Raw genomic sequence first — 124,589 nt, forward strand, 5'->3', positions numbered from 1 at the left:
GACCCTAAGCACACAGCCAAGACAATGCAGGACTGGCTTTGGGACAAGTCTCTGAATGTCCTTGAGTGGCCCAGTCAGAGCCTGGACTTAAACCCTATCAAACATCTCTGGAGAGACCTGAAAATAGCTGTGCAGCGACGCTGCACCTGACAGAGCTTGAGAGGATCTGCAGAGAAGAATTGTAGAAACTAACCCAAATACAGGTGTGCCAAGCTTGTAGCGTCATACCAAAGAAGATCCGAGGCTGTAATCGCTGCCAAAGGTGCTTCAACAAAGGGTCTGAATACTTATGTAAATGTTATATTTTTAATTTATTTTTTATAAATTAGCAAACATTTCTAAAAACCGTTTTTTACTTTGTCATCATGGGGTATTGTGTTTAGATTGATGAGGGAATAATAAATAAAAAAAGCTGTAACGTAACAAAATGTGGAAAAAGCCAAGGGGTCTGAATACTTTCCGAATGCACTGTACATGTGCCTTGTCTCAAGGTACCGTTTTATTAATCATTTCAAATTGAAGGACATTTATATGTATTTTCATAAAATCACTGTGACTATAATAGTTTGGAAGACAACAGCCGTATCATAACACACAATAAATAGTTTATTCGAACAGTCATATGACCATTAGAGTTAAACTTGAATGGGAAGAAGAAAAAAAATCTGTTTAAAACACTTTTCAATCCACTGCCTCAATGGAGGTTCAGGGTTAGGACAGGGTTAGGACAGGGGCTGTGTGTGTGTCCCCTCTCGTTTCATGCACCTGTTGTGTCCCCATAGTCCTTGTTCCAGCGCACATACAGGTCCAGCGTCTGTGGTCCGACACTCTTCTTGATCTTCTTCAGTGACTCCACGAAATCAGAAAACCTGATATTCCTCACCTGCACAAAGGCACAGAACAATACAGTGATGAAGAGTGCAACAACAGCAGGGTGGTTCATTCATTCACAGCAAACGGAAGAAAACAGACAAACTGTGAGGAAACACTTGTCCAATGAGAAGCGTTCGTTTTCTGTAGAAAAAAGTTTTGCAACCATTAAGAGTTCAAAAAAATGTCACCTTTATTTTACCAGGCCGTCAATTAAGAACAAACTCTTATTTACAATGATGGCCTGGCAAGAGGCAAAAGCCTCCTGTGGGGGAGGGGGCGGGGATAAAAAAAAATGGACAACACAAATGGAAGATACTAGGTTGGGACAATATATAAAAACTGGCAGGGTTTATTAAATGTATATATTTAACTTTGTGAATGCTGCACGTTGTGAATGCTAAAAATACTTGAGCTTGCCTGTTGCAATGGAGGTCCTGCATTTGCTACAAATTTCTAAAAAACGTTTTTTTGCTTTGTCATTATGGGGCATTGTGTGTAGATTGATGAGGGGGAAAAAAACGATAAAATCCATTTTAGAATAAGGCTGTAACGTAACAAAATGTGAATGCATTGTATATAAGAATGCAGTTCATCAACTACAGCTCAGCCTTCAACACCATTGTGCCCTACAAGTGTATCAATTTTATTTAACTAGGCAAGTCAGTTAAGAAAAAATTATTATTTACAATGACGGCCTCCCAAAAGGTAAAAGACCTCCTGCGGGGACAGGGGCCTGGGATTAAAATAAATACAATATAAATATAAGACAAAACACATCACAACGAGACAACACAACACTACATAAAGAGAGACCTAAGACAACAACGTAGAAAGGCAGCAACACATGACAACACGGCATGGTAGCAACACAACATAACAATATCATGGTAGCCACACAACATGGTAGCAGCACAAAACATGGTACAAACATTATTTGGCACAGTCAACAGCACAAAGGTCAAGAAGGTAAATACAACAATACATCACACAAAGCAGCCACAACTGTCAGTAAGAGTGCCCATGATTGAGTCTTTGAATGAAGAGATTGAGATAAAACTGTCCAATTTGAGTGTTTGTTGCAGATCGTTCCAGTCGCTAGCTGCAGTGAACTGAAAAGACGAGCGAACCAGGGATGTGTGCGCTTTGGGGACCTTTAACAGAAAGTGACTGGCAGAACGGGTGTTGTATGTGGAGGATGAGGGCTGCAGTAGATGTCTCAGATAGGGGGGAGTGAGGCCTAAGAGGGTTTTATAAATAAGCATAAACCAGTGGGTCTTGCGACAGGTATACAGAGATGACCAGTTTACAGAGGAGTATAGAGTGCAGTGATGTGTCCTATAAGGAGCATTGGTTGCAAATCTGATGGCCGAATGGTAAAGAACATCTAGCCGCTCGAGAGCACCATTACCTGCCGATCTATAAATTATATCTCCGTAATCTAGCATGGGTAGGATGGTCATCTGAATCAGGGTTAGTTTGGCAGCTGGAATGAAAGAGGAGCAATTACGATAGAGGAAACCAAGTCTAGATTTAACTTTAGCCTGTAGCTTTGATATGTGCTGAGAGAAGGACAGTACACCGTCTAGCCATACTCCCAAGTACATGTATGAGGTGACTACCTCAAGCTCTAAAACCCTCAGAGGTAGTAATAACACCTGTGGGGAGAGGGGCATTCTTCTTACCAAACCACATGACCTTTGTTTTGGAGGTGTTCAGAACAAGGTTAAGGGAGAGAAAGCTTGTTGGACACTAAGAAAGCTTTGTTGTAGAGCATTTAACACAAAATCCGGAGGGGCCAGCTCAGTATAAGACTGTATCATCTGCATATAAATGTATGAGAGAGCTTCCTACTGCCTGAGCTTTGTTGTTGATGTAAATTGAGAAGAGCGCGGGGCCTAGGGTTGAGCCTTGGGGTACTCCCTTGGTGACAGGCAGTGGCCGAGACAGCATATTTTCTGACTTTATACACTGCACTATTTGAGAGAAGTAGTTAGCAAACCAGGCCAAAGACACCTCAGAGACACCAATACTCCTTAGCCGGCCCACAAGAATGGAATGGTCTACCATATCAAAAGCTTTGGCCAAGTCAATAAAAATAGCAGCACAATATTGCTTAGAATCAAGGGCAATGGTGACATCATTGAGGACCTTTAAGTTTGCATTGAAACATTGATAACCTGAGCGGAAAACAGATTGCATACCCGAGAGAATACTATAGACATCAAGAAAGCCAGTCAGTTGATTATTGACACGTTTTTCCAACACTTTTGATAAACAAGGCAAAATAGAAATAGGCCTATAACAGTTAGGATCAGCTTGATCTCCCCCTTTAAATAAAGGGTGAACTATGGCTGCCTTCCAAGCAATGGGAATGTCCCCAGAAAGGAGAGAGAGATTAAAAAGGTTGGAGATAAGCTTGGCGATGATAGGGGCAGCAACCTTAAAGAAGAAAGGGTCTAAACCATCTGACCCAGATGTTTTTTTGGGGTCAAGTTTAAGGAGCTCCTTTAGCACCTCGGACTCAGTGACTGCCTGCAGGGAGAAACTTTGTAGCGGGGCAGGGGGGGAAAAAAGGGAGACGCATCGGGGATAGTCGCATTAGAAGGGGTGGGAGACGTTGGAAATGTTGGACGGGCTGAGTCAAATAGGAATCCTGACTTAATGAAGTGGTGATTAAAGAGCTCAGCCATGTGCTTCTTGTCAGTAACAACCACATCATCAATATTAAGGCACATGGCCAGCTGTGAGGAGGAGGGTTTATTCTCCAGGTCTTTAACTATTTTCCAGAACTTCTTGGGGTTAGACCCACAGAGAGAGAACTACTCCTTAAAGTAACTCACTTTGGCCTTTGTGGGAGCAAAACTCATGACTATGATTACATTTCCATTATTTGCAGTATCTGGACTGTCCACTTTGAAGTGCTGAGATAGAATGGCTATATAAGGAATGGAACATATAGGACCAGGGCCCCGCCACCATTATAACCTATACAGCTGTCAGATGTGAGCATTAACTTCTTACGGATTAGTGGGACGCTCCCATTTCGACAATTTCCTGTGAAATTGCAGAGCGCCAAATTCAAATTAAATTACTATAAATAAACTTTCATGAAATCACAAGTGCAATACATCAAAATAAAGCGTAACTTGTTGTTAATCCAGCCGCCGTGTCAGATTTCAAAAAGGCTTTACAGCGAAAGCAAACCATGCGATTATCTGAGGACAGCGCCCAGCACACAAATGCATAATAAATCATTTTCCACCAGGGAGTTGCGACATGAAAGTCAGAAAGAGCGATATAATATATGCCTTACCTTTGAAGATCTTCTGTTGGCACTCCAAAAGGTCCCAGTTACATTACAAATGGTCCTTTTGTTCGATAATGTCCTTCTTTATATCCATAAAAACTAGCTGGCGCGCTTCAGTCAATAATCCACTCGGTTTCCCTCCTTCAAAATGCATACAAAATTAATCCCAAACGTTACCAATAAACTTATCCAAACAAGTCAATCAACGTTTATAATCAAACAATAGGTACCCTAATATGCAAATAAACGATACAATTTAAGACGGAGAATCTCGTTAAAGGAGAAAAATACCAAAGAACGCGCTCTCATTCACGCGCTTGGAAACACTACGGCCAAAATGGGAGCCACCTAGAAAAACAATTTCTGGCTCATTTTTCCAAAAACCATCCTGAAACTCTCTAAAGACTTGACATCTAGTGGAAGCCCTAGGAACTGCAATCGGGCACAATTTCACCCTATTATAAAAGTGCCAGCCATTGAAATCAGTGGTAGGATTAATTTTTTGGGGGGGATGGTTTGTCCTCGGGTTTCGCCTGCCATTTCAGTTCTGTTATACTCACAGACATTATTTTAACAGTTTAGAAACTTGAGTGTTTTCTATCCAAATCTACCAATTATATGCATATGCAAAGACAGAATACTATAATGGCAGGGCTCTGTGATAAGAGAATTCAGCTGTTCCATGGAATTCCTCGGCTCTGTTACTTTGTAATAAAGTCTAACTGAATCTACAAGTTCCGGTATCTGTGCAAATATTTACCAAAATATTTTCAACAATATATTTGGCGAGCTTGCCATTAGTTGAAAAAAGGGACCAGAAGACGGTGACACATCTGTAGCTGGTGACGGGTCTTTTGGGCAAATCTCACAAACAGGTGGCCGTCTGACTATAAATCAGGTGAGCTTTGTTCTTACATATAGTTGTGTTTGTGTGATTTGCTCCAGAGGTTTTGTCTAGCGATAGAAGCACCAAGTAGGTCTCTCCAACTTTTAAACGAACTGAATGATACTGGGAACTTTTAAATTCAGTAACTGCATGCATGCTGAGTAAAATGCTTTGGGGGGTTAAAATAGCCATTTATAGGTATCTGTGTGGGCTGTGTGTATTGGGAGCCGTGTGTGCCTTGTGGGTGTCGGATGCCTCAGACGGGTGGGGCTGTTTGCCCTGGTTGGCTGGTCTACCTAGTCCCATCTGGGGTGCCGGCTGCCTCTGCATATTGTCAACATGAATAGAAACAAAATCCCGCGGCCACCACTTAGCTAAGAATAGCTAAGGTCTGAATGGGTGGGTCACCTGGGTAGGTGTATAGCTTATGATAGAACTTTGACCCGATTTTGCGAGCTCTTATCATAAGAAACAAAATCCCGCGGCTACCGCTTAGCTAAGAATAGCTAAGATCTGAACAGGTGGGTCACTTTACAATACCGCTCCAGAGGGAGGTCAGCTTGGGTGAAGTGTATAGCCTACGATAACGCTTTTACCTAGGGTGGTAAAATACTGTTTAAATAGGTGAATAAATCCTGTATAATAACGTCTCCCGGTGTTGAGGAAGTGTATCTGGGATAGGACTGAATTTGCAGGTCGTTTTAGGAAAAACGTGAATAAGTGTGTGTGAGAGTGAAAGTTGCCTGCCCTTGGAGGAGGGGGATTGCGCGACCTTCTTGTGACACCATTGGAGTGTGGCTTGACGGAGGGGGTGCAGCAGGTCCTCACGGGGAAAGGGAATGCAAATTATATGTGAGTAAGTCATGGAAATGTGTAAAAATAGGAGCTTGATGAAATACTATGTTAAATAATTATACTTACATACATAGGAATTATTAACAAGGGTTAAGTATGTGTGAGGTGAGAGGAGTATAAAGTACAGAGAAACATAGCTATAGTATGCATTTGAAGTAATCCTATACTGTTGAAAGAAAGAACGGCTGTAGACACATAAATATCAGTGCAGCAGTAGGATCCATAGTGACAGCTGTTAGAGGTATTCAGTAACGTGACTAGACAGTGAGAGGAAATAGAGTGCGGTCAAGCACTCCGCAGCTTAACGGGCTTTAGGGAAATATAACCCGGGAGGGTCAGATATAGCCCGGGAAGAACAGGAGTGTATGTCACATTGAGTAAGAGAAAGATTGGTTTTGAATAGGTGAATAGCACAGTAAAAATAGGAAAAAGTGCAGAAACTATAGATAGCTAAACTAGAAGTAAGAATATTAACTAACAATAAAACAGAATAAATAAGGAAGAACAAGCGATAAAATGAGTAGAACACCGGTAGAAATCCTAGGGGCTAGGCAACCCCTATGCAAAGAAGAAATAATAAAGATATCTGTGAAATGGGAGAAACGCACAGTGATGAGGCGCTATACTGGAATATGACATTAAGTCATCTGTATTATCCAGTAATACATTTGCAGACTATAGTATATGCTTTAATATGAGGTATTAAGTGCCGTGACTAATAAATCATTAAGTGGGTAGTCCTACCTTGGAAAATAGTTAATAGAAGGTGTGTAATATAGAAGGGAGGGTCAACGATGAATTATAAAAAAGTTACTAAACCTAAAATGAACTTTAAAAAGTGTTGTAGTTAGTTTATGAACATTGTGGTGGATTGAAACAAACATTTAATGATTGGAGTAAGGACAGTGGAATTATAATTATCATGTTCGGTTTATAAGTAATACTTTTGGCTTGCTGATTTAAAAAGTAACATTGTGAATGCTAATGAAATGTACACTTTCTTTTCCAGATGAAGGGGTTTCATTTTCTCTTGTCGGAATGTCCCTGGAGACTGCGGTACTGGGGAAAGCAGTCAGTGATATTCGGCAGTTTTAAGAGTAAAAGTATCTGGATTAGGCCATAAAACGGAGTTCCGGATAAGTGAGGCCGGTTCATGTGTGTTCTTGACCTACGGTTCACCAGCACGCACACACCATTTACCGGGTATGAATATGTGTTAGTGGTTGATAGAAGAATTTGTATGTTTAAAAGTAATGACTAAGATATTTCACCCTGAAACTGTATAACTGTGTGAAATGTATTAGAATCATAAAACTATAATCTGATGATGTGTGTAGTTTTAGTCAGAATTAGAACCAGGACATTTTGTTCCTTTTTAGCTATGTAAGCAGGGTGCAAGTGTGAAACAAATGATAAGGGGAGCTATCGACAGACAAGTTGTGCTACTGTGTTCCTTACAGGATATTCTGTCCCCACCCGTGGAGTGGAGAAACTGTTAGGCTTGCAGAAAATTATGAAACATGTTGCAGAATATGATAAACAATGTATGTGTGTAGTGGAAAAGCACAGACTGTCTGAGCAAGACGTAGCTTAAGATTTGAACTTGTTTGTGTGTGTGTATAAAAGATTCGCTCTGCACTTGAAGGGCAGAGCGCTCTCTGAATAAAGAATTTATCTATTGCAGGTTGAGACTTTGTCTATTTCTTTGAACTGGAGCTTTACAACCTTCAGGAATTAGACAGAAATATAAAATAGTTCAGTTAGAACATCGAGATAGAAATTCTCGTGACAGTGGTGTGAATACTGTGGGATTTATTTTGGAAGGGGTCTTTTCAATTCAGTTTCAAATTGGGTATGCAGAATGATAGAAATTCATTAGAAATGATCGAAACAGGTGGGCTGAAATTATAAAATGAATGAAAAACACCAGTCTCTATTCAAATTGTACAATTACTTTTAAATTCTACTATTTCTTTAGGAAATTATAAAGAGTTGTAATCTAAGCTGACTAGTTCTTCGAATATGTTTTTATTTTTTATTTAACATGTTGTTTTTGAATCACGTGTTCATAGGGAAAATTACCAGTTCCCTGGGGTTATGGTCTTTGGGTAAATATACAAATGTGCTTTGTTCAGTCTGCAAATAGAAGGGAAATATATGTTAACAAGGGATGACAGTCACTCCAAATGGATTGTGATAGAGTGAAATCATCATTACATATATCTCAAGGCCATCAGACTGTTAAACAGCCATCACTAACATTGAGTGGCTGCTGCCAACATACTGACTCAACTCCACCCACTTTAATAATGGAAAATTGTATGTAATCAATTTATCACTAGCCACTTTATATTATATATTGTTTACTTACACTACATTACTCATCTCTTATGTATATACTGTACGCTATACCATCTACTGCATCTTGCCATCTTGATGTAATGTATCACTAGCCACTTTAAACAATGCCACTTCATATAATGTTTTCATACCCTGCATTACTCATCTCATATGTATATACTGTACTCTATACCATCTACTGCATCTTGCCTATACCGTTCAGCCATCACTCATTTATATATTTTTATGTACATATTCGTATTCATTCCTTTACACTTGTGTGTATAAGGTAGTTGTGAAATTGTTAGGTTATATTACTGCATGGTCGGAACTAGAAGCACAAGCATTTCGCTACACTTGCATTAACACCTGCTAACCATGTGTATGTGACAAATACATTTGATTTGATTTCGACACAAATTTCGCCAGATTGGGATTTATGGAGTGTGGGATTCTAGGAAAGGTTAGGGCGATAACTCTTCCGAGAGGTCGCAGTACACAGTACAATACTGCTAGAATTGACATCTCCATTAAGGATTTAAAATGTTATTGTATTTATAAAGCTTTTATGTAGCTTTTGATTGTTTCCTCGTGTCATATTTTATTTTTATTTGTTTATTTGATTTGTAAAGAATAAAAGAGTTCTCATGGAAGGTGATGTCGAATTGTGCCTTAAGGCATGGTAGGAATAATTTGACCACAAACAGTGTGTGTGAACCTCAAAGCACTCCCTGATCGGCTGGAGAAAAGGCAACAAGGGCGTGCAATACGGCAGTGACTTTTAGCACTTCTGAGTCTATACAGTACCAACAGTCTGGACTAAGTATGCATTGAGTTACTGATCTTTCATTACCAGGCCATTCATGACAGGAAAACAGGGGGGCTGTAAGGAGAAAATATATTACTTGGAGTAAGTTTTATTTTTATATAAAAGTACATTTTAAAAAAGGGATGACGTGTGTTAAATTGAGAAGTTCGAATTTGAGTTATAGTAAGCACTAAGGACTGTTATTCTGAATTTGGGTTGGATAATTGATAAAATGTTTTAGTTCTGATTTGGATATAGAACTGTTTACATTTATTAGGCCTAGGGAAGCTCTGGAAACCTTATCCTTAGACAGGGAGGTTGTTAGAACTTCCAGGATGATAGCGTGGGTTAACAGAGGTTTTTGTTCTTTTGTTATGTCATTAGAATTCTAATGTTAAATTGGATTGATAAATAGAGATGGCTGGATGATATAATTAATTGCATAAAAGTCTGTTTTGCGATAACACCCAAGGATGGAGAAGAAGGAGACGGCATGGAGACCAACATAACATGGGCATAGAACGTAACGGATGGACGTTCCCCCCTCAGTTTTAGTTACATTACGAGTAGTGGGAATTTATTAAAACATGTATTTATTTTAACATTTATTTTTCTCTTTTCTTGTCTGGTCAATTTATTTTTGTTTTGTGTAACATAAGTGTGTTTATTGTTCCTGAGGAGGGACTGTTATAAAATGGACTAAATTGATTTGAGAATGTTTTAGTATGTATATAACTGTGGTAGTAAATTAGGAGTAGTGACTTATGTGTTATGGGTTAGAAGGACTGTGACTGCATTGGGGATCTGAGAGGGCTCAGAAATGAAGGTTATGGTAGTAGAGGGGTGTTGTTTCTAGAGACTATGTATATTATTACAGGAGATAGCTCATCGGAGAGGAAGGACAGCTGGCTGTGTAAAATTAGGGATGTAAAAAAATAGGGACAATTCTAAGTAAATTGAACATGACACATACCTAGACTATGGTGAGAGTAAAAGTGATAGTGGTGGCATTTTCAACACTATGGTAAAAGTTTAAGAAACTTTGACTTAGAGTTTTGTTAGGTTGGATATTCTTCCAACTCATAGGTATTTTTCTTATTTTTTAACAGCAGGAAGACACTTGACAGATTACATGCAGTAGTTATTCTTACGGCAGTTGCTGTAGGGACCATCATTTGGCTATTGTTATGTGTAAATGCATCTGTAGCAGGAGATGAGATGTTTGAGACAGACTGTTTACATAGAGCTGTTATTTAAAATATTACGAATTAGTGATCTTGCCATAAGAAGAAAGTCTGTTGTCAGGAAATGACCCATGTGTTGCAGTGTGTATGTCCTCAGGTGAAAGCAGCACATAAGGAGCCAGAGATAACCAAGGGCATAGGCTGAATTCTGGAGATTGATAGTACATCAAGATACACCAGGCTGGGGGTATACTCCTTACAGCACCTGCAGTGGTAAAGAACGTCATGTCTCTCTTCGGGGGGGGGGGGGGGGGGGGGGGATGGATAATTCTCACAAGAAGTAAGGTCCAGATGCATAATGGGTGAGCTTGAAGACACCATGACAGAGAAAGTGGAACCAGAGAGAGAGAGAGAGAGAGAGAGAGAGAGAGAGAGAGAGACCAGATTCCACTGTAGACATGCAGACGGGTTGAATCTGGGAGCTACTTTAGCATCATAGTTGGGTTAGCTGATTTATTGGTTAATGCATCATATGAATGAGGATGTAATATTAATCAGGGATACGCACTTGCATATCAGGTAACTTGCCTATCAGATGAAATGGAGGAGATGGGGAACAAAGTGAAAATGACATGACTTGGGAAAACCTTTCGGAAGCTGGGGCCGAAAGGGGAAGACTGGGCGAAAGCATGAGGAAGCTTCTTTAGGGCTTTTATTTTTGTGGAGTCCAGCAGAAAAGTATCCTGGAGGCATAGTCAGGTGAAGAGAGAGTGGGAATTGTCATGGTCTCAGACTTTGGTTTTCATGAATATACTTTTGCATAACGTACCACATTGTTATTACTGCTTTGTTTTGTGTTTTTCGTTGCTTTGCAAGTCTGATGCTATAACTCTTAGGAATCAGAAGGAGAAAGTGGAGAAACTAAAAGCAGCTCAGCTGAAGTGAAAGAAGTCACCAGCTTCAGCTGGAATGTAATTCTGTTGTGTGATGAGAGGTGGACATAAGATGGTGTATGGCGTAGTCATAGAACAGAGGCCATAAGCCTCAGTTTGAAAACCTCACGGAAAGAAGGAAAAAACCTGAACCAGGACCAGAGGTTCCACGTCCGGTGATCCCAGGGAACCAGGACTACATCCAAGTGTTCTGGAGGAAGTGGAACTAGCCAAGGCGAGAGGGTCCCTACGAAGTGGTCCTAGCAACACCAACAGTCGTCCAGGTAGAAGGAAGAATGACGTGGTACCATCTAAACTACTGTTTCAGAGTTCCGGAGGGGATTGGTGAGCAACCATAGGGCCATGAGGAAGCAGAGGATGCTGATATACCAAGCGGGTGTCCGAAGGGAACGGGAGCAGAGGAGGTCGAGTCGACGTGCCAGGCAGGAGCCAGGAAGAAGCTGAAGGAGAGGCGGATCAAGGAGCAACTTCCAACAGCCACTCTCTCCTGAATATCCAGAGAGTCCAGGGATGGGGAGGAGTGACATGTTGCTCCTGATGACATACCTACTCTGGCAGATACCCCTGACAGAGGCGCTGTCCGAGGGGACGGCGAAACAACGACAGGAGAATGGGAAGGAGACTTTCTTACCAACAACTTCTCTGCCCTCACATGGTCTTTCTAACAGAAAGTGAAAACCAGGACAGATGAAGAATGGTAGAATGGCCTTGACAGCAACAAACCTAGAAGAAATTGTAAAATCACCTCCCACTAGAGACTAGTACACCAACTAAGACAATGCAAAACCACAAGGAAGTGGGTTGATGCAGAAAATCTGGACATCTGTTACCAACTGGGGTAGCCACAATGAAGAAATTACCCCAGAATCAAACATCTTGAAAAGCAATAACAAATGGCTGGTATAAGTGGGCTCAGTATACAGCAACCAGACATGGGATGGACAATTGTATATTGTGTAGCAAATCCCCTTTGGAAGATCTGTTAATTGTACCTGAACCTGCATCATTTAATGAATGTGCTAAATGTAAAAATGTTCACTGTACTCAGAGAAAATACTACATTCCTTTGTGTAACGTAGAATGCAGGTTGGCATTAGGTAGCACTAAAGGCAGGAGTATATTAAACAGAACTATGTTGGGAGAACATGAATGTGCAGCATATGACATACGAACTGAATTAAATGGTCCTCATAATGACAGGTTTACTATTGTAAAAGGAAAATATGAATGTTTCTACAGCTATGAAGATACTGGGATAGATGTGGGAAACACTACGTTGATTGTAAACAATTTGGGTTTTTAGAAACTGCAGGAGTTCGTACATTTGATGATAAAGGAATGATTGTGAATCGCAAAGGTAAATGTGGTAATATAACTCAAGTAACACCATCTCTTACGATGTTAAAGAATCAGGATAGAGGTATAACTGTTTGTTCTGCCCACACATCCAGAAACAAACTCTTGAATGTTTTACCAGAAGACTGGACAGGTCTCTGTGCTTAAGTTAGAGCGATACAACAGGTGTCTATCATGAAATCACAGCAGGATGAGTCTGTGAAGCATAGAGTAAGGAGAGCCTACGAATCAGATCCAAAAGTATACCTAGATGCAATGGGACAGCCGAGAAGAGTTCCTGATGAATACAAAGCAAGAAATTAGGTTAAATCAGGGTTTGAATCAATATTTCTTTGAATAACACCTAATAAAAACTTAGAATGGATCAATTATATCTACTATAATCAACAGAGATTCATTAACTATACTGACTCTGCATTAACAGCCTTAGGAGAACAGGTACAGGCAACCAGCAAAGTGACATGGCAGAATAGACAGGCTTTAAAAATGGCCTTTTAGCTGAGAAGGGTGGTGTCTGTGTGATGTTTGGAGATGAATGTTGTACTTTTATTCCCAATAACACTGCACCAGATGGATCTTTTTCTTTTGCTATGACCAAACTGGGGGGATTGCGACAAGAGGTTAAGGACAATGCAGGATTTGATACCCATGCTTGGGACTGGTTGGACTTCGCTTCAGGTAAATGGGGTGCAATGTTTACTAAAATGGCTATCGTGGTAGGCCTTGAACTTGTGACAATGTGAATTGTTTTCTGTTGTGTCCTACCTCTGTTGAAATCTCTGTTGGTCCAAACTACGGTTAAACAGATGGCGATAGGTCAATACTGCCCTCCAGTGGTTAACCCGGTACCTTGGGCTCCTGGCCATATACAAATAGACATGGTGTAGCTTGTAATGCTCTTGGAGGACCACTTGACTGTCCTTTTGGTAACCCAAGTTGTCTCTATGGGGTTACTCCAGGAGGAGGATATGCTTGCCATGATTATAGTGATCAAGGTTTTCCTGTTTTCAGGAAAGCACCTGACTCTAATGACTTGGAAATTGCGCATGTACCCAAACCTTGTCGTAAAGTTAAAGTCGCAAGTGGTGTACTAAGGATGAGAGAGATGGACATGGTCATTACCCAGAACCATTTTCCTGTGCAATGTGCCAAAGAGGAGAATGACCTATATGTAAGGATGAGGAATGTGCTTGATTGTAAATAGGATTGGCACAATATATCTCACCTCGTAATAACTTACTATGGAGTGTATTTTCTATTTACTTTCTACATTTGATAATGGATAAATGAAGTTAGAACTTCTACATTTTGTTTACTTAAACTTGTAGGGAACATAGGGGATTCCGGTTCCAAGTGTCCACGGACCATGTCCTTAATCTTCTAACAGGTGTTTCATTTGTTACATCACTGTTTGTTAGAGAGGTGTCTGAGGGAGGATATTGTTTAAGTGTCTTATTTAGAATGACTTAAGGGGTTTTATTATTTACTTTATTATTCACACCATTTTGCTTATTTTTATTATTGTTTTATTATTTTTCATATATTTTACATAACTGAGATACCCTCAGGCAAGGCTATGTACTACATTCTCATGCTTTTACATAGTATTTTAAGTTTGCTTTTACTTTGTATTTGAATATTGTTACGGATACAGGTATCCTGTGTGTGTGTGTATCCTGTATGTGTGTTTCTTGTCTCTCCTTCTCCCCTCACAGGTGACAATCATCACTCCCCAATCAGTCATCAATCAGTCCCCAATCAGAAGACACCTGTTCCTTTTCCCTCAACCTATCACAGTCCCTTTCCCTTGGTTTAAAAACCCAGTCAGTTGTTTTCTCCCCAGATCAATCTTTGTGTTCATTCTCTCAATCACGCTTGTGTCCAATCTCTATCTCCCTGTGTCTCTCTCTATCTATCTCTGTATTGATCTCTTTTGTTTTTGCAACTACATGTCACATTTGTCCGGTAATCCTGTGAGTATTGTTTTGTTGTTTGACTGTTTGGTGGGAAAAGGGGGTACCAAGACAAGTCGCCCATGGGCATACATTACCCGTAGGAATACTGTGTCTAAGTACCCTAGTTAGAACTGGGCGGACCACCCTCTGTATTTTTGGTTAGTTAGCTAGCTGTTACTGAGGTAGGCTAGTCTAGTTTAGGGGTGTTTTTGGATGATTGTTTCTTTGCTTGAGTCCAGCTCAGCCCCTTTTCTCACACCCCTTTACCGTGTGTTTAAAATAAACCTTTTGAGTTTGACGGTAGATTTCAGTTGTCTATGGTTTTTGTTCTCACTGTTACTTTTCACTATTATAATTTGCATGATTTATGTTACGGGTCTCAGTTCCATCTCCCCTAGACTGCAGGGCCAAAGGGATTCGTAACAAATATATTGGATCTTGTACTCCTTTCCATTGTATATGTTTGGTCCGGTCTTTTCTTTGAGTTTGTGGAAGTCCCAATTGTTAGGATGGATAGGGGGAAGTTTGCCTCCAGTGCTTGATGATTGATGCTCCCTTTTCTTGGATTTATTTGTGTGATTTTTGGTGTGGGACTTGGTACGTCCCAAAGGGGGGTTTATGTGGGAGCAAAACTCATGACTATGATTCCGTTTCCATTATTTGCAGTATCTGGACTGTCCACTTTGAAGTGCTGAGACAGAATGGCTATATAAGGAATGGAACATATAGGACCAGGGCCCCGCCACCATTATAACCTATACAGCTGTCAGATGTGGGCATTAACAAGCAAGAACTGAGATGGAAAAACAATGGTGGCAAAAGGTCAAGGGGAGTTATTTTCATATAGACGGAGGGGACTCTGTACATTATGCAAAGACAGAATACTATAATGGCAGGGCTCTGTGATAAGAGAATTCAGCTGTTCCATGGAATTCCTCGGCTCTGTTACTTTGTAATAAAGTCTAACTGAATCTACAAGTTCCAGTATCTGTGCAAATATTTACCAAAATATTTTCCACAACACCTTCCGGATAGCCTGAGTGCACTTATTTCTCATTTGCCTGAACGATAGCCAGTCAGCTTGAGTGTGCCGAGCCTTTCGCCAAATGCAATACTTGAGGTTGAGTAACTCTGCAAGATCACAGTCGAACCAGGGGCTGAACCTGTTTTTAATTCTCATTTTCTTTATGGGGGCGTGTTTGTTAACAATATCACTGAAAATATCAAAAAAGAAGGTCCAAGCGTCTTCGATAGAGGGTATCAAGCTGATTCTATACCATTTTACAGAGGCCAGTTCATGAAGGAAGGCTTGCTCATTAAAGTGTTTTAGCAAGCGTCTATGACAAATCAGCACAGGTCGTTTCACTGAGCAGCCATTACGAACACAGGCTGTCAAACAGTGATCACTAAGGTCATTACAGAAAACACGAGACTGATACCTATCAGGATTATTTGTGAGGATAACTTCAAGGAGTAGCCTTTTCTGGGTGTTCGGAGTCATACCTTGTGGGATTGGTGATAATCTGAGAAAGATTTAGGGAGTCCCATTGCTTTAGGACTTGGTCAGGTGGTTTAAGCATGTCCCAGTTTAGGTCACCTAGCAGGACAAATTCAGACTTAGTGTAAGGGGCCAGGAGAGAGCTTAGGGCAGGTAGGGTACAGGCCGGTGCTGATGGAGGACGATAGCACCCAGCAACAGTTAACAAAGAGCTATTTGAAAGTTTAATGCTTAAAACCAGCAAATCAAATTGTTTGGGGACAGACTTTGAGGAGACAACCGACCACTGAAGGTGATCCTTGGTAAAGATTGCCACTCCCCCACCTTTGGAAGATCTGTCTTGCCGAAAAAGGTTATAACCAGAAAGGTTAACATCAGTATTCGAAACACTCTTTCTTAACCACGTCTCAGTAATGATCAACACATCTGGATTGGAGCTGTGAACCCACACTTTCAATTGATCCATTTTAGATAATAAGCTTCTAGTGTTAACGTGCAGAAAACCCAGGCTTTTACGAGAACAGAAATCAGTGAAGCAGATATCAGACCACAAGTCAGAATTGGGGCCAGTTACAGTAGATGGGCCAGGGTGTACATGCACATTTCCAGGTATCATCAACAGTAATACAATCAAGGCATGGCATAGGACAGGGAGAGCTCTGCAGTGCTGATTTATGACATCTGAATGTGCATCAGATGGCAACAAGATCATATTGTACAGCAATTTCATCAGGTAACATGAATACAACGCTGGCGAGAGGTGGTTAGAATAGGATGGGAGGCCAAAAGTCTGTGTAACCAATAGAGAGTCAGAGTCCCGAGTGTGGGAACAAACAATCTGTCCCACGGTTGGGTAAAGAAAGTTTGTAGTCAACAAAGCATGCAGGAGTCATGAGGCAAATAGCAAAATGCACAGTAAAAAAATAAAATCTAGAATGACTTGGGGCTAGCCATTGTAAGTTCAGAGTCACTCGCCCCAACAGTGCGTTGTGTGCTGGAGGCGAGCCAAAGCTCGGGAGAGAGGGGGGAGTGTGGTGGAGGTACCTGTACCAGACGGGGAGAAAGGCCAGGGCAGACGGTGAACAGATCGCCAGGTGGAATCCAAGCAGCAGTGCAGCAGGCCCATCAATAAGCTCAGGGCCCTGGGTCTGAACCCCTCCATGTACAACTCGGTCCTGGACTTCCTCACGGGTCGACCCCAAGTGGTCAAGGTAGGCAACAACACCCCCACCACGCTGACCCTCAATACGGGGCCCCACAGGGGTGCATGCTCAGGCCCCTCCTATATTCCCTGTTCAAGTATGACTGCGTGGCCAGGGACGTCTCCAACTCAATCATCAAGTTTGCTGATGACATAACAGTGGTAGGTCTGATTACCAACAATGACGAGACAGCCTACAGGGAGGAGGTGAGTGCCTTGGCGGAGTGGTGCCAGGAAAATAACCTCTCCCTCAACGTCAACAAAATGAAGGAGCTGATCGTGGACTACAGGAGACAGCAGAGAACACGCCCCCATCCACATCGACGGGGCCGCAGTGGAGAGGGTCAAAAGCTTCAAGTTCCTCAGCGTGCACATCACTGACGATCTGAAATGTTCCATTCACACAGACAGTGTGGTGAAGAAGGCACAACAGTGTCTCTTCAACCTCAGGAGGCTGAAGAAATGTGCCTTTTTATTGTATCTTTATTCGTTTTTCCTGTGAAGCACATTGCGTTGCATTCCATGTCTGAAATGTGCTGTATAAATAAAGCTTGATTTGATTTGATAGTGTTTTACCCACTTTATTTGTATATACTGTATTTTAGTCATGGTTCATCCTATATAGTGTAACTACTGCTATACACACACATTTTATATTCACATACTGTCCATACACACCATTCACATACATATATATTGATTATATTCCGGACTCAGGTTCTGAAGCTAATTTCCTAAAATACTATCCATTTTGCCATGGGGTTTTGTACTGTGTATTTATATAGTGTATTCACATTGGATTTTAGTTACACTGTTTATACACACTGCATATTTATTTACATACTGGATTCTTGACATAGCTCACTCTAATACAGCAGTTCCCAAACTAGGGGTCGCAACCCCATTTCCACGGTGAATGGCTAGGCCCACGACGCTATGAAATCACACACTATTGCAGAGACTTTGATATTATCGGCCGCAATTGCTATGGTGAAAACAATGTGTGGGGAGGCAGAGGCACAGAAACTCAGATCAATACCTTTGTCAGATAGCACTGTTAAAAGAAATAATGATATTGCTAGCAATCAAGAGGAAACTGAACGAATCAAACTCTCCAGCTTATGTTCTCCAAATGGACGTTAGCTGTGAGGCCTGAGATGCCCATGCATTGACTTTTGTTAGCTATACATGTTGGGGAATGCTCTTCACGAGGACATATTGTTCCGTCTCATGATTCCCGAGCATGAAACGGTACAGGGGATGTTCAGTGTGCTGCGTGGCTATACTGACAACAAACTGATTCCATGGGATCAAATGGTGGGCTTTTGCACAGATGGGGCTTAATACATGGTGGGACGGCACGCAGGCCTCTGCCCTCAAGTTATGAATGTGTCTCCCTCTACCGTATTGGCGCATTGTATTATACACCGAGAGCAACTGGCAGCACAAGAGCTGAGATTTTGCTGCAGGTAACTTCGATTGTAAACTACATCAAACCACATCCACTACGCGCACGCCTGTTCGCAAAAACTATGTGGAGATGTGGGACCAGAGCATGACAATGTTCTATTTCACATCGAGGCTTGGTGGTTATTGAGGGGGGAGAGTTGGAAAGATTTTCTGCATTGAGAGAGGAACTGTCGTCATTCACAATGTATGAAGAAAAAAAAACAGGCTTGGTTGACTTTCTGTGTAATGAAAATAAAATGTGTCTCCTATGTAACTGACATATTTGTGTAACTGAACGTAAGCCGGCAGGGGAAATACAAAAACAGTATACAGACGAGTGACCAAATTAGTGGATTCAGAGGAAAGAATTCTCATTGGAGAGTCTTTCAAAAGCGAACCACACCCCCTTCCTTTGGCTGTGCATGTTTCTAACAGAAAACAGCATCAGTAACTGTCCCACATGAGTGATGACTGCTCACCTCCAACACTTGGAAGAGCATTTTGGGACCTACTTCCCAATCCGTTTGACTGTGATCCTGACATGCCGGTAAGTGAAATCGAACAGCTGATTGAGCTGTCATGTGACCGAATGCATTCACAGGCCACAATGGAGGAGTTTTGGTCTCCCTCTGAGCATTAATGCAGCATTCAAAACAACTTGTAAATCTCTGACTTCAGTTCGTTCAAGACAACTGGGAACTCAGAAAAAACAAGCTCCAACTGGGAAAATCGATTCGAACAGTCATCCAACTCGGAATTCCAACTCGGGAACTCGGGCCTCTTCCTAGAGCGCCGACATTCTGACATCATGATTTGACCTCGTATTTTTCCTGAGTTCGCAGTTGTATTGAAAGCACCATAAAGCTCATGGTACCCTCATGGCTGGATTCATTGCTCTCGTTTGCATTAAAACCAAATATCGATCCAGGTTGGATGTGACAACAGAGATGAGGTGCGCACTGTCGACCATGCTCGCTAACTTTGAGAAGCTCCGATGCAACATGCATCAAACACACCCATCTTATTAGTGGTGGTGAGATAATGCATCTTATGTCAGACTAATTTGCAAATGACTGTCATAGCCCCATATTAAAAGTATGTGATGGTGAGTTGAAAAGACAATCAGAGATACTGTTAGAATATTTTTCAATTGACTCCCATAGCCCAAATAAAAAAGTAAACATTGGCTGTTATTTACCAAAACTACTTCACATGGTTGGGGTGTAGATATGTATATATTCCATTTGGATTACTGTTACAGTGCTATTTGCGTTGTTAATTGGATTTGTTTTGACATTTCTTAGTTTTAACTTTTTGGATTATGTGTGTATTGTTTTGTATTGCTAGGTATTACTGCAATACAATTACAGTTGGAGCTAGAAACACAAGCATTTCGCTGCACCTGCAATAACATCGTAAAAATCTGTGTATGCGACCAGTAAACTTTGATTTGATACGTTTAAAATTCCAATTCAAAAAGTCTAAACAGTCTAATTCCAATTCCATAACATTAAGATGTTTCACATTTGAATTTAATTCAATATAAATTCTCAACTTCATGAGTGAATTCAAATTTTTTTTTTTTCAATTTAATTTGAATTTTTCCTCAACCCTGGTAAATACACTTTAATTCAAGTGCGCACCAGCAAGAGGTAAGCAGTGTTTCTGTAGTGCACATGTTATTGCAGTTTGCTAAACAAATCGGCACTGGATTGACACAATAATCATGAAATCATGATGTCATGCTGCCAGGTAGGCATAGGCTACTTGTAGTTAATATTTAATTGAGGTTTTTGATGTCATCATTAGCATCATTGCTAACGGCTACACAAAGTAGACAAACGCGCACACACAGACCGGGGCATTCCCGTGTTGCCTCAGAAAGTTGAAGGAAAATACAAATCACTGATGCATTTTGTTCATGTTTTATAATAATCTTGGACAAATTAATACATTTTCAATTGATTTAGTTGATTTCCTACCAAGTTCAATACATTTTTGAATATTGTTGAATTCTGTTTTAAAATGTATGGATTCCGTGATGCCGTCCCCGTTCTCCGCATTTTATAGGGCCCTAGATAAGTGTGTTTTTGAGGAAAATTAAAGCCCTTTGCAAAAAAAAAAAAATGGAAATTTGGCTATAGAAACAGTAGAGTTTGTACATTATAATACATTATAAATGTATTATAATTTAGGTGGAATGAGAACATTTCTACCAGCCCAGGAAAAATGTCTAAAACCCAGGCCAATGTCCCTGATTGTCACGTCCTGACCAGCAGAGGGCGTAATTGTATTAGTTTTGGTCAGGACGTGGCAGAGTTTTTGTTTTTCTATGTTTAGTTAATTGAGGTTGGACTCCCAATTGAAGGCAGGTGTGTTGAGTTGCCTTTGATTGGGAGTCCTATATAGTAGTGTGTGTTTTTCTTTGGGGTTGTGGGTAATTGTTTCTTGTTTAGTGTGTTTGCACCTGACAGGACTGTTGGCTGTCGGTTTTCTCAGTTTGTTTGTACAGTGTTCACGTTACTTAATTAAATATTGATCATGAACACTAACTCTGCTGCATTTTGGTCCACTTCCTCAGACAGCCCTTACAGAATTACGACACCACAACAGGACCAAGCAGCGGAGGAATGCTGGCGAGGACTGGTGAACACAGCGGGTAAGGGAACCCGAGAGGCAGCCCCAGTAAATTTCTTTGGGGGGGGCACAAGGGCTGTTTGACGGGGCGAGGATGGAGCCACAGGCCAGCTCCCCGTACCCTGTTTAGGCTGAAACAGACTGGACAGGTCCCGTGCTTTGGGGTTGGGGCTGTGGTGAGGCCTGGGATTTTCAGGCCGGTAGGCACAATACCAGCGCCCCGCTTTGCCAGGGCGAAGTGAGCATCGAGCCTGAAGGGGTGATGCCAACCCTGCGCTCAAGACCGCCAGTGCGCCTATACGGTCCGGTGTTTCCCGCTATACGCACTAGCATGGAGGTGCGTGTCTCCAGGCTGGCACGTCCAGTACCAGCCCCACGCATCAGGCGTCTAGTGCGTCAGCCCAGCCTCGCCAGTCAGGAGTCGCCAGAGCCGTCCGCCAGTCAAGAGTCGCCAGAGCCGCCCGCCAGTCAAGAGTCGCCAGAGCCGCCCGCCAGTCAAGAGTCGCCAGAGCCGCCCGCCAGTCAAGAGTCGCCAGAGCCGCCGCCAGTCAAGAGTCGCCAGAGCCGCCCGCCAGTCAAGAGTCGCCAGAGCCGCCCGCCAGTCAAGAGTCGCCAGAGCCGCCCGCCAGTCAAGAGTCGCCAGAGCCGCCCGCCAGTCAAGAGTCGCCAGAGCCGCCCGCCAGTCAGGAGTCGCCAGAGCCGCCCGCCAGTCAGGAGTCGCCCGCCAGTCAGGAATCGCCAGAGCCGCCCGCCAGTCAGGAGTCGCCAGAGCCGCCCGCCAGTCAAGAGTCGCCAGAGCCGTCCGCCAGTCAAGAGTCGCCAGAGCCGTCCGCCAGTCAAGAGTCGCCAGAGCCGTCCGCCAGTCAAGAGTCGCCGGAGCCGCCCGCCAGTCAGGAGCCGCCGGAGCCGCCCGCCAGTCAGGAGCCGCCGGAGCGGCCCGACTGCCCGGAGCCGCCGGAGCGGCCCGACTGCCCGGAGCCGCCGGAGCGGCCCGACTGCCCGGCTCTGCCGGAGTGGCCCGACTGCCCGGATCTGCCGGAGTGGCCCGACTGCCCGGATCTGCCGGGGTGCCCCGCCTGTCCTCCGGCCCAGCCCGAGTGGCCCGCCTGTCCCCCGGCCCAGCCCGAGTGGCCCGCCTGTCCCCCGGCCAAGCCCGAGTGGCCCGCCTGTCCCCCGGCCCAGCCCGAGTGGCCCGCCTGTCCCCCGGCCCAGCCCGAGTGGCCGCCTGTCCCCCGGCCCAGCCCGAGTGGCCCGCCTGTCCCCCGGCCCAGCCCGAGTGGCCCGCCTGTCCCCCGGCCCAGCCCGAGTGGCCCGCCTGTCCCCCGGCCCAGCCCGAGTGGCCCGCCTGTCCCCCGGCCCAGCCCGAGTGGCCCGCCTGTCCCCCGGCCCAGCCCGAGTGGCCCGCCTGTCCCCCGGCCCAGCCCGAGTGGCCCGCCTGTCCCCCGGCCCAGCCCGAGTGGCCCGCCTGTCCCCCGGCCCAGCCCGAGTGGCCCGCCTGTCCCCCGGCCCAGCCCGAGTGGCCCGCCTGTCCTCCGGCCCAGCCCGAGTGGCCCGCCTGTCCTCCGGCCCAGCTCGAGTGGCCCGCCTGTCCCCCGGCCCAGCCCGAGTGGCCCGCCTGTCCCCCGGCCCAGCCCGAGTGGCCCGCCTGTCCCCCGGCCCAGCCCGAGTGGCCCGCCTGTCCTCCGGCCCAGCCCGAGCGGCCCGCCTGTCCTCCGGCCCAGCTCGAGCGGCCCGCCTGTCCTCCGGCCCAGCCCGAGCGGTCCGCCTGTCCTCCGGCCCAGCTCGAGCGGCCCGCCTGTCCTCCGGCCCAGCCCGAGTGGTCCGTCTGCCAGGGTCAGCCCGAGTGGCCTGTCTGCCCGGCGCAGCTATCGGCACCACCGAAGTGGGCGACGCCGAAGGTGGAGAGAGGTCCACGTCCCGCACCTGAGCCACCTCCAGGATAGGTGGGTTGGGGAGGGAGGGTGTAGCACAGTGCCGTCGTTGACGGCAGCCACCCTCCCTTCCCTCCCTTATTGTTTAGGGGGTATTGTTTATTGGTTTTGTTGGGGTATTTGGGATTTTTTGTGTTTGCTTTTTTAAGGTGCATTCCGGGGTCTGCACCTTTAGGGGGGGGGGTACTGTCACGTCCTGACCAGCAGAGGACGTAATTGTATTAGTTTTGGTCAGGACGTGGTAGAGTTTTTGTTTTTCTATGTTTAGTTAATTGAGGTTGGACTCCCAATTGAAGGCAGGTGTGTTGAGTTGCCTTTGATTGGGAGTCCTATATAGTAGTGTGTGTTTTTCTTTGGGGTTGTGGGTAATTGTTTCTTGTTTATTGTGTTTGCACCTGACAGGACTGTTGGCTGTCGGTTTTCTGTTTGTTTGTACAGTGTTCACGTTACTTAATTAAATATTGATCATGAACACTAACTCTGCTGCATTTTGGTCCACTTCCTCAGACAGCCCTTACACTGATAAAGTGCTTATATAAAAACAAACTAAAAAACACAAGCATTAAAAAAAAGGTATTATAAATTTAGACCCTGCCTTAAATCTTTGGATCAATTCAATGCAATTCAATCTGAGGATTGTAACCATAGACATACAATAGCTATATTTAGCGAGTCTTGAGACCTCTCCAGTGACTTTTATTGGTAAAAAAGCCTAGCAACAAATTCAGCTATTTTCAGGCTGCCTTGGAGGTTTGCACATAGAATTAGGAATTAGAATAGTAATTTAAAGCTGCAATACATACTTTTGGGCGAACTGACCAAATTCACATAGAAACGTGTTATAGATCTGTAATTCTCATTGAAAGCAAGTCTAAGAAGCGGTAGATTCTGCATAGTGCATCTTTAACAGGGATGACTATGGTTTTGCCACCAATGGTTTTGATAGCATCTTGTGACTTTTCCCACTCACAGCAACAACGCACACACAGACAGAGAAGCACAAGGAGAGAGGGTGTGCAACGGGAGATGCTAAGCGTAAATGCTAAGTTGAGGACCATAACTGTGCCGCAGCAAGGCAAATTTGTGCTTTGACGTCGACGCGGCAACAACAAAATGTCATCTAGCAACAAATCAAGCAGCCAACAGCAATTCTCACAAAAACAAAAATTGTTGGCAACACTGTTCATGCTACTAATAACCCATGCAGACCTGAGCAGAACATAGTTCGATTTTATTTTAGTTTATTTTAAAATACAAACTTTTCAAATACTCGAGGTAGTCAAATATAGTTTTTATAGCACAGTGGGTCACCAACCGCGATCTCCAAGGCATTTGTAGTCGATCACCAAATATTTCTGTAAAAAACATCAAGCTCTGTCAGGTTGGATGGGGAGCAGTGCTGCACAGCTATTTTCAGGTCTCTCCAGAGATGTTCGATCGGGTTCAAGTCTGGGCTCTGGCTGGTCCGCTCAAGGACATTCAGAGACTTGTTGTGAAGCCACTTCTGCATCGTCTTGGCTGTGTGCTTAGTCCTGTTGGAAAGTGAAACTTCGCCCCAGTCTGAGGTCCTGAGCGCTCTGGAGCAGGTTTTCGTTAAGGATCTCTCCGTCTCTTTGCCTCGATCCTGACTAGTCTCCCAGTCCCTGCCGCTGAGAAACATAACCCACAGCATGATGCTGCCACCACTATGTTTCACCGTAGGGATGGTGCCAGGTTTCCTCCACACGTAATGCTTGTCATTCAGGCCAAAGAGTTCAATCTTGGTTTCATCAGACCAGAGAGCAGCGGTGAGGCTGCCTATCACCCGACTCACAGTCCCCCCGCTCTCCCTCCCTCCACTGAGAAAAGGGGACACTGTCTTCCAGCTGACGGCGAAACTCAAGCCACACTGCATTATTTCTGCATCATGCACAAATTCATGTTATTAATCCGCTGTCCAGATAAAGTGAAATATTACTTGATCCAATTTTTTTTTTGACAAGCCGTTAAAAACAGCGCAAGCTTATCAAAACACTTTGCTACACTCATTCACTGCAGCTGCAGTGCTGGTTGTAGCACATTTGATAGCTTATAAAAGTTTTGAACAATATGTTGACAGTGCTGAATAAAAACTTAAACATGAACTTAATCATAAAAACAGAAACGCTTTGCTGTATGCGCGTTATCCCTACTTCCACTCATGATTTTGCACTCAACTATTTATAACTTTTACTTCACTACATTCCTAAAGAAAATAATGTACTTTTTACTCCATATATTTTCCCTGACACTCAAAAGTATTACATTTTCAAATGCTTACCAGGACAAGAAAATGGTACAATTCCTGCACTTGTCAAGAGAACATCCTTGGTCATCTCTATTGCCTCTGATCTGGTGGACTCACTAAACACACATGCTTTGTTTGTAAACGATGTCTGAGTGTTCCCCTGGCTATACGTTTTTTTTGGGGGGGGGGGGCTGCCGTCTGGTTTGCTTAATATAAGGAATTTTTAATTATTTACACTTTCACTTTTGATACTTAAGTATATTTTAGAAATTACATTTATGTTTGATACTTAAGTACTGTTTATTTAAAACCAAATACTTTAAAAGTTTTATTCAAGTAGTATTTTACTGGGTGACTTTCACTTGAGTAATTTTCTATTATGTTATCTTTACTTTTACTCAAGTATGACAACTGGGTACTTTTTCCACCACTGAGTGCTAATGCGCAGGTGTTATTGGCTCTGTAAAACAGATGACAGCAACCGCGAAACAGCATATGCGAATGTGAGCAGTTATGTTTTCACAATGGTCGGCCATCTTGGACGCTTTCTCCAGTTGTATCCTGATGTCGACAGCAGATGAGAGTTATATTCAAAATATAGCTAACTTAGCTAGCTAACATACATTTGGAGGAAACAAGTTATAATTAACTGGCTAGCTAGCTAACTAACTACTGTTAGCAGTGTTTTCAATGGTGGCAAGTGCAGCTAGCGAACCAGCTAGCAAACAATGGAACAAAAGTATAATTTCAGATTCGAAAACTAGTCCAAAACTAGTCCAACACTCATTTCAGGAATCACAATTGTGAGTACCCCTGGTGCACTGATAAATTATTTAGCCATTTAAATCATATATTTGTTGATGAAAACTCTGTTTTTGCCACTGCAGTCGTCGGCTTCCTTGCATTTCAAATGTGAGCTGGTCGGACTGGATTCTGGTTAGTGACGGTTGCTACCCAACGGAGCACTGTGATTGGTTGCACAAAATTCTGGGGCGGGCTTAGCGAAGGGGCAATTCCCACCCTAGTCCCTGCATCTAACGACTTGAGGGAAATCTATCAAATGCTCAGTCTGCTCTGGTCGTGTCTGGTTTACCAGAGACCTTAACAAAGAGTTAAGTTAAAGAGTTAATTATTAACTCAAACCCTGGTGTCTGCGACTAATTCAAAAATGATTGTATTGTAACGACCCCGGGTTTATAAGCGCGGATATCGACTCTGCCGCTCGAGCATGCTTTTGCGGCACAGTCGATAGCGCGCTTGACTTCGGGTTAGAAGGTCGAGGGTTCGAGACCTGCTCCCTGCTGTTTCATTACATTGGTGTCAGAAGTGGGATCGGACCTTGCATCCACGACAGTGCATGTGCTTGGCCGGTGAGCGTGTTCCTTATAACATGTTGAGTCACAAGCTAGCGTGAGGACGCGCTCTTTGAAGGAGGAAGTAGTGTAACGACCCTGGGTTTATAAGCGCGGATATCGACTCTGCCGCTCGAGCATACTTTTGTGGCACAGTTGATAGCGCGCTGGACTTCGGGCTAGAAGGTCGAGGGTTCGAGACCTGCTCCCTGCTGTTTCATTACAGTATCAAAAGGTTAAGGTGATGTCTCTAGCTGCTGTATTAAGGTTATTTAGTGTTTTTACGTCACTTTTCAATAAAAGTTTGTAAAACTTGTATGGCATTCTTTTAATGAGAATGTGACTATGATAAATAAGCACAAAAATAGCACAGTATGGAATTACAGGTGAGATAATATCAGATATTTGGAGAAGCATATCATGGAATAGGTTTTCCCAAATATCGCCCAATCCCAAATATACTCTAATAAATAACACACCAAGATTCATAAGTAAGACTTGCTGCCAAGGGCACCAAGTTGGCACAAGATGACCACTCTGTAGACAGGCTGCCGAATGGTAGACAGGCTGCCGAAGGGTACAGTCAACAACTAGCCACTGAATCTCAAACTGAACACTATCACTCAACATGCGCGTTCACGTGTCAATCTCAATTGCGAGTTGTCGAGTCTACGAGGGCTCCACTGAACCCGTTGGCAGCTTCTTTACCAACTGGGCATACTGTGCCGACTCGGCGCCCTTGGCAGCAACTTCTATCCATGAATCTTAACCCGTTACCTAGCAACAACATGGCCACTACTACTTTGCCCTCAAAATAGTCAGAATGAATCTAAAATGATAATTTAGTTTTAATTTTGTGCTTGAAGGAGTAGTATTTTTTAAGTTTTAAAAAGAGCATGAAAACTAGTCAGTGCAGTATAGTCTGCTGCGGTCAGCTGACCCGACACTTTAGAGAAACATGCCGTTCTACAGCAAGCTGTAATTAAAGGACAAGCTACACTCTGTTTATCAGTGCCCAACATCACTAGCATGTTAGGTTCCATCCCTGTGTTTGTCAGTGAAGCTAGCTGTTAGAACTAGCTAGCGGGCACTATGAGCAGGCAGGCTAAGTCAACTGGCAAGTTGCTTTTTTGTGCTGGAGTAGAGATGCCGTTTTGTTTTTCCAAGTGTGCGTCTGTCTGCCCGTGTTTCATAGCGTATTATGCTACAAAACAGGTCGCAGAAGGAGACAATGCTCGCAAATGGGTTTTGAATTTTGGAATATTGACAAGTGGCAGTTTGGATACAAGTGGTTGATTGGTCGAAGTGTTTGTTTTTTTATTCAGCCTTAGTGTGATGTATACAGTGAATAGTGTAAACGTACCTCGTTTGCGGCCATGTTCCTGACTTGTTCTGGATGCAACTCTGAGAATTGAAAGAGATTGCATTAGGAAACAATTAGACACGTTTTTAAAGAGACCAATTGCTGTATCGATTCAAAGGTTTGAATGAATTGTGCTGCTTACCTCTGATGGGACCGAGGGACGCATCTTTGGCCAGCGAGGTCAGGTCACTGCCAGAGTAGCCTTCTGTCAATCTGCAAGGATTACACATACACCAAGTATTTCCATTATACCACAATATCTTTATCTAGATCTCTTAGATCTCTATACAGACAGTTCCAAAATTATTGTCACCATTGATAAAGATGAGCAAAAACCGACTAAAATAAATAATACAAATACTGAGCTATATTGTAGGCTTCAGTTGTTATTTATTTATATTATTTTATACTAATACAATTGCTTAGATAAATAGATTTTGTTTAACAAGTAATATATACACATTTTATTTAAGACAGGTATCAAAATGATTGGCAACCCTAACTATTAATTCTAATCTGCATTTACATTCTACTTTTTTAAGTTAATCTAATTTTAAGGAACTATATTCTGGCTTCCTGTTTCACTGGGGTATAACAATGAGGTAACACACATGTAAAATCCCTTTGTCATCCATCACCATGGGAAAATTCGCAAACAAAAAAAGCAACAAATGGTTGTTGAACATCATAAAATCAGGCAATGGGTACAAAAAAATAGAAAAAAATATAACTATTAGGGTAACAATTAAGAAGTTTCAAACCACTGGAACAGCAGTAAACTTGCCTGGTATTGGACAAAAGTGTATCTTGTCCCCACACACAGTAAGGAAGATAGTTTGGGAGGCAAAGAATATTCAAGGGCCAAAGTTGGAAAATTACAGAACTTGGTCCCATCTTGGGGTCACCAAGTCTCCAAATCTACAATTAGACGCTACCGCCATGCCAATAAGCTCTTTGGAAGGGTTGCCAGAAAGAATAGCCTTTATTGAGAGCAACCAACTAATGTAAACTCCTGGAGTTTGCTAAAGGGCATTGGCACTGGGATTGGAACAGTTGCTATGGTCAGATGACATGAAAATACAGCTTGGCGTTGAAGAAGGATGCATATGAATAAAATAACCTCATACCTACTAGGGCTGGGAATTGTCATGGACCTAACGATACGATATTATCATGATAATTAGGTGTTGACAATATGTATTGCGATTGTCACTATTCTACATGTATTGCGATTCAATACTGTGACTTTATTGCGATTCCATGGTCCAAACATATTGCTCACAACATGTCTGCTGCAGAGTGACATGAGAGAGCCATGAGAAAACAAGTTTTGATCAGTCATGGAAATAAAAGTGATGAAAACAAATTGGCTCCCTATTTAAAAAGAAGATGGAGAACAAGCTATGAAGGAAAAATACTGGACTTTTGGTGCAGTTACAGCCAACTAGCACAAACATGTTGCGATAGTCAAAAAGAATATCACGATAAGTAACTATCAACCCCCCATCAATAATACCTACTGTAAAATATGGTGGTGGATCTTGGATGTTATGGGCCTGTTTTACTTCCACTGGTCCTGGGGTCCTCAACGGCATCATGAACTGTAGCAACTACCAGGACATTTTAGGCAAAAATCTGATTGCCTATGCCAGGAGGCTGAAACTTTGCCGTAAGTGGTTATTCCACCAAGACAATAACCCCAAGCAATAACCTTAAGCACACATCAGAATCCACAATGAAATGGTTAATTGACCAGAAAAATCTATTTTGCAATGGCCATCTCAGTCTCCGAAGTGAGAACCCCATTGAAAACCTGTGGTTTGAATTGAAGGGGGCAGTGCATAAGCGCAGACCAAAGGATATCAAGGATCTGGAAAGATTCTGTATGTGTTCTCCAATCTCATAAAACATTTGAGAAAAAGGCTCAGTACCATTATCCTTGCAAGGAGAGGGTGCCAGAGTACTGAAAACAGGGGTGCCAATAATTGACGCCAATCATTTTTAGATTACTTGTTAAACAAAATCTCTTTCTCTGAGCAATTATATACAAGAATATAGTTTTGCTCATCTTTATCAAGGTTGCCAATAATTTTAGACGTGACTGTATATCTCTCTCTTTATCTGTATGTGATTCTGAAAGCATAAAGAGATAGCAAACATTTAAAATATACCATTAGGTCTCTATTCTTCTTTATATATCAATATATCTATTGGTATCTCTTTATTTATCCATCATTTTGAAAGGATTACAGAGAACAAAACATTCTATATTATAAAGATACATGGATATCATGATCCATTGCTATATCTATAGCTCTATCAACTACCTATTGTACAAAGTTCATTCAAGCCATGGTAAAGGATATCTAAAAGTACATAACATACTAGGTAGATTTCAAAGTCAGTTTACCTGGCAAGCTGGGACAGTTCTTTCTGTGTGAGAGGATTCCCGTGCTTCCCTAAAAGGTTCTTGACCAGTTTTAGCCGTGTCTATACACAACACACAATTGTATACATTTTTGCAGGGAAATTGCATGGGGAATGTGATTTGTTTACTGTGTGGCTACAATTGTAAATGGAATTAATAGGTTTCTTAGCATACCTCTTCTGTTGGTAAAGCCACGTACACCCGTTTTGCAAATCGCCTGTGAATAGAAACAGTTTGAGAATGTGTTACCATTGGGTAAGCCTTGAAGACTTGAAGGACAATTCCACCACTTTAAAACCAGTTATTATGCTGCTAGGATACACTGAGTATCTGCTCTTTCCATGACATAGACTGCCCAGGTGAAAGCTTTGATCCTTTATTGATGTCACTTGTTAAATCCACTTAAATCAGTTTAGATGAAGGGGAGGAGACAGATTAAAGAAGATTTTTAAGCCTTGAGACAATTGAGACATGGATTGTGTATGTGTGCCATTCAGAGGGTGAATGGGGAAGACAAAATATGTAAGTGCCTTTGAATGAAGTATGGTAGTAAGTGCCAGGCGCACCGGTTTGACTGTGTCAAGAACTGCAACGCTGCTGAGTTTTTCACGCTCAACAGTTTCCTGTGTGTATTAAGAATGGTCCACCATCCAAAGGACATTAAGTCAACTTGAAATAACAACAATGGGAAGCTTGGAGTCAACATGGGCCAGCATCCATGTGGAACGCTTTCGACACCTTGTAGAGTCCATGCCCCGATGAATTCAGGCTGTTCTGAGGGCAAAAGGGTGTGTAACTTAGACCAAAGGATGTTTTGTACACTCAGTGTATATGAACTACTGTACAATTTCATACACAATGTTGTTTTATAGCTTTTGTTAGTCATACTGCACGATTCCTAGTTTGTCATTTTTTAAGCTTCTGCATTGCTCTCGTCTACAGTATACTCAAATCACATTTTATTTGTCAAATGTACCGAAATCAACAGGTGTAGACCTAACAGTGAAATGCTTGCTTACAAGCCCTAAACCAACAATGCAGATTTTTTTCAAAAGTAAGAAAATATTTGCAAAAAAAATATGAAAAGAAAAGGTATGAAGAAAAGTAAACAATTCCCAAGGTGCATTTCACCTCCCATGATGCAATGCTCTTCCCAGTCTGCTGTTAGCTTAGCTGGCTAGCAATCCCAGACGAAGCTTATGTCATAAGTTAAGTGCATTTCACATTCCTTTTGGCTTGCATGAATATCATTCTGAATATAGGTTAATGTCACTGTCACCAATCAACTGCATTACACTCAAAAATTATTAAAATGTAGATGCTAACCATAAGTTACTGTATCTGATGGTTAGCTAGCATGCTAGCTAGCCCAACTTCTACATCCGAAATAGTGATTCCAACAATAAGTCAAGTTTCATCATAGCAACTGTCTTAAACAAATGTCCAAACAATATGCAGGCCTGTTAGAACAACATTTATTATGACAGTAAGTTGAGATCACGACTGAGTTCCCCAAAATATATACTATATAAAAATACAAAAAATGTATTGGTCCAATGGCCTACAAAAGGGGGCACCATTAGACGAATACAACCAGAGCAACATATAGCAGGGAGTTCCAATAAGATCAGGAAACTACAGACATGTTATATAGATTGCTGAAAATAACGGTTCATCATTTATTTTATTAGTCATCTGAGGGATCCTACTAGAAAACATCACAGAGAAGCAATTTCCAGTTTTGCTCATCACTAAACAGTCAATAGCCATGAAATCATAAAAGTATACTAAAACTGTGTGTATGACATAACTAAATACTTCATAATAACAAACCAAATGTTAAATGTGGCGAAGTTGCCCTTTAACAGTGCTACCTTGTGGCAGAGGGACCTCATTCAAAAGTAAACCTGGGTTGTGTTCATTAGGCATACAAAAACTTATGAAACAGGTAGGGAGGTACTACCTAAACAATGTGCATGTTTTCCATTGCAATAGCCTGTGTCCTACTGAATACAACCCTGGCTTACTAAAACCAAACTGGACATCCCCAGCCACACTGGCCTACAGTACCTAAGAACAGCCTCGTCCAGCTCCTGAGGCCTGTTGGTGGCTCCCATCACCAACACCCGTTCATCCCCACCAGATTGCACCTAAACACACACCCAAATAAATATTATTGGCAGCAACACAACAGTTGCCTACAGAAAGTATTCAGACCCCTTGACTTTATCCACATTTTGTTATGTTACAGCCTTATTCTAAAATGGATTAAACAGAATGGAGAAAAAAAAAAAGGATGAAATGAAATGAATGAAATGTATGCATTCACTACTGTAAGTCGCTCTGGATAAGAGCGTCTGCTAAATGACTAAAATGTAAATGTAAATAGTTTTGTCCCCAATACCCCATAATGACAACAACAAAAAAAATTAAATATCACTATCAAGTATTCAGACCATTTACTCAGTACTTTGTTGAAGCACTCCTGCATTGTCTTGGCTGTGTGCCTAGGGTCATTGTCCTGTTTGAAGGTGAATCTTCGCCCCAGGTCGTGAGTGCTCTGGAGCAGGTTTTCATCAAGGATCTCTCTGTACTTTGCTCCGTTCATCTTTGCCTCGATCCTGACTAGTCTCCCGGTCCCTGCCACTGAAAAACATCCCCACAGCCTGATGCTGCCACCCCCATGCTTCACCGTATGGATGGTGCCATGTTTCCTCCAGACATTCAGACCAAAGAGTTTAATATTGGTTTTATTAGACCAAAGCATCTTGTTTCTTATGGTCTCAGAGTCTTTAGGTGCCTTTTGGCTAACTCCTAGAGGGCTGTCATATGCCTTTTATGGAGGAGTGGCTTCTGTCTGGCCACACTACCATAAAGGCCTGATTGGTGGAGTGCTGCTGGACATGGCTGTCCTCTTGAAAGTTTCTCCCATCTCCACAGAGGAACTCTAGACCTCTGTCAGAGTGACCTCTCTGACCAAGGCCCTTCTCCCCCAATTTCTCAGTTTTGCCAGAGGGCCAGCTCTAGGAAGAGTATTGGTGGTTCCAAACTTCTTCCATTTAAGAATGATGGAGGCCACTGTGTTTGTGGGGACCTTCAATGCCGCAGAAATGTTTTGGTACCCTTCCCCAGATCTGTGCCTCAACACAATCCTGTCTCGGAGCATTTACGGACAATTCCTTTGACCTCATGGCTTGCTTTTTTCTCTGACATGCACTAACAACTGTGGGACCTTATATGGACAGTTCTGTGCCTTTCCAAATCATATCCAATCAATAGAATTCACCACAGGTGGACTCTGAGTAGGTTTTCCCCTTTCCCTTTATCAAGTTCTAGAAACATCTCAAGGATGATCAATGAAAACAGGATGCACCTAAGCTCAATTTCGAGTCTCATAGCAAAGGGTCCGAATACCTCTGTAAATAAGGTATTGTGTGTAGATTGCTGAGGAATTTATTTCATTTATTCTAAAATGGATTAAGGCTGAAACATAACAAAATGTGTAAAAAGTCAAGGGGTCTGAATACGTTCCGAAGGCACTGCATCTCTTGGACAAATTTAATGTGGAAGAGGCCAAATCTTGATGCAGGATATGGACAAGACAAAAAAATTGAAGTTCATTGGGCGCGTACACAGTTTAGCAGATGTTATAGCGAGTGCAGCGAAATGCTTGTTACTAGCTCCTTATCAGACATGGCCAGATGCAGGATGTGGCCATAACAGACAGAAATCCTCCAGGGACAAACATGGCACACACGCTCATAAACAAAATTAAAAACAGGTGACAAAATTAACACTGGAACATGGACGCGTGCATGCGCAGAAACACACACACGGGAGAACTCCTTACCCCATCAAATTCAATCAAGAACTCGGTCTTCAGTCGTCTGCTGGCATCATGCTCTCCCTCTCTCCTTTCACAGAGTAGACTGTCGATCTCATCTGTGTGGGGTAAGTAACAGTAGTCACAATCTGAATGGAAGGGTCCCATTATCCTAGTATTCTATGCATAGTCCGTTTCCATCAGTTATTAAATAGCAAAGTCTTGCCAATATCTGTGCTTATTATTAGATTGCAGGTAATGAAACATCATAATCATTACGTGCTTTCTTGACCAGTTCATTGCAGTTATGTATTCTTCTATCTAACAAAGTCAAAAGATACCTATGAAGATGATCGAGGGTTGCAGTTCTCTGGCGACGGCAAACAGAGCTCGCACCAGCTTCTCTCCCTCCCCCACCTACAGGGAAAGACCAAAAGAATAGCGAGTGAACTCTGAATAGTGAGTTTACTCTTTTTCTACAAGGGTCTACTTGAAATAACTGATATGTTTATTTTTTTCTACTAAAAACTTGGTTGAATGCATTGACTAAGTTGCATTGGATAAGAGCATTAGCTAAATAACTAACATGCAAAGAAATGTAACAAATTAAAGTGTAAAGGCGATCTTTACGCTAATAATGTACTCACATATTTCGAGGTCAAGCTGGCTGCACTTATGTTGAAGAATGTGGCGTTGGACTCCATGGCCACTGCTTTAGCCTATCAGTAAAACATTTTTTTAGCTAAAATGTAAAATGCAGAACATTATACTTATTTTTAAAACATTTCAAATAAATGCTCTATCATTTATTTTCTACTGTTCACTTTTTTAACATTTCATAACAGCATATCCATATTCCTGCTCTATAGAAACACCCTTTGTTTTAATGCAGGTCAGACACATTTTGGGAGATGCTAAACTACATTCATGATGGATAATGCAATTTTGTATGAAAGAAAAACACACAAAAAATCAATTCCCTGGGATTTTGCCTATCGGTCATAGTACTCCTCTGTCAAAGTACTCACCGTGTACATTTTTTTAACAATAAATGTATTTACACATTTAGGCCTAAACCAACTCTACTCTTTGACAAAGCACCTTGCAGTTAGAGGATTTCAAAACCAGCTAATCCAGTGAAATGACTCTGTCTATATTATAAGTATTATATTAGTCGTGTATTATAAAGATTTTACAAATGTATTGTTTTGTGTGTTTTCTATGACAATGGTTAAGCTATTTCATGATCACTTGTAGTCTTTGTGACGCCAACCAAGACCCACTCTACAGTCGTGGCCAAAAGTTTTGAGAATGACACAAATATTAATTTCCACAAAGTTTACTGCTTCAATGTCTTTAGATATTTTTGTCAGATGTTACTATGGAATACTGAAGTATAATTACAAGCATTTCATAAGTGTCAAAGGCTTTTATTGACAATTACATGAAGTTGATGCAAAGAGTCAATATTTGCAGTGTTGACCCTTCTTTTTCAAGACCTCTGCAATTCGACCTGGCATGCTGTCAATTAACTTCTGGGCCACATCCTGACTGATGGCAGCCCATTCTTGCATAATCAATGCTTGGAGTTTGTCAGACTTTGTGGGTTTTTGTTTGTCCACCCGCCTCTTGAAGATTGACCACAAGTTCTAAATGGGATTAAGGTCTGGGGAGTTTCCTGTCCATGGACCCAAAATATCAATGTTTTGTTCCCCGAGCCACTTAGTTATCACTTTTTCCTTATGGCAAGGTGCTCCATCATGCTGGAAAAGGCATTGTTCGTCACCAAACTGTACCTGGATGGCTGGGAGAAGTTGCTCTCAGAGGATGTGTTGGTACCATTCTTTATTCATGGCTGTGTTCTTAGGCAAAATTGTGAGTGAGCCCACTCCCTTGGCTGAGAAGCAACCCCACACATGAATGGTCTCAGGATGCTTTACTGTTGGCATGACACAGGACTGATGGTAGCGCTCACCTTGTCTTCTCTGGACAAGCTTTTTTCCGGATGCCCCAAACAATCGGAAAGGGGATTCATCAGAGAAAATGACTTTACCCCAGACCTCAGCAGTCCAATCCCTGTACCTTTTGCAGAATATCAGTCTGTCCCTGATGTTTTTCCTGCCCTTCTTGACACCAGGCCATCCTCCAAAAGTATTCGCCTCTGCTTGCGTGCAGATGCACTCACACCTGCCTGCTGCCATTCCTAAGCAAGCTCTGAATCAACTTTAGGAGACTCTCCTGGCGCTTGCTGGCCTTTCTTGGGCGCCCTGAAGCCTTCGTCACAACAATTGAACCGCTCTCCTTGAAGTTCTTGATGATCCAATAAATGGTAAATTTAGGTGCAATCTTACTGGCAGCAATATCCTTGCTTGTGAAGCCCTTTTTGTGCAAAGCAATGATGACGGCACGTGTTTCCTTGCAGTTAACCATGATTTACAGAGGAAGAACAATGATTCCAAGCACCACCCTCCTTTTGAAGCTTCCAGTCTGTTATTCGAACTCAATAAGCATGACAGAGTGATCTCCAGCCTTGTCCTCGTCAACACTCACACCTGTGTTAACAAGAGAATCACTGACATGATGTCAGCTTGTCCTTTTGTGGCAGGGCTGAAATGCAGTGGAAATGTTATTTTGGGATTCAGTTTATTTGCATGGCAAAGAGGGACTTTTCGATGAATTTCAATTCATCTGATCACTCTTCATAACATTCTGGAGTATATGCAAATTGCCATCATACAACCTGAGGCAGCAGACTTTGTGAAAATTTACATTTGTGTAATTCTCAAAACATTTGGCCACGACTGTACTAATCATTTCTCATTGGGTCTCTTGCCAATACCAAATGGTACTGCACCACACTCACCAGCATCGTCTTTCCGTTGCCAGGAGGACCGAAGAGCAGAAGGCCTCGTGCTGGAGCCCTCAAACCTGTAAACAACTTGAAAAAGCAACACCTACTCAGCACTGGTTTCATGAAGTTCAAAATTACAGAGCCTATCGGAATCAATAAATTACTGATTTAACATTTACTGTATTTGGTATTTTATTAGGATCCCCATTAGCTGTTGCAAAAGCAGCAGCTACTCTTCCTAGGGTCCACACAAAACATGAAACATAATACAGAATGACATAATACAGAACATCAAGGAAGTTCCATGCAATAAAGGGCTCTATATAATACTGTACGCTTTCTTGAATTTGTTCTGGATTTGGGGACTGTAAAAAGACCCCTGGTGGCATGTCTGGTGGGATAAGTGTGTGTGTCAGAGCTGTGTGTAAGTTGACTAGGCAAACAATTTGGGATTTTCAACACATTAAATGTTCCTTATAAAAAAGAAGAAGTGATGCAGTCAGTCTTTCCTCAACTCTTAGCCAAGAAAGACTGGCATGCATAGTATTTATATCAGCCCTCTGATTACAATGAAGAGCAGAAGGTGCCGCATACATGGACACACATGCTGTGTTTAATGCCAGTGGCATAAAGTCACCCAACATCAAAGTAAAAGATTGGTGAGAGCATGCCAAGACACGTGAAAGCTGTGATTGAAAATCAGGGTTATTCCACCAAATATTGATTTCTGAACTCTTCCTAAGTTAAAACATTAGTATTATGTTGTTTAAAAATGAATATTAACTTATTTTCTTTGCATTATTTGAGGTTTGACAACACTGCATCTTTTTAGTTATTTTGACCAGTTGTCATTTTCTGCAAATAAAATGCTCTAAATGACAATATTTTTATTTGGAATTTGGGAGAAATGCTGTCAGTAGTTTATAGAATAAAACAAAACATTTTATTTTACCCGAACACATACAGTGAGGGAAAAAAGTATTTGATCCCCTGCTGATTTTGTACGTTTGCCCACTGACAAAGAAATTATCAGTCTATAATTTTAATGGTAGGTTTATTTGAACAGTGAGAGACAGAATAACAACAACAAAAAAATCCAGAAAAACGCATGTCAAAAATGTTATAAAATGATTTGCATTTTAATGAGGGAAATAAGTATTTGACCCCTCTGCAAAACATGACTTAGTACTTGGTGGCAAAACCCTTGTTGGCAATCAGAGGTCAGACGTTTCTTGTAGTTGGCCACCAGGTTTTCACACATCTCAGGAGGGATTTTGTCCCACTCCTCTTTGCAGATCTTCTCCAAGTCATTAAGGTTTCGAGGCTGACGTTTGGCAACTCGAACCTTCAGCTCCCTCCACAGATTTTCTACCCCACCGTCAAACATGGAGGTGGAAACATTATGCTTTAGGGGTGTTTTTCTGCTAAGGGGACAGGATACCCATCCACAACCCATTTTCAATGCCCTGGCTGAGGGAAGGAGGACAGGTGTCTTTTATACAGGTAACAAGCTGAGATTAGGAGCACTCCCTTTAACTTCATCGGGGTAGGGGCAGTATTTTGACGTCCGGATGAAGAAGGTGCCCAGAGTAAACTGCCTGCTACTCAGTCCCAGAAGCGAAGATATGCATATTATTAGTAGATTTGGATAGAAAACACTCTGAAGTTTCTAAAACTGTTTGAATGATGTCTGTGAGTATAACAGAACTCATACGGCAGGCAAAAACCTGAGAAAAAACCCAACCAGGAAGTGTGGAAATCTGAGGTTTGTAGTTTTTCAAGTGATTCCCTATCCAGTATACAGTGTCAATGGGGTCATTTTGCACTTCCTAAGGCTTCCACTAGATGTCAGCAGTCTTTAGAACGTTGTTTCATGCTTCTACTGTGAATGGGGTGAGAATAAGAGCCATTGGAATCAGATGACTGAGAAAATGACATGAGCTCAGTGGCACGCGCTCCCGTGAGAGTTAGCTGTGTTCCTTTTCTTTTTTGAAGAGAAAGGAATCGTCCGGTTGGAATATTATGGAAGATTTAAGATAAAAACAACCTAAAGATTGATTCTATACATCGTTTGACATGTTTCTATGAACTGTAATATAACTTTTTTGAGTATTCGTCTGAACTAACTGCGCGAGCACAGTGGATTTGGATTACTCGACTGAATGCGCGAACAAAAAGGAGGTATTTGGACATAAAGGATGGACTTTATCAAAACAAATGAACATTTATTGTGGAACTGGGATTCCTGGGAGTGCATTCCGATGAAGATCATCAAAGGTAAGTGAATATTTATAATGCTATTTCTGAGTTTTGTTGACTCCACAAAATGGCGGGTTTGGTTTTGAGACTGAGCGCCATACTCAGATTATTCAAAGTGTGCTTTCGCTGTAAAGTTTTTTTGAAATCTGACACAGCGGTTGCATTAAGGAGAAGTGTATCTATAATTCTTTGAATAACAGTTGAATATTTTATCAACGTTTATGATGAGTATTTCTGTAAATTGATGTGCTCATTCACCGGAAGTTTTGGGAGGCAAAACATTTCTTAACATTACACGCCAATGTAAAACATTTTTTTTTTTATTATAAACATGAACTTTATCAAGCAAAACATACATGTATTGTGTAACATGAAGTCCTATGAGTGCCATCTGATGAAGATCATCAAAGGTTAGTGATTAATTTTAGCTGTATTTCTGGTTTTTGTGACGCCTCTCCTTGCTTGGAAAATGGCTGTGTGGTTTTTATTGTCTAGGCGCTGTCCTAACATAATCTAATGTTATGCTTTCGCCGTAAAGCCTTTTTGAAATCGGACAATGTGGTTGGATTAACGAGAAGTGTATCTTTAAAATGGGATATAATAGTTGTATGTTTGAGAAATTTTAATTATGAGATTTTTGTTGTTTTGAATTTGGCACCCTGCTATTTCACTGGCTGTTGAATAGTGTGTCCCGCAGGTAGGACGCTAGCATCCCACATACCCCTGAGAGGTTAAGAGTGTGCTCCTAATCTCAGCTCGTTACCTGTATAAAAGACACCTGGGAGCCAGAAATCTTTCTGATTGAGAGGGGGTCAAATACTTATTTCCCTCATTAAAATGCAAATCAATTTATAACATTTTTGACATGCGTTTTTCTGGATTTTTTTGTTGTTATTCTGTCTCTCATTGTTCAAATAAACATACCATTAAAATTATAGACTGATAATTTCTTTGTCAGTGGGCAAACGTACAAAATCAGCAGGGGATCAAATACTTTCTTCCCTCACTGTACCTATAAATAGTAAAACTTGGTCTCTTAATTTTTTACAGAGCTGTAGATTGCCATATCGTGGATTAAGAGCTAAGGTTGAAAAGCCATAACACATACATTTTTTCAACAGGTTATGGCCAATAATATCAAAGGCTGCACTGAAATCTAACAGTACAGCTCCCACAATCTTCTTATTCTCAATTTCTTTCAACCAATCGTCATTTGTGTCAGTGCAGTACATGTTGAGTGCCCTTCTCTATAAGCATGCTGAAAGTCTGTTGTTAATTTATTTACAGAGAAATACATACAGTATAAAGTGGGTAAAACAGTACGTAAACATTACTAGAGTGACCAGTGTTCAGTGACTATGTACATACAGTTGAACAGCAGTCACTAAGGTGCAGAGCAGAGTACCAGGTGGTAGCCGGCTAGAACAGTGGCTAAGATTCAGGGCAGGGTACTGGGCAGAGGCCGGCTAGTGGTGACTGTTTGATGGCCTGGAGATAGAAGCTGTTTTTCAGTCTCTCTGCCCCGGCTTTGATACAACTGTACAGTCTACGGCTTTCTAGATGGTAGTGGAGTGAACAGGCCGTGGCTCGGGTGGCTGACGTCCTTGATCTTCTTGGCCTTTCTGTGACACCAGATGGCCAAGACTAATTTCTTCAGCCTCCTGAGGTTGAAGAGGTGCTGTTGCGCATTCTTCACCACGCTGTGGGGGACCATTTCAGGTTGTCAGTGATGCTGCATGCTGACCCTCTCCACTGCGACCCCATCGATATTTCCTGGCACAACTCTGCCAGGGCTCTCACCTCATCGTTGTTGGTAATCAGGCCTACCACTCTTGTCGTAACATGACTGAACATGGTGTTAATCGCCCGCAAATCGTTTAAGAATGGCTCGCGACACGGTCTATGAATGTAAAATGCGGCCTCGCCAAAGGAGATGCATCCAGCTGCAGCGCCAATGCACAATAGACGAAAAAAAACGTAGCGCCAGTAATATGATCACAACGTTTGTAGTAATGGTGCAACCGAAAGCTTTTTTCTCTATGGCACATGGAAACAGTGGTACAGCCAAGCCTAACCAATATAACAATTATTAGCTGGCTGATTATTTTTGTAGGTGCACCAGTGCGCCAAAATAAAAATAATTCCCAGTTGATCAGCAAAACAGCAAAATAGGCTCTCCTATGAAGCTTGAACACATTTACTCGTATCCACGGTTCCCCCCTTATTCATTATGATTGAAAAGGCAAAACCGATCCTAGATCAGCACTCATACTCTGAGAAACTTTTGTAGGCCGTTATTGTAAGTAAGAATTTGTTCTTAACTGACTTGCCTAGTTAAATAAAGGTTAAATCAACAAACAAACAAAAAATACAGACCATTATGTTAGGACTGCCCACATTAACAGTTGCTGCTCAATTTTTCTTTACTGACAATGTTATTGACAGGTGATACTTTGTAAAAGGCTGCCCATAACAGCCTGTGAAAAGACTACCATATACAGTCGTGGCCAAAAGTTTTGAGAATGACACAAATATAAATGTTCACAAAGTCTGCTACCTCAGTTTGTATGATGGCAATTTGCATATACTCCAGAATGTTATGAAGAGGGATCAGCTGAATTGGAATTAATTAAGTCCCTCTTCGCCATGCAAATGAACTGAATCCCCCCAAACATTTCCACTGCATTTCAGCCCTGCCCCAAAAGGACCAGCTGACATGCCAGTGATTCTCTCGTTAACACAGGTGTGAGTGTTGACGAGGACAAGGCTGGAGATCACTCTGTCATGCTGATTGAGTTCGATTAACAGACTGGAAGCTTCAAAAGGAGGGTGGTGCTTGGAATCATTGTTCTTCCTCTGTCAACCATGATTACCTGCAAGGAAACACGTGCCCTCATCATTGCTTCGCACAAAAAGGGCTTCACAGGCAAGGATATTGCTGCCAGTAAGATTGCACCTAAATCAACCATTTCTCGCATTATCAAGAACTTCAAGGAGAGCGGTTCAATTGTTGTGAAGAAGGCTTCAGGGCGCCCAAGAAAGTCCAGCAAGCGCCAGGACAGTCTCCTAAAGTTGATTCAGCTGTGGGATCGGGGCACCACCAGTACAGAGCTTGCACAGTGAGGCGAAGACTTTTGGAGGATGGCCTGGTGTCAAGAAGGGCAGCAAAGAAGCCACTTCTCTCCAGGAAAAACATCAGGGACAGACTGATATTCTGCAAAAGGTACAGGGATTGGACTGCTAAGGACTGGGGTAAAGTCATTTTCTCTGGTGAATCCCCCTTCTGATTGTTTGGGGCATCCGGAAAAAAGCTTGTCGAGAGAAGACAAGGCGAGCTCTACCATCAGTCCTGTGTCATGCCAACAGTAAAGCATCCTGAGACCATTCATGTGTGGGGTTGCTTCTCAGCCAAGGAAGTGGGCTCACTCACAATTTTGCCTAAGAACACAGCCATGAATAAAGAATGGTACCAACACATCCTCCGAGTGCAACTTCTCCCAACCATCCAGGAACAGTTTGGTGACGAACAATGCCTTTTCCAGCATGATGGAGCACCTTGCCATAAGGAAAAAGTGATAACCAAGTGGCTCAGGGAACAAAACATTGATATTTTGGGTCCATGGACAGGAAACTCCCCAGACCTTAATCCCATTGAGAACTTGTGGTCAATCCTCAAGAGACGGGTGGACAAACAAAAACCCACAGATTATGACAAACTCCAAGCATTGATTATGCAAGAATGGGCTGCCATCAGTCAGGAGGTGGCCCAGAAGTTAATTGACAGCATGCCAGGGCGAATTGCAGAGGTCTTGAAAAAGAAGGGTCAACACTGCAAATATTGACTCTTTGCATCAACTTCATGTAATTGTCAATAAAAGCCTTTGACACTTATGAAATGCTTGTAATTGTACTTCAGTATTCCATAGTAACATCTGACAAAAATATCTAAAGATACTGAAGCAGCAAACTTTGTGGAAATTAATATTTGTGTCATTCCCCAAACTTTTGGCCACGACTGTACACTCCATGGTCAAGTGAGTTGCTGTTCCTCTCTAATCTCACCTCTGGCCTCAGTGCAGGAAGGATGACTATTTCCTGTAGGGCCTGCTTAGCCAGCTCCTGGCCAGCAACGTCCTCAAACCTCACAGATGAGCCACTGGAACACACACACACACACACACACACACACACACACACACACACACACACACACACACACACACACACACACACACACACACACACACACACACACACACACACACACACACACACACACACACACACACACACACACACACACACACACACACGAGACTGGTCTGAGTGCTCATTCCCATACAGAAATATAGACATACTCAACTCTGCTTGGGTTGTGTTAATTAAACAGCAAAGACAGACTGAAACAGGTAGGCTGGACTTTTCAGTGTCAAAACGTTATAAAAAGTGTTGCATTGGTGTGCCCTATTGAACACCACCCACGTCAAGCAGTCAACGTCTATTGCATTCCAAACTGAGACACCTTGCAAAGCACATGCTTTATGTCCAGTGAATAATACACAGACACTCCAAATCATTGTCTCTCACCTGTCTATGATCTCGCTGAGGATGAGGTTGGCAAGCTTGCTGTCCACATTCTTCAAGTTCTTCATGTCCCTCTTCTTCAGTGGGGACATGGATGTGGGAGTGGTGGTGGGTTTACAGTTTTGCCGGTTGCCCGCTTTACTCTATAACAAAAAGAACCATAACTTCAGATTTGGTTACAATTTTCAACAAGCTAATCTCTTGTGATGATGATTGGAAATTCTACTATTTTCTTCTTATGTTTGTCAATTTTGTCTTCCCTTCAATAAAAATGGATATAGACTGGAGATGTTCTTTTAGTATAATGTTTTTCTTTATAGTCCATGGCTATAGTGCTAGTCTAGAATCAGTTATTCATTTTAGAGCATAATGAATAAGATTACATGGACAGGGAGGAACTGATCCTAGATCAGCTTTCCTACTTTTAGACACTAGCAATATGGGCCCTGGACTCTTGGCTAGATGTGGAGTTCGTTGAGGAAAGACAATCTGGGTCTCACCTTGTTTCTGTTGGACTGAGGGGCCAGTCTGTGCTGTGTGTGACTGCTGGAGGGCCCAATGAAGCTCGGGGAGCGCTGGAGGCCCCCGTGGCCTGCCGCCAAGGTTTTTTTTGGCGTATGCTTTGGTCGTGGGAGGGAGTGACTGGAGTGAGTAGTCAGGGAGTCCCTCTTTTTGGGTACGGCTCCACTTACTGCCAAGAGCAAGGAGACTGTTAGAACCATCGAGATATATTAGCGATTATTTATCAGTATGGTAGGTTAGGACATTTAATTAAGCTATGCGTGAGTTAATGTCCCTTCAATGGAGGCATTTGATTCTCCAGGCCTGATTTAGTCTTAGACTGCGTGAAAGATGAAATAAGAAAAAAAACTGGAAAAGTAAGGAAAAGTAGGATATTGGTTTGGAGGTAGATCAATTTCAATGATGTAAACTCAGCATAAAAAGAAACGTCCTCTCACTGTCAACTGCTTTTATTTTCAGCAAACTTAACATGTGTAAATATTTGTATGAACAAAACAAGATTCAACACCTGAGACATAAACTGAACAAGTTCCACAGACATGTGACTAACAGAAATGGAATAATGTGTCCTGGAACAAAGGGGGGGGGGGGGGGGGGGGGGGGAATCAAAAGTAACAGTCAGTATCTGGTGTGGCCACCAGCTGCATTAAGTACTGCATCTCCTCCTCATGGACTGCACCAGATTTGCCAGTTCTTGCTGTGAGATGTTACCCCACTCTTCCACCAAGACACCCGCAAGTTCCCGGACATTTCTGGGGGGAATGGCCCTAGCCCTCACCCTCCGATCCAACAGGTCCCAGACGTGCTCAATGGGATTGAGATTCGGGCTTTTCCCTTGCCACGGCAGAACACTGACCTTCCTGTCTTGCAGGAAATCATGCACAGAACGAGTAGTATGGCTGGTGGCATTGTCATGCTGGAGGGTCATGTCAGGATGAGCCTGCAGGAAGGGTACCACGAGGGAGGAGGATGTCTTCCCTGTAACGCACAGCGTTGAGATTGCCTGCAATGACAACAAGGTCAGTCTGATGATACTGTGACACACCGCCCCAGACCATGATGGACCCTCCAACTCGATCCCACTCCAGAGTACAGGCCTCGGTGTAACGCTCATTCCTCCGACGATAAACGCGAATCCGACCATCACCCCTGGTGAGACAAAACCGTGACTCGTCAGTGAAGAGCACTTTTTGCCAGTCCTGTCTGGTCCAGCGACAGTGGGTTTGTGCCTATAGGCGACGTTGTTGCCGGTGATGTCTGGTGAGGACCTGCCTTACAACAGGCCTACAAGCCCTCAGTCCAACCTCTTTCGGCCTATTAAAGAACAGTCTGAGCACTGATGGAGGGATTGTGCGTTCCTGGTGTAACTCGGGCAGTTGTTGTTGCCATCCTGTACCTGTCCCGCAGGTGTGATGTTCAGATGTACCGATCCTGTGCAGGTGTTGTTACATGTGGTCTGCCACTGCGAGGACGATCAGCTGTCCGTCCTGTCTCCCTGTAGCGCTGTCTTAGGCGTCTCACAGTATGGACGTTGCAATTTATTGCCCTAGCCACATCTGCAGTCCTCATGCCTCCTTGCAGCATGCCTAAGGCACGTTCACGCAGATGAGCTGGGACCCTGGGCATCTTTCTTTTGCTGCTTTTTCAGTCAGTAGAAAGGCCTCTTTAGTGTCTTAAGTTTTCATAACCGTGACCTTAATTGCCTACCGTCTGTAAGCTGTTAGTGTCTTAACGACCATTCCACAGGTGCATGTTCATTAGTTGTTTATGGTTCATTGAACAAGCATGGGAAACAGTATTTAAACCCTTTACAATGAAGATCTGTGAAGTTATTTGGATTTTTACTAATTATCTTTGAAAGACAGGGTCTTGAAAAAGGGACATTTCTTTTTTTGCTGAGTTTATGAAGAGAATAAAGCCAGAAAAACTGGAATTCCTGAATAATCAGGAACAATGACACCCCTGAAAACACTCATAAGAAACCAGTCATGACACCTGAAAGCAGATTCCCGGTAGCACCCACCTGAGCGTAGATAACCGTTATGGTATGACTGGTTTGAGCTCTCTGCATAGATGTCTCTCTGAGCTGGCCCTGAACGCAGCTTTTCTACACAACAGGAATGACAATAACAACAAAAACAAAATGAAATTGGGAAAGGGAATAGGCGAATCGGAGAAGGGAGGGAAAAGGAGAAGAAAAGGAAATTATATTTGAAATAAACAAATAAAATAAGGGGCGTCTACGCCATGATTCTTTGAATGGGGGACGAACAGCAATGTTATGGGATGGTGCCTAAGTTAAGTTGTCATGCCACATCCAAGAATGAGGCATATGGGGTATGGCTGAGTGGATTGTCAACATTTCAGTGTCGAGGCAGCACAGCCAAACATAGCAGCCATTTCCAACCAGGACGACTCAAACACCAAGAGTAGGGTTGTGTTCATTAGGGAAATGTTTTAAAATGTTCTGCAACGCAAAAGGAAAATTAGCATTTCTTATTGGACAAGTCTAGGTTTGTTATCTTAGGTTTTGTGCCAAATGAACATGATTCAGGATAATGTTGTAGCCAGCTGTAGAATGACGAGAAGCTTCTGAAACAAATTTGGGGGACCGCTGAGTGGATTTTTACCATAATTTACAAATCCTATAATTTAAAAGACTTAAAACATGTTTTGGGGTGTCCATTACAGGTTTATTAAAAAGGCACTGGAGTATTTAGTGCCTAATCCCTTTTGGTGCATAAAGTACATTGTAGTTTGGAAGTCATGTGATTTCAATATAAAAAGTATGTATGTGAATTTACACTGAGTGTACAAAACATTAGGAACCCCTTCCTAATATTGAGTTGTCTCCCCTTTTGCCCTCAGAACAGCATGAATTCGTCAGGGCATGGACTACAAGGTGTAAAAAGCGTACCACAGGGAAGCTGGCCCATGTTGACTCCAATGCTTCCCACAGTTGTGTGAAGTTGGCTGGATGTCCCCTGGGTGGTGGACCATTCTTTATTTTATTTTTTTGCCCCCCTTTTCTCCCCAATTTTGTGGCATCCAATTGGTAGTTACAGTCTTGTCTCATTGCTACAACTCCCGTATGGACTCAGGAGAGGCGAAGGTCGAGAGCTGTGCATCCTCTGAAACACAACCCAACCAAGCAGCACTGCTTCTTGACACAATGCCCACTTAACCCGGAAGCCAGCCGCACCACTGGCCCGCAACAGGAGTCGCTAGTGCACGATGGGACAAGCACATCCCTGCCGGCCCTGGTGGACCATTCTTGATACACACGGGAAACTGTTGAGCGTGGAAAACACAGCAGCATTGCAGTTCTTGACACACTCAAACCGGTGCGCCTGGAAGCTACTACCATACCGTGTTCAAAAGCACTTACATATTTTGTCTTGCCCATTGTCGTGGACTAATCAGAATTAGTTGGGTAACATAGATAATTAAGATGTTTTATTAGTATAATATGCTTATTTGAGGTACTTGTCATTAGAAAGTGTCCATTGGACTCTGGTGTCTTTTCAGTTGCACATCTCCCTTAGCTGGGGCTCAGACACTTGGGGCCCAGAGAGGGGAGAGGTCAGATTTGTCGTAATGGGAATGTGTCTTTACTTATTCTTAAACCATGTGAAGGGATGGCGTGATTAATGGGGAACCAATGACTTGTCTCCACAATGTCTGTGAGCAAGTCACTCCCTCATTTTCTTTATTGTGGGGAGGATTATGGCAGTAAATGGACCCTTGTATGTCCTCTCTTAGATCTCGCACTTATCCTGGGATAATATATGGCCTAGAGGCTCACTCCCCAGTGAGCCTGTCCAGGAGTAGGGTCAAGATGCTTGAGATGGGAGTATCTAGAGTTGACAATTGATATATGCCATTGGATGAAATTGTGTTTTTGTTCTATACCGTACCAGGGAGGGACGGTTCTAAGGAGACCAGATACTGGGCTATACAATGAACCAGGTTGACATAGCAGTTACTGTCTGCTGTGTTTTATGGATATCTGTCATACAAAACTTAACCTTTGTGAACTGTTACTAAGTATCTGTGGTTTGTCAATGTACGTTGAAGGGGGTGTATCGTTGCTATAAAAGATCCCTGTAGCGATTGTGTAATCACCTTCCTGGTTCATTCGAGAGACTGCATTATTGAAGGTCAAGAACTTTTGCAAAAGTATCTTAAGTATTAAAGATGTAGTTTAACTCGGACTGGTGTGTTTGTAACTCTTCTCATTTGGTAATGCAGAAATTAGCCACCACACCATTCACCCTCTGAACGGCACACATACAGAATCCATGTCTCTGGAAAAAAAAAATCCTTCTTTAACCTGTCTCCTCTCTTCATCTACACTGACTGAAGTGGATTTAACAGATGACATCGATAAGGGATCATAGCTTTCACTGGATTCCCCTGGTCAGTCTATGTCATGGAAATGTTTTGTACACTCAGTGTATACAGGCTTTACATGTTCTTTCTCCAAGAGATACAAAGCTATGGAGCGATTTCAGTGCCAACAGCAATTGTATTTGAATTCCCTAATTTTGAATTTGTATTTGGATATTTAATTTCGCTTAAATCATTTTGAATTTGTAATCGACAAATTGAATGAATAATTTCAATTGGTTTTAAAAATATATTTCAATTTAATTGAATATTCAAATTCAATATTTATGCATTCAGTTTCAATGTGGTAAATATTGCATTCATTCATTGTCTTGTGTACGAAGTTAAACTATAATTTCAAGTTGATCAAAGTTTCATATATTCAACTTCTCAGATGCAGTCAGATTCCCCCCCAAAATATTCAGCCCTCTAAATTCTGATTCAAAACCAGAGACAACATCATGTTAATTTGCCAGCCAGGAATGGTACAGGAGAACAGACAGAATCAAACACTCTCTGTGGTAAATAGAAGCTTCTGGTGGTTTCTAAAGGCAATGTGGCATGTTAGGCTCCCAAGTGGCACAGTGTTCTAAGGCACTGCATCTCAGTGCAAGAGGCGTCACTGGAGTCCCTGGTTCGAATCCAGGCTGTATCACATCCGGCAGTGATTGGGAGTCCCATAGGGCGGCGCACAATTGGCCCAGGGTTTGGACGGAGTAGGCCGTCATTGTAAATAAGATTTTTTTCTTAACTGACTTGCGTAGTTAAATAAATGTTTAATTTATTTTCTTCCTATGAATTGTGCTCTAGCGTTTGGGCTATAAAATATTACCTTGGGGATGTCATTTTGGAGTCAATTGTATTGTAAATAAGAATATAATATTTTTCTAAACACATCTATATTAATGTGGATGCTACCGTGAATAATGATGAGTTAGAAAGTTAGAGGCATAAATATCGTACCCCCCAAAAAATATGCTAACCTCACCCGTCTTAGGGTATGATATTTGTGCCTATAACTTTCTCACTCATCAATATTCACGATTCATTCAGGATTATCCGTAATCATGGTGGCATCCACATTAATGTAGAAGTGTGATGTGACAACGGTGGTGGGCCTGATCACCAACAACGATGAGACAGCTTTTAGGGAGGAGGTCAGAGACCTGGCAGTGTGGTGTTAGGACAACAACCTCTCCCTAAATGTGGGCAAAACAAAGAAGTTTATCGTGGACTACAAGAAACAGAGGGCCAAACATGCCCTCATTCACATCGACGAGGCTGTAGCGGAGTGGGTCGTGAGCTGCAAGTTTCTTGGTGTGCACATCGCTAAGGACCTATCATGGTCCAAACACACCAACACAGTTGTGAAAAGGGCACGACAACCCCTCTTCCCCCTCAGGAGGCTGAAAAGATTTGTCATGGGCCCTCACATCCTCAAATTGAGGGCATCTTGATTGGCTGCATCGGCATCCGACGGCAAGGCGCTACAGAGGGTAGTACCACTGGGGTCAAACTCCCTGCCACCCAGGACCTCTATACCAGGTGGTGTCAAAGGAAGGCCCTAAAAATGTTCAAAGACTCCAGCCACCCAAGTCACAGCAAGTGGTACCAGAGCGCTAAATCTGGGACCAAAAGGCTCCTGAACAGCTTCTTCACCCCCAAGCCATAAGACTGCTAAATAGTTAAGCAAATAGCTACCCGGACTATCTGCATTGACCCTTTTTGCACAAACTATTTTTCACTCTATGCACACACACTGGACTCTAACCACACACTCACACATATAGTACTTACACTGACACTCCAACACACACACACACACACACACACACACACACACACACACACACACACTACAGTCTTATCTATCCTGTTGCCTAGTCACTTTACCCCTACCTATATGTACATGCAGTATCTAACTCAATTTCCTCGTACCCCTGCACATCCACTTGGTACTGGTATCCCGTGAATATAGCCAAGCTATCATTGCGTATTTATTCCCCATTGTACAGTCATGGCCGACAGTTTTGAGAATGACACAAACATTAATTTTCACAAAGTCTGCTGCCTCAGTTTGTATGATGGCAATTTGCATATACTCCAGAATGTTATGAAGAATGATCAGATGAATTGCAATTAATTGCAAAGTCCCTCTTTGCCATGCAAATGAACTGAATCCCAAAAACACATTTCCACTGCATTTCAGCCCTGCCACAAAAGGACTAGCTGACATCATGTCAGTGATTCTCTCGTTAACACAGGTGTGAGTGTTGACGAGGACAAGGCTGGAGATCACTCTGTCATGCTTATTGAGTTCGAATAACAGACTGGAAGCTTCAAAAGGAGGGATGTGCTTAGAATTAGAGGCTCGACCGATTATAATTTTTCGACGCCGATACCGATTATTGGATGACCCCCCCCCCCCCAAAAAAACCGCTGCCGATTAAATTGGCCGATTTTTTTTGTTTATTTATTTGTAATAATGACAATTACAATAATACTGAACACTTATTTCAAGTTAATATAATACATCAATAAAATCAATTTAGCCTCAAATAAATAATGAAACGTTCAATTTGATTTAAATAATGCAAAAACAAGTGTTGGAGAAGAAAGTAAAAGTGCAATATGTGCCATGTAAAAAAGCTAACGTTTAAGTTCCTTGCTCAGAACATGAGAACATATGAAAGCTGGTGGTTCCTTTTAACATGAGTCTTCAATATTCCCAGGTAAGATGTTTTAGGTTGTAGTTATTATAGGAATTATAGGACTATTTCTCTCTATACAATTTGTATTTCATATACCTTTGACTATTGGATGTTCTTATAGGCACTTTAGTATTGCCAGTGTAACAGTATAGCTTCCGTCCCTCTCCTCGCTCCTACCTGGGCTCGAACCAGGAACATATCGACAACAGCCACCCTCGAAGCAGCGTTATCCATGTAGAGGAAGGGAAAAAACTACTCCAAGTCTCAGAGCGAGTGACGTTTGAAACACTATTAGCGCGCACCCGGCTAACTAGCTAGCCATTTCACATGGGTTACACCAGCCAAATCTTGGGAGTTGATAGGCTTGAAGTCATAAACAGCGCAATGCATTGCGAAGGGCTGCTGGCAAAACGCACGAAAGTGCTATTTTGAATGAATGCTTACGAGCCTGCTGCTGCCTACCATCGCTCAGTCAGACTGCTCTATCAAATCATAGACTTAATTATAACACGCAGAAACACGAGCCTTAGGTCATTAATATGGTCGAATCCGGAAACTACCATCTCGAAAACAAAACGTTATTCCTGTTACATTGCACAACCTTCAGTGTTATGTCATAATTACGTAAAATTCAGACAAATTACCCCAAGTGTTGCATTTACCCTGACTGCGTGCAATGCACGCTAAATTACACAATTTCACCTGGTTAATATTGCCTGCTAACCTGGATTTCTTTTAGCTAAATATGCAGGTTTAAAAATATATACTTCTGTGTATTGATTTTAAGAAAGGCATTGATGTTTATGGTTAGGTACAGTCGTGCAACGATTGTGCTTTTTTCGCAAATGCGCTTTTGTTAAATCATCCCCCGTTTGGCAAAGTCGGCTGTCTTTGTTAGGAAGAAATAGTCTTCACAGTTCGCAACGAGCCAGGCGGCCCAAACTGCTGCATATACCCTGACTCTGTTTGCAAGAGAACTGACACATTTTCCCTAGTTAAAAGAAATTCATGTTAGCAGGCAATATTAACTAAATATGCAGGTTTAAAAATATATGCTTGTGTATTGATTTTAAGAAAGGCATTGATGTTTATGGTTGGAGAAACGTGTACCTAAGCGATTATATGCAACGCAGGACAGGCTAGATAAACTAGTAATATCATCAACCATGTATAGTTAACTAGTGATTATGATTGATTGATTGTTTTTTATAAGATAAGTTTATTATAAGATAAGTTTAATGCTAGCTAGCAACTTACCTTGGCTTCTTACTGCATTCGCGTAACCTCGTGGAGTGCAATGTAAAGCAGGTGGTTAGAGCGATGGATTAGTTAACCGTAAGGTTGCAAGATTGAATCCCTGAGCTGACAAGGTAAAAATCTGTCTTTCTGCCCCTGAACAAGGCAGTTAACCCACCGTTCCTAGGCTGTCATTGAAAATAAGAATGTGTTCTTAACTGACTTGCCTAGTTAAATAAAGGTCTAAAAAAAAAAAAAAAAAAAATTGTTTAAAAAAAAGAACAATTAGAAATAAATCAAAAAAAGATAAAAAAATACAAAATTCGGCCAAATCGGCGTCCAAAAATAACGATTTCCGATTGTTATGAAAACTTGAAATCGGCCATTCCGATTAATCGGGCGACCTCTACTTGGAATCATTGTTCTTCCTCTGTCAACCATGGTTACCTGCAAGGAAACACGTGCCGTCATCATTGCTTTGCACAAAAAGGGCTTCAGAGGCAAGGATATTGCTGTCAGTAAGATTGCACCTAAATCAACCATTTCTCGGATCATCAAGAACTTCAAGGAGAGCGGTTCAATTGTTGTGAAGAAGGCTTCAGGGCGCCCAAGAAAGTCCAGCATGCACCAGGACCGTCGCCTAAAGTTGATTCAGCTGTGGGATCGGGGCACCACCAGTACAGAGCTTGCTCAGGAATGGCAGCAGGCAGGTGTGAGTGCATCTGCAGGTGTGAGTGCATCTGCACGCACAGTGAGGCGAAGACTTTTGGAGGATGGCCTGGTGTCAAGGAGGGCAGCAAAGAAGCCACTTCTCTCCAGGAAAAACATCAGAGACAGACTGATATTCTGCAAAAGGTACAGGGATTGGACTGCTGAGGACTGGGGTAAAGTCATTTTCTCTGATGAATCCCCTTTCCGATTGTTTGGGGCATCCGGAAAAAAGCTTGTCCAGAGAAGACAAGGTGAGCGCTACCGTCAGTCCTGTGTCATGCCAACAGTAAAGCATCCTGAGACCATTCATATGATGGTGCACCTTGCCATAAGGAAAAAGTGATAACTAAGTGGCTCGGGGGAACAAAACATTGATATTTTGGGCCCATGGCCAGGAAACTCCCCAGACCTTAATCCCATTGAGAACTTGCGGTCAATCCTCAAGAGGCGGGTGGACAAACAAAACCCCACAAAGTCTGACAAACTCCAAGCATTGATTATGCAAGAATGGGCTGCCATCAGTCAGGATGTGGCCCAGAAGTTAATTGACAGCATGCCAGGTCGAATTGCAGAGGTCTTGAAAAAGAAGGGTCAACACTGCAAATATTGACTCTTTGCATCAACTTCATGTAATTGTCAATAAAAGCCTTTGACACTTATGAAATGCTTGTAATTATACTTCAGTATTCCATAGTAACATCTGACAAAAATATCTAAAGACACTGAAGCAGCAAACTCTGAAAATTAATATTTGTGTCTTTCTCAACTTTTGTCCACGACTGTACAAATTTGTTTTTTATTAATTGTATTCTGCATTGTTGGGAAGGGCCCATAAGTAAGCATTTCAATGTTTGTCTACACCTCTTTACAAAGCAAGTGACAATTAAAATTTGATTTCAATATTGAATTTGAATATTCAATTAAATTCAAATCAAATTTTAAAACAGAATGCAATATTCATTCAATTCAGTTCCAAATCCTGAAAATACAAGTACAACTTATGAATTAAATTTTTTAATTTGTGCATTACAAATTCATAAATATTACATTCAAATTCAATATTGTTATACAAATTCAAAATTATGTAATTCAAATACAATTTCTGTTGGCACTGAAATCAGTCCATATAAAGCTAACAGACATATCTAAGCTAGCATGAAAAGCAACAAATGTCACACAATAAAACAATGTCCTGCCACGCATTCAACATGCATGCAGCCGTTCAGAAGGTGCCATGCGGTATCAATGTGCAAACGGAAGGCAAGACATTCAAAAATGTGTCCAAATGCTTGATTCTCACCTAAAAGCTCCAGGCGATCCTTTGCCATGATCAGATTGGTGATCATCTTGGCCTGTAGACGTTTATCACGTTCACATTTCTCGCCTGGAAGAGAAGAGAGAATAAAAACAAATCTATTAGTAAAATAGCAGTTTTCATCCTTGTTTTACACTCCTGTATTTATTTATTTTTTGCTACAGCAGAGTTCTCCAACTCCAGTCTTAGAGCTACTGGGTATGCAGGTTTTTGTTCCAACCCAGCAGCCACACACTAGGTGATTACAATAATCAGCTGAGCATGTTCTTCAATCAGGACCACGGTTAGCTGAACCATGTGTGTTAACGCTAGGCTGAATTAAAACCCTGCATATCACTAGCTCTCCGGGACCAGAGATGTTAAGGAAATCTGCACTACAGTCATGGCCAAAAGTTTTGAGAATGACACAAATATTAATTTCCACAAAGTTTGCTGCATCAGTGTCTTTAGATATTTTTGTCAGATGTTACTATGGAATATTGAAGTATAATTACAAGCATTTCATATGTGTCAAAGACTTTTATTGACAATCCTCAGAAGCTGGAGACTCATATCTCCCTCACTAGCTTTAAGCACCAGCTGTCAGAGCAGCTCACAGATCACTGCACCTGTACATAGCCCATCTGTAAACAGCCCATCTATCTACCTACCTCATCCCCATACTGTATTTATTTATTTATCTTGCTCCTTTGCACCCCAGTATCTCTACTGCACATTCATCTTCTGCACATCTACCATTCCAGTGTTTAATTGCTATATTATAATTACTTCACCACCATGGCCTATTTATTGCCTTAACTTATCTCATTTGCACTCACTGTATATAGACTTTTTGTTTTCTTTTGTTCTACTGTATTATTGACTGTATGTTTTGTTTAATCCATGTGTAACTCTGTGTTGTTGTATGTGTCAAATTGCTATGCTTGATCTTGGCCAGCTCGCAGTTGCAAATGAGAACTTGTAGTCAACTAGCGTACCTGGTTAAATATAAGGTAAAAAAAAAATTAAATACATAAAAAATTACATGAAGTTGATGCAAAGAGTCAATATTTGCAGTGTTGACCCTTCTTTTTCAAGACCTCTGCAATCCGCCCTGGCATACTGTCAATTAACTTCTGGGCCACATCCTGACTGATGGCAGCCCATTCTTGCATAATCAATGCTTGGAGTTTGTCAGACTTTGTGGGTTTTTGTTTGTCCACCCGCATCTTGAGGATTGACCACAAGTTCTCAATGGGATTAAGGTCTGGGGAGTTTCCTGGCCATGGGCCCAAAATATTGATGTTTTGTTCCCCGAGCCAGTTAGTTATCCTGTTAGGGCTAGGGGGCAGTATTGACACGGCTGGATAAAAAACATACCCGATTTAATCTGGTTACCACTCCTACCCAGTAACTAGAATATGCATATACTTATTACATATGGATAGAAAACACCCTAAAGTTTCTAAAACTGTTTGAATGGTGTCTGTGAGTATAACAGAACTCAAATGGCAGGTCAAAACCTGAGAGATTCCTTTACAGGAAGTGGCCTGTCTGACCATTTCTTGAACTTCTTTTCCATCTCTATCTTTTACTAAGGATCTCTGCTCTAACGTGACACTTCCCACGTCGTCCATAGGCGCTCAGAGCCCGGGAAAAAACAGAATGTCGTCATTCCAGCCCCAGGCTGAAACACATTATCGCCTTTCTCAAGTGGCCGATCAAGGGACTCTGGGCTTATGCGCGTGACCCCGACCGCCCCCGCCTTTGTGATTTTTTCCTCTGTTTGCCGAAAAGGAGATTCCCTGTCGGAATATTATCGCTTTTCTACGAGAAAAATGGCGTAAAAATTGATTTTAAACAGCGGTTGACATGCTTCGAAGTACGGTAATGGAATATTTAGAATTTTATTGTCACGAATTGCGCCATGCGCACGACACTTCTTTACCATTTCGGATAGTGTCTGGAACGCACGAACAAAACGCCGCTATTCGGATATAACGATGGATTATTTTGGACCAAACCAACATTTGTTATTGAAGTAGACGTCCTGGGAGTGCATTCTGACGAAGACAACAAAAGGTAATCAAACTTTTATAATAGTAAATATGATTATGGTGAGTGCTAAACTTGCCGGGTGTCTAAATAGCGAGCCCGTGATGCCTGGGCTATGTACTTAGAATATTGCAAAATGTGCTTTCACCAAAAAGCTATTTTAAAATCGGACATATCGAGTGCATAGAGGAGTAATGTATCTATAATTCTTAAAATAATTGTTATGCTTTTTGTGAACGTTTATCGTGAGTAATTTAGTAAAATGTTAGCGAATTCCCCGGAAGTTTGCGGGGGGTATGCTAGTTCTGAACGTCACATGCTAATGTAAAAAGCTGGTTTTTGATATAAATATGAACTTGATTGAACAAAACATGCATGTATTGTATAACATAATGTCCTAGGGTTGTCATCTGATGAAGATCATCAAAGGTGAGTGCTGCATTTAGCTGTCTTCTGGGTTTTGGTGACATTATATGCTGGCTTGAAAAATGGGTGTCTGATTATTTCTGGCTTGGTACTCTGCTGACATAATCTAATGTTTTGCTTTCGTTGTAAAGCCTTTTTGAAATCGGACAGTGTGGTTAGATTAACGAGAGTCTTGTCTTTAAATAGCTGTAAAATAGTCATATGTTTGAGAAATTGAAGTAATAGGATTTTTAAGATTTTGAAAATCGCGCCACAGGCTGCAAGTGGCTGTTACGTAGGTGGGACGCCAGCGTCCCACCTTGCCCATAGAGGTTATCACTTTTGCCTTATGGCAAGGTGCTCCATCATGCTGGAAAAGGCATTGTTCATCACCAAACTGTTCCTGGATGGTTGGGAGAAGTTGCTCTCGGAGGATGTGTTGGTACCATTCGTTATTCATGGCTGTGTTCTTAGGCAAAATTGTGAGTGAGCCCACTCCCTTGGCTGAGAAGCAAACCCACACATAAATGGTCTCAGGATGCTTTACTGTTGGCATGACACAGGACTGATGGTAGCGCTCACCTCGTCTTTTCCGGATGCCCCAAACAATCGGAAAGGAGATTCATCAGAGAAAATGACTTTACCCCAGTCCTCAGCAGTCCAATCCCTGTACCTTTTGCAGAATATCAGTCTGTCCCTGATGTTTTTCCTGGAGAGAAGTGGCTTCTTTGCTGCCCTTCTTGACACCAGGCCATCCTCCAAAAGTCTTCGCCTCACTGTGCAAGCTCTGTACTGGTGGTGCCCCGATCCCACAGCTGAATCAACTTTAGGAGACAGCCCTGGCGCTTGCTGGACTTTCTTAGGCGCCCTGAAGCCTTCTTCACAACAATTGAACCGCTCTCCTTGAAGTTCTTGATGATCTGATAAATGGTTGATTTAGGTGCAATCTTACTGGCAGCAATATCCTTGCATGTGAAGCCCTTTTTGTGCAAAGCAATGATGACGGCACGTGTTTCCTTGCAGGTAACCATGGTTGACAGAGGAAGAACAATGATTCCAAGCACCACCCTCCTTTTGAAGCTTCCAGTCTGTTATTCGAACTAAATCAGCATGACAGAGTGATCTCCAGCCTTGTCCTCGTCAACACTCACACCTGTGTTAACAAGAGAATCACTGACATGATGTCAGCTGGCCCTTTTGTGGCAGGGCTGAAATGCAGTGGAAATGTTTTGGGGGGATTCAGTTCATTTGCATGGCAAATAGGGACTTTGCAATTAATTGCAATTCATCTGATCACTCTTCATAACATTCTGGAGTATATGCAAATTGCCATCATACAAACTGAGGCAGCAGACTTTGAACATTTATATTTGTGTCATTCTCAAAACTGTTGGCCACGACTGTAGGTCCTTGGAAATACTAAATACAGCAAAGTATGCACAGTCAACTCACCATTTTCAGCTACCTCGATCGCAATGCCCCTCTCGAGCTCTGCGATTCCGCGTTTGTACCACTGGACTGCCTGTTCCTTGTGCACTAGTAACACACAAACCACAAGGTCGGGCCAGTCAGACAGGCAGAGAAAAAAAGCATTTTGAGGTTAGAGTACATACAAAATCATTGCTCACAGTCAAATAAGAGCCAACGTAAAAGGATGAGATATTTAGTAATTTTGCAGGAGGCTAAGCATCCTTTAGTCTACAATACATATTTTACATGCTTTGGGCCTACATGTGTTTGTCTACATATTTTACATGCTTTAGGCCTACATGTGTTAGCCTACATATATTTTACATGCTTTAGGCCTACATGTGTTAGCCTACATATATTTTACATGCTTTAGGCCTACATGTGTTAGCCTACATATATTTTACATGCTTTAGGCCTACATGTTTTAGCCTACATATTTTACATGCATTATGCCTACATGTTTTAGCCTACAAATTCAACACGCTTTGTGTTGCCTAAAGGTATAGCATCTCAAGAGGCATTGGAAGAATAGCAAAAACAAACATTTGGCATGGCATGACAGACAGTCAATCAGGACCTCAAACAAAAAGTACAGAGATTCATGGATCAAACCATAATGACGTGAACTATAAGGTATCATTTCACATGACTGACCCAGTCTCTTAAACCCCTCTGGCATGGAGCAGTGTCAAGTCATAAGAATGATTTTCATAGCTGTGGGAATATACAGCATATCCACTCCTTATGAGTGATTCTGAGTATTATTGAGACCGGGGCTCCCTAATCCCCAAGGCAGGCAGACAGGCCTGAAATTCTATTGGGTTCAGCCGAGTTGTGGTCATTTGGCACTAAACTGAAAAACAGCCTGAAACAGGGAGGAATTGTCGAATAAGAATCGCTGATTCCAGTTTTTCCGTTGCATGCCCTGATGAACAGACCCTGCTGTGGCATATGCGTTACTTCTATTAGGATCTTATCAATATGAGAACTGTCATTGTACCCTCTCTAGCCATTTAAAGACAATGATAGCTGCCACTCCGGCCCTCCTCCATTTCAATATATAAATAAATAAGATGGATTTGACTTTCACTTCAAACCACCACACATCTCTACAGGTTTAGGTTACTTAGGGGCATGATATAGGCCAGAGCCTTTAATTGCAAATTAATAGACGGATGTGATATTCGGCTTAGCCTTCATTGAAAAGGTCATGACTTATGATAAGATATGAAAAACATTCCAGATCTATTTCCATATATAAGCTAATGTCCAACCATGATGAAAAACTAAGTAGGGCATTTAGACCAAGACAGTGACTGGGAATGCCCCATCTTTCAGTGAGACAACCCAACAAACCTAGATTTCGATAACACAGTTGTTTGTTTCAAAAGATGTGGGCCAACAGTGCGGCATTCTGGGGGACTCATGTTCAAAGTGATGGCATTCTCCACACTCCCAGAGGGAGAGCTAAGCGTACAAAAGCCTCACAAAAGAGTCCAAGGCCCTCGTTGAATCAGACCCTTTGTTCCGTGAGGCCAAAACCATTTTCTCTCCCCATGCAATCACAATGGTGCTACACAGAGAAACGGGATGTCTGATATGGGAGGGGCCTGGTTGAAAAAGAGCACAAGAGGCTTCCTACACTACAATATATGCCTACTCGAAAAAACACTGAGCGGTAGAAATATATAATATACAGTCAACCCTTGAATGTATGAAATGGTTTGGGACAGGTGTGACTGTGTGCACTAGGCTAAACCTGAGCAAGTACAGTATAGTGGTAGAGTACAGTAAGCCCTTTGGCACCTCACTCCAGCCAGTTCAGTAGGTAAATCGAACGTTGGCAGACAAGACGTGGATGCAGATGTGGGGGGGGGGGGGGTCTCCAAAGCTGGAAGATTAGTCTGGTTTCAAGTATCAGGGAGGAACTCAATTCGTTCAGTTCGCCCATGCATGATGACACAGCCAACTCGGGAGAGGAGAGAGAATCGGATGGCATTTTCCACCCTGCTGACGATAACAATTCATGTCAGCTCACGTCATCCCAGCACATGTCTATTGATCCCCTGGGATCACACAGATTGGAGAAAGGCACATGCAGATAGGCAGTAGATCTCATGCTGTACTGTATATCCTACTCTGTGTGTGTTATGTGTGTGTGTGTGTGTGTGTGGACAGCAATATTGGGAATATAAACCATCCTGGTTTCCAAAAGATGGTGGCACAAAGGAGGACCAAGCCTATTTATTTGCTGGTTTTAGCATATCCACTATCATTGGCACCTTAATTTATACAGGCTAGCCCATCTTTGTTATTTTCCTTTTTTAACAAGCGGTAAAACATTAATTGGCACCTTAAATTATGCAGGCTAGTTAGACTAGATCATCATGATAAAAAAATAAAGCAGGGAATAGTGGGCTGGGTCTACTGGTGGGTGTCCCTAGCAATTGTCGTGGAAATATTGGTTTAATAATATCTCTCAGATACCGGAATGAATTCAAATAGACTTTATTACAAACTAACAAGCTGAGTTGGTCCATGGAGCAACTGCCGGACTCAGTCTCAGTCCACTCCTTTAAAACAGTTTCATGCTTATACAAGTTTCATAGTCCCTCCACTTTATGCTAATAACCATATCCCCTCGGCTTTACTCCACCATTTTTCCAAATCTAAGTTCTTTCCTCTATGCGGGGTTTCCCCTCCCCTCTAGTTCCTTGGATCAATTTTATTGGTGGTGGAGCCAATACATTATTTACCAAAAAATAATAAGTACAGATTACTATAGGCAATTATAAGATTGCTACATGCCATTATCGGACTATAATATTACTAATGGCCATTATAGGAGAAGTACATATAACTATCGGCCAATATAGAATTATACCAATAAATACACTTAATCCCAGGATTACACATAGTGCCTTTGCTTATTCCCTTTAGTGCTATTCAGCCTTTTAACAAGAAACACATTATTTTAACAGAAAACACCCATATATTCAGCCGCTAACATATTGCCGCCTATCACCGCTGTGGCTGGCTGCATTCAGCCAGTCTGAGACCTAGGTTGAGTAGGCAGGCATATTCTCCAAGCCATATTGAACGGTATACATAACTCTGTCAACCGCCTCAACAGTAAGTTATTGTAGTAATAGTGTGGTGGTATAATGGACAGATATGTATCTGTAGTCCAATAAGCTAATAACGCTATGTGGTTGCAGACAATGTCATTGACAGAACATCATTTCTCTCTCTGTCTGCATGATGACATTATAAAAACTATGTAGCGGTTTCTACGGAAAGTCCCATAAATACACAAGATATCATGGGATCAACACTTCTGCACCACACCTTTTATCATGCAGAAAATCACAACTTCAACCAGTAAGTCAACTGACCTCGCTCTTTCTTTACTTCCTCGTTTGCATTTAGAATATAATAATATTTGTACATGCTCCCGTTGCGTTGCTGTTTGGGTACAGAGCCTGAGTTTGAATCAATAGGCCTAGTTAAATGTAACCCGTTTTGTTTCAATCTGTATTGACAGTTTTATCTTTGTTTGCGTTATCCACACATGGGTTTATAACAGTTGATAACTTGACAACTGCTGTTAAACCCAGCTACACAACAGTCAGTGGTGCTGCTGCAAATAGCAGTCACACTACACTGAAAACATACCTTTGTCATCCTCGTCAATTCTCAGAGCCACTGAGATGTACTCGAATGCTTGTTTGTGGTGGTTTCGGATCTGCTCGCCGATGTCCTGCTCGCATACCTTGTTCGCATGCTCGTCTGCTGCCCGTTGTTTGGGTCTCGCAGCCATAGCACGAGACATCCGCTCGTACAGCCAGGCGAAGAGTTCGCCAAAATGCAAGACGAGGACACGGAGCACTGCAAACAACGCCAGCAGTGGGTATGAGAAGTAGTACAAATTTCGTTTATGTAGTGACACCTGGTCGCAGGTGGCCCCTCCGTCGGGCGGGGACCCTGCAGGGCCTCGCTTCTTTCTGCTGCCTCTTCCTCCCGGAGAACTCATTCACCCGATGGCTCGCTATCGTATCCATAACATAACGGTCTTGCCTTTTGCTTGGGTTGCCTCTCAACCTTTGCAGCGTCTACAGTTGCCACATATTCCCAGACATGGTGGTCCAAATGTTGATCAAATTGGACGGGGCGGTTACCAAACGAACAAAAGGGAACGAGAGGAGGGGTACGCTCACTCTTGTCCTATCATAAACAGTACGTAACTGAAAACAAGATTGTACGTAGAGACCACGCACATTGCGTAAATACTCACAACAAACATGGCGGACGGTAAGTGAAATGTTGTTCGTTTATCGGCACTTTTTGCGTTCTATTATAGTTGTTGCGGTACATTTAGCTTGAAATATTTTCGTATACCCCAACAATTTGTTTGATCCAGTCTGTTCTGTCGGCAACAGTCCTTGGTTCACGGTGGAAGGTCGTTGCTAACATGATAACGTTAGCTAGCCAACGAGCTAAAGTGACGTTAGTTTACCCGCCACTTGAATTCATATATTCATTCGACATTACTGTAGCTAGCCTGCCTGTAGGGTACCTTCTTTGGCTTGTAAGAATGGATGGTACTGCTATGTGGTTATCTACCTGAACTTAATCTGGAGTAAGTGTGTGTATTTTACGTTCTAGTTAAACGATGACAGAACCACCGTCCTTGCGGTTGTTGACATTTTGATATTGTTGCTGATCTGTCTCCGAATGATTCTGAAGACTTTTACGTTAACTGACTGACTATCCTCTTCCTGTTGCCTAGAATGTAGGTAGCTGACGTTAATGTATGTTTCTCTCAGATCACACGGACGCAGACCAATCTATGGAGGTGCACACGCCAGTAAGTCTAATACGGATGTAGTTAGGGATTTTAAGTGGTTCTCTTCATTTAAATGGCGTGTTTGATAGACCATTTTTAAATAAATACATATTTCTGCTCTTTTTTTAGACAGCTGAAACCCCCCATTCTGAATATGGACTGACGGAAAACATCCAGGTATGACAATCTATACGATTATTGTGCCTTTCAGAAAATCATGTCCTTGAAAAGGGGTTCATTTCAAAGACTCAAACATCACACTGCATTATGATAGTTATGGTAACCTTGATTGCAATTCTGAGCAGAGGTCGACCGATTATGATTTTTTTTTAACGCCGATACCGATTATTGGAGGGCACCAACAACAACAAAAAAGCCGATACCGATTAATCGGCCGATTATTCCCCATGTATTTATTTGTAATAATGACAATTACAACAATACTGAATGAACACTTATTATAGCTTAATATAATACATCAATAAAATAAATTTTGCCTCATAAATAATGAAGCATGTTCAATTTGGTTTAAATAATGCAAAAACAAGTGTTGGAGAAGAAAGTAAAAGTGCAATATGTGCCATGTAAGAAAGCTAACGTTTAAATTCCTTGCTGAGAACATGAGAACATATGAAAGCTGGTGGTTCCTTTTAATTAAAATGAGTCTTCAATATTCCCAGGTAAGAAGTTTTAGGTTGTAGTTATTATAGGACTATTTCTCTCTATACGATTTGTATTTCATATACCTTTGACTATTGAATGTTTTTACATTACATTTAAGTCATTTAGCAGACGCTCTTATCCAGAGCGACTTACAAATTTGTGCATTCACCTTATGATATCCAGTGGAACAACCACTTTACAATAGTGCATCTAAATCTTTTAAGGGGGGGGGGGGGGTTAGAAGGATTACTTTATCCTATCCTAGGTATTCCTTAAAGAGGTGGGGTTTCAGGTGTCTCCGGAAGGTGGTGATTGACTCCGCTGTCCTGGCGTCGTGAGGGAGCTTGTTCCACCATTGGGGTGCCAGAGCAGCGAACAGTTTTGACTGGGCTGAGCGGGAACTGTGCTTCCTCAGAGGTAGGGGGGCCAGCAGGCCAGAGGTGGATGAACGCAGTGCCCTTGTTTGGGTGTAGGGCCTGATCAGAGCCTGAAGGTATGGAGGTGCCGTTCCCTTCACAGCTCCGTAGGCAATCACCATGGTCTTGTAGCGGATGCGAGCTTCAACTGGAAGCCAGTGGAGAGAGCGGAGGAGCGGGGTGACGTGAGAGAACTTGGGAAGGTTGAGCACCAGACGGGCTGCGGCATTCTGGATGAGTTGTAGGGGTTTAATGGCACAGGCAGGGAGCCCAGCCAACAGCGAGTTGCAGTAATCCAGACGGGAGATGACAAGTGCCTGGATTAGGACCTGCACCGCTTCCTGTGTGAGGCAGGGTCGTACTCTGCGAATGTTGTAGAGCATGAACCTACAGGATCGGGTCACCGCCTTGATGTTAGTGGAGAACGACAGGGTGTTGTCCAGGATCACGCCAAGGTTCTTAGCACTCTGGGAGGAGGACACAAGGGAGAAGTCAACCGTGATGGCGAGATCATGGTACGGGCAGTCCTTCCCCGGGAGGAAGAGCAGCTCCGTCTTGCCGAGGTTCAGCTTGAGGTGGTGATCCGTCATCCACACTGATATGTCTGACAGACATGCAGAAATGCGATTCGCCGCCTGGTTATCAGAAGGGGGAAAGGAGAAGATTAATTGTGTGTCGTCTGCATAGCAATGATAGGAGAGACCATGTGAGGATATGACAGAGCCAAGTGACTTGGTGTATAGCGAGAATAGGAGAGGGCCTAGAACAGAGCCCTGGGGGACACCAGTGGTGAGAGCGCATGGTGCGGAGACAGATTCTCGCCACGCCACCTGGTAGGAGCGACCTGTCAGGTAGGACGCAATCCAAGCGTGGGCCGCGCCGGAGATGCCCAACTCGGAGAGGGTGGAGAGGAGGATCTGATGGTTCACAGTATCAAAGGCAGCAGATAGGTCTAGAAGGATGAGAGCAGAGGAGAGAGAGTTGGCTTTAGCAGTGCGGAGAGCCTCCGTGACACAGAGAAGAGCAGTCTCAGTTGAATGCCCAGTCTTGAAACCTGACTGATTAGGATCAAGAAGGTCATTCTGAGAGAGATAGCAGGAGAGCTGGCCAAGGACGGCACGTTCAAGAGTTTTGGAGAGAAAAGAAAGAAGGGATACTGGTCTGTAGTTGACATCGGAGGGATCGAGTGTAGGTTTTTTCAGAAGGGGTGCAACTCTCGCTCTCTTGAAGACGGAAGGGACGTAGCCAGCGATCAAGGATGAGTTGATGAGCGAGGTGAGGAAGGGGAGAAGGTCTCCGGAAATGGTCTGGAGAAGAGAGGAGGGGATAGGGTCAAGTGGGCAGGTTGTTGGGCGGCCGGCCGTCACAAGACGCAAGATTTCATCTGGAGAGAGAGGGGAGAAAGAGGTCAAAGCACAGGGTAGGGCAGTGTGAGCAGGACCAGCGGTGTCGTTTGACTTAGCAAACGAGGATCGGATATCGTCAACCTTCTTTTCAAAATGGTTGACGAAGTCATCCGTAGGGAGGGAGGGGGGGGGGGGAGGATTCAGGAGGGAGGAGAAGGTAGCAAAGAGCTTCCTAGGGTTAGAGGCAGATGCTTGGAATTTAGAGTGGTAGAAAGTGGCTTTAGCAGCAGAGACAGAAGAGGAGAATGTAGAGAGGAGGGAGTGAAAGGATGCCAGGTCCGCAGGGAGGCGAGTTTTCCTCCATTTCCGCTCGGCTGCCCGGAGCCCTGTTCTGTGAGCTCGTAGTGAGTCGTCGAGCCACGGAGCAGGAGGGGAGGACCGAGCCGGCCTGGAGGATAGGGGACAGAGAAAATCAAAGGATGCAGAAAGGGAGGAGAGGAGGGTTGAGGAGGCAGAATCAGGAGATAGGTTGGAGAAGGTTTGAGCAGAGGGAAGAGATGATAGGATGGAAGAGGAGAGAGTAGCGGGAGAGAGAGAGCGAAGGTTGGGACGGCGCAATACCATCCGAGTAGGGGCAGAGTGAGAAGTGTTGGATGAGAGCAAGAGGGAAAAGGATACAAGGTAGTGGTCGGAGATTTGGAGGGGAGTTGCAATGAGATTAGTGGAAGAACAGCATCTAGTAAAGATGAGGTCAAGCGTATTGCCTGCCTTGTGAGTAGGGGGGGAAGGTGAGAGGGTGAGGTCAAAAGAGGAGAGGAGTGGAAAGAAGGAGGCAGAGAGGAATGAGTCAAAGGTAGACGTGGGGAGGTTAAAGTCACCCAGAACTGTGAGAGGTGAGCCATCCTCAGGAAAGGAACTTATCAAGGCGTCAAGCTCATTGATGAACTCTCCAAGGGAACCTGGAGGGCGATAAATGATAAGGATGTTAAGCTTGAAAGGGCTGGTAACTGTGACAGCATGGAATTCAAATGAGGAGATAGACAGATGGGTCAGGGGAGAAAGAGAGAATGTCCACTTGGGAGAGATGAGGATTCAAGTGCCACCACCCCGCTGGCTCGATGCTCTAGGGGTATGCGAGAACACGTGGGCAGACGAAGAGAGAGCAGTAGGAGTAGCAGTGTTATCTGTGGTAATCCATGTTTCCGTCAGCGCCAGGAAGTCTAGGGACTGGAGGGTAGCATAGGCTGAGATGAACTCAGCCTTGTTGGCTGCAGACCGGCAGTTCCAGAGGCTGCCGGAGACCTGGAACTCCACGTGGGTCGTGCGCGCTGGGACCACCAGGTTAGAGTGGCAGCGGCCACGCGGTGTGAAGCGTTTGTATGGCCTGTGCAGAGAGGAGAGAACAGGGATAGACAGACACATAGTTGACAAGCTACAGAAGTGTTGTTTCTTGTATTATTGTCTCTATAGTAAAGTGCCTATAATATTCTTATAGGCACTTTAGTATTGCCAGTGTAACAGTATAGCTTCCGTCGCTCTCCTTGCTCCTACCTGGGCTCGAACCAGGAACACATCGACAACAGCCACCCTCGAAGCAGCTTTACCCAGACAAGGGGGACAACCACTCCAAGTCTCAGAGCGAGTGACGTTTGAAACGCTATTAGCGTGCACCCCGCTAACTAGCTAGCCATTTCACATCGGTTACACCAGCCAAATCTTGGGAATTGATAGGCTTGAAGTCATAAACAGCGCAATGCTTGAAGCACAGCGAAGAGCTGCTGGGAAAATGAATGCTGTTTGAATGAATGCTTACGAGCCTGCTGCTGCCTACCATCGCTCAGTCAGACTGCTCTATCAAATCATAGTTTTAATTATAATAAACACACAGAAATATGAGCCTTAGGTCATTAATATGGTCGAATCCGGAAACTATCATCTCGAAAACAAAACGTTTTTCCTTTCAGTGAAATACAGAACCGTTCCATATTTTATCTAACGGGTGGCATCCCTAAGTCTAAATATTCCTGTTATGTCATAATTACGTAAAATTCTGGCAAATTAGTTCGCAACAAACCAGGCGGCCCAAACTGTTGCATATGCCCTGACTCTGCGTACAATGAAAGCATGAGAAGTGACACAATTTCACCTGGTTAATATTGCCTGCTAACCTGGATTTCTTTTAGCTAAATATGCAGGTTTAAAAATATATACTTCTGTGTATTTATTTTAAGGAAGGCATTGATGTTTATGGTTAGGTACAGTCGTGCAGCGATTGTGCTTTTTTCGCAAATGCGCTTTTGTTTAATCATCCCCCGTTTGGCAAAGTCGGCTGTCTTTGTTAGGAAGAAATAGTCTTCACAGTTCGCAACGAGCCAGGCGGCCCAAACTGCTGCATATACCCTGACTCTGTGACACATTTTCCCAAGTTAAAAGAAATTCATGTTAGCAGGCGATATTAACTAAATATGCAGGTTTAAAAATATATACTTATGTATTGATTTTAAGAAAGGCATTGATGTTTATGGTTAGGTACACGTTGGAGCAACATGTACCTAAGCGATTATATGCAACGCAGGACAGGCTAGATAAACTAGTAATATCATCAACCATGTGAAGTTAACTAGTGATTATGATTGATTGATTTTTTATCAGATAAGTTTAATGTTTGCTAGCAACTTACCTTGGCTTCTTACTGCATTCGCGTAACAGGCAGGCTCCTCGTGGAGTGCAATGTAAAGCAGGTGGTTAGAGCATTGGACTAGTTAACCGTAAGGTTGCAAGATTGAATCCCTGCGCTGACAAGGTAAAAATCTGTTGTTCTGAACATGGCAATTAACCCACCATTCCTAGGCCGTCATTGAAAATAAGAATGTGTTCTTAACTGACTTGCCTAGTTAAATAAAGGTGTAAATAAATTTTAAAAATCGGCCAAATCGGCGTCCAAAAATACCGATTTCCGATTATGAAAACTTGTAATCGGCCCTAATTACTCAGCCATTCCGATTAATCGGTCGACCTCTAATTCTGAATACACTTTTAAGATGCTTACGTGCATGGATAGTGGCGTGAGTAGCGGTAACTGTTGATATTTCTGTATCTCTGCTTCCTCTTTCACCACCACATTATGTAGAGAATAGTGGAAAACGAGAAAGCCAACACAGAGAAGGTCTCCAAACAGAAGGTGGATCTGCAGTCGCTCCCCACGAGGGCATATTTGGATCAGACAGTGGTGCCCATTCTTCTTCAAGGCTTATCTGTGCTGGCCAAGGAAAGGTATGTTGAAAATGTCTGTGCAGGGGCTCAGATTTTTTTCACATTTCTGCATGACATGCTTGGAAATGTATTTGTAAAAAATGTATAGAACAAGTAGTACTATGAAAAGGGAAGAGCATTTGGGTTTCAAGTAACTTTCAAGCTACCAGACTTTGTTAAAAATGTCATTCTCAATTTTGTCTTCTCTTTCAGACCTGCAAATCCTATTGAATTCTTAGCAGCCTTCCTTCTCAAGAACAAATCACAGTTTGAAGATCGAAATTGAGCTCCAGACGGATGGAAATGTGCACTTTGAGGCCATCTGTTTAAAATCAAGGAAATGGTTGTTTGTCATTGGTTATGTTTGCTAATGATACTGTATGTAGTTTTTTAAACCAGAATAAAGATGGTGCTGCAGGGAAATATGGTACTCTTCTTTTAGGGCAAATGTCAGAGGTAAACTAATATATACAGAAGACACCAACTATGTTGCACCTCAAGTTTCCTTGCATCATGGTCCCCTTCAGGGCAAAATTTTCTATATTCAAATTCAGTCCATTTTACCAAAATGATTACAAGAGGAAACATTGCTTGCTAATTAACAATGTCATGTTTTCATATTGCCAAATGACACATATCATTCCAGTGCCATGTTTTATTCTACCACTAGTTGAGCTACAGAGCTGGTGATGAACCCCTTTGTTAAAAGGGTCAATCTAGGACGCACCAAACTCCATTCTATTAATCATAAGAAATACAAACAGGGAAGTTGGTGCTAAATAACCATAAACTCTAATTTTAGAATCACCCTTTCATCCGTTGTTAGATTTCTGCTCTTGGAATTAATTTAGCAGATGTACCACTTTATTGCACACCACAATGAAAAAAGTACAAAAAAAGAATCCATCAAGAGTACTTCATTTAGGTGTATTAAGATAAAATGTTACACCATTATTACATTCTATAAAATATATATTTTCAATATAAAGACTACGCATTCCAAACAGCAGACCAGTATTTTACTACCAGCAAGTTGGTCTTCAGTGAGCAGTTAGAAACTAGACTGCAATACAAACTGATAAACAGAAAACATCAGTTTGGATTTCAGGCTAGTTAGGACCAGCATGCTTCATGTTTGTTTGAGCACCCCGGGATAATGTTTCCCCTATGTACAGATCTAGCATCAGCCTCTCCCCAATCCTAAACTTAATCATTAGTGGGGAAATGCAAAACTGACCCAAGATCAGCGTCTATGGGCAACATCACCCTACACCTTTTGGCGCCCTCCTTCACAATACATGGTAACTCTGCAGCAATTAGCAAACTGGAGTATGCTTTGACTTCCATTTGGATTTTTTTTTTTAAAGATTAGAAAATAAAAAAATGTTAAGTTAAATAATTTCCTACGAGTCATACAAGATTGAATCAATTGTTGAACAGAGTGCCTCAAACAAAACTTTCATTTTAATCTATGCTTGTTCTATTTATTTAATTCACTTATTTACAGAAGGGCAATAGGGGGTTGGAATCTTGATACCTCATTCATCAAGTAAAAACTACTCTCGAAGTGAAGCCCTAAAATATATTTGACATTTTGGGTTTCTGCTTTCTCTAGACATTAAAAGCTCCCATGCAGTCTTAATGTAATTTTTAAATCACTGTCTAATAAATTACTGTTTTATTTTATGAAAATAACACAAAATACACTCCGTGACCTCAATGCCTGTCTGCCTGCTTTATATAGCAAGCCACAGGATTCACTCTGTTGGAACGAACCATTTTTGGTCAGAATAATCAGATCAGATTGTGATGTCATGCTGTGGGCCAAAAACTCCATCCCACCTGAACAGGCTGAAATTCCAGGTGTAAAATAAATAAAAACTCTTACACTAAGAAAGGCATCATTATCATTTTCACAATTTCAGAGTTATTTTGAACTCAAACTGAAAATATAAAAAAATTGGAAAATCAAGTTTCGGACTGCACTGCCCCTTTAAAAACCAGTAGCCTTGAGCAGATATTTGAGGGGGAATTGATTTTAATGGATCACTGCAGTATGTTTTGACTGTTCAAGTTACCACTTCACTTGTGATCTATTGAAGTTCGAGTGCCAAGTTATCCTCAAAATAACCCAAAGTTGGTTGAGTGGAACATAAATGCCTAATTCAAATTGATCTATAGTGAGTAATAACAAATGTGATTTCTCCTGATAATTCACAATGTCCTGTTTCTGACCTGCATCTTATTGAAATTGACCTATCTAATGAGAAGAAACAACTTGACGCCATCCTATATCTGGAAAATAAGAACTGAGACAGACCGATACACCCGTCTTGTATCACTGAACATCTGCCACATGAAACAATCCTAGATGCATTTTACCCTCATTTGTGGTGACCTGTTAGCAAAATATACGCAATCTGATTAAAAAGCATTATAGTCCCCCCAATCAAATCCTTGCTCACAGACTACCATTGGTGGAAAACACGAGACCAGGCGTGGGGGGAAAAAAATTGTTGTGCGTTCCATTGACCCCCAGACGGGAAGTCAGATGTAGAACTGGTGGGCAGCAAGGTTGTCCATAAAGGGGCGGACCAGGTTGTCTGTAGAGAAGTAGAAGACCAGGCCAAAGGTGATGGAGATAGGGAGAGCTGGGAGGGCCTTCTTGAATATGGCCAGCAGCAGAAGAGTAAGGCAGAGTCCCTGTGAGACACAGAAGGGGTCATTAAAGAACATTTCAAATCCACAAATGGGCCACATTTGGTGCTTTATCATACAATTTTTAGGGCTCTCTCAGCTTAGCCACCACACTAAATAGGCTAGCAATCGACACCCATTCCAAAGTTTCTGCTGAAACTACCTTTCTAGTTTACTATGAGTATGCTTATCTTGAACATTCGTTCAGACATGCAACTGAACAGTTAAACATACATAAATACAATTGGAAAAAACAAATAAAGTTATTCACTATAATTTTAGGCTCACTCTTTAAGCCATCCTGCACAATCAATGAACCAACAGCATCACCTAGGCCTATACTTTCACTCCCAGTCTCATGGATAGAACGTTTGGAGTGTAGAATAAGGTAACCAATCCATCCAGTATGCATAATAATAATAATAATAATAATAATAATAATAATAATCCACACTCATAGGTGATTACTAGAATTTGTGTTATTTCAGATTACAGGTTAGACCACTTTTGTACCAAAGACATCTAAATCATTTTTTAAATGTATAATATGCAGTAGACTGTATTGTATAATGGGGGGGGGGGGGGGGCATGGGCTCATATATAGGCCTATGGATAAGCGCTAATAAGCTTATGGGTGTTTTGAATTAATCATCACCTTAGAAAGTGCTATCCACATTGAAACAACATCCGCAAAGACTGTTTTCCACTCAGTTTCAACCTGTTGTTGAACTTCACAGTGAGGTGAGTTTTAAAAGCACGATGCTGTTTTGATGATAGGTGTTTGATGTGATTTTACATTGATGTCAGAGTGGTTAGAGGGACAATAGAGCCCTGAGTACCAGGCCATTAGCAACCTGATGGTCATTAGCAAGTTGAATGCTACCAATGCATGTCCAAAGTGCATAAAAGGAGATTACTTAATGGTCACGTGGAATTCTACTGCGGTCATGACTCATACGGCCACCGCAACAGCCCTAGGTCTGACTGCAACACTCACTATGAGAATGGCCACGAAGCAGGCCAGCGTGGTGTTCCAGTCTCCTCCGGTGGCGGCAGCCTTCCCCACCAGCACACTGTAGAAGATGAAGTCCCCCAGTCCCAGCTTGACTCCTCCTGCAGATTATACCACACGACAGCATGTCCATTTGGATTAGTTTCACACCATAAGAAACCACATTTATTACAAAATTCTAAAAATAACTGAGGAACATTTTTTTTGCTACAGGAGATGTTTGTCCAATCCCCAATCAACCCCTAGAACCCTACCCCCTATGCATTTGTGGAGATCTGAAAGGATTGGCTAGAAATGGCAAATGGCTGCATTTTGATAGGCTTGGTGTAATATTCAACACCATTGCTTACACCTATCCGATCCTTTCAGATCCTGTGCCTAAGGGGTAGGGGCTAGTGGTTGATTTAGGATTCAGAAAGTGCTCACGGTCTTCCTCGTCTAGGTCATCCTCGGTTGAGTAGGACCTGTTCATCCCAGAGGACACTTGAGTCTCTGGCTCCACCCAGTCTCTCGCCAGGGCGCTGCCCTCACTCTGATGTGCCTCCTCATCTGAGGAACCAAAAATGGCAAAAGTTTACTCATTTTAAGTCCTGCATTCAAATCTACAGTGCACTCATCCAAAAAAACATTACAAATGTGAAACTGTTGAAACCATAGACACACACACACACACACACACACAGTTGAAGTTGGAAGTTTACATACGAGTTTTAATGACTCCAACCTAAGTGTTTTTCAACCATTCCCCAAATTTCTTGTTAATTAACAAACTATAGTTTTGGCAGTCGGTTAGGACATCTACTTTGTGCATGACACAAGTAATTTTTCCAACAATTGTTTACAGACAGAATATTTCACTGTATCACAATTCCAGTGGGTCAGAAGTTTACATACACTAAGTTGACTGTGCCTTTAAACAGCTTGGAAAATTCCAGAAAATTATGTCATGGCTTTAGAAGCTTCTGATAGGCTAATTGACATAATTTGAGTCAATGGGAGGTGTACCTGTGGATGTATTTCAAGGCCTACCTTCAAACTCAGTGCCTCTTTGCTTGACATCATGGGAAAATCAAAAGATATCAGGAATTGTGAAAAACTGAGTTTAAATGTATTTGGCTAAGGTGTATGTAAACTTCTGACTTCATACATACATACATACATACATACAAGTCGGAAGTTTACATACACCTTAGCCAAATACATTTAAAAACTCAGTTTCACAATTCCTGACATTCAAGCCTAGTAAAGATTCCCTGTTTTAGGTCAGTTAGGATCACCACTTTATTTTAAGAATGTGAAATGACAGAATAATAGGAGAGAGAAGGATTTATTTCAGCTTTTATTTCTTCACATTCCCAGTGGGTCAGAAGTTGACATACACTCAATTAGTATTTGGTAGCATTGCCTTTAAATTGTTTAACTTGGGTCAAACATGTCGGGTAGCCTCCCACAAAGTTGGGTGAATTTTGGCCCATTCCTCCTGACAGAGCTGCTGTAAGTGAGTCAGGTTTGTAGGCCTCCTTGCTCGCTCATGCTTTTTCAGTTCTGCCCACAAATTTTCTATGGGATTGAGGTCAGGGCTTTGTGATGGCCACTCCAATACCTTGACTTTGTTGTCCTTAAGCCATTTTGCCACAACTTTGGAAGTATGCTTGGGGTCATTGTCCATTTGGAAGACCCATTTGCGACGAAGCTTTAACTTCCTGACTGATGTTTTGAGATGTTGCTTCAATATATCGACAATTTTCCTTCCTCATGATGCCATCTATTTTGTGAAGTGCACCAGTCCCTCCTGCAGCAAAGCACCCCCACAACATGATGCTGCCACACCCGTCCTTCACGGTTGGGATGGTGTTCTTTGGCTTGCAAGCCTCTCCCTTTTTCCTCCAAACATAATGATAGTCATTATGGCCAAACAGTTCTATTTTTGTTTCATTCGACCAAAGGACATTTCTCCAAAAAGTACGATCTTTGTCCGGCTAGATTCTCAATTGGATTGAGGTCTGGGCTTTGACTTGGCCATTCCAAGACATTTAAATGTTTCCCATTATTAAACCACTCGAGTGTTGCTTTAGCAGTATGCTTAGGGTCATTGTCCTGCTGGAAGGTGAACCTCCATCCCAGTCTCAAATCTCTGGAAGACAAACAGGTTTCCCTCAAGAATTTCCCTGTATTTAGCGCCAACCATCATTCCTTCAATTCTGATCAGTTTTCCAGTCCCTGCCGATGAAAAACATCCCCACAGCATGATGCCGCCACCACCATGCTTTACTGTGGAGAAGGTGTTCTCGGGGTGATGAGGTGTTGGGTTTGCGCCAGACACTGCGTTTTCCTTGATGGCCAAAAAGCAAAATTTTAGTCTCATCTGACCAGAGTACCTTCTTCCATATGTTTGGGGAGTCTCCCACATGCCTTTTGGCAAACACCAAACGTTTTTTCTTATTTTTTTCTTTAAGCAGTGGCTTTTTTCTGGCCACTTTTACGTAAAGCCCAGGTCTATGGAGTGTACGGCTTAAAGTGGTCCTATGGACCGATACTCCAATCTCCACTGTGGAGCTTTGCAGCTCCTTCAGGGTTATCTTTGGTCTCTTTGTTGCCTCTCTAATTAATGCCCTCCTTGCTTGGTCCGTGAGTTTTGGTGGGTGGCCCTCTCTTGTCAGGTTTGTTGTAGTGCCATATTCTTTCCATTTTTTAATAATGGATTTAAATGGTGCTCTGTGGGATGTTCAAAGTTTCGGATATTTTTTTTGAACCCAACCATGATCTGTACTTCTTCACAACTTCGTCCCTAACCTGTTTGGAGAGCTCCTTGTTCTTCATGGTGCTGCTTGCTTGGTGGTGCCCTTTGCTTAGTGGTGTTGCAGACTCTGGTGCCTTTCAGAACAAGTGTATATATAGTTAAATAAAGTCCACCTGTGTGCAATCTAACTAATTATGTGACTTCTGAAGGTAATTGGTTGCACCAGATCTTATTTAGGGGCTTCATAGCAAAGGGGGTGAATACATATGCACGCACCACTTTAATTCTTTTTTTTTTTTTTTAAATAGTTATTTTTTTCCATTTCACTTCACCAATTTTGACTATTTTGTGTATGTCCATTACATGAAATCCAAATGAAAATCAATTTCAATTACAGGTTGTAATGAAACAAAATAGGAAAAACGCCAAGGGGGGTGAATACTTTTGCAAGGCACTAATATATATACTTTTGCAAGGCACTAATAAATAAATAAATAAATAAATAAATAAATAAATAAATAAATAAATAAATATATATACACACATACATACATACATACATATACACACACATAGTTGAGACTAGGAACAAACTGAGCATTGTTAAAGCCAAAGGGTTATAAGCAGAAATTTGACAAAACATACCTGTATCTTGATTTGTGGGCTCTGCATTTCTTGCTGGGTTGGCCATCCCAACCATCCATATCATGGCAGCTAAAAATAAATTAAAGTCCTATTAGTAAACTGGTGCAATTCTGCAAGACTCATAATTTTGGTCGAAAGGCATCCTTATGGAAGGAAATTACGAACCATACCAAAGGCTCGAGAACCAACTCAAAGAAACCGAACAGACATTTTGGTCAAATCTGAATTGAACTAAAACAAACACACATAAAGGGCCCCCGTGCACCAAGACAAGGAGCCGCTGCTTTGCATGATGCCTATTCCCTCAGAGTTGGGTCGTGTTCATTATGTGCCCTTAAGCAAAGCACATAACCCTAAATTACTCCAGATGATAATGGCAGACTGTGGCCATGACCACACTCTCGAGGGTGTCTCAGGGGGAATAGGGAGATAAAAAATAATAATAAAAAAAAAAAAAAAAAAAAAAAAAAAATGACAAATATAAGCGACCAACATAAAAATTTTTTTATAGAATTGTAAAAATGAAGAAATGCTCTTATGGTAGCAAAACATGTTTGCAACAAAAAATGTAATGAATTTATTGGACTAATTCAGGTAGGTCTCTTTGTTCTGTTTGAAGAGAATACACCCCCTGAACTTGTTTAACAAGATACACTTTCTGTTGCGAAACAGTTTGCTATGGTGTGCCCCAATGTACAAAACCTTGTACTTACATGAATATATGAGAGCAGGGAAGATTGGCTCGTTACGCTCCTGTGCGGTCTCTACAAGCATCCTGAGAGGACCTTTAGGGCACAAGACCGCAACCAAATCTGCAAACAAAGGACAGTAGCATGACACAGGAATTTCTGAATGAGCAAAAAAAAAAGTACTGAACTACTGGAGAATGATTGCAACATTTATACATGATGAAATCGCACACTTTTTGACAGATGGTGCTCAGCTAATAGTCGAGGTCTGTACAGCAGCATGATAACTGGTCTACCATCACAGTTAAAAAGAAGCGTCAATTTAACACCTATGCCATTAAATCAAAGGTCCCGTCCAGAAACAACCTGTAGTCTCTACCCCTCTTGGCTATTCACAAAGACCTGAAAGGAATAGATAGGTATACGGAATTGGATAGTACATTCACCTTACACTGGCATAGGCTAGTTGGAATTTATACCCATCCAAGGACCTTGCACCACCAAATCTTCTACATTTCTAGACAAAAGATGGAACCTCCACCTTGTCTAGGGATATGCTAAGTGGAAATTATTATCTATCAAGGTCCTTATATCTATCCAATCGTTTCAAATCACCTCAGTGTCGAGACTAGAGACTAAATTGCTAGGGGTTGTTTCCAGATGATGCCAGACAGTATAAACCAACAGCAAAATGTAGTCTGAGCCCTCCTACTCACCGTAGACAGAGATGGCTCCCAGGATGACCCAGGCGGACCACTCGGGCAGGTACTTGATGAACACCAGGGCCATGAGGGCCGAGATGGCGATGAGGTAGGCCTGCTGCAGCTGCAGAGGCCCCTTCCAGTGTATACAGATCATTCCTACTGCCCCAAAGTTCCAGATGATCATGGCTACTGTGGGGTAATCCATGGCCAAGTTGTAGGTTTTAAATACCTCCCTGGATAGGAGGAGAGAGACCTGTCAAATCGAACTTAATGTAAAGTGCATTCAAACCTCAAACCGCTTTACAGACAAGGGATGCATCTCAATGATCACTAGTGGCTTCCTTTCCTCACCTCCTATCCTTCATCCATAGTGATCTGAGTAGGACAGATGAATACCCTTCCTTTCCTCTGTACTATCTTTTAAGATGAGGAATTCACATTAAACTGTTGAGATGCTCCCATCCAGAGTGTGAACTGAGTAATTAGAATGCTTCTTTGATGTACAGTACCAGTCAAAAGTTTAGACACACCTGCTCAAAGGTTTATCTTTATTTTTACTATTTTCTACATTGTAGAATAATAGTGAAGACTATGAAATACGAAACTATGAAATAACACATATGGAATCGTGAAGTAACCCCCAAAAAAGTGTTAAACAAATCAAAATCTATATTTTGTGTTTTAGATTCTTCAAAGTAGCCACCCTCTGCACGCTCTTGGCATTCACTCAACCGACTTCATGAGGAATGCTTTTCCAACAGTCTTGAAGGAGTTCCCACATATGCTGAGCACTTGTTGGCTGCTTTTCCATCACTCTGCGGTCCAACTCATCCCAAACCATCTCAATTGGGTTGAGGTTGGGTGATTGTGGAGGCCAGGTCATCTGATGCAGCACTCCATCACTCTCCTTCTTGGTCAAATAGCCCTTACACAGCCTGGAGGTGTTTTGGGTCATTGTCCTGTTGAAAAACAAATGATAAGCCCAAACCAGATGGGATGGTGCATCTCTGCAGAATGCTGTGGTAGCCATGCTGGTTAAGTGTGCCTTGAATTCTAAATAAATCACAGACAGTGTCACCAGCAAAGCACCCCCACACCTCCTCCATGCTTCACGGTGGGAACCACACATGTGGAGATCATCCGTTCACCGACTCTGCTTCTCACAAAGACACAGCAGTTGCAACCAAAAATCTCGAATTTGAACTTTGAACAAAGGACAGAGTTCCACCGGTCTAATGTCCATTGCTCATGTTTCTTGGCCCAAGCAAGTCTCTTCTTCTTATTAGTGTCCTTTAGTAGTGGTTTCGTTGAAGCAATTTGACCATGAAGGCCGGATTCACGCAATCTCCTCTGAACAGTTGATGTTGAGATGTGTCTGTTACTTGAACTCTGAAGCATTTATTTGGGCTGCAATTTGATGCTGGTAACTCTAATGAACTTATCCTCTTCAGCAGAGGTAACTCTGGGTCTTCCTTACCTGTGGTGGTCCTCATGAGAGCCAGTTTCATCACAGCGCTAGATGGTTTTTGCAACTGCACTTTTTATTTTTTTTATTTTTATTTTACCGTTATTTAACCAGGTAAGTTGACTGAGAACACACTCATTTACAGCAACGACCTGGGGAATAGTTACAGGAGAGAAGGGGGGGGGATAAAAGAGCCAATTGTAAGCTGGGGATGATTAGGTGACCATGATGGTATGCTGGACAGCTTGGGAATTTAGCCAGGACACCGGGGTTAACACCCCTACTCTTACGATAAGTGCCATGGGATCTTTAATGACCTCAGAGAGTCAGGACACCCGTTTAACGCCCCATCCGAAAGATGGCACCCTACACAGGGCAGTGTCTGGGGCATTGGGATATGTTTTTTAGACCAGAGGAAAGAGTGCCTCCTACTGGCCCTCCAACACAACTTCCAGCAGCATCTGGTCTCCCATCCAGGGACTGACCAGGACCAACCCTGCTTAGCTTCAGAAGCAAGCCAGCAGTAGGATGCAGGGTAAAGAAATGTTCAAAGTTCCTGGAATTTTCCGGCTTGACTGACCTTCATGTCTTAAAGTAATGATTGACTGTCATTTCTCTTTGCTTATTTGAGATGTTCTTGCCATAATATGGACTTGGTATTTTACCAAATAGGGCTATTTTCTGTATACCACCCCTATCTTGTCACAACACATCTAAATGGCTCAAACGCATCAAGGAGGAAAAAATTCCACAAATGAACTTAACAAAGCACACCTAATTAATTTAAATGCATTCCAGGTGACTACCTCATGAAGCTGGTTGAGAGAATGCCAAGATTGTGCAAAGCTGTCATCAAGACAAAGGCTGGCTACTTTGAAGAATCTCAAATATAACATTTTGATTTGTTTAACACTTTTTTGGTTACTACATGATTCCATTGGTGTTATTTCATAGTTTTGATGTCTTCACTATTATTCTAAAATGTAGAAATAGTCAAAATAAAAATAAAAACTAGAATGAGTAGGTGTTTCCAAACTTGACTGGTACTATAAGTGAAGACAGTGGGGTTCTCTGGCCCAGGGACTAAGGTGATCTTTCAGACCGGTCAGACAGTTCTTTAAATAACAAAAGCTGAGGGGGGGAGAAGTTTGAGCCAACAAAGTTACTTAATACACTAGTGTGGTGGAAATTTCTTTAAGGCAATATTTTTGGGAAAATTGTCAATAACCACAGAGAAAAGTAGCATCAAAATACTGATGGATTCTGGGTACTAACTTGGGATAGGGTTAATTATCAGGTATCCTGTTGAAATGTTGAGTGATTAGGTTTAGAGAACCAGAAGTTAATGGTTATCTGTAGGAGGAAGGTATATGCGTGTGCAATTAAGCTTGGAATGTGCTGAGTGTAGGGAAAACGATCACGTGGCAGCATTGACAAGGGGAGAGAGCCATGGATTAGTGATGAAGGGGGTCGAGGTCAGGTCAGGTCACATTAAGGGAGAAAGAAAAGTTTATTACCAGTATCACTTTGTATCTTTATTGCTAGGCAGGAAACTAAGTTGAGCAAAAAGGAGGAGACTCCACCCAAAGTGGGGTACATATACCACAATTATTCGAAACATGTCTTTGTCTGATGCAGCTGTATTGACCCTCTGGGAAGAATATACTTGGTTTGAGCTTTCATAGTGTCCGTCGAGTTTTTAACTCTGAAAATATGTGTTGTTAGGTTCTAATTAACAAGTTCTGCTTCCAACGAAGCAGCAGTATCAGTTCCCCTTGCTGTGTGTATCAATAACACCCGGCTAACGCAAGCATTGTGTGGCCACACACACACACAATTTAACTAGCCCAGAATAACTATAGTGCAGAGAAGCACTTCCAGTTTACTGTCCCAAATGCATATGGTGCGTTGGGGTGTAAAACAAGTGACATCCTATTCCCTATATAGTGCACTACCTTTGACCAGAGCCATGAACTAAGCCTATATAAAGAGCCTATATATTATGAGACAGCCTTCCTGTCCCGCTCTCTCCTCGAAACAACCCACAACAGCAAGGCAACATGATACCATATGGCTGACTACAAACAATTCCAGGGATGTACACTCACCCCAGGTACATGAAGCTGAACCAGAAGAGCAGCATCAGCGAGGACAGGATGAGCCATCCATGAATGAACTAGGATGACACAGAGCATTAGAACACAGCACTCCAAGCTTGGGGCCTGTTCAAGATGTAACGTTACAGAACGTTTAGATAGAAATGTACGGTGTAAAACAACAGATATGATTACCTGTTAGACAGAATGAATAGAGTGGACACAATTCCCTGGTATTCTATCTGCAATGTTTAGAATGTCTCACATTACTGAATACACTCTTGGTCTGTCTCACCTTGTAGCAGCGGTACTTGTAGAGCACGACCAAGAAGATGGTCATGACCACGATGACGCTGATCATGATGATGGTGTTGAGCACCGAGTTGAGCAGCCGCTCGCCCACTGTGTCTGTGTCCTCTGTGAACGGCGTGTAGATCCTAACAGGGCCAGAGTCAAATCAACAATCATGAAAAGCGGCCTGACGCAAATGCTATCCTCCGTGGTGTAGTTTCCCCCTAGGTACAGATCTAGGATCAGCTTCCCCTCCCCCAATCCTAACCTTAACTATTAGACGGGGAAATGTAGAACTGACCTTGGATCAGCATCTAGAGGCAACTTCACTCTAAACCTAATATTATCTACACCTAATATTTATCTCATGAGTGGCCAACCCTCCTTCTCAGATTACTAGCTAGCTACCCTCCTGCAGGATTTTGCTCCAGCCATACTCGAACACACCTTATTCTACAAAATCAGGTTCTGGATTTCAGGCTGTTATAGTAGGGCTGGAGCAAAAGCCTGCACACCCAGTAGCTCCCCATGACCAGAGGGAAGGCTGGCCAACTCTAATTTAGCCTTAGTTCCAGCGAGATAGATATGAATTTAGCTTCTACTAAAGTGTGGGAAAACCTGTCGCATAACATACTCAAGTTATAAAGACTTTCGTGTCTACTAAGTTCTAAGCATGTCAGATCACAGGAAAAGTTCCCTTAAGGTTCTGTCATAAAGATATGCGAGAACCACCTCTTCTCATAATGTCATGCATAGAAGCAGCTCATCTCATATTATCACGCAAAGAAGCATCTCTTCTCATATTACACTGGGTTGTGTTCATTAGGGCACAACAGAAAACGTTTTGAAACGGAACACAAAAATGTGCAATTCTTATTGGACAGGTCCAGGTAGCAGCCCCTCCCCGCTTCTGTCCGTTTTATACCTCGGAACATAACCCAAGCTAGGCTACTAAACAGAAGGAAAAAAAACACTTACAGCTGCTGTCCATTCTTCTCAGTGTAGAAGCTGACCGACTTGATGGTGGCTACGACGACCACCATGCAAAGGGTGACGGGGACGAACAGCATGATGACATGCTTGGCGCCATACTTGAGGGTGAGTTCCTCCTCTTCCTCCAGGTCTACGGGCTCCCGCTCCACGGCACTCCTGTCCAGGCTGGGGGGTTCAGCTGCAGGCTCTGGGGCCACCGGGCGGCGCTGCAAGGTAATGAAGCACTTTCTAGCATTGCTTATTACATCAAAATAGTACATGGTGTGAATAATAGTGTTATTATTGCACTATGAAGGTTTCAACAGAAAATAGCAAGTAGTGGCTGTGATACCCACAGTATATATTCATCACAATCACCACTATCTAAGAGTTGCGGACACTTGATTCAAAGGCTCATTCTCAAGTCATCCTAAATTCCTTGCCGACTTCTCAAAATGCGTTGGGGAGGGTACAGGGAGGGACCTTGGACCATCTCCTCCAATACATTTGCAAAGGAGGTGAGGAGATAGGATACAAGGAATCGCAAAGACCAATTAAGATAGAGCCATTGAATTGATCCAAGGTGTCCCCGCTCTGGGAAGGGCACTTGCCCAACAGTGCAGAGGACACCTACCCTGGGCTCCATGTCTGCAGGCTGGGGTTGGTCAGGGTCTTGTTGGTAAGATGGCACAGAAGGTATCTCGGATGCAACCAGAGCTGTCCTCTCATTGTAAGAATCCTCGTCACTGTCTGAGGTACTCATGGATGGAATGTTAGCGACGGCAGAAGTGGGACACAGCTGCAAAATTCTACAAATTAGTCATGACAAAATTCATTTGCGATGTTATTGACACAAAAAAGAAGAGAAACTGCAACTTTACTGACGCCCAATCATTATAGTTCCGCAGGGACTGACTGGATTATCGAGTACGTTGATGTCGAAAAACGTAGCCTAAAACTACATACATAATTTCAGGATACTCTAACGTTACTGTAGCTAGCTAAAAGGAGGTTTACCGCAATGGCACTACAGTCTGGTATTTAGATCAGTAAAAGTTAGCTTGCTGGCTAGCTAGCAAGAGCATTAGTATAAGAAAAAAAGCTGTACGTTCTATATTAAAGTGAGTTATTAAACGTGTCAAAGTACCTTCTTAATCCACAATTTGACATAAACAAGACCAAGGAAACCGCGTCTGTTCTTGGATGTAAGGAAGAGATTCTGCAATTGCTCTTATCTCTGACGACAAGCAGAACGGCAACAAGGAAGTCATCAGCTGATGCCTGGTGGACCACGTGATCCGTGCTTCTGTAACGTCATTAGACAACTTTTGACTTCAAATACTTTTGCTTTGTAAAAATACAAAAAAAATAATAACCTTAAAAGTAAATATATATATAAAAAATATGTTTATGAAACTTGCAAATACAAGCCACTCATCTTACAGTGCCTATAGAAATTCTACACCCCCTTTCAAATGTTTTGTTGCCTTAAAGCCTGCATTAAAATGTAGCCTTTGAACAAGTTGAGAAAATTCAATGACTTGGTGTTACCTTAGATTGTAAACTGTCATGGTCAAAACATGTAGATTCAATGGTTGTAAAGATGGGGAGAGGTCTGTCCATAGTAAAGAGATGCTCTGCTTTTTTGACAACACACACACACACAAAAAATAACTCCTGCAGGCTCAAGTGCTGCAAAGAAAGACCGAGTTAGGCTGCAGCTGGCCCAGAACAGAGAGGCACTCTTGCTTTTTATTGTAATCGGAGGGCTAATATAAATACTATGCATGCCAGTCTCTCTTGGCTAAGAGTTGAGAAGAGACTGACTGTAACTCTTATTTTTATAAGAAACATTAATGTGCTGAGAATTCCAATTTGTTTACATAGTCAACACAGCACTGACACACACGCTTACCCCACCAGACATGCCACCAGGGGTCTTTTCACAGTCCCCAAATATTGAAAAAATTCAAGAAAGCGTACAGTATTATATAGAGACATTATATGGCACTCCCTTCCATGTCATATTGCCCAAATGAACAGCAAATATGGTTAAAAGAAACAGACAAAGCAACAACACACACCACCCCTATTTGGCCTAGATATTATGTTTGTATGTATTGATATGTAGGCTGCGTATGCCATTTTTTAATTTATGTAGTTCTGACCTTGAGCTGATATTGCCTATGAATGTTCTGTATTGTGTCTTTCATTGTCACTTTCCAGCCCACACTCTCAAACACATAGATCCCCTGAACGCAGCTCACTGTCCAGATCCCAATCACCTGAGTTCTGATCACCTGTTCACACACCTGTATGTCATTATCACACACTATTTAGTTAGGTATTGTGGGGTTTTGTGACACACTTGTAGTTGGAGTGGTGGGTTTCCCGTAATTTAATCCCCCCGTGTATGATAGTTTTTGCCTGCCTCACTAATGATGCCTATTCCCTGCCTGTACCTTAGCCTATTGGATCTCCTGGACAACGTTACTAGCCTTAACCCTGCCTGTACTATTGCCTTGTTGGACCCCCTGTGCATGACCTTCTGCCTGCCCCTGACCCAGCTACCTCCTGTGGTCCATTACAAATAAACACCTGCTGCGCCCTGTGCTTGAAACCAACTCTCTGTCTCCCATTGTGTTCATTACAAAAGTATCTTTACTTTTACTCAAGTATGACAATTGTGTACTTTCCCCACCACTGCTAATAAAATACTAAATTCTAAAATTTTCCCTATGCCCATCATGAGGTTGCTACAACCTAGCCTACGAATGAAATGTTTTAGTAATCAAGGTGACCGTGACACAATATCGCCTTGCACACTCTTGCCTGCATCTAGCTGATCTCGGGTGTAATCATCAAATCAAATGGTATTTGTCACATGTTCTGAATACAACTGGTGTAGACCTTACTGTGAAATGCTTACTCACAAGCCCTTAACCAGCAATGCAGTTCAAGAAAAACAAAGTAACACAAAAATGAGGCTATACTGTATACAGGGGGTACAGGTTAGTTGAGTTATTTTGTACGTGTAGGTAGGGGAAAAGTGACTATGCATCGATAATGAACAGCGAGTAGCAGCAGTGTAAAAACAAAAGGAGGGGCATGTCAATTTAAAAAATCCAGGTGGCCATTTGATTAATTGTTCAGCAGTCTTATGGCTTGGGGGTAGAAGCTGTTAAGGAGCCTTTTGCTCCTAGAAGTGGCGCTCCGGTACCACTTGCTGAGATGTAGCAGAGAGAAGAGTCTATGACTTGGGTGACTGGAGTCTTTGACAATTTTTTGGGGCCTTCCTCTGACTCTGCCTAGTACAGAGGTCCTGGATGATAGGAAGCTTGACCCCAGTGATGTACTGGGCCATACGCACTACCCTCTGTAGAGCCTTACAGTCAGATGCCGAGCAGTTGCCATACCAGGCGGTGATGCAACCGGTCAGGATGCTCTCGATGGTACAGCTGTGGAACCTTTTGAGGATCTGGGGACCCATGCCAAATCTTTTCAGTCTCCTGAGAGGGGTGGGAAAGTTGTTGTCGTGCCCTCTTCACGACTGTCTTGGTGTGTTTGGTCCATGATAATTTGTTGGTGATGTGGACACCAAGGAATTTGAAGCTCTCAAGCTGCTCTACCACAGCCCCGTCAATGAGAATGGGGGTGTGCTTGGCCCTCCTTTTCCTGTAGTCCACGATCAGCTCCTTTATCTTTATCACATTGAGGGAGAGGGTGTTGTCCTGGCACCACACTACCAGGTCTCTGACCACCTCCCTACAGGCTGTCTCATCGTTGTCAGTGATCAGGCCTACCACCAGGCCTGTGTCGTCAGCAAACTTAATGATGGCGTTGGAGTCGTGTTTGGCCATGCAGTCGTGGGTGAACAGCGAGTACAGGAGGAGACTAAGCATGGACCCCTGATGGGCCCCAGTGTTGAGGATCAGCGTGGTAGATGTGTTGTTGTCTACCCTTATCACCTGGGGGAGGTCCATCAGGAAGTCCAGGATCCAGTTGCAGAGGGAGGTGTTTAGTCCCAGGGTCCTTAGCTTAGTGATGAGCTTTGTGGGAACTATGATGTTGAACGCTGAGCTGTAGTCAATGAACAGCATTCTGTTATAGGTGTTCCTTTTGTCCAGGTGGGAAAGGGCAGTGTGGAGTGCGATTGAGATTTCATCATCTATGGATCTGTTGGGGTGGTATGCGACTTGGGTCTAGGGTTTCCGGGATCATAGTGTTGATGTGAGCCATGGCCAGCCTTTCAAAGCACTTCATGGCTACCGACGTGAGTGCTTCGGGGCGGTAATCATTTAGGCAGGTTACCTTCACTTCCTTGGGCACAGGGACAATGGTGGTCTGCTTGAAACATGTAGGTATTACAGACTCGTCAGGGAGAGGTTGAAAATGCCAGTGAAGACACTTGCCAGTTGGCCCGCGCGTGCTCTGAGTACACGTCCTGGTAATCCATCTGGCCCCGCGACTTTGTGAATGTTGACCTGTTTAAAGGTCTTGCTCACATTGGCTACCGAGAGCGTGATCCCACAGTCGTCTGGAACGGCTGATGCTCTCATGCGTCCTTCAGTGTTGCTTGCCTTGAAGCGAGCATAAAAAGGCATTTATCTCATCTAATAGGCTCGCGTCATTAGTCCAAACAGTTGCAAACGAAAGTTTCTATTGGACAAATTCAGGTATGTTTATCCCTGTTTCGTTCGCTTCCGTTTAAGAAACGTTTATCAACAGAATTGGTGGAATCAATACACCCAATCACCCGCAAACACAGTTCACTTTCATAGCAGCAACATACAAACAGCATGATCACTTTGCTCATTGTATAATTCCTTCTCGCATCTACACGCTATCCTCGTCTCACCTTTTCCCTTTGCTTGTGGACTTAAGTGCACAACACAAAAGCTGTCTGTGACCAGGCGGGAAAAAAACGTTTCAAACCTTCCTACCATAACCGCTAACTGCTACACACAGCCTACATGGTTTTCACCATATTAGCTAATGTCATAGTCAACATAGCTACTACGCGTTAGTAAACCAGCTAGCTGCAATCATGCAGTACAGTGTATAGCAAGCATTTTAGAAGTTACACTGGTGGGCCCCGGTGGCAATAAATTAATAAAACCAAAAGCTTACCTTGACTTGGAAGAGTTCCAGTATTGATAGCTAGCTGACTATGGCTAACATCGCATCCCTCTCTAAGCCGGGTGTTTGAAACTAAACTCAGTAAAAAAAGAAACGTCCTCTCACTGTCAACTGCGTTTGTTTTCAGCAAACTTAACATGTGTAAATATTTGTATGAACATAACAAGATTCAACAACTGAGACATAAACTAAACAAGTTCCACAGACGTGTCTAACAGAAATTGAATAATGTGTCCCTGAACAAAGGGGGGGTCAAAATCAAAAGTAACAGTTAGTATCTGGTGTTGCCACCGGCTGGATTAAATACTGCAGTGCATCTCCTCCTCATGGACTGCACCAGATTTGCCAGTTCTTGCTGTGAGATGTTACCCCACTCTTCCACCAAGTCACCTGCAAGTTCCCGGACATTTCTGGGGGGAATGGCCCTAGCCCTCACCCTCCAAACCAACAGGTCCCAGACGTGCTCAATGGGATTGAGATTCGGGCTCTTCACTTGCCATGGCAGAACACTGACGTTCCTGTCTTGCAGGAAATCATGCACAGAATGAGCAGTATGGCTGGTGGCATTGTCATGCTGGAGGGTCATGTCAGGATGAGCCTGCAGGAAGGGTACCACATGAGGGAGGAGGATGTCTTCCCTGTAACGCACAGCATTGAGATTGCCTGCAATGACAACAAGCTCAGTCTGATGATGCTGTGACACACCGCCCCAGACCATGACGGACCTCCACCTCCAAATCAATCCCACTCTAGAGTACATGCCTCGGTGTAACGCTAATTTCTTCAACGATAAACGCAAATCCGACCACCACCCCTGGTGAGACAAAACCGTGACTCGTCAGTGAAGAGCACTTTTTGCCAGTCCTGTCTGGTCCAGCGACGTTGTTGCCGGTGATGTCTGGTGACGACCTGCCTTACAACAGGCCTACAAGCCCTCAGTCCAGCCTCTCTCAGCCTATTGCGGACAGTCTGAGCACTGATGGAGGGATTGTGCGTTCCTGGTGTAACTTGGGCAGTTGTTGTTTCCATCCTGTACCTGTCCCGCAGGTGTGATGTTCGGATGTACCGATCCTGTGCAGGTGTTGGTACATGTGGTCTGCCACTGCAAGGATGATCAGCTGTCCATCCTGTAGCGTTGTCTTAGGCGTTTCACAGTACAGACATTGCAATTTATTGCCCTGGCCCCATCTGCAGTCCTCATACCTCTTTGCAGCATGCCTAAGGCACGTTCACGCAGATGAGCAGGGACCCTGGGCATCTATCGTTTGGTATTTTTCAGAGTCGGTAGAAAGGCCTCTTTAGTGTTACATTTTCATAACTGTGACCTTAATTGCCTACCGTCTGTAAGCTGTTAGTGTCTTAACGACTGTTCCACAGGCGCATGTTCATTAATTGGGAAACAGTATTTAAACCCTTTACAATGAAGATCTGTGAAGTTATTTGGATTTTTACTAATTATCTTTCAAAGACAGGGTCCTGAAAAAGGGACGTTTCTTTTTTTGCGGAGTTTAGCTAGCTGCATTCGTTGGCTAAATAAGTGAAAGTGAAAAATATATAGCAAGCTCTCTCTCTTGCTTCTCCTTCATTTAAGAAATTAATTTAACTATTGTCTTTCTCTTTGAGTCAACTACTCATCACATGTTATACACTGCAGTGCTAGCTATCTGTAGCTTATGCTTTCAGTACTAGATTCATTCTTTGATTGTGTGGACAACATGTCAGTTCATGCTGCAAGAGCTCTGATAGGTTGGAGGATGTCCTCCGTAAGTTGTCATAATTACTTTAAGTATATGGAAGCGGGTGAGAACCATGAGCATCCTAGGTTTTGTATTGAAGTCAATATACCAAATATCAGCCATGTACAGCCATAAGCACAAGTTCACTCAACTTTCTGTCAACGTTTCCCTTTACTGTGGGAATTGTGATTGAATCAACGTAATATTAGCTACTTTCAATGCAACATACCGAAACACAACAAACTATTCAAGACTTTGTATGCAAAACTAACTTTGAAAGAGATTTTCTTGTAGGCAGAATGCATCGGAGTAGGATTCTATTGACACACATGACTCAGCCTATACTCTACAGACTGGTGCGGCATAACCAATCAGAGCTGCAGTGGGCCTATATGCAAATCGACCATTGCCATTTATGGATCTGTGCCATTCACTTTGAACTGGACTGTGCTTACAGCATGAGTGGTCATGAGTAGATTAGCTTGTTTTCAGATCAAAGTGAGAGCTGCATGTAGCCACGTGCACATTTGTTCATATCCATAATTTGTCTGATTCTCTGTAATAATGGCATGGGAATAATAATGCAGTTTATTTAGTAAAGTGCTTTCTTGCATCAAACAACAACATTTTCAGTCACCTCCTTGTCTGAAGAAAAAGTTGATACACAGGTTCATGTCAAGCCCTGCATGTCTTTTTCAAAAGTTTCATAGAATATAGGCCTACATTGAACACCACACATTGGCTGCTACTGTAGGCTGAAGGATAGAACAGCTGTTTCTATGTTAAAATATTATATGATGCATTTTATTTAATGGGACGCGGCTCTGGTAGGTCTACATTATGATCAAATAGCCACAGTAGCCTACTTAACCACGGTCTAAAACTGTAACTTAAAGTGGGTACAGCCTAAGTATTCACAGTAAACGCACGCTGGAAGTTGCACAGAATTTTCACAACATTCAAGGTTGTGCTCAGCAGACCTGAAATTTGCTCAGTGCCGAAAAAAGAGGAGGATGGAAACTAGCTGTCCTCCAGCTACACCATGGTGCTACCCCAGAGAATTATGTTGAAGCTTCTGTAGACCTTCATTGCAAAACAGTGTGTTTTCATAAATTTTTTATTTGGTGACGTGAATATATTTAGTTTTATCTAAAAATAATAACTTAATGTTTCACTATTTTTATGAAATTCACTGAGGATGGTACTCCCCTAACTCCTATGAGGAGCCTCCACTGATCTACACATCCTACCCCACAACTTCCAACTGAAGGGGGGAAAATCAATAAAAAAATCACACTGAAATAGCTTGGTTGGATAAGTGTCCACCCCTTTGTAATAGCAATCCTAAATTAGCTCAGGTGTAACCAGTCACCTTCAAAATCACACACCAAGTTAATTGGCCTCCACCTGTGTTAAATTGTAGTGATTTCACATGATTTCAGGATCATTTCAGCAGTTCCTGTGTAGTGAATTGCAAAGCAAACACTCAACATGAGAACCAAGGTGTCACGTCTACTCCCGCTCCTCCCCTCCGGCGTTTAACGTCGCCGGTTTACTAACCACCCATTCTGGCAACGGTCAGTGAACAGGGATACCTACTTCGTCAACACCATGACAAGCTGGCGCAACTGGGGACGGCTATGGAAGAGGTCCTTCGCAGTGTTCAACGTCTTTAACATACCCGAGAGGTGTTGACTTCAACTAGCGGAGGACACTTTACCACCAGTCAACCCAGCAAGCATCACACCAGCCCATTCAGCAACCCGCCCAGGTCAGTGAATCCTGTTTGCCCCTCCCGGATAAATATGGCAGCACCCCATCTAAATGCCGTGGCTTCCTACTACAGTGCTCTACTTTACGCACTAGATGGGAGCCCCAACCACAGAGGTCCAAGGTTGCCACGGTTATTTCTCTGTTAACTGGGAGGGTGTTGGAATGGGGCACAGCCATCTGGGAGAGAGGAAAGGAGGAGCTGGATTCGTATGAGGGGTTCATGGCTCTGTTCAGAGGTATCTTCGACCATCCACCGGAGGGCAGAGAGGGGGGTGAGCACCTACTCCAACTATGGCAGGAGGACCAGACGGCTGCTGAGTATGCCCTCACCTTCCGGAAAGTAGCAGCATCCAGTGGATGGAATGAACTGGCACTTCGTATGCTATTCAGAAGAGGACTGTGTGAGGAGGCTGTTTCATCAGGAACTTTAGCTCCATCGCCACTCCTCTCACCTCTATCCTCAAGGGTAGTCCCCATAGGTTGGTGTGGAGTCCAGCAGCTGACGAGGCCTTCCGCCTACTGAAGGGACTTTTCACCTCCGCCCTATTGCTAAAACATCCAGATCCCACGATACCCTTTGTGGTGGAGGTGGATGCTTCAGAGGTGGGCGTGGGGGCAGTTCTGTCTCAATGACAAGGTAATCCACAACATTTTTATCCGTGTGCGCATTACTCTAAGAAACTGTCCCCTGCAGAGAGGAATTACGACGCCTGTGATCGAGAGCTCCTGGCTGTGAAGTTGGCATTAGAGGAGTGGAGACTGGCTGGAGGGCGCCAAGGACCCATTCGTTATCCTCATTGACCATCAGAACCTGGAGTACATAAGAACAGCGAGGAAGCTGAATCCACTTCAAGCAAGGTGGGCCCTTTTATTTACGAGATTTGACTTCACGCTGACCTATCGCCCAGGTTCAAAGAACACCAAAGCCGATGCCCTGTCCCGTCTACATGATTCGGGAGAGGGTCCTGTCCTGAATGCCCCCTTCCTCTCGAGTCACAGCCCCTTCCTCTCGAGTTGTAGCCCCTGTGGTCTGGGATGTAGATGTGGACATTTGCCAGGCTCTGGAGAGGGAGCCTGCACCAACTACCTGTCCTCCTGAGCGCATCTACGTTCCCACGGGGATAAGGGATCGGCTGCTGACCTGGGCGCACTCAGCTGTTGTCGTTGGACATCCATGTATTTCTCGTACTACTCAATCTATCTCCGAGAAGTATTGGTGGCCTACCTTGGCGCAGGACATTATTCAATATGTCAACTCTTGTAACGTATGTGCTCAAACCGAATCCCCCCTGGCACGCTTCAGCAGGGAAACTCCTTCCCGTGCCTCAGCATTCCTGGTCTCATCTATCCATTGACTTTGTCACTGATCTCCCCTCCTCTGACGGTTTCACCACCATTTTAGTGGGTGTTAATAGATTTTCCAAATCCTGTTGTTTCATCCCTCTCTCTGGTCTCCCTACTTCTCTCCAGGTCACGGAGGCACTATTCCAGCAGGTCTTCCGGAATTATGGCCTTCCGGAGGACATCCAATTCACATCACGGGTATGGAGAGCCTTTATGGAGAAGCTCGGGGTCATGATCAGCCTCACTTCCGGGTATAGGTCTCAGTCTAACGGGCAGGTGGAGAGGATGAACCAGGAGCTGGGGAGGTTCCTGAGGAGTCACCGCCAGGACCGGCAGGGAGAGTGGGCCCGATTCCTTCCATGGGTGGAGTACGCCCATAATTCTTTATGTCACTCTTCCACTGGGCTGACTCCCTTCCAGTGTGTTCTGGGTTTTCAGCCAGCCCTGGCTCCATGGATCCCGGGACCCCGGCACTGTCAAGCCAATTCCCGCTCTTCCCCTCTGGCGTTGAACCTTGCCGGTCCTGGCAACTATTATTACGCGCACCTGCGCATCATGAGGCACACCTGGACTCCATTACCTCACTCATTACCTCCCCTTTATCTGGCACTCCCTTTAGGTTCATTCCCCAGACAGTATTGTTTCTGTGTTTCATGTCAAGACGCTACTCCTATGTTGTATCGTTCTCTGTTTTATTAAACTTACCATCTGCACCTGCTTCTCGACTCCCATTGTCAAAGTTACACAAGGAGCTTTCAAAAGAACTCTGTGACAAAGTTGTGGAAAGACACAGATCAGGGGATGGGTATTAAAAGATTTTCAAAGGTCTTGAATATCCCTTGGAGCAGGGTCAAAACGATTATTAAGAAGTCAATGGTGTATGGCAAGACCCTGCATAGATCAGGTCGTCCCTCAATATTGTAAGACCGAGAAAGTAGGAGACTGATCAGAGGCTACCAAGAGTCCAATGGCAATTTTGAAAGAGCTACAGGCTTTTATCGCCAAGACTGGTCAAAGTGTGCATGTGACAACAATATCCCAAGCACTCCACAACAGTGGAGGCTGGTGGGAGGAGATATAGGAGGACAGGCTCATTGTAATGGCTGGAAAGGAATAAATGTAACGGTATCAAACATGTGGTACCATCAAACATATGGAAACCATGTTTGTCTCAGTTTCCATTTATTCCATTCCAGCCATTACAATAAGCATGTCCTCCTATAGCTCCTCCGACCAGCCTCCTCTGCTCCATAAATCTGGCATGTATGATAGGGTGGCAAGAAAGAAGCCATTACTCATGATATCCCAATTAAAACTGAACTTTTTGACCTAAATGCAAACCGTAATTTTGGCCCAAATCCAACATGGCACATCACCCAAACAATACCGTCCCTACTGTGAAGCATGGTGGTGGCAGCATCCTGTTATGGGGATGTTTCTCATCATCAGGGACTGTGGCACTCATCAGGGGCCTCATTTATAAACGTTGTGTAAGCACAAAATATGCCCCAAAACATGCGTGCGCCAGTTCATGCAAAAGTTGCCATTAATAAAAACTGAACTTGACGTAGGCTACACACAGTTTCTAGTGTAGTATAGCATTGCAGGAAGGCAAAAGTAGCCTTTTAACATACAGTATAATTTACCAGGTGAACAGACAGTTGATATTTTGCATGGAAGTGCACAGGCTACCACTGTAAGTAGGCCTAATGTATAGAAGAAAAAAAATTGCAGACAATGTTTCAGAATTCGAGGGTATTGTAGCATATTTAGGTTCGGGAAAAAGTTAATGCAAAACATTATTGAATTCATACCATAGGTTTACAGATCCACAACAATTTGCAATATTTTTGTCTTTCAGATACAGCAAATGTCACTGCAATAGAAAATATTATTTCAGCACCTCTGTCACCTGTGCTCCCTCTTCGGCCTCTAGGTCACCAGGCTGCTCGTTATGACGCACACCTGTCACCATCGTTATGCGCACCTGTGCGTCATCAGACTCACCTGGACTCCATCGCCTCCATTACCTTCCATATATGTCCCTCCCTTTGGTTCCTTCCCCAGGTGTTATTTTTTCAGTTTCATGTCTGTGTGCTGTTCGAGTTTCTTGTTTTGTATTATGTTTATTTATTAAAACACTCACTCCCTGAACTTGCTTCCCGACTCTCAGCGCACATCATTACAACCTCGAAAGACATTTGATCAAGTTCGCAATTGCTATATACTTTAGATCCTGTGTTGGCCTAATTACAATACTTCCAAAGTATACAGCAAATAAGGGTGTTATTTTCACCATAAAAGGTGAATGGTGGTCATTATTCAGGCGGAGTCATAATGTTCATTCAAGCACGCAGTTTTACGACAGGTCTGAAACATGCATATGTATGATATGCGGCAAGTTTATAAATCAATGTATTTGTGCGTGCAGTCTTCAAAGAAATTGATATTTAATTACTTTAAAATGGACACAACATTTATAAATAAGACGCCAGGATATAAGGAAACTAAATGGAGCAATGTACAGAAAAGTCTTTGAGGAAAACCTGCTGCCCTCTGCAAGAAAGCTGATACTGATACACCTAAGGCCTCGCACTGTCCTCACCCAGGATGACCCGACGAGGGTAGTGTATGAGCCCATCGAATCAATTGATCACGGACACCAAGCGGAACGTACTTACGGCCTGTAGGACAGTTAGAAGGCGCAGGCTGTGGTGGCTAATTTCTGTATTTCCAAATGAGGAGAGTTACAAACACACACAGTCCGAGTTAAACTACATCTTTAATACTTAATTAAGATACTTTTGCAAAAGCACTTGACCCCCAATAATGCACTCTCTCGAATGAACCATTGAATGAGGGTAATTACACAATGGCTACAGAGATCTTTTATAGCAATGATACACCCCCTTCAACGTACATTGACAAACCACAGATACTTAGTAACAGTTCACAAAGGTTACGTTTTGTATGACAGATATCCATAAAACACATCAGACAGTAACTGCTATGTCAACAGGATTCATTGTATAGCCCAGTATCTGGTCTCCTTAGAACCGTCCCTCCCTGGTATGGTATAGAACGAAAACACCATTTCATCCAATGGCATATATCAATTGTCAACTCTAGATACTCCCATCTCAAGCAAACCCCTTCTTGACCCCACTCCTGGACAGGCTCACTGGGGTGAGTGAGCCTCTAGGCCATATACTACCACAGGATAAGTGCGAGATCTAAGAGACCATGGTCCCAGACACTGCCATAAACCTCCCCACAATAAAGAAAAGGAGGGAGTGACTTGTTCACAGACATTGTGGAGACAAGTCATTGGTTCCCCATCAATCAGCAATCCCTTCACATGGTTTAAGAACACATTCCTATGACGACAAGTCTGACCTCTCCCTTCTCTGGGCCCCAAGTGTCTGAGCCCCAGCTAAGGGAGACGTGTAACTGAAAAGACACCAGAGTCCAAAGGACACTTTCTAATGACAAGTACCTCAAATAAGCATATTATACTAATAAAACATCTTAATTATCTATGTTACCCAACTAATTCTGATTTGGCCACGACAAGGCTCTACCTGTAGCGCCCGCTCAATGTTCGCGTCCACCTCCCATACCACCGGTGCTACCAGCTTAGAGGCTGGAAGGATGGGAGTAGGATCGATGGGCCGATCCTCAGTGTCATAGAGACGGGACAGCGTGTCGGTCTTGGTGTTCATGGAACCTGGTCTATACGAAATAGTGAACTGAAATCGGGTGAAGAACATGGCCCACCGTGCCTGACGCGGGTTCAGTCTCCTGGCTGCCCGTTTATACTCCAGGTTCCGGTGGTCAGTCCAGATGAGAAAAGGGTGTCTAGCCCCCTCAAGCCAGTGTCTCCACACAGTCAGAGCCTTGACCACAGCCAACAGCTCCCGGTCCCCCACATCATAGTTGCGCTCCGCCGGACTGAGCTTCCTAGAAAAGAAAGCACAGGGGCGGAGTTTCGGTGGTGTACCCGAGCGCTGTGATAGCACGGCACCCACCCTAGCCTCGGACGCGTCCACCTTCACTATGAATGGTAAGGAGGGGTCCGGGTGCGCCAACACAGGCGCATCAGTGAACAGTGCTTTCAACTGGTTGAAAGCTCTGTCCGCCTCTGTCGACCACCGTAAACGCACCGGCCCCCCTTTCAGCAGTGAGTTAATGGGAGCCGCTACTTGGCCAAAACCCCGGATAAACCTCCGGTAGTAATTGGCAAATCCCCAAAACCGCTGCACTTCCTTCACCGTGGTTGGAGTCGGCCAATTACGCACGGCCTTAACGCGGTCACACTCCATCACCACCCCCGAGGTGGAAATGCGATAACCCAGGAAGGAGACGGCTCGTTTGGAGAACTCACAATTCTCAGCCTTGACGTATAGGTCATGCTCCAGCAGTCTCCCAAGCACCCTGCGCACCAGGGACACATGCTCGGCGCGGGTGGCGGAGTAAATCAGGATATCGTTGATATACACTATCACGCCCAGCCCATGCAGGTCCCTGAGAATCTCATCCACAAAGGTTTGAAAGACGGCTGGAGCATTCTTCAACCCATACGGCATGACGAGGTACTCATAGTGGCCCGATGTGGTACTAAACGCGGTTTTCCACTCGTCTCCCTCCCGAATACGCACCAGATTATACGCGCTCCTGAGATCCAGTTTCGTGAAAAAACGCGCTCCGTGAAATGATTCCACCACCATAGGGATGAGAGGTAGTGGGTAACTGAACCCCACTGTAATGGAATTGAGACCTCTATAATCAATACACGGACGCAGACCTCCCCCCTTTTTTTCACGAAAAAGAAACTCGAGAAGACGGGTGAAATGGAGGGCCGAATGTACCCGTCTCAGAGATTCCATGACATATGTCTCCATAGCCAACATCTCCTCCTGGGACAATGGGTACACGTGACTCTTGGGAAGTGCAGCGTTTACTTGGAGGTTTATCGCACAATCCCCCTGTCGACGAGGTGGTAATTTAGTCGCCTTCTTCTTACAGAAGGCGAGAGCCAAATCAGCATACTCAGGGGGAATGCGCACAGTGGAAACCTGGTCTGGACTCTCCACCGACGTGGCACCGATGGAAACTCCCAGACACCTACCTGAACACTCCTCTGACCACCCCTGGAGAACCCCCTGTTTCCACAAAATCTTGGGATTGTGACTGGCCAGCCAAGGCACCCCCAGCACCACTGGAAACGCAGGTGAATTGATAAGGAAGAAACTAATTCGCTCCATATCCAGTGGCACCGTGGTCTCCCTGACCAGCCCTGACCCTAACGGCCGGCTATCTAAGGAGTGCACGGGGAAGGGGGAATCTAACGGCACCAGTGGAACTCCCAGCTTGAGGGCAAGTCCGCGATCCATAAAGTTCCCAGATGCGCCTGAATCTACTAGTGCCTTATGCTGGGAACAGGGAGAATAATCAAGAAAAAAAATATGAAAACAAACATGTACCAACAGAGGGTTCTGGGTGAGTTTGATGCTGACTCACCTGGGGTGAACGAGAAGTGTTCTGCCTGCCCTCTCGACTCCCAGAGGGACCCCCCCAGCACCGGTCGGCCGTGAGTCCTCGGCAACCACAATTGGTGCAGGAGGAGCGCCCTCCTTGGGGTTCCCTTTGACGCGGCCCCTCCTAGCTCCATGGGAATAGGCGCGGGAGGGGCAATCCCCCCCCTTCCCCTTGGCCTTCTGGAGGGTGGTCGAATACAGCCCGGAAACGGCGGGTGAACTCAGGGTAGTTCTCCCTCGCTGAGTCTGGGCCATTCCATACAGTGTTGGCCCATTCCAATGCTCGGCCCGTCAGGCAGGAGACGAGGAGGCTCACACTCTCCTCCCCCGAGGGAGTCGGCCTCACGGTAGCCAGGTATAAATCAATCTGTAACAGAAACCCCTGGCACCCTGCCGCTGCTCCATCGTTCTCCCTCGGGGGCGCAAGACGAAGTGTGCCAGATCCAGACCGTGAAGGGAGCGGAGTAGGTGGACTCATCGGGTGAGCCGGAGGTGAAGAAAGGAGACCACTCCTCTCCCATCGATCCATCCTCTCCATCATCTGGTCCATAGCTGACCCAATCTGATGGAGTACGGTGGTGTGATGGAGGACCCGTTCCTCCATCGATGGTAGAGGGGTAGCGGCTGCTCCTGCTGACTCCATGCTTAAAAGGTGCAGGCTTCTGTAACGCTTGGACGTCGTGGGTGTGTAATCAGGCGCAGGAAGCAGAAGCGTTTAGAACAGTGCTTTTATTTATGCACCACCAAGAGAGTATTCGCCCAAACCAACAGGGCGTATCAAAATACAAAGTCCCAAGAAACACGATCCACTACACAACACACAGTGTAAATGAAAGAAACAAGCCCACACACAGAACAGGTGGGGAGATGGGCTTAAATACTCATCTAATAACTTAACTGAAAACAGGTGCAACAAATAAAGGCATAACCAACAGAAAAGGAAAAAGGGATTGGTGGCAGCTAGTAGGCTGGTGACGACGACCGCCGAGCGCCACCCGAACAGGGAGAGGAGTGTGGTGGCTAATTTCTGCATTACCAAATGAGGAGAGTTACAAACACACCATTCCGAGTTAAACTACATCTTTAATACTTAAGATACTTTTGCAAAAGCACTTGACCTTCAATAATGCACTCTCTTGAATGAACCATTGAATAAGGTGATTACACAATGGCTGCAGAGATATTTTATAGCAAAGATACACCCCCTTCAACATACATTGACGAACCACAAATCTTAGTAACAGTTCAGAAAGGTTAAGTTTTGTATGACAGATATCCATAAAACACAGCAGACAGTAACTGCTATGTCAACAGGGTTCATTATATAGACCGGTGTCTGGTCTCCCTAGAACCGTCCCTCCCTGGTACGGTATAGAACAAAACCATTAGCTCATGTCCTCTGGAATGCTTTTTAGGCGTGCAATAATAGGCCTTTGATTGTGCAATAATAGGCCTACTACACCGAGCTGGCCAGTAAAAGAGGAAATGGTCATTTGAATATATGACTCACCCTAACATAGCTGTCTGGTATGATAAAGACTTCAATAACAAAAGATGCAACGAATCCAAGAGATTATTTCATGATTTGGATGATCAATTGTGCAAACGCAATTGCAAAAACACGTACACTACCGTTCAAAAGTTTGGGGTCACTTAGAAATGTCCTTGTTTTCCATGAAAACATACATGAAATGAGTTGCAAAATGAATAGGAAATATAGTCAAGAGATTGAAATAATAATTGTGTCCTTCAAACTTTGCTTTTGTCAAAGAATCCTCCATTTGGAGCAATTACAGCCTTGCAGACCTTTGGCATTCTAGTTGTCAATTTGTTGAGGTAATCTGAAGAGATTTCACCCCATGCGTCCTGAAGCACCTCCCACAAGTTGGATTGGCTTGATGGGTACCATACAGTCAAGCTACACCCACAACAGCTCAATAGAGTTGAGATCCGGTGACTGTGCTGGCCACTCCCTTAAGACACAATACCAGCTGACTGCTTCTTCCCTAAATAGTTCTTGCATAGTTTGGAGCTGGCTTTGGGTCATTGTCCTGTTGTAGGAGGAAATTGGCTCCAATTACGCGCCGTCCACTGGGTATAAACGGTGTCACGTCCTGACCAGCAGATGGAGCTGTTGTAGTAGTTTTGGGGTCAGGACGTGGCAGTCTTGTGTGTGTGAATGTTCTGTGTTGGTCTTGTGACTCCTGATCGGGAACAGCTGGGGATCGTTGTTCCTGATTGGGAGTCATATATGTAGGAGTATGTTTGTCACTTGGTTTTGTGGGTAGTTGTTCTTGCACTGCGTTTTTGTATGCCTGTTCCTGTCGTGTGTATTGTTTTTCCAGTGGATGCTTTACTCCTTTTTTGAATTAAAACATGAGCATCCATATTCCCGCTGCAGTTTGGTCTATTCAACACGGCACCTTTTGTGACAAAGGGATAGCCTTCCTTCTTCAAGATCCCTTTTACCCTGTACAAATCTCCCACTTTACCACCACCAAAGCACCCCCAGACCATCACACTGTCTCCACCCTGCGTGACAAATGGCGTAAAGCACTCCTCCAGCATCTTTTCATTTTTTCTGCGTCTCACTAATGTTCTTCTTTGTGATCTGAACACCTCAAACTTCCAATCTTCCTCTGTCCAGTGTCTGTGTCCTTTTGCCCATGTTAATCTTTTTTTTTTATTTGCCAGTCTGAGCTATGGCTTTTTCTTTGCAACTCTGCCTAGAAGGCCAGCATCCCAGAGTCGCCTCTTCACTTTTGACGTTGACTGGTGTTTTGCGGGTACTATTTAATGATACTGCCAGTTGATGAATTGTGAGGCGTCTGTTTCTCAAACTAGACACTCTAATGTACTTGTCCTCTTGCTCAGTTGTGCACCGGGGCCTCCCACTCCTCTTCCTATTCTGGTTAGAGCCATTTTGTGCTGTTCTGTGAAGGGAGTAGTACACAGCGTTGTACGAGATTTTCAGTTTCTTGGCAATTTCTCGCATGGAATAGCCTTCATTTCTCAGAACAAGAATAGTCTGATGAGGTTCATAAGAAAGTTCTTTGTTTGTGGACATTTTGAGGCTGTAATCGAACCCACAAATGCTGATGCTCCAAATACTCAACTAGTCTAAAGAAGGCCAGTTTTCAGCTGTGCTAACATAATTGCAAAAGGGTTTTCTAATGATCAATTAGCTAACACAACGTGCCATTGGAACACAGGAGTGATGGTTGCTGATAATGGGCCTCTGTACGCCTATGTAGATATTCCATAAAAAATCTGCCGTTTCCAGCTACAATAGTCATTTACAACATCAACAATGTCTACACTCTATTTCTGATCAATTTGATGTTATTTTAATGGACAAAAAAAATGATTTTCTTTCAAAAACAAGGACATTTCTAAGTGACCCCAAACTTTTGAACAGTAGTGTATATCTCTCTGCAAAAACAGACAGGTAGGTTTTAGTGTACACATTTTCAAGGAAAATAGAGATTTAGCTGAGTAAGCTAAGTCGAGTTTCAAGGCCCTTGGTGTCCCCATCACCAACGAACAATCATGGTCCAAACACACATTGACTCGGTACTGGTACCCCCGGTATATAGCCTCTTTATTGTTATTTTATTGTGTTAGTTTTTATTATTTTTTACATTAGTTTATTTCATAAATATTTTCTTAACTCTTTCTTGAACTGCATTGTTGGTTAAGGGCTTGTAAGTAAGCATTTCACGGTAAGGTCTACACCTGTTGTGTTTGGCGCATGTGACAAATACAATTTGATTTGATTTGTCATGTGTTGCATCCCAGTGCATGAGAAGTGAACTGGATGGAGCTGTGTTGACTACTGTCCATTTGACACAAAGATCCTGATGAAAGGTGGGACGATTCAGTTCTCCATAAGTGGGGATATGACGTTTTTGGTTTAAAAATAGTTTCTGTGGAAAGCAACCAAGGAGAGCAAATTTGGCCATTTTTGAGATTTCAAATAGATTAGAAAAGATCAAATTCCCAGGCTGTGTTGCTCAGCACAGCTTTCAGAAAACCTGCCATTTTAGTGTGTTTGAGGCAAATACTTGCATCTTGATTTTATATTAAGTAATAATCAAAAATGTAATCAGCTGTTTTTAAGAATGTAACTGTTATCCGATTAAACAATTTATTTTAAGTAATTTGGTCCGATTACAGTTACTTAATTTTTGTAATCTGATTATGTAATCCCTGTTATGCGTTAGTACCAACACCTGCTCTTCTCTCACAGTACAATGTCACTGACGTTGGAAGACTACCGAGCTCCTTTTGAAACAATTTACCCCTTTCCAGACAGAGTTCCTCATGGCAAATTTTATACATTCTTGAGGAGATTGAATGGCCAATGGCCAACTCTGACCAACTCTGATCAAAAACATCAGTATAGTGGTATATCTGGTAGGCAAAGACTGGAGGGCAATGTTAATGATTTTGTCTAGGTCTATTTGTTCTGCAATTGTACATGTAAATTATCCTTTACTTGAAAAAAACAAAGACAAAAAAATATGTAATCACTCCTTGGGTTTAAAAAAATGTTAATCTTGGTGATGTTTCACACTCAAATTATAGTAGTGCAGAGAAATTACATACAAACTACTTACATAAAGCACGCTTACTTATCCAGCAAGATCATGCTCCTTCTCAGATTTCAACAGTGACTGAAACATGAGAGACTCCCGTTGTTTTAAAGGGGAGGAGTTGGGAGTAGTAAGTGTGCCTCTCCCATTCACACACGTCTCACACCAGCATACACAGATGGAGGCTACTCGGTCTTGACAGTTGAGACCGTGGAAGCTTTGCTGGACACAAGGACCTGAAGGAAGAGAAGGAGAAGAAAGGAGAGAAGGAGAGGGGGATAATAATGGAGTGCAAGGAGAATGTGATCCACTACCTCAGCTGGGGCTTCATCGTCGGTGCGGTGGCGTATCTTCTTCAGCAGACCAGGACCCAGACCCCGTACGGACGCTACGTGACCTTGGATGGGACCCCAGGGAGGACCTGCCCTGCCAAGCTGGCCTGGTTCCTTCAGGAACTGCCTTCTTTCTTGGTGCCCATGCTCCTTCTGCTCTCCACCGACACACAGCCCAGCCTGGGAAAAGACCTGCTTCTCTGGACCTTCTGTCTGCACTACTTCCAAAGGTATGTGTACACATTAGATTGGTCCCCGATCTGTAAGTATTGTCTAGCCAGCAGAATTAGATCTGTGATGGTGGGACCAGACTATGTCCACATACCAACTTTCAATGGAGTCTTGGATCTTTTAACTCATAAATCAGCTGAAACATATGGACACATTTTTTAGGGCAACAGCAGATATATTTCACTTAAAAGGTGTTGAACATACAGTTGAAGTCGGAAGTTTACATACACTTTGGTTGGTGTCATTAAAACTCATTTTTCAACCACTCCACAAATTTCTTGTTAACAAACTATAGTTTTGGCAAGTCGGTTAGGACATCTACTTTGTGCATGACACAAGTAATTTTTCTAACAATTGTTTACAGACAGATTATTTCACTTATCATTCACTGTATCACAATTCCAGTGGGTCAGAAGTTTACATACACTAAGTTGACTGTGCCTTTAAACATTTTGGAAAATTCCAGAAAATGATGTAATGGCTTTAGAAGGTTCTGAGAGGCTAATTGACATCATTTGAGTCAATTGTACGTGTACCTGTGGATGTATTTCAAGGCCTACCTTCAATCCCAGTGCCTCTTTGCTTGACATCATGGGAAAATCTGAAGAAATCAGCCAAGACCTCAGAAAGAAAATTGTAGACCTCCACAAGTCTGGTTCATCCTTGGGAGCAATTTCCAAACACCTGAAGGTACCCCGTTCATCTGTACAAACAATAGTACGCAAGTATTAACACCATGGGACCACGCAGCCGTCATACCGCTCAGGAAGGAGACGCGTTCTGTCTCCTAGAGAAAAGTGCAAATCAATCCCAGAGCAACAGCAAAGGACCTTGTGAAGATGCTGGAGGAAACAGGTACAAAAGTATCTATACCCACAGTAAAACGAGTCCTATATCGACATAACCTGAAAGGCCTCTCAGCAAGGAAGAAGCCACTGCTCCTAAACCGCCATAAAAAAGCCAGACTGCGGTTTGCAACTGCACATGGGGACAAAGATCGTACTTTTTGGAGAAATGTCCTCTGGTCTGATGAAACAAAAATTGAACTTTTTGGCCGTAATGACCATCGTTATGTTTGGAGGACAAAGGGGGATGCTTGCAACCCGAAGAACACCATCCCAACCGTGAAGCACATGGGTGGCAGCAGACTTTAATGCAAGGACACTTAAATCAGTTCTACCAAATTTCCATCAACATGTTAAATGTGCAACCAGAGGGAAAGCAATTCTAGATCACTTGTACTCCACACACAGAGATGCGTACAAAGCTCTCCCTCGCCCTCCATTTGGTAAATCTGACCACAACTCTATCCTCCTGATTCCTGCTTACAAGCAGAAAAAATAAGCAGGAAGCAGCAGTGACTCGGTCTATAAAAAAGTGGTCAGATGAAGCAGATGCTAAACTACAGGACTGTTTTGCTATCACAGACTGGAAAATGTTCCGGGATTCTTCCGATGGCATTGAGGAGTACACCACATCAGTCACTGGCTTTATCAATAAGTGCATCGAGGACGTCGTCCCCACAGTGACTGTACGTACATATCCCAACCAGAAGCCATGGAGTACAGGCAACATTCGCACAGAGCTAAAGGGTAGAGCTGCCACTTTCAAGGTACGGAACTTTAACCCGGAAGCTTACAAGAAATCCTGCTATGCCCTGCGACGGACCATCAAACAGGCAAAGCGTCAATACAGGGCTAAGATTGAATCATACTACACGGGCTCCGACGCTCGTCTTATGTGGTAGGGCTTGCAAACTATTACAGACTACAAAGGGAAGCACAGCCGCGAGCTGCCCAGTGACACGAGCCTACCAGACGAGCTAAATCACTTCTATGCTCGCATCGAGGCAAGCAACACTGAGGCATGCATGAGAGCATCAGCTGTTCCAGGTGACTGTGTGATCACGCTCTCCGTAGCTGACGTGAGTAAGAGCTTTAACTTCATACGGGTACCTGAGTCAATCACCACCTTCCGGAGACACCTGAAACCCCACCTCTTTAAGGAATACCTGGGATAGGATAAAGTAATCCTTCTAACCCCCCCCAAAAAAGATTTAGACGCACTATTGTAAAGTGGTTGTTCCACTGGATATCATAAGGTGAATGCACCAATTTGTAAGTCGCTCTGGATAAGAGCGTCTGCTAAATGACTTAAATGTAAAAATGTTAAATGTGAGACGGTAGCGTCCCACCTGGCCAACATCAAGTGAAATTGCAGAGCGCGAAATTCAAAAATACTCAATTCAAATATTTAACATTCTTGATAATATATGTGTTATACATCAAAATAAAGCTTAACTTCTTGTTAATACAGCCGCCATGTCAGATTTCAAAAAGGCTTTACGGCAAAAGCAAACCATACGATTATCTGAGGACAGCGCTCAGCACACAAAACATTACGTACAGTTACCAGCCAAGTAGATTAGTCACGAAAGTCAGAAATAGCAATAAAATGAATCACTTACCTTTGATGATCTTCATATGGTTGCACTCACAAGACTCCATGTTCCACAATAAATGTTTATTTTGTTTGATAAAGTCCCTCTTTATATCCAAAAACCTCCATTTTGTTGGCGTGTTTTGTTCAGTAATCCAATGGCTCAAATGCGGTCACAAGAGGCAGACGAAAATTCCAAATAGTATCCGTAAAGTTCGTAGAAACATGTCAAACAATGTTTATAATCAATCCTCAGGTTGTTTTTAGCATAAATAATCGATAATATTTCAACCGGACAAAAGCTTTGTCAATATAAAAGGAAAACAAGAAAGGCGTGCTCTCGGTTGCGCACAGTAACCAGCTCTGAGGACATCCCAGGGTCCACTCACTCAATGTTGTCATTCTCCCTCATTTTTCAGAATAAAAGCCTGAAACAATGTCTAAAGACTGTTCACAACTAGTGGAAGCCATAGGGAATGGAATCTGGGTCCTATCCCTTTAAATGGTGGATAGACTTTCATTGGAAAAACAGCCATTTCAAAGTAATGGCACTTCCTGGATGGATATTCCTCAGGTTTTCGCCTGCCATTTCAGTTCTGTTATACTCACATATATTATAATCTACTAATTATATGCATATCCTAGCTTCTGAGCCTGAGTAGCAGGCAGTTTACTTTGGGTACGCTTTTCATCCGGATGTGAAAATAGTGCCCCCTACCCTAGTGAGGTTAAACAGGTCAACATAAACAAGGCTGCGGGGCCAGACGGATTACCAAGATGTGTGCTCCGGGCATGTGCTGACCAACTGGCAGGTGTCTTCACTGACATTTTCAACATGTCCCTGATTAAGTCTATAATACCAGCATGTTTCAAGCAGACCACCATAGTCCCTGTGCCCAAGAACACAAAGGCAACCTGCCTAAATGACTACAGACCTGTAGCACTCACATCTGTAGCCATGAAGTGCTTTGAAATGTTGGTAATGGCTCACATCAACACCCTTATCCCAGAAATCCTAGACCCACTCCAATTTGCATACCGCCCAAACAGATCCACAGATGATGCAATCTCTATTGCACTCCACACTGCCCTTTCCCACCTGGACAAAAGGAACACTTACGTGAGAATGCTATTCATTGACTACAGCTCAGCGTTCAACACCATAGTACCCTCGAAGCTCATCACTAAGCTAAGGATCCTGGGACTAAACACCTCCCTCTGCAACTGGATCCTGGACTTCCTGACGGGCCGCCCCCAGGTGGTGAGGGTAGGTATAAACACATCTGCCATGCTGATCCTCAACACTGGAGCTCCCCAGGGGTGCGTGCTCAGTCCCCTCCTGTACTCCCTGTTCACTCATGACTGCATGGCCAGGCACGACTCCAACACCATCATTAAGTTTGCAGACGACACAACAGTGGTAGGCCTGATCAACGACGAGACAGCCTATATGGAGGAAGTCAGAGACCTGACTTGGTGCCAGAACAACAACCTCTCCCTCAACGTAACCAAGACTAAGGAGATTATTGTGGACTACAGGAAAAGGAGGACCGAGCACGCCCCCATTCTCATTGACGGGGCTGTAGTGGAGCAGTTTGAGAGCTTCAAGTTCCTTGGTGTCCACATCAACAACAAACTAGAATGGTCCAAACACACCAAGACAGTCGTGAAGAGGGCACGACAAAGCCTATTCCCCCTCAGGAAACTAAAAAGATTTGACATGGGTCCTCAGATCCTCAAAAGGTTCTATAGCTGCAACATCGAGAGCATCCTGACTGGTTGCATCACTGCCTGGTACGGCAACTGCTCGGCCTCTGACCACAAGGCACTACAAAGGGTAGTGCGTACGGCCGTGTACATCACTGGGGCTAAGCTGCCTGCCATCCAGGACCTCTACACCAGGCGGTGTCAGAGGAAGGCCCTAAAAATTGTCAAAGACCCCAGCCACCCCAGTCATAGACTGTTCTCTCTAATACCGCATGGCAAGCGGTACCAGAGTGCCAAGTCTAGGACAAAAAGGCTTCTCAAAAGTTTTTACCCCCAAGCCATAAGACTCCTGAACAACCCCTCTTTTTATGCTGCTGCTACTCTCTGTTTATCATATATGCATAGTCACTTTAGCTATACATTTATGTACATACTACCTCAATTGGGCCGACCAACCAGTGCCCCCGCACAGTGGCTAACCGGGCTATCTGCATTGTGTCCCACCCACCACCCACCACCCGCCAACCCCTCTTTTACGCTACTGCTACTCTCTGTTCATCATATATGCATAGTCACTTTAACCATATCTACATGTACATACTACCTCAATCAGCCTGACTAACCGGTGTCTGTATGTAGCCTCGCTACTTTTATAGCCTCACTACTGTATATAGCCTGTCTTTTTACTGTTGTTTTATTTCTTTACCTACCTGTTGTTCACCTAATACATTCTTTGCACTATTGGTTAGAGCCTGTAAGTAAGCATTTCACTGTAAGGTCTACACCTGTTGTATTCAGCACACGTGACAAATACACTTTGATTTGATTTTATCATGTTGTGGGGGTGCTTTGCTGCAGGAGGGACTGGTGCACTTCACAAAATAGATGGCATCATGAGGGAGGAAAACTATGTGGATATATTGAAGCAACATCAAGACATCAGTCAGGAAGTTGAAGCTTGGTCGCAAATGGGTCTTCCAAATGGACAATGACCCCAAGCATACTTCTAAAGTTGTGGCAAAATGGCTTAAGGACAACAAAGTCAAGGTATTGGAGTGGCCATCACAAAGCCCTGACCTCAATCCCATAGAACATTTGTGGGCAGAACTGAAAAAGCGTGTGTGTTACACCAGCTCTGTCTGGAGGAATGGGCCAAAATTCACCCAATTTATTGTGGGAAGCTTGTGGAAGGCTCCCCAAAATGTTTGACCCAAGTTAAACAATTTAAAGGCAATGCTACCAAATACTAATTGAGTGTATGTAAACTTCTGACTCACTAGGAATGTGATGAAAGAAATAAAAGCTGAAATAAATCATTATCTCTACTATTATTCTGACATTTCACATTCTTAAAATAAAGTGGTGATCCTAACTGACCTAAGACAGGGAATTTTTACTAGGATTAAATGTCAGGAATTGTGAAAACTGAGTTTAAATGTATTTGGCTAAGGTGTATGTAAACTTCTGACTTCAACTATATAGCATTCTGTTGGTGGTGAGAATTTGATATCATTTAAATTGAAAAACTCTAAGTGTTGGGTCAAGTGTAGTTTTTTGTACCAGTTTATAAACCATGTGCCATGGAATTGGTACATCGAAAATCTCCTCCCATTTATTTTGCAGCCTGTATGGTGCAGCTGTCCAAATTTTTGTCCTCAGATGAAACTGGTATATTTTTCTATTTATGCCAGTTCCTTTCAGCCAATTTGATATAAAGCAGGCAAACAACTTCCCTACCTTCTCCCTTTTCCAATTGCCTCCTCCATTTGTGTGGTAGTGCTGCAATCAGTTGGTTGTAAATTTGGATTGAGCAGATATTCCCATATATTTTCGATAACTGCATATGTGACATAACTCCTCCATTTCTATTCATAATATAATTAATAAATATTTTAAATGTAAATAATTTTCCATAATGTTTTTTTATTAATCAATGTATTTGAGTTTAACCATAACATTTGTTGTATTATTTGTTTTATCTTTTCTGGAGGATAAAACTCAAATTGTAACCAGCTTTGTATGGCTTGTTTAAGAAAGTGTAACGAGTGCGCTGAGAGTCGGGAAGCAAGTTCAGGGAGTGAGAGTTTTAATAACAAACAAAAAAAAAACCCACAAAACACCAACATGAAAACAAAGTCAATAACACCTGAGGAAAGAACCAAGGGGATTGACAGATATAGGGAAGATAATCAAGGTGGTGATGAAGTCCAGGTGAGTGTCATGAGGCGCATGTGCGCGAGACGATGGTGACAGGTGTGTGGGATAATCAGCAGCCTGATGACCTAGAGGCCGGAGAGGGAGTATACATGACAGAAAGGGCAATACTTTAAACAAAATGTTATTTTAAATTCGTCGGAAATGAGAAGTTGTAATCTATATGAAGGCTAAAAAAACATTTTTGAACAAAGGATGAACTTTTCTTAATAATCTACTGGAGAATCATTTTGGTTTAAGTATAGTTTATGTATGAGTGAACCTTTTAGTGAGAGGTTTAAAGCTTTAATATTTTATAATTTTAGCACCCAAAACTGGGGCGGCAGGTAGCCTAGTGGTTAGAGCGTTGGACTAGTAACCGAAAGGTTGCCAGATCGAATCCCCAAGCTGACAAGGTAAAAATCTGTCGTTCTGCCCCTGAACAAGGCAGTTAACCCACTATTCCTAGGCTGTCATTGAAAATAAGAATTTGTTCTTAACTGACTTGCCTAGTTAAAAAGGAAAAATATAAATAGGCACGTTTAATTTTGTCTGGCTTAACATTCCAAATAAAATGAAATATTTTTTGCTCATATGATTTTAAAAATGAATCATCTGGAGTAGGCAATGCCATCAGTAAGAAATAAACTGTAATAGGACCAAAGAGTTAATCAATGTAATTTTTCCATAAATAGACAAGTATTTACCTCTATTTTTGCTAACTTTCGATTGAAATTAATTGTAGTAAGTTCAGCACAAGAGCTAGCTAGTTAGCGAAACATGCTAACAATTTAGCACATTTTTGCCAGCTAGCTAAAATGTATCTATGGGCTGTATGCAATTATGGAGTGTCAATCAAATAGTTTCTTTGTCATCTTGCTAGTTAGTTATATTGCTATTTATTATCAGCAAGGGCTTTCTACAACAATAGTAACAATAGCGCAGCTAGCTAACATTGACTCGACCATAAAGCAACACACATGGACATGGCTTGCCAAACATTGCAACTGCCACCTTCTGGTTTGCAGTATTTTTACAAGGCTGAGTGGCCCATGACTTCAAGGTCTTTGCTGTATGAACACAAAAGAGATTGACTACCAACACTGGTCAAAGGTGTTAAGCACTGTCGGCAGGCAAACATTTGACAATCCTACTGTTGTCTGATCTCTTACATAGTCAAAACCTGTGGAGAACTCTCAAAAGTGACCAGGTGTGAACATATTTACATAGTAGGGAATTGAACGTGCGTCAATCTGACAACTGCCCTTAAACCAGGTCAGCACACTTCCATGAATGTATGTTAGTCACCGCATTTCTTCTCGTCACCATATCTGCTGCCATATCAAACTTCACTCAACAGGGTCATGTCCAGTATGGAGAAAATGTTTCGAAACGGGGAGGTAATACCTGAACTTGTCCAATAAGAAACTATATTTTTAGTTCTGTTGCAATATTGTGTGCCCCACTGAACATGAGCCACCAATCACATAAGCCCTTACCTTGAGTTCACTCATAACAGTTGAGGAAGGAGCAGAAGTCAGAACAGAAGTGCCCCAGGATGTAACTAAAATCATGTTCCATTGTTTACTAGTGTTACAGGGAATGGGAAGTATGTATGTAGATTGACTAGAGGCCCAGGGTGTAAGGAGAAGGGAGGGGAACCGTTCGTTAAACAGTACCCACTCGATCAGTATAGGGCACAACTTTGTAGAACTTCGCAGATACAAATGTAATGAAGAGATGACGTGATCCCTTATTCTTCTTGTTACAAGGGACTGTTTGTTCTACAAAATCTATTTCTATCTACGTTAAGAAACACAGCCCTGCATGGCTTCCAGGTACTCACAGTTTGTACACAGCAGTGCTATATAGACCCATCTTTGACTTGATTTCTTAAATCAATATTTTTCTATTTTTTGCAAGAACGTTCATCTACTCCTTGCTGACCAAAGGCCGCCCTTCCCCTCTCTACATTGTCTTCTCTGCGGTAGTCTTCTGTTCCGTCAACGGTTTTCTCCAAGGCCACTACATGCTCCACTGTGCCACGTACGATGACGCGTGGCAGACCGACATTCGTCTAGGCACCGGTAAGTGAGATCTGAGATCCAAGCGGAAATGGTTTAGCAGTCTTTTCCCAGCCCTTATTCAGAATATTACAGTGCATGGATGATGTTCACGGACATTTGGCAGTCATTTGGTATCCTATGTCGAAGCCCTAAATAAATGCTATAGATTTATTTACAAAGTAATGTAATTTCAACCTTTAAAGGGTAACATTTGATAACTGCTAGAGCTACTGTAGATTAAGTCTGAGATCAATTAACATTTTTTTAAATTGGTTAGGAAAACACATAACAGGAAAACCAGCCATGCAGTCTGGGAGACTCTAATCTGGCCAGAGAACTTTGAGGCTTTCAGCCTGGAACTGTGAAGTTGGCATTTGTTGGCATTTGCTTCCTCCTTGCCAATATTCTGTGTTTATTGGTCAGTTAATGAGGCTAGATTCTTCAGAACATGCATTTTTTGGTCCCAGCAGGATATGGGACGACTATTTTGACAACATTCTTCCACAAGAATAGAAATAATGATTTGTTGACAAAGTCTGAGTTTGGGGTCGCATTGTACAAGCTTCTGCCAGCATGAAAGCTTTTAACAGCTCATACATTTGAGTTTTTTTATAGAACTAGAATGTGGTTTGCATTAAGCACCTGTATTGTTTTTTTTCAGGTTTGCTGATGTTTTTCCTGGGAATGGCCATCAACATTCACAGCGATCACATTCTTCTAAATTTGAGAAAACCCGGAGAGGTTGTTTACAAGATTCCAAAAGGTATCAGATGGAATTCTGGATAACAGATGTCCAGCAGTGTTTCGGCATATGTTCCAGTCTTGTGAAACGATAGCAAAAACGTGGATCTTTAGCCAAATAACCATGTTACAGTTTTACATTTGTTTGACATTTTAGTCATTTTAGCAGACGCTCTTATTCAGAGCGACTTACAGTAGTGAATGCATACATTTCATACATTTTTTTTTTCTCCGTTCGATATGTTCTTTACTTAGTCACTGTCTGCACAGCCATGTGATGATAAACGGAACACGCAGAGCATATTCAGAACATTCTGGTGTCAATGTGACCTTTTGCATTTATCTCTACTTCCTTTTGCTTTGCTGATCGAAAGATGTTTAAAGGCCCAGTGCAGTCAACATTTTTTCCTGTGTTTTAGATCATACTGTACAACAGCTAATGACACTAATATTGTAAATGTGTGAAAAAACTATTTCCTGATAATTGCTGGTTTTGGCTTTCCATGGTGACATCGCCTTGTGGTAAATTGGTTAATAGACCAATAACAGAGTTCCAAACCTCTCTGCCAATAACAGCTATTTTTCAGTTTCCCCCTCCTCACTCAGACCACTCACAGATGGTCCTGGGAAAATTCTAGCTTGAAAGAGTTTTTGTTGCTAAAAAGCTGTTTTTGCCCATTTTAATAGAAATCTATTACAGTAAGGTACTTAATTGTTACCCAGAAATGATTTGATATTGATATAAAAAACTTCTGCATTGGGCCTTTAATTGCTAATGTAATCACCAGGGTCATAGAAGATTGAATGCCTTGTGTACGTTGCTCACAAAGTTTGGCAAAGAAACTTCAGACACAGGAAGCAAACATTCCAGCTTTCTGGGCCATTACCTCATGGAAAGGTTCAAAAGGAACATCTTGCAACTATTATCAGAACCATGCGGAAAAAGCTGGAGAAAAATTAAACAGAGATGAAGGCTACAGCAGATCTGTTTTCACCCACCTTCGGGTTGAATTAACTATCCAAGTAGTATATTCAAACATGGATCCCTTGACATGGGGTGCTGGGTCAAAAAAATGTAGCAGATATGAAGTAGGGTCTGAAAGGTCAGGGATTGAAATGTTGTGAACTACTTTTAAGGTATTTGTGTACAGACTCTACTTCATTACTACTGTACTGAATTAACTGTCTGACACTTTATATTCCAGGGGGAATGTTTGAGTATGTCTCCGGAGCAAACTTCTTTGGAGAGATTCTGGAGTGGTGCGGGTATGCCCTAGCAACGTGGTCCCTGACAACGTTCTCCTTTGCCCTTTTCACTATGTGCTCGATTGGACCGCGGGCCTACCACCACCACAGGTACTGACAGTTACAACCTCAAGAGCCTTCTGTAATCTCTTCATGCTCATACACTCATGTTCACTGGTATTGATACAACTATAGATCTTTCAGCAAAGCACTAAGCATGGACTGTCTTGTTTGCATGGTAGTAGGATTCCTTCAATCTGACACTCTTCTCTTTCAGGTACTACCAAGAGAAGTTTGAAGACTACCCTCGGTCGAGGAAAGCTGTGATACCTTTCATATTATAAGAACAGCAAACCAGAGAAGCCTTAATAAATGGACTGACCTAGCTAAAATCATTAGTCATGATATTGGCATTTACTGAACTCTGAAATGCTTGTCCTATATTGCTCTTTTCTATGGAGCCCATTTGACCAGGCTTTAGCTTTCATTAACTAGATATATTGAACCTATCATCTCATTGTACTCAGAGCTATCATATTCCACACTTGCAGCAACATATCTGTAATGCCATACTCCAAAATGCTTGGAGGAATGAATTATGTGGCAGCATTCATCCTGATCAAAGCTCAATGAAGGATAAAGAATTCAAGATGAAGAGAAAGGGGAGTGGTGGGTAGGTCTTCAAAGAATAACATATTTTATGTCGAAGGGATGACGGACAGCCTTTTCTTCTTTGTGCAAAAATGTATCTCTTGGACAGACTAACTACTTCACTTTTGGAAAGGCTCATTAAATCTCTGCTTATTTACCTTGGGTCTGAAAAAAACCTTGGTCTGTTTTTCTTATTCAGTTTATCAAATATGTGATTAATAACTGCTGCATATGTTATTATACTTTTTAATTTCATGCTTGCTTGGTTGATTAGATAAGTCCAAAGGCAATGTCATCCTTCATTAGGTGGGACAAAGGCTCAGCTTACTGGAAATCATGTAACTTGAATATCTGGCTACGCAGTGACATTCATCAATCAAGTTCCAGAGAGATGCCAAACATTGCCACCCTCGGCAACTAGTCGAGCTAGTGCATCACTGAGGTTCTTGACAGACAAGCTTAACAGTACGTGTTATGACACGACAGTAGTTGTAATTCTCCTATTCTACCCCTAGAGGGTAGTATAAGCTTTTTCATGTGGGTATCATGTTTTAGAGAGCGCAACAACATGATAGTCCACTAAAAGCAGACATTGGCCACATCAATATTTCAATCCAAGGTGGCTTTCTAATTTCCTTCATTGGCACTGATCTGGAGAAAGAGCAGTGCCTATGACGGAAAAGATGAAACGCTTTCCACCTTACTGAGCCAGCCGAGCTGTATTGCGCTGGCCTGGTTATGCATTCACCATCGTTTCTGGAACCATGCTGGAAAGGAGCATGTGAAAATAAAATCCCTGAACCAGCACAGCACAGTTTGGGTCAGCACGATAAAGTGAAAAAGGCTTTAGAGATGTTTAAGATGGAACATGTTAAGAATGGAGGTCCCAATATTTACTTGCTTAGTTAAAGGTTAAATAAAAAATGTTGCACTCAATTGCGATGGTACTTAAGCCCACTCCTTGGTCTAATTGAAACAAAACTTGAGATTATATTAAATGGAAAGAATCAAACGTTTGCTTTCATGACCGACATTTTAAATGTAATCGATTATGTGATGTCTGTAAAGTGTCTTGAAATGCAGCCCTGGTCTTCCCTGGGTGAAATATGTTCATACTCCGCACACCTGTTAGCAAGTTACTCTGCAGTTTGACTTATTGTGAAATTCATCGTTTAATTTGATCTCTAACAGAGGAATAACATTTACAGCTAATCAAGCACAGGTAATTACATCATCTTGAGTTCAGAATTCAATTCCATTTTCTCCACACGTGAGTCGTTAAATAGATAGTAGTCCACTGGCAAAACGCCTCACCACCAGTCACTCCTGGGAATCCTTCTCTTTCAGTGCCATCTCAGAGCGAGCAACACTTCTCATAGCCCTCTGCATGAGCCAGGTGGTTAAATGGATGCCAAGAAAGGACCCCCCAACCACCCACAGCCAGTTCTTCCTCAACCAGCTCTGGGGCTTCATAGTCTCAGTCCACTATATAGCTTAGTAGGTGTTGTCCTTTCTGAAGGATGTGTACGTCACTGGAACAAATGAGAGAAAAATTAAGATACAAGATACTCGTGGTTCCCTACCATGTCAACTCAGAAAGAAGGTGATCTACACAACTGAAGGATGTGTCACTTTAAATATGTTTAGGCTACTACAAGACCTTGACATGCCTTTGATTAGAGTACAGAGATAAATTGTTACAGACTACATCAAGATTGATAGGATGATAATCATGATTCATGACATAACAATAATAAAAAGCTCCAACATGCTTACCTCACTCTCCTTCACCAGCTACTTTGCCTTGGCAGGGGCTTGAGATGGTGAAACATATGCCACAATGCCTGGTTCGGGAACATAGTCCTGTTTATTCTTGTGTAGTGCAGGGTGAGACTTGACATTGTACCAACCCCAGTGTATGAGTCCAAGGCTCGTGCCCATAACAATCAAGACTTTGTAATTATTCCAGATAGTCTGCAATCCCATGATTGAAAGGCACTTGGCTCAACTATAACCACAAGCATAAGGAAAACATGTATGTCAAGAAGCATTGATTTGTTAATGCATTATAACCTGCTATTCAGTCAAACTGTAGACTTTTTTAAAAAGGGTGTCATGTCCCATGCATTTATTTTCTCTTGACAGTTTTCAATTGTTCAACCGGTCAGTCATCAAATTGCAATATAGCACGAATTACTGTCTTGCTTGAGTTAGACTTGCCATTTGAGTCATTTAAGCACAAGGCTATTCTCTTCCATAGCACAGCTAGCTAGCTAGCTAGCTAAGTTATGTTTAGCTTTTGCTAGTGAAACAGCTGACTTTATGATACATTCAGAGATCATTAATTCATAATGCTTCATACATACAATGACACACATTTTTCCTGTTGTGACCTTCAGTAATGTCGTATTTCACCAAATGTAAAAGCTAGCAGGCTAACTGAAAGTTTGGTATCAAGTGGCTTGGTTTAGCTAGCTAGCTAGTTCTCACCTTCAGAATCAGCTCTTTCTCGTACGTCCACCATTTCTGGGTCCTCGCAATATTGTCGACTTGAAGATTCCTGAAATGAGCTAATTGTGCAATGTGGATAATATCAGCAAAGAGAATCAACCTCTCTTATATACATATTAGTAAATGATTTGTTTTCACTGAAAACTAATTTTCCACTCAATATTTGAAACAAACGTTTTTAAAAACGAACTAATAATTAAGTAGGCAATATTTTAGCCACCTAGTGGTTAAGAGCTTTGGGCCCATAGAGAATGATAGAGGCCTCTAGCGGCCAAAAGGCAGTTTTCGCATAGGCAATAACACTGAGGGCTGCCATCATTTTAATGAGGTCTACTGTGTGGGACTTCCAACTTCATTGGCTGATCCCTCCTGGTGACCTTGTTGGAGTCATGTGCACCTGGGTCATCAGGAGGGATCAGCCAATCGTGAAGAAGAAAATAGACTACTTCAAAATGGAGTTAGTCTCAATGGCACTGCCCATGCTGTCACAGATGCCATAATGGTACGGATACAATGATGAGGCCTCTTTCCATCTCTATGGGTGGGCCAGTAACTGAAAGCTCACTGGTTTATGTGAAAAATCTGTTGATGTTCCCTTGAGCAAGGCACTTTACCGTATTTGCTCCTGTAAGTCGCTCTGGATAAGAGCGTCAGCTAAATGACTACAATTTTAATGTAAAGAACATTTGTTTGCAACTTTGCCAGGACGAGAAACTGTGTTCACAATGTCATGTTGAAGTGGTAAGCAGAAGCTATGTTCATTTGGCTGGTTAAATGTTGACAATTCATCGTTGTTACATTAATAAACACTTCTCTCTGAAGCTCTATAAAATTGATTAGAGGTTTGGGACACACCCCAATTCTCCAAATAGCTTACCAACAATCTCTCTCTCTCTCTCTCTCTCTCTCTCTCTCTCTCTCTCTCTCCAAAAAATAGAGTGGAATCTACTACTACTGTCTACTACTATCCAGTCTGAACACAAAATGTAGTGTAAAGAGAAGAGGTGTAGCTATACAGAAGATGCTGCATTGTGGTCAGCCATCATTGGACAGGAATGTAGAAGGCTCAAGGCTGTGCAGCACAACAGTTCTACCCCATGTGACACGGGGTAGAAAGATAAGGTTCGGTGGTGGCTCGAACCGCAGATGATGCAGACCAGATACTGACAGAGGATTAGTGTGGAATGAATGAGGAGGCATCTGCTATAGCCTGAACTTGGCCGAGGATGAGTGAAGAGGAGAAGGAGTCACTCGAAGTTGACGACTCCCCCATTCTTTTTGGATCAGATTCAAGATTGCAGACTCAGAATTGTTCTGATTATTTCTCTGACTGGGACAGTTGGAAACGTGGGGGTACAAGCACAACAACTTATGACTTCAAAGCATTATATATGATCTCATAATAATGCGTATACAGTACCTGTTGGCCTTATTTTAAGTGTTACCAAATAACCTGTTCAGTTAGACCTAAAGCTAACAATATGTGAAAAAAGCTAAGTATATGCTAAATCAGAGATGGGCAACTCCAGTCCTTGGGGGCCTGATTGGTGTCACACTTTTACCCCAGCCCCAGCTAACACACCTTACTCCAGTAATCAACAAATCATGATCTTTTGTTTAGAATGCAATTAGTTTCATCAGTTGTTTTGATTTGGGTTGTGGAAAAAGTGTGACACCACTCCCGCCCCTGAGGACTGGAGTTGCCCATACATGTTCTAAATGCTAACTTTTTTTTTGTTATCCGAAAAAATGTCACCTAGGGACACTGCATCAAGTGGGGTTCTGGTTAGTTACAATGTGGTTGGGAACAAAAGGTGCAGCAGTACAATGAAGAAGTTGGCCTTAAGTGGGCAGTGATAGCTGAGCCTCTATCAGTCATAATAGTCCCAACTCCCTGTGCACCACAGTATACATCACTTCTTATGAGAACCAGGAACTAAAGCCACGTTGGCCCATTTAAAGGCTGTGAGAAATGGGAGCTTCTTTCAAACCGGTCCTTTTCAGATGTCTTGGGTGGGACACACTGACGTGTTCTCTCTATTGAAGGAGAAGCTTATCTAGATCTATCTGCCCTGTGGGGCAAGCTACCGACAGTTTTCTAAATCCATGAAAATATACTTTACTGAATAGCAAGCAACCTCAGGGTGTGAAGAAAATCAAAGTTGTGACTGCACTTCAGTTGGCCTCAATAAATGGACTATTATGCACAAATGTTGTTTGTTTAAACAAACAATGACAACATTTAAAGCCACAACTACATCAAATCAAAAATCTTTGTAAACAACAGGTGTGGACTAATTGCTTACTTACGGGGCCTTCCCAAAAATGCAGAGAGAAATAAAATAGTAGAAAGTACAGGGTCTTGGTCCAGTTACATCGGTTTGGTTTGGTCTTGTTCTAGGCTGTGATGGTCCAGGTTATGACTGATTAAACTTGATATAGCGAATCCCAGACTTCATTTATGGAATACCTATGTTGCCCAAAGCAGCTGTGGCTACTCAAAGAGTTCCTATGGGTGTAGGGAAAAGGGGGGCTTTTCTGGACTGGCCAGACTCTAGCAGTCACATCAGTCTGGCCAACATCCATGTGAGTGTGTGTGAGAGAGAGAGAGTGAGTGAAAGAAAGAGATAGAGAAGGAGGGCTTTAGTGGGGAATTTCATCTGTGCAATGTCAGCCCTTACACCAGAGGAGTCTGGTGGGAGGAGCTATAGGAGGATGTGCTCATTGTAATGGCTGAAAGGGAATCAATGGAACGGAGTCAAACGGGGTTTCCATATTTTTGATGTGTTTACCGTTCCATTTATTCCATTCCAGCCATTACAATGAGCCCATCCTCCTCTGCTCCTCCCACCAGCCTCCTCTGCCCTACACCCCTTTTTGGGTCACCAAGGCGTTTGTCACAAGACGACTATCACTGTACACACACCCACACGTACACACTTTGACACACCCCAATTCTCCAAATAGCTCCCATCTCTCTCTCTCTCTCTCTCTCCCTCTCTCTCTCTCTCACACACACACACACACACACACACACACACACACACACACACACACACACACACACACACACACACACACACACACACACACACACACACACACACACACACACACACACACACACACACACAACCCACTTAGAAATCAAGGAATGTCTTGGGTTCATCATGTCCTGGTATGAATGAGGGATATAAAGAGAGGGAAGAGGGATGGCTGAAAATAACCATTCACTTAGGGCCATGCGATGTTGTAAGCCTAATGGTGTTTGAAGGGCCACTGAGCTCTCCAATACTAACCACTCACCTTTAATCGTTCAAAAATGATTTTAGGTGGTTCAAACTGAACCATCAAAGCCCCATCAATGATGTGACCCATGATGATCCTAGCCTGGTCCCAGATCTGTTTGTGTCTTGCCAACTCCTATGGTCAATGTCACATGCAGAGTTGTGTGACAGCACAAACAGATCTGGGACCCGTTTTGGATGTCAGTGCAATATCAAGAAATGACAAACAACGTTTGTGCGCGAAGTGTGGAGTCAGTCAGTCAGTGCTGATGTTTATGGTTAGCGTGCAAATGGGTCTCTCCACGATCTTGCCGAGAGTAATTCGATAAAAGGGGAGATATTCCAAGCATGGCCCGCAACCTGGATCCCGGCCAAAGGCGAAGCAATGCGGTTTCTTAAACTCGCCACTTATTTCGCTCCCACACGCATTACACATAGTAATGGAGGGAGGCATTTCAGCAACATTCCCGTTGTGTTCCAGTTCTAATATTAGTATTAATTTCAAGAACGCAGGGCATGGCGATGGAGAAAATACTATTAGTGTCACTAGTTGTTTATTAGAATTCATTCATATATTAATTGCTGAGGCTATTCGTGGTTTGAAATGTAACATACATTTGTAATGTGCTGTAACTACATTCTGAAACCACAGCTGCTATTCCTGAAACTTCACTGAATATAGGCTAATATATGTCAATATGAACAAGTCTGGAGAAAATACTTGAAAAGTTCAGTCATTGGCCAGAAATAAAAATAAAAGTATCTCTGTTCTATGGAACTAACTATACCATCATTCATTCCAACGAGCAAGAGAAGAGAGGCATAGAAAAATATCTTCTCTGCATCAATTTGTTGATTTACCACCCAGCCGTATGGCCAAATAGCTCTTATATCCATGACCCACCCATGAAATTCTGTGTCTAACAAGGTTCGCTACGTATCGCATTACATAGACAGTTCATTTTTTTCAATGCAATTCCAGTGGAATATTTTTTATAAAACCACTTACTCAACATTGCATCTGGGGGCTTTTCGGAGAGGGGCTTGACCTTGTTCTGGCTTGTCTTAATGAAAATGAATGTGTGTAAGAAGTTTCAAGACGAGACAGTGGTCTGTGTGGGTGTGCACGGTCTTGCAGGAGAGACTTGGTCTTCCACAAGATGGCGCTGTTCCTTTCATTGGCATGTGACAAGACTGTTCATGGGCTCTCTTTGCATCTTTGTTTACAGGAGGTTGGCAAATTAGCCAAACTTGGTGCAAACTGCCCCTAAATGATAGAATTTTGCCTTTTCGTTGTTTTGAAGACTTGGAAGCACATTTCATTAATTTGATTAGTATTAACTAGTGGAGGCTGCTCATAAAAATGTCTGGAATGGAGCAAATGGAATGGCATGTATTTGATACCATTCCGCAAATTCCGCTCCAGCCATTACCACAAACCCGTCCTTCCCAGTTAAGTTGCCACCAACCTCCTGTGGTCTTATCTGGGCCTTTAGCCTGGTAAAAGTGTCTTGACAAGTGTCTTTCTGCGGAAATCTGCCTACTCTCACATTTGTTCCCACGGTGGATTCCAGTCTAAAATACAGTCATCATTCATACTAACCAGCCAAATGTCAAGGGATTAACTACAAGGTTTGGCCGCACCAAGAAAGTCTTCCACCAATGTAAATGCCCTCATAATTTAGAGTAGATCAATCTTAAATCTAATAGGTTATTTTGCCACAGCTACACCTATTCTCGAAAAGACAAAAATCTAAGAGAGCCATTGCCATTGGTGAATCATCAGAAAATCAGTTATTATCGTTTTACTAGACTCATGAAGCGAAGTTTCCCAGAGATATTATATTTTGCAGTGAGAAGTCTGCAGAGAGTGGGCGGCAACTATTCATCCTTGAAAGAGAAGACAAATCACCTGATCTCATCTCCTTTCTTAATTTCTTTCTTTTTGCCTTTTTAATGGCGTAAATGTTGGTTTTGAGGAGGGGTTTCTTGTAGGGCTGGGAATTGCCAGGAACATCACGATACAATATTATCACGATACTTAGGTGCTGTTACGATATGTATTGTGATTCTCAATGTATTGAAATTCGATACTGCGATTTTCTTGCGATTTGATGTTCCAAACATATTTCTCCCTATATGCCTGCTGCAGAGAGACAAGAAAGAGCCATAATAAAAACTAGTTCTGGTGCCAGTTCAGTCAACTAGCTTCAGCTAACGCTACCAAAAAATAAATAATATTGAGATATGTAACTGGGAAAGGAGAAGGACATAAAGAAAGTGTAACTATGGAAGATGGATGGACAGGTCGTGCGATAAAGATGATGAAAGATGGAGCGAGATGGGGGAGGCAACAGAGAGATTCAAAGAGCAAAACAGACAGAAAGAGAGAGAGAGAGGATAAAAGTGAAATGAATAGAAGAGAGAATAGAGACAGAGAAAGAGTGTGTAAACTATATACAAAGTGGAAATTGAAGAGTATCACAGCCCTGCCTGCTTAGCGGTAGGATATAATCTTGCTCCTATCATTTACGTCTCGCTCTCTTATCCTTGCCACTTATCCCTGTGTGGTGTGTTGTGTGGTGTGTCTTTGTTGTCTGCGGGGGTCGTGCGCATCGCTAACCCGTGGCAGGTCACCCCTCATTGTCTGACAGTGTGGGAACCCTGTAAACTGGTGCATCTTCAGGTTCCACCCCCAGGGGAATAGGCTAAAGACACCAGCTGGTTATCTGAATGGGGTTAGGTAGGAAGATACCATCACCGGGATGGGGGGAGGAGAGTTGCTAACTGCTTGAAAGTTTTCTATTTTCTCCAAAGTGAGAATCTATGAATGTGATAGACTTTGAGGTTGAGTTTCATATGTGTGTTCATTCTGCATTTATAAATTCCATTGCATTTATCATTATGTAGCAAATAAATAGTATTGACTGACTATTGTTTGAATCAGGGTCTGGGTCAATTCCATCTCAACTCCAGTTATATAGTGAATTGAAGTATATCATATTCTTATGGAGAAATTCAATGTCACAATCCACAGACAGGAATTGAACTGGAATTGACTCTAACTCTGGAATTAATCTAAACTTGGGTGACCTAACTATCAGGATTTGATCAACCCAAAAAAGCATGCATACACAAAAACTGTTGCTTGCTCAGACAGAGCAGACAACCGATAGACAGCTTCGAGAGAGAGGTAATGTCTGTGCAGGTATCCACATGGTGACAGGATCATTTTTGTTCCAGCCCAGCACTAACACACATAATTTAGCCGAGGGCTGGATGATCACCTAGTTGAATCATCTAGTTGTATTAGTGCTGGGGGAAAAACTGTGCGGTCCTGGCTGTACACCCCCAGGACTGTCTGGAGTTGATAAACACTGTCTGGCACCGACCCATTCAAAGAAAGAGATAACGGGAGACCAGACCAAAAAATTGGCTGGAAACTCATTAGTAAGTCTAGGTCTAGGTCATCGTTTAACACGACCCCCGTTGTGATAAGTACTCATAAGTAGAGAGAGGAACAGGAAGCGAGGTTCCATTGTCATTAGCATCATTTTGTTTTTAGATTACAGGACACAAAGACTTCATTCCCATCCAATCAAAAAGCCACTTTGTTAGAGACTCGCAGTAGAGACACATGGCAGTTCCACTTAGCAGCCTTGAGGCTATAATGTGTGTGTTTGTGTGTGTGTGTGTGTGTGCCTTTTCAGAGATTGTCATTTAAGCCCCATTTCCTGTTATCTGTGATAAAATCAGCAAGGGACAGAGCTGAGGTTGAAGAAACTTTACACTGTGTGTGTATGTCTGTGCGTGCGTGAGGGCAAGCACACACACATGAAAAAGGGAGACAAAAAGAGATGAGAGAGAAAGAAAGTAGGGAGGGAGGAAGGGAAACATGGTGAAAGCATTTTATTGATGGCCTGGGGGCAGCTTGCTGGTGTTGAGTTCTTGTCTACTGTTGGCATGAATACCATTACACAGAGAGAGACCGGACAACAGTGGCAGACAGCAAAAGATGACTCAGTCAAACACTTAGGACTTGTGTTCCCAGACACAGATTGAGCCTAGTCGTGGACTAAAAGGCATGTTCAATGGAAAATCTCCCTTGAGCATTATTCTTAAGACTAGGTTTAATCTGTGACTCCAACAATCGACAAGTGTCCTAGTCAGATCGCTATGTATTATGTTTGTTCAGATCGGCATGCATGTTACGTCAATGTGATATGACCGAAGGCTACAGTTGCCATTTTGTGTTTAAAGTTAGTAAATAGTGTGT

General features: G+C 42.8%; 4 protein-coding genes and 2 long non-coding RNA genes across 10 annotated transcripts; 3 read left to right on the forward strand and 3 right to left on the reverse strand.

Moving 5' to 3' along the window:
• Positions 1–583: 583 nt before the first annotated feature.
• On the reverse strand, positions 584–63,171 carry LOC106564821 (spastin). Of its 2 annotated transcripts, XM_014131250.3 has the most exons (17): positions 62,628–63,171; positions 58,935–59,018; positions 55,029–55,112; positions 46,705–46,788; positions 44,660–44,850; positions 44,163–44,302; positions 43,638–43,731; positions 37,329–37,403; positions 35,113–35,184; positions 34,807–34,882; positions 34,493–34,584; positions 32,713–32,792; positions 30,817–30,859; positions 30,625–30,704; positions 28,357–28,427; positions 28,215–28,255; positions 584–883 (listed from the first exon to the last, which is right to left on the reverse strand). In XM_014131250.3, exons 1-17 carry the CDS (start codon positions 62,983–62,985, stop codon positions 758–760), a joined length of 1,791 nt encoding a protein of 596 aa, XP_013986725.1. In that variant the 5' UTR covers positions 62,986–63,171; the 3' UTR covers positions 584–757. The 2 variants fall into 2 exon arrangements, with proteins under 2 accessions (XP_013986725.1, XP_013986726.1); XM_014131251.3 differs by lacking the exon at positions 46,705–46,788.
• LOC106564823 (uncharacterized) lies at positions 34,390–37,645 on the forward strand. Its single transcript, XR_001319553.3, has 3 exons — positions 34,390–34,593; positions 34,796–34,924; positions 37,352–37,645. It is a non-coding gene; the product is annotated as an uncharacterized LOC106564823 (long non-coding RNA).
• Positions 62,294–69,898, forward strand: LOC106564822 (protein dpy-30 homolog). 3 transcript variants are annotated; one of them, XM_014131252.1, is made up of 5 exons: positions 62,294–62,333; positions 63,779–63,819; positions 63,928–63,975; positions 69,354–69,496; positions 69,689–69,898. In XM_014131252.1, exons 1-5 carry the CDS (start codon positions 62,309–62,311, stop codon positions 69,759–69,761), a joined length of 330 nt encoding a protein of 109 aa, XP_013986727.1. In that variant the 5' UTR covers positions 62,294–62,308; the 3' UTR covers positions 69,762–69,898. The 3 variants fall into 3 exon arrangements, with proteins under 3 accessions (XP_013986727.1, XP_013986728.1, XP_013986729.1); XM_014131253.3 differs by lacking the exon at positions 62,294–62,333 and adding an exon at positions 63,197–63,263; XM_014131254.3 differs by lacking the exon at positions 62,294–62,333 and adding an exon at positions 63,367–63,591.
• A 485-nt stretch (positions 69,899–70,383) lies between these two features.
• On the reverse strand, positions 70,384–84,066 carry psn2 (Presenilin-2). Of its 2 annotated transcripts, none has more exons than XM_045690430.2 (11): positions 83,934–84,066; positions 83,421–83,595; positions 82,793–83,013; positions 81,819–81,960; positions 81,536–81,603; positions 77,975–78,195; positions 77,283–77,381; positions 76,570–76,638; positions 73,611–73,733; positions 73,170–73,285; positions 70,384–72,178 (listed from the first exon to the last, which is right to left on the reverse strand). In XM_045690430.2, exons 1-11 carry the CDS (start codon positions 83,954–83,956, stop codon positions 72,023–72,025), a joined length of 1,413 nt encoding a protein of 470 aa, XP_045546386.1. In that variant the 5' UTR covers positions 83,957–84,066; the 3' UTR covers positions 70,384–72,022. The 2 variants fall into 2 exon arrangements, with proteins under 2 accessions (XP_045546386.1, NP_001133459.1); NM_001139987.1 differs by having other exon boundaries at positions 71,496–72,178; positions 83,421–83,585; positions 83,934–84,041.
• Positions 84,067–103,068: 19,002 nt separating this feature from the next.
• Positions 103,069–114,677, forward strand: LOC106564819 (3-oxo-5-alpha-steroid 4-dehydrogenase 2). The gene is made up of 5 exons (XM_014131247.3): positions 103,069–103,472; positions 111,736–111,899; positions 112,540–112,641; positions 113,825–113,975; positions 114,142–114,677. Exons 1-5 carry the CDS (start codon positions 103,195–103,197, stop codon positions 114,206–114,208), a joined length of 762 nt encoding a protein of 253 aa, XP_013986722.1. The 5' UTR covers positions 103,069–103,194; the 3' UTR covers positions 114,209–114,677.
• A 991-nt stretch (positions 114,678–115,668) lies between these two features.
• On the reverse strand, positions 115,669–117,281 carry LOC106564820 (uncharacterized). Its single transcript, XR_001319551.3, has 3 exons — positions 117,006–117,281; positions 116,292–116,523; positions 115,669–116,047 (listed from the first exon to the last, which is right to left on the reverse strand). It is a non-coding gene; the product is annotated as an uncharacterized LOC106564820 (long non-coding RNA).
• Between the last annotated feature and the right edge of the window lie 7,308 nt (positions 117,282–124,589).

Source organism: Salmo salar, chromosome 12 (assembly GCF_965601325.2).
Source record: "Salmo salar chromosome 12, fSalSal1, whole genome shotgun sequence".
Classification (NCBI taxonomy): Eukaryota; Metazoa; Chordata; class Actinopteri; order Salmoniformes; family Salmonidae; genus Salmo; species Salmo salar.

Coding starts and splice junctions, on each gene's coding strand:
- LOC106564822 (XM_014131252.1), top strand. CDS start 62,309: ATGCAGAAAATCACAACTTCAACCA. Junction 62,334..63,778: donor GAAAATCACAACTTCAACCA/GTAAGTCAACTG, acceptor TGTTTCTCTCAG/ATCACACGGACGCAGACCAA. Junction 69,497..69,688: donor TCTGTGCTGGCCAAGGAAAG/GTATGTTGAAAA, acceptor CTTCTCTTTCAG/ACCTGCAAATCCTATTGAAT.
- LOC106564821 (XM_014131250.3), bottom strand. CDS start 62,985: ATGAGTTCTCCGGGAGGAAGAGGCAGCAGAAAGAAGCGAGGCCCTGCA. Junction 55,113..58,934: donor GATCGAGGTAGCTGAAAATG/GTGAGTTGACTG, acceptor CTTCTCTTCCAG/GCGAGAAATGTGAACGTGAT. Junction 28,256..28,356: donor GTCCCTCGGTCCCATCAGAG/GTAAGCAGCACA, acceptor TTCAATTCTCAG/AGTTGCATCCAGAACAAGTC.
- psn2 (XM_045690430.2), bottom strand. CDS start 83,956: ATGTCAAATTGTGGATTAAGAAG. Junction 83,596..83,933: donor TCAAATTGTGGATTAAGAAG/GTACTTTGACAC, acceptor ACTAATTTGTAG/AATTTTGCAGCTGTGTCCCA. Junction 73,286..73,610: donor TGACCTAGACGAGGAAGACC/GTGAGCACTTTC, acceptor TATAATCTGCAG/GAGGAGTCAAGCTGGGACTG.
- LOC106564819 (XM_014131247.3), top strand. CDS start 103,195: ATGGAGTGCAAGGAGAATGTGATCCACTACCTCAGCTGGGGCTTCATC. Junction 103,473..111,735: donor TGTCTGCACTACTTCCAAAG/GTATGTGTACAC, acceptor ATTTTTTGCAAG/AACGTTCATCTACTCCTTGC. Junction 111,900..112,539: donor CGACATTCGTCTAGGCACCG/GTAAGTGAGATC, acceptor GTTTTTTTTCAG/GTTTGCTGATGTTTTTCCTG.